A 127,802-nucleotide genomic window follows, 5' to 3' on the forward strand; every position below is an offset into this window, starting at 1 on the left:
ATCTACTCAAGTGTTTTTCTTGCTTCCTTTAATGCATTTAATGCTTTTTGTATTTATCTACTATTGTGGCATAATATTATGGCTTCTAATCTGCTCATGTGCGTATGCGTCCTAAGGAGGAACTGGGTTGTTACTTTACAGAAAGCAAGAACATGTGTGTTTTGGATGTCATAATATTAAAAACAGTATTAAAGATACATACATACATTCCTTCCCTTGTCATTGTAACTAGAATGTTTTCATCTGCATTATACTGACATGCTGAACTTGGGATGCTGAAAGACTGGAGAAACTTCAGTTGTTGTTTGTTGCTGCGTGAGGAGAGCTGTGTTTTTAAATAAGTGGGGTTTCAGAGGAGCAATGATAACTGTGAGCAGCTCCCCTTTGGAAAAAATCTTACGATGTGCCTTTTCTACTTCTAGAATGCTGTTGATGAAGGATGAATCTGTCTTGAAAAATTTATTGCAACAACAGGCCAAGAAGAGAGAGAATGTTCGAATTGCTGAAAATAAAATTAACAAACTGGCTGAACAGCTGCAAGCAACAGAGAAGATCTTGAATGCTAATAAGGCGTTTCTCAAGAGGCTTCAGGAACATGTAACTTGCACTCTGAAATATTTCTGTTTCCTAGAGTTGGAAACCTTGAAATGGGAAGCCTGATTTTTGGAGGCAGTAGGCTTTCTTAGAATTAACCGTTAATTCGCATGTAGTTATATTATATTTCATTGATTCATCTAATTGTATTTTATTATGTGGTCATATCTGTAAATTTGCACCTTACTGTAGTATTTTGTTTGTTTATTTGATTTTTTAAGATTCATAAAGTTCAACAGCGAGTTACAGTAAAAAAAGCTCTGGCACTGAAATACGGAGAAGAACTTGCTCGAGCAAAAGCGGTAGCAAGTAAGGAAATTGGGAAACGGAAGCTAGAGCAAGATCATCTTGGAGTAAGTCAATGTGCTCTTAAATGAAACTGTACTTGAAAAAGAGTAGCAATTTTGATTAAGAAAATTCAAATGGAATTTTAGGAAAACATTTCAAAAGCACTGCAGGGAATCTTCCTAATGGTTGTATGCATTTTTGAGGATTCAACAAAAAAGGCATTAATGAGTTCAGAAAGAAAACTGTTCAAAGCCTACATTTCTATGGTAGGGGAATGCTGTGCATGGATAAATAAGAGGAGCTATGTTCCTGTGAAGGAAGGCAGGAAGTACTTTACTGTCTATAGGCATCAATGATTTTGTTAAAACTATCAAGCAAAGTTGCTGAAGAGAGGCTCTGATATTGTTTTGAAAACAAAATGCAGAAAAACAAGGCTAAAATATTTTTGTAAATTTTTGTGTTTGCACTCCCAACATCACTGTATATACTTGCTTTATAGCTCACCTTTTAAGTGTGGCCAAAACTTCTGTTTAAGCCTGTACATTATGTAGGCTGACTTTTATCGCAAAACCTGCAAGCCTGCCAGTGAATTGTGACAAACTCTTTTATGGTTTTTCTGCTGTTTATTGAAATCTTCAGGCACGACTTTTTAAAATATGTTTTTATAAATTCTGAATTAAACATTTTGTCTATTTTTTACTTCCTGTCAATAATCAGTAGATGAGAAAATGAAATAAAAGGAATTTTTTCTTTTCAGCCAAGCAAAATGTTGAAATTGGAGACCTCCCCTGCATCAAGTCCGAAAAAGCATTCAGCAGAATTGATAGCACTAGAGAAAAAACGACTTCAACAACTAGAGTATGAATATGCTCTTAAAATTCAGAAATTGAAGGAAGCCCGTGCACTTCAAACCAAGGAACAATCAAATGCTACACCTCATGCAGAAGAGGAATCTGAATTTACATTACCTCAACCATCACTTCATGACCTTACACAGGACAAGTTGACTTTGGACAGTGAAGAAAATTACTTTGATGATGAAGTTCTGTCTAATTCAAACCGAGAACGAAGGAGGTCTTTCAGAGAATCTAATTCTTTCACTAAACCAAATCTTAAACACATGGACACTCCAAAGCAAGAAACTATAAACAAAGTTTCTAAAAAGGCTTCAGAGGAGCCTGAGCTCTTCCTTGGGTTGAATATTGATGAACTGAAAAAACTTTATGCTAAAGCTGACAGCTTGAAAGAGCTGCTGCTGACAAGTACTGCCTCTATAGTACCTAAGGAAGATCTGTTGTGTGGTCAGGTAAGTGTTTTACAACTAAACAGGAAACTTGTCTTTATTAGGTGGTGTTGCAACTACTGTGTATCTGTTTATCTGTTTCCTAGGAAATTTCAGTGGATGTGGATTTTCTTACATCTCAAAATAAACAAACCGAAGTGAAACCATTTCCATTTGGACCATATCGTAGTCCTCTTCTAGTATTTAAATCCTACAGGTACAAAGACTGTAGCTCTTTGACTTGTGTCTGTTTTCTTGTTCAAGTATTCATCACTGCTCTTTCCTAGATACCCAGGCATGTACAGAAAGATTAGGCGTAGTGACAAACTTGACTATCCTTAAACAATTTTGTCTATTTTATGGAATCTAATGATTTTAGTCACATTTTCTGGTATGTACAAGTCCCTTGTTTTTGTGCAGTATGCTGCTTTTACATTGCATTGCATGCTGCTTGATATAACTAAATTAAAAAAAGTAGTTAAACATTTGAAAACAGGATTTTTATATCCAATATGAATATGTAAATCCAAGAAGCATATTTCAGTTATGCCGTCTCTGAACTTGGCTAGGATTTACATTGTCTGAGTCGAGATTTATCCAGTCATCTATTTTTGGATTCCTGCTCAGTGGAAAAAGGCATGAGCACAGTGATTCATCCTGACTTGACATTAACACCTGCAAGTGTAATCAATTTGGCACATCTGTTTTTTGACTAAAGAGAATTTTGTTCCTACACATCAAATTTGAGAAAACAGAAGTCTGGAATTTACAATGGAGCAGTTGAATCCTACCATATGCTTCAAGTTTTTTATTTCTATGCTCTTAAGTAGAGAAAGATGGAGGATGCCATCTTTACATGAGTATTCTTTTTAACTTCGTGTAGGTTATTACTTCAATTCCTGAAGGAACTAGAAATCCCGAAGTTGACATAGTCAAACTTTAGCTCAAGATCTAAAATAAGCATTAGTCTGCTCAACTCAGACTGAGTTTTGTTTGCTTACACATTGTAAAATCTGTTCACTGTTTCTTCAGGTTAATCTTTAACAATTCTCTTTACATTTTCATTTGATGTCGATCTTAGGCTGCCTAGAGCATGAGATTTTCTAGAAACTACTGAAATACAGTTTCAGTTGTTTGCTTTCCGTACTGGGTCATGACTACACTTCCTGTTTTCATATGAATGAAGTTCTGCACCTAAAGAAGAGAATACTAGAGCAGAACTTATTTAGATTGAGAAGTACTGTGGTGTTCTCTTCCTCTTCCACTTTTTCTTTACCTTCTTCTTAACTTGTAGGTTAATGATGCTTTTGGTTAGTAGCATGGTTTTGGAAATAATGAGATTTAATACAGAGAAACTGAGCTTTGATTATTTTTTTTAGAGAACTGATGTCTTGCCTTGTACACTTCATCACAATAATGTGCTCTTTCATTTTAGGTTTAGTCCATATTTTCGAACCAAGGAAAAACTGTACCTCAGTTCAATAACGTATAGCAATATGATTGAGCCAAAACAGTGTTTCTGCCGTTTTGATTTAACAGGCACATGTAATGATGATGACTGTCAGTGGTGAGTTCTCTTTAATTTTCTTAATTTCAACTATACTTTTCTTCTTGATTTCTGACTGTCCGAAATAAGCATGGTTTTCGTTTCTTTAAAAGGTCTGGATATATGATCATATGCACGAGTTCTGGGCAAGGTTATTTTTTGATACCCTATTGCAGATACTTAGTTGGAAGGGAAAAAACCCATTTCTATCTAAGCCATGAAGAAAAAGGAGGCTCTTTAGATGTATATTTAGAAAAGTAGTATAGCCTATTAAAGAATATTTCATCTTTTGGTCACCTAGTAATTCAGATGAGACTGGTCTCACTTCATAGCTTCATAACTTCAGGCTATCATAGAACCTTAGGAAGTGGTTGATACTGTTAAGCACACTAGAGAAGAAAAGCATACACCAAATACATAATTAAAAAAATAATACTATCGTAGAAGAGTAATTCTAGTTTTCTGGGAAAATACTGGCTAAATTTATTTCTTGGAAGACTGGAGTTAAATTGTATTTTAAAAATCACTTGTTTAACAGTGTTGTGCACTTAAAAGTGGATATGAATTGGTTAGGATTAAACTCAATTTGGAAACTTATAATTGCTGGAAAAATATAATAGGAGTGAACTTTAGCTCTTCTGGATCAGCTTTTAGCTGTTGTCATCAAACCATCATTTGATTCTTCTAAATAAAAAGTGATATCTAATTCTTGTAACTGCCTTATTTGAACTGTGAAGTTCTACATACTGTGGTTTTGTGTTATTGCAAAATGAGTGTATAGACATGTATTTTAAAGAGTAAGTGAAATAATGGGGACTAGGATTAAGTTCCTGATGCAGACTTAAGTTTAGAGAAGGCCTAGATATATTTGACCAAAATGTCAAAGCAAGCTGTAGTGTTTTCTGTGGGTATCATTTTCTTTATGCCTCACCCAACTGTGCACTAAAACAAACTTTCTTAATAATTTGTTGCTGTGATTAATGTATTAATTGCTTATTTGTTTATTTTAGGCAACACATGAAAGATTGCACTCTCAACCGCAAGCAGCTGTTTCAGGATATTCTGTCTTACAATTTAGAACTGATTGGCTGCTCAGAAAAAAGCACCGATGAGGAGATCAGCACTGCCACAGGTTTTTAAGAGTCTTTTGTTCACTTTGGTATCCAAAGATTCGCTTCTGAAGGAAATGGCTTTCATTAAAAGCCCTGAGCACAAGGATTTTGATGTGAAGCAATATATAAGTTACAATTATGTGAAACAGTAGGTTTCTTCAGTTGTCCAGTTCAGTCCTTTGTAGTGGTTAATTAACCTTGGTGTCTTTACAAAAAGAAAAAAAATCATTGATCTGAGGAATATTTCACTCAATAAAGCAATACTTTTATTACTGGGACTGGGGAGGAATGAACATGGAATCTTTCCCTCTTTCCTTCCTCAGTTTTTTAACTACTGGACTGATCTGTTTCAGTGGAGCTGGAATTTCATAACAATGCCTTTGCCATATAGGCAAGTTACCAAAGAGAACTTAGTTATTTTTTCATTTCTTTGTGCTAGTGTGTTAAATTACCATACCTCTTGAAGCAGTCACATTTTATGAATTTAGCATATATTGTGCTGAATTGCTGTTAAGTTACTTGAATGTTTTCATTTATATATTTACCTAAGCTACAAATATTCTTGTTTCAGAAAAATATGTTGAAAAACTTTTTGGTATAAACAGAGACCGTATGTCAGTGGATCAGATGGCTGTTCTTCTGGCCAGCAATGTCAATGAGAGTAAAAGTCACAGTAAGTAACTTGGTAGATGAAATACAATATATATATAAACTTCTTAAAACTATGTAAGTACCTTGGTGATTTGGGAAATCAAGAATATTTTTTTTGTTGCTTAGTTTACCTCAGTATTATAAATACTGATTATGGTAAGTTAAAGGCAGCAGAATTTGTTTTAAGGCAATAATGTAATAGTTTTGGAGTGCAATTTGTAGAAATCACTTATGCCCTTGATCACAATAAATTTTAAATAAGTAGTATTGAAATGTATACACTTGTGTTGTACTCATAGAATCTTTTAATCTAAATTCTAAATCTAAAACCATTTTGTTCTTGAATACAGAAAAGGAAAAGAATTTCTATTACTTTGTTTACAGCACCTCCACATACAACATGGAAAGAGAAAAGGAAGTGGAGGCCAAAGTACTGGAGAAAACCCCTGTTAGATAGTAGCAGCAGTGAAGAGGAGCAGTTTGTTGGACCTATTAAATATGGTAATCTGGATGTGTGGCTTGAATGAAAAAGAGCACTGAAGGAAAATACCTATCAGCCTCTTCCAAACTCCTGATTTTCTTAAGTAGTTCTTGAAAAAACTAGTGATTTTAATAGCTCTCTTGGCTTTATACTTCCTGCACGCAAACTTTATTTTCCATACGTTTTTGGGTAAAGTTTGATATAAGTCGGTTGTATTTATACCAGATTCTTTTTTCTTGTAATATGTGACTGGAAATAAAGGTGGAATTTCTAATTACCTGTTATTAAAGGAGCATAAGGAACTAATTCCCTAGAATGTTTCAGCTTTGTCTGTGTATCATTAGGATTTTTTTAAATTTTTATTCCACCCTGAACCCTTAAGATAACCTCGTGTGTTCAGTTATCTTAAATTCTTACAGAGTTACAATTTGGTGTGAGGTCAGCAGTTAAAAAAGTGCTGGTAAGCAGCATTTGAGACTTGGAAGCTTGCTAGAGTATCAGTAACACGACAGTGTTTCACATGTGACTCATGCAAGTAGGAGCTTTTGGATTTGTTAGCAAATCCTCTAAAAGGATTTTTAGAGACTCGGAATTTTTCTTTGTCAAATGGGTCCAGTTCCTAATGCTGCCGAAATAACAGGCTTAGTTGATGTCTCTTGATCAAGTCAGCCTTTTAGAGCTATTTATTTTTTTCTTCACATTTGAAATATAACCAGTTCTCTACAAACAGCATGGTTTTAAGTTTTAAAGGATGTTGAAATAACCATATTTTGCTCTGGTCAGTAGCTCTATTTGAAATATATAAATGCACCTCTTGTGTGAGTTCTGATCTTACAGGTCACTTCTGTTTTGAAAATAAACTTTTTTTTTTTTTTAATACTTTTTGCAGCAAATCCCACAGAACATAAAAAAAGAGTTCCAGTGCTTGATGCCGTGGTCACTCCAGATGATGTCCGGTATTTTACAAGTGAGACTGATGACATTTCCAACTTGGAAGCAAGTGTCCAAGAAAACCCCTGTGATGTACAGCTTTGGATTAAACTTGCATATAAATACTTGAATCAAAATGAAGGGTATGTCTCCTGCATTTTAGATTGGATTTTAGACACTTGCTGCATTTAGGTTTGATTTAACCATACTGCTATGATCAAGTTTCCTTTTTGATATTAAAGAATTTTCTTTAACAGCACCACAAATAATTAATTACTTAAGAGCAGATTAAAAAATAGATTAGATCAGATTTCCTGCTGTACGTAGTATTGCATATGAGTAATAAATTGCACTGATGGTCTATCTTTGGGTGGATTCTGATTTAGAATGGAAGGTGATGGAAAGCAGTGTGGGAGAAATAATATTTCATGTTTGAAAAGTGCACAACTTAACGTGTTTTAAGATTACAGTGGAATGTTGTACTTCCAGTGGTCAAGTAGTGGACCAATAAACGCAAATCGGTTACTCCTCTACTACAGAGTGAATGGTTGGAATAATGTTTGAAATTACTTTCATCAGAAAGCTTTCTTATAAGAACAGTTCTGCTAGGTGGTTTTATCCCTGTAGAAATGGCCCAATTGAGTGCTCGGTTTCTTATTTTATATTTTTTAACTTTTGGATTTCTAAGTTTCTATAGCTTCTCTTCCTTAAAATTATACTACAGGGTACCACGTTTTTGTTGGCAGTCACATCATTTCAGTGGGAATTCTGTCATGATGGTTTCATCCATCATGATGATTGACTTCAGTTTTAATAATGAGGTACTGACTCAAGCAACTGCAACAGGGAATGGAGAGGAGCAGCTCTGCTTTACAAGCCTCGTTTAAACTGTAGATAATGGAAAAGGTAGCAAAAGATCAGTTTAACTGTATCAGTAGGTGCCTGAACAATAGAAGGAAAGGCTGGTACTCAAAGGAAAATACTACCAGCAAGTGGCAGTGTAAGAAGAGCACACTTTTATATTTAAGTGTTCTTGGGAAAAGACCAAGAAAAGAAGGGAGAAAACCTAATGGAAAACAATGCATCCTTTTCTTTAAACAGTCACCTTCTCTCTCAGTACTCTGAAGAAACCTGAGTGGTGTGGTAGGTGAAAGTCGTGATAGAAGGGGTTGGGAAAGCTTCAGACTTACAGTTAATTCTATTACTTTTATTTTGGGACTTCTTTTCCTCTCTGTCTATGCAAAATAATTTCAAAAGATGTTTTCAGAATAAATGTGGCCTCAGAAGCATTCTGTGGTTTTATGCAAGTTTGTCTATGAATTAAAGCTCAGCTTTGTGGTTTGCAGTATAGTCAGTTATTTGAACAAATATTACTTTGTGGGTGTCATCTCATGATAGTTATCTCAGAAAGTAAAATTTCATTTTTTTAAATGGTTTAGAGGCAGAGAACCTGTATGACATGCTTATGTTTAATGACTGTAGAAAGTAAATATGTAACAAAAATATAATAACTTACTTTACTATACCTTTGAAATTCCTACTGAAGTTCTTAAGCCTGTGCAATGTAAATGCCTTTATATGCTTGCAGCTTGAGAACTTTGCTTACAGATGAATCTTACCCATTTTCATTAAACTGGACTCTTATTTGAATTGGCACTCTTTTCCTATTTCTCTCGTATTTCTGTGCACTGTGATAATTGCACGTAATAAGCTTTGAAGGGTGAAAACCTACTGAAACTTTGATAGTAAAGGACAATACATTTTAAAAAAAAGATGGCTAAGTGTGTATGACTTCCACTCTAATTCAAAGCGTTCATTTTCATATTTGATATTGTGTAAGTCATTATACCAACACAGGTGATGCGAGTGCTTTTCTTTTTAACTTCTACAGCTCATCATCTGAGTGTTTAGATTCTACTTTAAATGTTTTGGCTCGAGCCCTTGAGAACAACAAAGAAAATCCTGAAATTTGGTGTCATTACCTCAGACTTTTCGCAAAAAGAGGAACCAAGGAGGAGATACAGGAAATGTGTGAAACAGCAGTGGAATATGCTCCTTCTTATCAAATCTGGTGGACAGTAAGTAAAAAAAAAAAAGCGTATGTGAAATGTTCCTGTAAGTGTGCATTTTCTACTGTAGAAAGCCAGTACATATGACAGGGAAAGTGTGAAATGAAAAGCATTTTAGCTTTTTGAAAACTCAGAAGTTGCTCAGAAAATGAAGCGACTCAAGTTCTGCTTGCAGGTTATTTGTAGAAATCATCACTTTTCCTCAGGTAATAAAAGTTATTTCAAATCAAGATGTTTTGTTGCTTATTTTTTGTTTCTTAGGCTTTGCAAAAATTGGCTATTATTTCTTACATGTATTAAAAGTGGTATATTTTGAGGTTTAATGTGAAAATTTGGTGTGAGGGAGGGAAATACAGTTCATAAGATAGTGAAAGACACTATTCAAAATCTTTGATTTCTGCAATTTTTAAACATTGGCTTATAAGTTTTACTTGTATTCTGATTGTTATTATTAATGTGACTTATTTCTCCCTAGTTTTTGAATTTGGAGAATTCCTTTGATGGAAAAGACTATGTATGTGGGAGGATGTTACAGTTCCTAATGGATGTGACGAGGGGAGGAGAAAATCCGAATCTTGTGTCCTTTCAGCTGCTGGAGACTCTCCTCTACAGGGTTCACTTAAGCCTGTTTACAGGAAGACATCAGAATGCTCTTATTCTGCTGCAGGTAACTCCTGAGTTACACCCCAGGAGTGTCTTCATACCTTCACCTTTTTAATGCCTGTGACTCTGATAGTTTCAACTTGAGAAGAATTGTTTCTTCCACTAGGAGAATTCCTTCAGCAAATAGAGGATTCTGTTTTGAGATATGATGCCATTGTAAAATCTGGATATACCTTTGGGTTTTTATCTATTTTGCCTTGTTTGTGTAGCTTATAGCCTAGACCACTATGTTTCAAAATAATTCCTAGGGACATGCTGTATTTCCTGACTTCCACTAAGTCATTGAGCAGTTTTTGCAGTGAAGGCCCTGTTGAGTAATGTATTGCCTCAGGTATTCAAAATTACTACAGAAATTATCAAACCAGTAGTTCTTGGGAAAAAGCATAGTATGATATTATCTAACAGTATTGCCCTGCTTCTCAAATCTGGAGACTGTTTAAATCAGATTTTATTGCTCTCATGAGCTCCAAAGTCACTGAGTTACCTCAGCCTAAAACTGTGACTGTAGAAAGAATTTAGGTGACTTGTTATTTTTGTGTAGGTAATAAAAGTGGTGGCTGAGGGTGAGATGGAGTGCTGACATCATCCTCTCCCTAAAGTGGGAGCTGCTGTCCTTTCAGTTGCAGGTTTTTATTCCTCCCAGCAGGTGATGCCTGTTTGCTGCAGCCTGACATGTTACTCGAGGTTTGAGGCTCTCGCAGTTTGGTCTGGCTCCAGCTGGAGTGGGAAGGTGCAATACTATGATGGCTTCCCCCAAATGTACTGAGAAATGTAATTCTGAATTACCAAAAAGAACAGAGGGAGAAGAAACTCTCTGTCAAATTGAGATGGAAATCCAGAGTATATGGGAGAATAACACAGATTGGTTTCCCTTACCTTTCTGCAATGCATAATCACAAAGCCAAACACTTTTTTGACACTTTCTGTTTCTTTTAATAATAATCTGGAATGTGTAGTTGAAAAGAATGTCTTGAGAAGTGATTATTTAACCGTATTTAAGTAGCTGCTACTTCAGAGTAAATAGCAGTGTGTCTCTTTAGAAGATTTGAAAGCAATTTTTTTGAAGTAAATATTTTCAAGAGTGAATAAGTGAAGTTGTTTTGAAACATCAGTTTTCATCTATTTCAGGATGTGTGTCCTGCTGAATTTTGTATAAATTTGCAAGTACATTCATTCCCTTGAAAGTGCACTCTTTGACCATACTGCCTTTTGCCCAAAAAATGTTGACACATCACTAGTCATGAGATTCTGTTCTGTTTCAGGAGCAGTTTGTGTTTAGACTTTATCTAATTGCTTGCTCCAGTTGTTTTATGTGGGATCTGCTGATTTAACTGGACTGTTCTATCTTTGTGTATAAGTAGTTGAAAAATTTGAAACACTATCCTTGTACTTGGTAAAGTTTCCAAGACATTTTTTAAAACAGTATGTCTAGAGGTGGTGGTCGCTTCAGTTGATTTTTGACTAGCTGTAGCTTAGTAGCTTTATAGCTAGACCTTAATAAAGAAAAACCCCAAACTAACCAACAACCCCAAACCCACAAAACCTAGTAGGATATATTAAGCTGAATCCAGCTTGTAGATGAATTGTCTCTAGAGCTAATGTATTACTTCTGCGGAACTGGAAGTAACTGGAGAATTAATCAGAAAAATGGAACACGTTGGGAGATGCATGTTTTCAAAGTGTCTCTCTTTCCACAGTAACAACCTTCTGCATTTTTTCTGAACCTATTCCTAGAAATCATCCATATGATTTGCATAGTCATGCATTCACATAAACTGAATATGATGATGATTGATGTAAAGAATTAGTTCCTGTCCTTTCTGTGGAAAAGATTTGAGAATATTAAAACTCACTCTTCCTGTTTCTTTTTCTGTTCTTAAATCTTAAATATAATGTATTTCTTTTAACCTTTACAGAATGCTTTAAAATCAGCAAATGAAAAGATGATATCAGAACACCTTACTGTAAGTGACCGTTGCTTGGCTTGGCTGGCTTACATACATTTAATTGAATTTGGTATTCTCCCAGTCAAGTTCTATGATCCAGCAAATGTCAGTCCTTCAAGGATTGTACACAAAGAACCATTTTTAATACCATGGCAAACAGTTCAAGATGTGAAGACTGATCCTGATGTACTGTTAGCTATGTTTGAAGGTAAGCTTAAGGAGGTAATCTACTTCATACATGTTTTAAATCAAGAAATATTATCCAACTTCTAGAATTTCAAGGCAGTGCAATATTGCTGATGACTCCGTTGAGCCATTGGATTAATCCAATGAATATTTAATTTTGATTTGAATGGAGCAGTGAGGAAACTCCATGTTCTCATGTCCTTAACAAACGCACTGAGTTTTTTTTGTCTGTGGTTCGAAGCCACAGCCTTATCTTGATAGAATATGACAGTTCAGAGAAAAAGACCAGTCAGTGGCTTGTGACTGCTAGTTTTCTTGGGCTTAAGCAAGCATAAAGCCAAGCTTCTGTCATCATTCTTTCTTACCCTTTCTCCTCTTAAAGGGATGTGTTTATTGCAAAGTTATTTTCCTGGAATGTTGTTAGTGTATTTCCTTAAAAGAGGCAGAGAAATGCATGTGTTTATCTCAATTCAGAGTTTAAATAGGGGTTTTTTTAAAGATGTAAAATGAAGATTTTAGAAGAAATTGAGTTCTTGATTTGTGTTGCTACCACAGGTAGACTTTATAGTAGCAGACAAATGCTATTATGTAGCATTTATAGATGTCAGTACTTCGTGTGTTAGCCAGCAGCAGTATTGAGTTGCCACTGAGAATATGCTGCAGGTGCTAATGCAGTGTGGAAATACTCAAGGATCAATGGAATAACCCAGCTGTGGGAGTAAAGGCAGTGTAGCCATGGTAATGGGGATAACTATGATACAGAGAAGAAAAATAATATCCTATATTAGCTTTTGTCTCAATAGCTTTCAGCAGCTACGCTGGAAATCCTGGGATGTGATTTTAAATATGATGATATGCTTCTGTCTGTAATATTGCTTTAGTGTTTCATTGGTAGGAAATTGTTTTTAAAATGAATAAGAGATGAAACTGAAAGATTTTTGTCCTTGCAACATGGTTATAAGTGTAAAGACAGCTTTTCTAAAGATTGTCTTTTTCTGATAATTTGCAAAAACAGCACTCTCAGTAATATCTTTCTACACTTATGTATTTTCATTATGTTAAAGGAGACTTTTTTCATGTTAAAACTTCAAATAACTTTGATGTTGCGTGAGGTCTAAAGGCTTAATTTTTACTTTTCTTTTAAAGATGCGGTCAAAACGTGTACTGATGAAAGCCTTGAGGCTGACAAAAGAATAGCTGTCTGCTTTCCTCTCTACAGAAACATGATAGCTTTGCTGAAACTTCTTGAAAGGTAAGTTGTTTCAAGATGGTTTTGACTGGAGTACTCAGCTGGTTTTTTTTGAAAATTTATCTTTACTTTTCTTTAAGGTGGGAGTCTGCTGCAGAACTTTGCAGGTCTTTGTTGGAGCTCTGTCCTAGCAACTGTCAGCTCTTGGAGAGTTTGGCCACCTTGTATTTGCAGATGGAGCAGAGTGACAGTGCCTACAAGGTGTGGATTGGAGCTTTTGAGAAGAATCCTCAGAATGCAGAAATTTTTTATCGGTTGTGTAAATTTCTTGTTTCACAGGTAATACTCCACTCCAAAACTAATTTGTTGGTCTGCTAGATTTATTAAATTTAGATTTTGTGTGTTGTTTGAAATACTCATCAAATGGATTAATCTTAATTATATTTTTGTAATATCTAGTGCTCCTTTATGTAGATGGGAGAAGTATAATTGGGAAGATAAGTGAAATGATAAAAGATAATAATAGAAATTATATAAAATCATAAATTTATAGTTTAGATTGTTCTAATTCAGTGTTAATATCCTTAAGCAAGAATAACAGAAAGTAAAAATAGAACCCGTAATATTTTTTCAGCTTTTTTCTACTGCCTACTGAGTGACCCAGTTAGACTTCATTCTTGAGAGAATGAAAACAATGGAGCATTGCAGAGATAGGCACACCACTTGTTATTTATTTTGGTTAAGTTGTTCTTACCATTTTCAGATTGATGTCTGATTTTATTTTTTTTTTTATTTAAAACCCAAACAACAAAACAGGAAAGATCAAGCAGTATTCTTCCACTGTTGCAAGACTTTGTGGCAGCTTTCTTTGAGAATACATGCCAACAGCATGGTCCCATGGATCTCTTAAGGTACATTTAGAGTATTTTTTTAATTTAAATTTTGGCAATATTGGCATTTTCTTGAATAAGAAGATAGTCTAGAACTTTTAAACTCTTCTGGTTTTTAGCTTGGCGTGATTTGCCAAAACTTCAGTGAATGATGTTTATATAAGGTTTATACTTGTTTATACTTGGTTATACTTGTTTTTGCATAGACACTAATTTGTAAACCTATGAACATTTAAAGATAAAATAGCAAGCAAGTTAAAAGTCTGGATTTGGGCAATGAAAAATCAATCATATATATGTGAAAGTTGGTTTTGGTTCCCCCCATCCACCCACCCACCCTTTAAAGCTGGGAGCCCAAAATTGCATATCTAAAACACTATTTAGGCACTTGCAAAAGAGCTCAGTCCAGAGGTTCAGCATGCTATTAATCAGATTATTATTGATGAAAAGACTCAGGTTTGATATGTAGCCTGATGATTTTCCACTTGAATTTTAGCACCTAATTGAGTGACTTACTGAAGTTTTGAAATATGCAAGTTTCTTATGACCAAAGTAGATGCTTCTGAAGGCCTTCAAAGCAAAAACCTTTTGTGCTAAAGCTTAGGCAGCTGAGGTTTTGTAATGTCTAAGTTAGGTATTAGATTTTATTCCTGCTTACATTTGTTTACATGAAATTTAGTATTGGTAACGTAGTCTAGTTGATTGTATGTAGGCAATTCTGCCGTAATGTATTTTACTTGGGCCAGGGAAAGTCTCAGATAAAAGTCAACATTTAATTCTGTACATAATGAGGGAGTAAATGCCTTCTATATTAACTATTTCTATATTTCTATGTAATGCTTTCTGTACAAATTGTATCTAGTTAGAATTAAACTAAATCTAGGAAAAGTGTGTATTTTTTAGTATTTTTCATGAACTGGACTTTTGAACTGATTGTTACATCTATGTAGCAGTCTTCTATGTAGAATGATATTCTCATTTACTGCTACTTTTTTCTCTTGTAGATATCTCTTGAATTTTCCAATGCCAATTGAATTTACATCACCCCTCTATAAAGAACATCTTATGGATGATGTTATTAACCAGCAAATCCCATATCTGTGGCAGATATACTGGTGAGATTTTCGTAAAGAATTTCTGAGAAATAGCTCTTGGGTCTGAGTAAATTCCATTTTCAAAAAACAGAGTATTTATTATTTGCCTAAGGGTGTATCACTTTGGGTTCTTTCCGTAAAGGATCTGCCAGTCCTTAGAAAACCTACCAGCCTGCTTCACAATGGAGATAATTTTATGAAACTGAATTGCATATCAAATTCTACTCTTGAGAAATCTTTCAGAAATTCTGACCTATGGGAACAGTAATAGGTGTGTTCATCTCAAAATGATTTTTTTGGTTTACTTTTGTTTTAGGTTGCTACTGCTAGTAGTGTTGTTCTTTTTCCTGGCTTTCAGTTGTCTCCCTATTATTTTACAATAGTTTCCCCATTCTGTTTAGTCTTGGTCTCCCCACCTTCCTTGACCCGCTTTTTCAGCTCTTCATGGAGAGAAACCCCTCCACAGTAAACTGACCTGATCTTCTGCAAGAGATTGCAGAGGAACACATCTTTGTCATGTATACACAATCTTCTTTTTTCATTTCTTCCTTTTGATAGCAGCAGTATACAGGATTGCCAGACACCAAAGTACTAACCATCTATAACTTATACTAGTTACATAACTATGATTACTGAAGTGTTGGCTTAGGCTGTTTAAGAAGTTTATGACTTCATGGTCTGGGTTTGTCAGTCTTCAGAAGTAGTTATTTGGCTTTTAAGATATGTAAAAGGGGCAAGGATGATAATGCTTCACGTACTGATTGAGGACTCCTCAGAACTTCTTCACCACTCTTGCTTATAGTTTTTAATTGGTAGACAGTGTACAGGTAAAATCTATGGTTTTCAAGTAAACTTAATCTAAACCTTATATAAAGGTTATCTTAATGTTTTCTTTTTGTATTGTTCATTAATACCAACTGAAATGCCTTTTTTTAACAGAAAGTACCTCTTCACAAGGTCAGTTTTGGGTTTGGCACTTTTACAGTAGAAGCGTTGTTACTAAGACACTTGAGGTCACTCTTTAGTCATAAGGGACCTTGTCTTAAGCTCAGGTGCTCCTGTATTTTAGCACCTGCTTCTAAGAAGGGAAATTAGTGCTCTTGTATTAAATGCCTAAATTACTTTCAGAGCTAAATTACTTTCAGAGTATCTCTCTTTCAGTTTTGCTACAGTGAGTGTCTAGGTATCTGGGCCTGCATATCTGTCCTTTCTTTCTTCAGGTACAGAGGACAAAACACGTAAAAGTTCACTTTTAGCAACTCAAAATAGGTTGAAATCAGCAAAGCCTCAAAGCTCATGTAAGAGTGTTTTGCTTGGGGAGATCACAGTGTGTGTACATGTGCGTGTGCACACAAATGTATACACTCGCTTTTTTAGAAAGAGTAGCAATTGGTGATTAAGTGCGTAGTTCTTGGGGAAAACAAGTAGAATCAACCACTCTGATTATATGACCCTAGTCAGGAGGGTTCTGTAGCAAGGTAGCAACATCAGCCCAATCTTTGTATTTCTGTAATCTCTTTCATGAGGGTGTTAGTTTTTTTGGGTTTTTTTTTCTCCTCATGACTTAGTGAAAGTCTTACCTTTTTACCACTGTAATTTTACACTTTGAAATAAGGATTGTTCACCACGTCTTGATCAAAGAATGTGTCTACTTCTGTCTTTGGCGAGGTACTGTATGTTGGTCTTACTGTATGTTTTTTTGAGAAGCTGTTGAACAAAATTAAGGTTTGGTTTTTTTTTTTTTACTTTTCTTGTCAAGTTTCTTTTTTTTCCTGATATGATCAGGGTGTTTCTGCCCCAGATCCTGGTAATACTTGTTTCAGAACACTAATTTTATTGCCACAGTCTGATACTATTTCTCAAGTGGCTTTAATCTGACTTTGAAATGTATTGTTCTGGAGCTCAAACAGAAACTCAAGACTTGTCTCCATTCTGTGGCAGTTAGAGCATTCATATTAGAAGGATTAGTAAAAGGGTACTTTACAGGAATAGAAGATAATTCCTAAGATTTAATTTGTTTTTAAGGGTTGCATTTTAAACTGCATGGTTGCTTTATTATTCCTTGTTACCTGCTTTTGAGACTTACCCATTTTAATAAATTGACTGATAAATTAGTCCATGATACTGCTAAACTGAAAACACTGTTTTTTCTTGCATCTGAGGATGGGAAATTCTTCATTGTGTCTTACTCTTAGTGTGCAATAACATGTATTGTTTGTGACATACAACACTTTATCTTTTTATGTAAACAGTTTGTGCCAGTCTATTCATGCGAGTGTCGGTGAAGCACTGGATGCTTATGAAGCAGCTCTGGGGGCAGTGATGCAACAGGAAACTGTTCAGAACATTTGGTTAGAGTAAGTTCGTAAGGGAAGAAAGTCAATTAATCTCAACTATTAAGTGAAGGCTACCAGAACCATCTATTTTTTTTTTCTTTTTTCTTCCAGTTACCTTGTTTTTATCAATAGCAAAGTTGTTGGATCCAACAACAAAGTTCAAGAATTCAAGCTTTTTACTGATCTAGTGAACAGATGTCTGGTGACAGTCCCCACACGATACCCAATTCCGTTTAGTACTGCTGATTATTGGACCAATTATGAGTTTCATAATAAGGTAAAAATGCATCTGTGGACAGTTTAAACTAAACAGAGGCTGATGACCTGTTAGCAGGTACCTGTAATCTACTTGTTCAAATACAGCACCAGTAATATATGAACACTGTGAAAGCTAGGAGTTACTAGGAAAAGAAGCAACAGTCTGAGGGTAGTAGTGTTTTGAGCAGAAGAGTACCTAGCAGCAACCTTTTGAATAAAGGGTGTGTAAGGCGAAGAGAAACTTTATGCCATGTTGTAACACTGTGAATAGAGCTGTTAATGACAAATTATTTTTTTCTAGAGAGAAGAGAAAATGTATAAGGGAGGGCAGATATGGCTGAGCACAAGTGGTCTGCAGAGCTATAATACTGGCAGATGGAAACAGTATTTACGCTGTCATTTTTTTCTTGGAAAGTACAGTCGTTGAGAAACAGGAGTAAAGTTATGAGTAAAAACAAGTTGAGCAATTACCCAAACAGACTAAAGCTTATAGAAATCCTGGATCCCATTTTGCTAACATGCAGTGCATTTCTCTTTGCTCACTAAATGCAGGCTGGAGGGACTAATATGTGGTGCTAGCAACTTTACACTAACTTTTTATTGTACAAATTGATTTCTGTACCCATGAGTGATAAGGTTTGAGGGTGGCAACTCCCTTTAGTCGTAGTGTTCATAGTTTGTCATTCCAGTATTCTTAGCAAAGTAAGAGCTATAAAGTGGATTAATGTTTATAATTCAAATTCTACAGGTAATTCTTTTTTATTTGAGCTGCATTCCAAAATCTCAGCATTCCAAAACCTTGGAACGGTTTTGTTCTACCATGCCTACTAATCCTGGACTTGCACTGAGGTATGTAAAAATACTTATAATCAAGACCAACAGACTGTTAACATAACTACTGTTTTTTGTGTAAGACGTGCATGATTTGCTTTCTACCATGGAAGTAAAACTCTTCCTCTATTATTGCATGTTGCTTGAGGCATATTGTGCCTTCTGACATCATCTCAATCTTGTATTTGACAAGGTTCTATTCTATCTACAGACAGGTTATAATTATACAGGAATTAGCTCTGCATTGTACATGATCAGTGAAAGTGGTCAAAATTTCAAGTGTGTAGAGAAATGTCAGATATATGTTAAAATCTTGTTGTTACTTGTTGATCTATTACAAGTACAGTTCTGGCATAGAACAAACAAAAATGGATACACCAGTCTATAATAGTGCACCTTAAGCACTTAACTTGATATTTATTTAGCAAAGAGAAACGAATATTTAAAAAAAAATCTTATGGGAAAAAGAACCAGTAAATGTAAGCATTGCACTGATTCTTACTTGAACAGTATTTCAAAATGCGCTCTTCCAGGATTAGGGAGTCCATGTTTTACTGTATTCAGGTGCAGTGAATGCATGAGTATTTGAGTAGTTTTGAAAAGTCCCTAAACACTGTTCATCATCAGCAATGACCCCAAAGAACTCAAAGCAAGACTTGAAATGAGCATGTGTGGTTGTGGGCGTGGGGAGAGTATACCTGCCTTTGGCACATGAAGTTGAATGACTTAATTTTAAACCAAGTTGCGATTCTGTCTAGATGGAACTTGCAGCTCCCTTAAACAATGTTGATACTGCATGAAATGGGTGAGCAGAACTGACTAAACAGTACTTCTAGCCACATGACTGTAAAACTAATTTACCTCCTTTCAAATGTGCAGTTACTTTGTGCATGCTAAAAGTGGATTTGTATTCCACTTGTAATCTTGTAATGTGCCAAGATCATATTTTCTCTCTGATTTCATACTTCTTAGTTATTCTCTGAAAGTGTATTTTAACATTTTTGTTTTGTTTTGTTCTGAGAGCATGATCAGTTAATATTGTATATGGTGGCTTGGGTTTTTTCCTACTTGCAATTCTCAGCTCAGATTAGGTATAATAGATTTTGTATAGTGTGTTTGTATCTTTGGACAGCTTTTATGGTCCAAGTGATTAGAGCAGTGTTCCTTTCTCATGAATACCTTTTACAGACTGCTTCTGCGATACTGGGAGGAGAGCAATGTTCAAATTCTGAAACTACAAGCCAAGATGTTTACATATAATATCCCAACATGCCTGGCCATCTGGAAAATGTAATGCAACAATCATACATCTGTTTTCATAGATATTGCTTTTGTTTATAAGGTTTACATCTCAAAGGTAAATCTGAAATGTCCTTCCAATTGGGCTTGTACTGGAAGCCTCTCTTTCATTAGCTTATTATTTAGAGAGTAACTGTTTGTTACAGCAGACAGAGGTACTGTCACTTCTTAAAAATGAGAAATGAAATTTCTCTCTTGGAGAAACTTATGTGAATGGATATTATGCAGATAAATATGAATTATGTATTTACAAGTTGCCTTTTTAAATTCAACTATTGACTTCTGTCTCCCCCCCTCTCTACCCCTCCCCTTTATATATCACAATAGCAGTATTCTCCATTATCCAGTGATGCTGAACTGATCTTTTTCTTCAGTGTTTGTTCATAATGGGGAACAACTGAAATGTCTTGCTCATGTAAGGTTGTTTTTAAAAAATGGCTATTTTTATCTTTTCATGTAGATTAACCTCATTGGAATTTAGTCAGTTTCTTCTCAAGGAATTAGTAATTCCATTCCACAGTCAATATTCTGCCACTAATGGCACTTAAAATAATTCAAGAATAAATGTTTGTATATATTTCTTTTCCTCAGAGCCATTGCTGCCGAATGCTTTCTAATGGGACAAAGAGAAGTAAGTCAACACAGTGTACTAAAATGAGTAATTATGAAATTCTGTAAGACTTCTCATATCTTGGCTTTATCCAAAGCAATGGTCATCTGTAAAACCAAGATTCCTAGGCAGTTGAAATATTCTTGTTTATAAACATCACAACATTTACCTCAAGTGTGAGAAATGTCTTTGACAGGCAAGGTAGAATGGATTGTATAATGAATGAGTACTTGGGCATACTGTTTCTGTTTATCTTTCCCTTACTGAGAGGGCTGTATTCTTCTCCTATTTGATTTTTTTTTTAATTTTTTTTTTTTTTTTACCTGGAGGAAATTGCTAGAACTTAAAATACAGTAGAGGGAAGAAAGACTTGTTTTGCTGAAAGATGCTAATGACTGTCTTTACAAGTAGATAAGAAAGCTGGAGAGGAACTTCTTACAAGGGCATGTAGTACTAGGACAAGAAGGAATGGCTTCAAACCAACAGGTTTAGATTGGATATTAGGAAAAATTACTATGAGGGTGGTGAGACACAAACAGGTTGCCCAAAGAAGATGCAGATACTTTATGCCTGGAAGTGTTCCAGACTGGATGGGCCTTTGAGCAACCTGGTCTAGTGGAAGGTGCCCATGCCAGGGGATTTGTAACTAGATGATATGTAAGGTCCCTTCAAACCCAAACCATTCTTTGGTTCTGTGAAGTAGTTGGAAGAGTGGGTCTGCCAAATGAGTGTATGTAAAGAGTTTGAATAGTTCCTGACCACCCAAAAGACATCATTTCTTTTTCTCCAAAAATAACAAGGTTACTTACTGGTACTTAGGGAAGGGAAAAATCACTATATACAAATACAAGAGGTTTTTGGCACAGCAACTGAATCACATTTCAGTTCAAACAGAATGATCTTCCTGGTATTGCTGCTATCAAAATATTCTTCTGCCTGTGGAAGGATGCTATGTATTTGGGGCTGGGGGGTTATCATGAGGGCCTAGATTTGTGACTCACCACTTGCTTGTGGTGTCTTTAAACTAACTTCTTTGCTGTATCTTGTTTTGTGTCATTCTTTTAGTGACTTCTTAGCATCCTTCTTTTTTTATCTGTGGTCTTTCTTTTGAATCCATGTTAAAGCTTAACTGATCCATAAGGGGTGGCATGGCTATTGTTAGACTTGCATATGAAATATTTTCTTTCCTTTTTTGCTGTCCCCTAGAATGTTTAAGAAGAACATCCCCCAAGCAGAGTTATTTGGTTTGTAAGGTCAAATAATTCAAAGTCAGGAGATATCAAAGGCATGGTTGCCTATTCAACCTTAATTCTGTCTCTGTTGGTTTGGTGTAATCTGTAATTAGTCACAGATCCCTGCTTCAGTCATTGTATTAGATGGACTACATCTTAAGGCACTGCCTATAGTAAGGCTGGTGACTGAAAAGATCCCTGAAAAGGCTGGTGACTGAAAAGATTTGTTTGGTTAGAAAAATATATTTCAAATGCATCAAAAAGAGGGCCTTTAAAGAAAATGAACCAATTAAAATGAAGGCATATGTGAAACATTGTAGCTGGATTACACCCAGAAGAAATCGCATGGTTTTCTTCTGCAACCATCTCACTAACTATACGGCATGTGGTAAAATCACTTAAGAAGGTACACACAGTGCAGTTGGGGTTTTTTTGGGCGGGGGGGAGGAGGGTCTTAGTTTGGGATGTAGTGAGCACTTAAAACTGTTTACACAAATCAGTGATTGTTCCAGATAACTAGATTTTTTTAGTAAACAAGTAGGATATTGGTTTAAAATTGAATTGTGATTCAGATTCTGGATTTCCTGTTCCTGGAGAACCTGTCACTTATTCTCTTCAGAGGTCATGTAAAGGTTTGTTAAAAGAATATAAAAATGGGTACAAGTATTTAAAATACCAACAAATACCTCCCCTAATGACTCTGATTGAAGCTGGTACTTTAGATACCAGTAGTTGGAGACTTGAGTAAGTACTAGCATTAAATGTTTTGGTCCTCTATTTTGAACAATAAAATGGTAAAACCATTTTCTTTGAGAATTGCAAAAACTCAGACTGATTGTTAAAGTACACATAGAGGCTGAAAGAAAAAAACCCATGAAACAGTTATTTTTATTGCAGGATTGGGATGATATGCAATAAACAAGACCTTGAGACTACATATTGAGTGGTGAAAGAGAAATATTCAGTAAGCTGCTTCATTCTCTGAATGTGTTCCATCCTGTGCAATGAATGAGGCAAGAATCTTGTGAAGAAAAATACAATGTATTCATGTAACTAATCATGTTCATACAAGGGTCAGAATTAAGGTCAGACATAAACTTGCCTTTGCTTTTAGTAGCAATTTAATGCTTTACCTCAAAAGTATTTTAAAAATTATTGCAAGAGATTTTTGTGCTTCAGATCATTCATTTTGAGTGCATGAAATTGTGCTGACTTTTAATACTTAACCTTTATTTTGCAGGTCCATCATTTATATCAGAGAGCCCTTCAGAAGTTACCTCTATGTGCAACACTGTGGAAAGATGTAATGTTTTCTCCTTATGATTCAGTTTGAGGTTTCATATAAATTTTCTGCATATCCCATATCCATAGATGTGGTGATGCTCAGGCTCTGGCTAAATCTTATATCTGCTTCCCCCTCTCTTTCAGCAACTCTTGTTTGAAGCATCAGGAGGAGGTAAAACTGATAACCTGAGAAAACTAGTTTCCAAGTGCCAAGAGGTTGGAGTCAGCCTAGATGAGCTTTTAAATTTAAACACTTACAGAACAGAAAACAAGAATTACTGAACACTCAGTATGGTCAGCCATAAGTCCTATAAAATGCCAAAATCAGTTGAATGGTTCTTCAGGCTGATCCATGCCCTAAGATCTGTGTAAGGCAGATGAGTATTGCTGAGCATATCAAGTCTCCGATCTGCTTTCCTTGAACCTGGAAGCAATTAACATGACCACCTTCTGGAAACATGAACTCCCTGTCTGGCCTTGCTTCTGGGCCCTGCCAGATTCTCATAACGTCATCTACGTAAGTATAGTTAATCAAAATGACAGACTTTATTTTTTTATGTTTTCTTTTTATTTACTATTTTCTTTGTTTTGCTGTTCCTGATTGACTTGACACTCTCGCTGATGCCTGAGAGATATGTGTTTTGGATTAATTTACTGGGCTGTGTTTACAGTAAAAAGCAAGTAGTCCATTTTGGGTTTTTCCTTTTTTAAACCTTTTTTGAGACTTTTTCATTACAGGATTTAAAACAAAAGCAGCCGCTCTTAAGGAAAGTGTAACTGCCGTGGCCACAAGTATGCTTCTTGCACTTGAAGGCTCTAAGAGGGTTGCTTACTGCCCTTTTCTGCATTGGACTCATGGCAGAGACTATTAAACTTGAAGATTAAAGAAACTATTGCAAATGCCAGTGCATCAGAACCTAAGAGTGGTCAATTATGTGCAATTTTTTGTAAAGAAATTTTAATTTATAATAAAGTTTAACAGTTTAAAGAAAACTAATACTGATCTGTTTTGTTTTGGTACTACCTTGGGGTATTACGGGTGCTTTCACAGAGATAATCTCAATACAAGCTGACTTCTCAAAAAAAAATGTGGTGTCTTTTTTAATTTTGATCAAAAGGTAGGCAAACGTGATTGAGCTGCCTATTGTGGATGTAGAATAACTACATCCTTTGTTTTTTTTTTTTCATCCCCTTGCCTCAGGTACACAGATGCTTGTCCCATAATGACTATACCTATCAATAATACCACTTCAGTAATGGGAAATGCATTTTATATTATCCTTTTTGCCTTAAATGAAATGAGGCCCACTTTCCAAAGTTGCTCCATGTACATTACAGAGAGATGCTGTCAGCCCGCTGAACCAGTGATGAGGCTGTTCGCATGAGGTTGGCTTTCCACCTGTTTTTCCACCTGTGCAGAATCATATCAAAAGATGGTTGTAGTACCTATTGCATAGATGATTTATGAAGATGCCAGTAAATGGGTTGGTCTTCATGTTTGAGGCAAAGTGGTTTGTGACGTACAGCTTCCAGCAGCTTTCAAACCCCTTACTTTAGCTCAAGTTAAGCATGCAGACTACAAAACTGGTATCAGAAAAGCTGACTCAAACCTGTTCTTCGTTGTAGTAGGGTAGTATCTTGGGTTTTTTCCACACTTATGTAGTATGACACAGACCACAAAAGTGCAATACTTTATTTTTTTAAATTAAAAACTACTCAAGTTTGGTAAATGCTGGCTTATATCGCCCAAATTTTTTTTCATAATTTGTCTTTAAAACTTTGCAGATAAACAGGTATTTTTCTGCAGCAGTGTTTATTTTAGTGGGATACCATTTTACCTATTCCACTATTAGAAATAGAAAAGGTGTCAAGGGTTACAGCGCTTTTAATGCTGCCCTGTGTGTTCCTTACCTTGGGCTTGTGTTACACTTAGGGCTCTTAACTTTGTGACCTTTCTTGCCTTGCTGTACAGTGACTTTATAACAAAAGGCCTCATGGCTTTTCCTGAAGAGACCTTAAGCTTTACATTACTATTGAGGATTAATCATGGATACACTACCTTAATGGCTTCTCACATAGCTGAAGATAAGGGCAGGGGGAACCAAAAACCCACAGTGTTCTGGCTTACACTGGCCTTAATCCATATTGTTTTGATTAAAATACTCATAGTTTAGTGTGGCCTTTTGACCCAATTTTGCTTGATGGTGTATGGAAGTGGCTAACCATAATGGGAATTGTTAATGTAGGAGCTGACATGAAGAAATATGAAGAAGCTGTATAATTTTTAGAGCAGCACAAGCATTTTCTTTCACCAGGCAAGAAATAAAATGCACTGCTGGGTAATGTAGAAGTGCCAGGAAGAATTTAGTGCTTCCACAGGTCTGCACTTACCATGGAATCCTCTCTAGGCTTTGGTATTCTCACAGCTATAAGAGGGATTTCTGTTTCTGAAACAAAAAAGGGGCTTTCTATCTATCATTTGGGAAACTTAATTCTTCACCAGGAAGAATGGAATTTACCAAAGGTATTAATCTACATATTAGTCTTTCAAATTAGTGATCTTTCCTAAGAAAGATCTATAAGAAATTTCTGATTATGAGCAATAGTGGTGAAGAAATGGGGATAAAGGATAACTCTAGTTAATCAAGCAAACTACTAGCAGCTTGAGAGGAAAAGTAACTTTAGGGGGAAAGCACAGTAATTTTTTTGTAAAACCATTCTGTGCTCAGAAGGGTTACTTTATGAATAGGGATTTGATTATTTGGCCTTTAGTTTAAATCTTTCTGGAAATAAAGTCTAGATTTTTAATAGTACTGCACCAAACTATTCCCACTACAGTATTCTTAATTTTCTGGCTCTTGGAAAGATGACACAGTATTGAACAAAATCTTCAGCTGCATTTATTAGGAAGAAAAATAAATGGAAATTATTGTTTGTTTTAGTTAGTAGATTCAATGAAGTCCCACATGAAGATAATCTCTTTTGGTATTAGTCATTTTACTGCTTATCCAGATCAGTTTCTGGGATGGCATGCTGTTTACTTTTCACAAAAGTTGCATTTCAGCCTCGCTTTGTTATAGATGTACAAAGTGAGGGTATGTTTTAAGTGCAGAGGGAAGCAACAAGGGGAGGTAAGCAGGAAAGTTTTAAAGAATTGTTTAGGTAAGAAATTTAGATAGAAAGGTTACCACTGCCCTACTGCCTTCCATAAGTCTTGGAGTTCACCTGCACACAGGGGACAGCTGGTGCTCTTACATTCTTACAATTAGATTCACTACCAGGCGCCGTACCTGACAATCTGTAAATGAAACAGTTTTCACACTGTGACTTACAAACAGTTCTTTTCACTGCTTCTAGAAATAACTTATTTTCATTGAATTACATTAATTTCACTTTCAACATGCTGCTTGTGTTTGAGGCCCTTTGGGCTGCCTCTTACCAAATCATAAATAATAGAAGAGCATCAACCTGCTCTTACTACCTGGGATTGTGTGGCAGAACCCTGTGATGTCTCCCTTTACTTACATGATTCTTCAATTCATCTAAAAGTTTCTTAAGGGGAAAGGAAGAGGGGAACAAAGGGAAGTGCAGAATCTTATGCTGAGGGAGAAACAACGCCAGGCACCTGTACAGCCTGGAAAGAGCTTTGCAGTAAAGGACCCGGGAGTCCTGTGGACAGCAAGTTGAACATGAGTCAACAATGTTCTCCTGTGGCAAAGATGGCTGCCACCCTCCTACTCCCTTAGGAAGAACATACTCAGCAGGTCAAGGAAGGTGATCCTTCTCACCAGCACTGATGAAGCCACACGTAAAGCAATGCATCCTGGACCACCCCACATATATTGAAAGGCTGGGACTCTTCAGCCTGAAGAAGGCTTGGGGGAAGTGCTTACCAATGTGTAGAAAAGGATATAAAGAGGACAGAGCCAAGCTCTTAGTGGTGCCCAGTGGTAGATCTAGAAACATTAGGCAAAACTGAAATGTGAGAGGTTCCGGCTGAATATCAGGAAAAGTTTTTTTTACTGTGAAAGTGACCGAGCACTGGCCCAGGTTGGTCAGAGAGGTGGTGGAGAAATTAAAAAGCTACCTGGGCATAGTCCTGGGCAACTGGCTCTAGATGGCCCTGCTTGAGCAGGGCATTGGAGCAGGTGATTTCCAGAGATCCCTACCAGCTTCAGCCATTTTGTGATGCTGTTATATTCCTGGTGTAGGTAAATCTGTGTGCTTTCGTCACCTTTGTCTTATCAACCTCACCTGCTCCTTAATTGTCTTCATGCTCCTTTAGTCAAGTGCAGAAAGCATAGGGCCAGGCCAGCAGTCTTGGTCCTTTCCTGTCATCTCTGGCTCAGGCAGAGTTGTGAGCATGTCATCTTTTGCAATTGGGACTAACTTTGTAAATGCTTCTTACCTTGGTATACACAGTAGCTGAAGAGCTAGCTATGGACTTCATAGTTTCTTTAATGCTTTTATCGAGGTGCTGCCCCACTGTACACCTTTTGTTCTATACAGTCAGTGCAGTGATTACTGATAGAGACTTCCTGCCCAGTTTTATTCATTCTGGAGACAGCCGATGCCTTCAATGAAAGTTGTATTGCAGTTTTTTTATTTTAGCTTTTATTTAGATGATTGGCAGAAACAAAAAGTAGGTGGTTTAAACTGAGAAGACTAAGGAGGTGTTGATCTTGTATGGCAGGTGGTTGAGACCTTTCCTCAGCTCTGAGAGGGCCAGGTGTAGAACTGGCTTGCTTTCACAATCCTTCAGGCATATTCTTTGTGCATCTGTACTGCTGCTGCTGTGCTTAGTAACTACTACTTGAAGGGAGTAGCTGGCTTCTCAAAGTAACAATATCCTGCCAAACAGTAGAAATTCACATCATCTTCAGAGGAGCTAAGTGAAAAGGGGCAGTGAAAACTTCCACATCGTGCAGCTTTCCCAAAGAGCCTAATTACAGCTCAAGCCCCCAGACATCCATTGGTCTGTGGTACTGTCTTGCATGTATACCATGTCCAGCTGGATGCTTCCACAGTATCCAAGACTGAGATTGTGTTAATAATGAAAGACAGGTGCTTTTCTCTCTATTCAGGAAGAATCCTGGATTTTACTACAAATGTTCTGTGAGATGGGTTTGTGTCCCCAAGGCTCCAGAATGCTCATCATAGAATCACAGAATCATTAAAGCTGGAAAATACTTGCAAGATCATCAAGTTCAACCTTTGACCTAATACCACCCTGCCCACTAAACCATATTGTGAAGTGCCAAGTCCAGTCATTTTTTCTGAACACTTCCAGGGATGGTGACTTCACCACTTGCTGGAGAGCCTGATTCTCTTCTTAAGCTGGTCAGATCCCAACTAAGCCCCTTCCTCCTCACAGATAATTTGAGTTCACATCCCATTACATATCATTCAGAATTACAGGGCAATGAAGTTTCTATTTTATGTCAATAAACAAGAAGCCTGATCACCCAAATTTGTCATGGAATAATTCAGCTGAGGGATGAGTCATCTGATCAGCCTTTTAGCATTGTGAGCTGACTTCTTCCATATGAACATGGAAACACAATCTGATTAATAATGTCATTTATTTCCACTAGTAATATTTCTTAGGATTTCAAATATAAGGTTCCCAAGCAATGGTCAGCTAGTAAAACCAATTGCAAACCCATTTTCCTTTGCAGTTTTATGTTGATGATTCTGATCACATCTCTGGTAGACAGCTTTCTGTGCTTTGGTTTTGTCTTTTCCCCTCCCAATGGCCATTATCTTCCTGAGCTGTTGTGTAACAAACTGAACTCCATGGTCTTGGTTTGAAGGACATCGTTTGTGGGTCCACAGAAAATCACAGTCTGTTTTAGTGATGCTGATTTTGGTGAATAGGGAGAGTGTGTGATATTTACATTGTTTTAGGAATGCAGAATTCTTCACAAATTGCCCGTAATCAAGCCCATTTATGTTTATGGAGTTTCCCTGTCAGTTCTTAAAACCCAACTTTCAGCTTCTGGCTAATAAAGTATTTTATTTCCTTGGTGCTGGGAGTCTCAAAAGGAAATAATTTGAATAATTTTGCTAGATGCTGTGTCATATTGGTGCATCTGAAAGATTTCAAAGGTAGTTTCTAAGTGAGTTGAATGTAAGCATCTATGTTTTGTATTTAGTTACAAGATAATAATTTTGTGGGTTATGTGTCCAGTGAAGAGACTGTTCATTGACTATCTCAACCTACTTTATCTCACATGTAAGATACACTAGTTAGATCTCTATCCTTTAATGGGAGTGTAATTGTACATGCTCCTAACTAGCTCAGATACAGTACGAAGAAAGATGTAACAGCACTGACTTCAAAAATTTTCAGCACTTTCAAATCCTTTAGAAATTTGAACTAGGTTGCTGATGTAGTTATAGTGTACAGAAATAGATGGAGCTGCATCTTGCCTGGGCAATCTAGACTGAAATCAGCGGGTGTCCTTACACGACCTGCCATTTCACCTGAGACTGGGGAGCATCCTACCACTGGTTTTAGGGAATGGTCAGGAGTGAGGTGAGAGCAGAAAAGGTTTGTTTTCCAGAACAGAGCAGGAGTGTTAGCTTATCTTCAGGATGGCCTAATGTTTGCAAGGAGCCAAAGATAAAAATTTGGCTTAAAAGAGGATATAAATGTTAACTGCTACTTTTTTATTGCATGCAACTATTTATTGTTGTCCTACCTGAGTAGCAGATAATAAAGCAAGAGTGTGGCCTGTAACTGAAACTTAACCTTGTAAAACTATTGGCAATGAATTATCCGTGTGTCTGTTTGCTCTCTGTTAATGGCAGCATAAAATGCAACCATAAAGTTTGCAGTGCAGCACCTGGGGTACTGGCAGAAGTGACTGTATCATGGCTCAGTAAAATGTTGACAAAGAGTAAATGGGAAGAAGCCTTTCAGTGCAGTCAGCAGGGCCTGATCTAGAAGAAAATAGCACAGAAAATACAGTGATGCTGTGATATAAGTGACTTGCTTCTAAGAGTCTGAGCTGGGAAAAAAATGTGTCTTTGAAAAAGGGAATGATTTTTATGTAATTTCTCACTGGTACCAGCATGATGCCATACAAGCTGGAATATCCCTTTGGCCAGTTTGGGTCAGCTGTCCTGGCTAACCAGGAGAAGCTGAAAAGTCCTTGACTTTGTATAAGCACTACTTGACAACAACTAAAACACCAGTGAGTTATCAGCATTATTCTCACACTAAATCCAAAACACAACGCTATACCAGCTACTAAGAAGAAAATTAACTCTACCCCAGCCAAAACGAGGACTTTGAAACATTCTGCAAACTTTCTTTCTCTAGAAGAGATGTTAAGGCACTTTTCTCTGCTGGGATAGACTGGATAGATTTCAGTAGGAAGATTAACACCATGACCTGACTGTTCAGAACTCTGTACAGTCAAGAAAAGTCAAACTTTGCCTGATATCTCTTGTTGGAGCATTCCTTACATGGCCATAGATAGATGAAGAAGGCTGAAGTATGCTCTCTAAACTATGCAGTTATAGGTATGATAACCATTATTTCTGGAAAGTGATTGAGAGAGGATCAACTACAAATCTCTCTACACAGAGGACAAACTCAGTTGTTAAAAAAATAATCTCAGAAATCTTAAGATAACTGAGGCTATGTCTAAAGATAGCTGTGCAGGGTATGCTAAAGGTTTGATGATGGATGCAGGAGATGGTGCATAGCAAGACCAAGTCCTATGGTAGGTGCATACGACAGTGCTGTGTTGTCAGAAGCCAAATGCAGGAGACTTGGACAAAGCCAAAGACTGATTTATGGGCAGCAATCTTGTTCAGACTGCAAAGAACTTGTTTTTACAGTAGGGGTCTGTTTGCTCCTGCTCAGAAATGCCCAGGAGGACTAGCACATGGAACTTGTGCACCAGCTCTCAGTGGAATAGTTTTGACTCGTTAAGTAGGAAGTCCTGCTTCCACATGCTTTCTGGTTGTAAAGCCCCAGCATAATCTGGTGGATTGTCTGGAGATTAGCATGGAGAAAGAAAGATACCACACCATATGTAACGTAAGTGGATTTATAATGGCATGATAAGAGAGAGGAAAATGACCAGTGGAATTCATTTGGAAGGCAAAAATCAATGTTTTCTGTCTGAAATCAGGACATGAGTGAGGCGGTGTCTGTAAAGTGCCAGTGAACATAAAGCATGTGCTTTTATCACTTGTTCAGCATAATCCTTCCAGAGTGCTATATTGAGTTGTTTTTGAAGGCCTTGTGCCAGGGCTTTATCAGATCAATCAAGATCAAAGGTTAGGCTTGATTATTATTTTTGTGTGTCTTTCTGCCTTTTTTTCTGCCCAATTCTACTAAGCACTCCAGAGGCTTTAAGTAATGAAAAGCATTTGTTGGAAATGGAGCAATGAAAACTGCTTCAGCCTGGCCTTCTCTCAACCAGCATGTAAAGGGGTGCAGAACATGGAGGTACAACACCAAGGCCTGAGCTCACTCCGTGTATTGTTGTAAGACCCCAGATTTTGAGCTACAAGCTCATCAAAGGGGTTTTACTTTAAAAATATACAAGGCACCAAAAATATCTGCCCTCCAGATTCATTAAAAGGGCCTTCAGTTCTTTAAATACCTTGAGAGAGCACACGCGAAAAGACACTGCGTGTTTTCTCAGGAGGTTAAATAACACACTTTTACTTGCAAACTTTACAAAATAAGGGAACTTGGCAAAAGTCTAAAGGGTAATATTTAACCAGAATAAAGCATTCCACAAGGCAATGACTTGGCACATGCTAACCCATACCACTTAGCAAAATCCAACAGCTTTAAGTTACCGATATATGAAGAAAGGAGACTGGGAGAAGAAGTAGTAAAGAGAGAGAGAGAAAAAGAGATAATTAGCTACCATCCCAGGTCCAGCACAGATCCAGCTACCAGGAGTCCAAGAGATGGCAAGGCCATACCCACAGAATGGCCACACGGTGCTGTTTTTATCTGCTCTGGCCCCCTGTGGCCACTCCCCCCTCCCCAGGTGGTACCTCGGTGTTCCAGCCGATCCAGGGCTGGGTTGGGGCTCCAGAGGGTGGGGTGTGGGCAGTGCTCCTGGTGTCCAGTGACTGATGGCTGTGCCAGGGCTGCCCATGGAGGTTCCAAGGGGCTGACATTTGACCTGTCCCTTCACCCCCTCCACATGCACTTGAGTTGGTCCGAGCCAATAATTAATACAATAATCCAGTTTCTCACAATGGTACACTAATTTTTGATGTAGTGGAAGTCCTAAATTGTAATTTGTGCAAATGGCTGCATAGAGAATCATCTATAGAAACCTGGAGTCAAGAAGCCTTGATCCAGTCACTGGTGAGGCTGGCTACTGCACCATATCCAACACTGGGTTTTGTGTTTCCTAGGTCACAGCAAGTGGACAATGGAGCAGATTGGAAAGTCTCTAAGCAAAGTCAAGAAATCCACCTAGTTGCCCTGGATATTGTGCATCCAAATCTGCTGGACACACTGATAGAATGTTAAACCTACAACCTGGACTCTATCCCTCTAAATCATTTATTTGTGCCAGAAACTCCAAAACATTAGTTGTATTAGTTGGATTGGGCAAGATACAGACTTTATCTTAGGCTAATAGTTCAGTGTGTCAGGCTCCCTGACATGGTTTGGGCTCATACAGCATCTGTCTTTGGTGAATTAATGTAGATCAGACACTGTTCCCAAGATGTTTTATGGACAAGACAATTCTATTTTGGGGGAAAGAGGGATTGGAGGGAGTGTAAGTGTGTAGACTTGGGTAATGCTTTGATGGCAGACAATATTCCCAGATAGTTTAGTTCACAGTACAGAAGTAACCACTCTGTCTAGAGGCACATAGCAGGTTGTATGCTGGTACTCTAGAACCAGAGGAGCTCATAGAACCAAGCACACTGACAGAAGCCTCCTGGCTTTTTGCTGGATGGAACTGGGATCCTTGAAGTCCTGACTGCCCAGAGTGTTGAAGATGTCTTCTCCTGGAGGCAGCTGCTGAGCTGCTGGCACTGCCCGAGTGCTCTTCCAGCTGAAGCCCTCCAGTACAGCTCACATCTCTTTTCCTTCAGTTCCCCTGAGCTAGCATGAAATGTCAAACTTCTCAGGACTGTAGTGATTAAAGAACAAGTATATAAACAGTTATGCAGGCTGAAACAGGGGAAGCTTTCCTAATAATATGATTATTTTTTCATATGGCTTATAGAAACTGTGGTGGTGATGATGGCAATGAAGATTCCAATTTGACTGATCAGCCAAATGTGTGAAGATTGTGGTACTTTCTAGGACATTTCTGCTTTTGAAGCATGTTTAAGACTCTTGTCATAAATACCTGCTGTAATTTGCTCACCTGTATGCTTGCTGGGCTGCAAATATTTAGGTTGTGCACATGGGCTCTTAAAGTGGGCTGCAGTATTGACCATTTTCTTGGCTTCTCCAACACACTTCCTATGTCCCACTTGCCTTAAGATTCTGGAATCGGGAACTGTAACAATTAAACAGATTCAGGACGTCTCTGTCCCATCTCCAGCCTTCCAAATGCTTTGGATTTAAAGCCTATCTTTTTTGATGGATGAAGCATACAGGAACATGTTCGTTTTGTAGAATACCAAATGCATAGATATGAATAACAGTAACTGCCAATACACTTAGTTTCTTTGATTTCCTGACCATTCTTCTGTATGGACATGGGAGTCCTCTGTACATGTTTTCCTAGTCACTGTTTCCCCAGATCTTGCTTGTTTGGGGTCTGCTTTCTGTGCCTTTGGCTTTCCTGACATAATTTTCCTCATGTGGCTGATGAGATCCTTTTCTCTTATAATGCAGGAGCATTATCAGTTCTCAGTTGATCTTTTCTTTAATTGTTGCCCTTCTGCATTTAAAAGTTTTTGCTGTGAGTGGCAACCATCTTGCTGATCAAGGATGCTGTGTTTCAGATGGAAAACCACTGAAGACTAAGGGCTCCCATTACCAGCCTTGAGTCCATCTCCACTACCACCAAGGTGGGAGAGGCTGTGAGCATACCTTCTGCCAGAATTCCCCAAATTTGCACACGGAGTTCCCTCAAAGTGTCCTGAGCCTTTCAGAAGAGGGAGGACTCACTGAACCAGAAACTGAAAAGGGAAGTGAGTGTTTCTCAGCAGCAGTGAGGCACACTTGGGCACATGATGCCACCAGGTGACTGGCAAAACAAGGCTGACTCTCCCTCTGACCCTGACTGCTTGTGACCCCAAAGCTGCATCCCTGATGGAAGAGGCAAAAGGCTGAGTATTGCAGGGCAAGACAAAGTAAGAAATCTCAGTTTCCAAAAGGATGTCTGGGAACACTCTCTTAGCAAGTGTCTTCCTCTGTCTGTCATCTGCTGTATGAATTCTGCTTCTGGTCATATTACACCCTCAAATCCCTTGGGATAAGCTTTTCCTGGAGTGTTTTCTCATGTCTCCCTTGCAAATAAAACCAGGGCACATTTCTGCTACCTTATTAAAAGATCTGTGACATAGTTATTGCAAATCTTACTCACATTAAAAAAATACTGTTTTTAAAAAGTGAGGGCTTAATTTTTAGTCCGGGTCCTTCTTCTGAATCTTTTAATGGCTGGTTAATGTCACATTGGCAGCCTGAACTTCTGAGCCACAAAATGTGAAACTTTAAAATTTTTTCCTTATAACAGAGGTATTTGGGGTAGAAAATCTGAGTGACACGAAAGGAGAAATTTGCCAGGGAGCTCTAAAGGGGAAATAGAGCTTAACAATCTTTTTCTAATTATCATAATAGAGTGCCATTATCAGAAATGCTCTGTGCTCTATTGGGATAGAAAGTTATGTTAAGAGAAAACAAAGATATTCGATCCTTCATAGATCAAAGCACTTTTATGATGCTGCTGTCATTATGAAAGGCTCTTGGTGTAAGAATGGTACTTGGTGGACAATGGCTCTAGTGTTTGTTACTTATTTTAAAAAAAAATTAAAATCAGACCTAGTGTATCATTTATGAGGTCTCAGATTTGACAAGAAATGCTTCACTCTGCCAGAAAGCAACAATTTTTAGGACTATGCTGTAGTTCACTGTCTCCACTGTGCTAACAGGAATATTTGGTACGGGAATAAACACTTGCTCAAATCCACTGGAGTGAAGGAGATCCTTGCAAAGCTTCTGAATTCTACATTGCAAAGGCCTGCAGGCTTCCTTATACCTTTTTCTCCTTTCTCTTAATGTCTATTTGTGGTCAGAATATAGCTCTGAGAGCTTCCAAGCAGCTTTTTTCCTTTTCTGTTTTTGTGGTGGTTAGAGCAGCCAGATGTTGGTCTGTGACCAAAGCTCCAAAGTGCTCTCCTAACGCAGATAATAATAAAAATAGAAATTGATATTGAGAACAGTTCACCTCTGGCTCACAAAATGGATTTCTTACTGCTGTAAAACCCTCTGAGGCTGAGGAAAAAGTTGAAATGCCAAAGTAACAGCATGGAGTTCCACAACTTGTGGAGACCTGGATTGTTGAACAAGTTCATGTTGCCATCCTGTGGGTGTATACCAGACCACAGCAGCCTTTCCTGTTTTCCCAGAACCATCTGTAAACAGAGTGAATCCTTCCACTGGTTCTGTAGATGACAGCAGCTTTTGTCCAACAGGTACTTCACTAAAGAATTTCAGTAAAGGGTGTGAAGGTAAATGATAAGCAATTTGTCCCTGAAAATCTGCCATAGCAGCTTGCAATTCATATATGTGATTCAAACACCACTCAAAATACCAGGATCGTACAGGCTTAAAGACCTGGAAAGACCAACATACACCCATAGTGTTGTGTAAAGAATAGTTAAGAGAATGGGAAAAGGAGAAAGAATGTTATTTGAGGGAAAGCCTATTAATTTTTGTAGGTAGAAAAGCAGTATTCAGGAATAGAACAAATTATAAATACTGATATTTTACTTAGACCTGTATTTCAGTTCTGTACAAGCTAGTATTACCTATTCCTATTTAAGTTGAATGAATAGAAGAAAAAAGCTATTTGAACTTTGAATAATTTGCCAGTTTGCCAAACTTAGCAATGAACCCAATAAAACACAATGATTTACTGTTTTGTTTGTTTTCTATTGACCCTTGTATACAGGTGAGTTTTTAAATGATTTTTCGTGGAAATGCTTTGTTTTAGCCTATCTTTATTTGCGGTCCATCAGTCAAAGGAAGAGAATAGCGTCATACTGTGGATGCACATTCATGTCCTTATTTAAGACTGGAGATCTTCCTTCCTCCTTTTACAATACCAATAAAGGGTATTGTACAATCCTCCCCTGTGCCCAGCACATGGGGCCACACAGTTTGCCCACTGCTATTTTGGTTTCTCTTTGCTGCTTTTTTTAAATGAGGCACTTGGTGACCATAAGATTTTTAAAATGCTTTTGCTCCAGCACCTCCAAAGGTTTTCTTGTGTTTCTTCCACAAGAAGAAACTCAACCTCTCTACAACCTCTCTCTGTTTCCTCTCTTAGAGATCAGTAAATTTCTGTTAAATGCTCTACTTGTAGTACTTCTAAGCCCAGAAGGCTGCCTTCAGTCCCAGAGCTGACATTTCCTGAGGCAGACATTCTGGCACCACTCACAGCATGGACAAAAGCCTCCAACTCAAGGGCTCTGGCTGGAGAGCTGGAGCATGTTCTCTAAAGAAGTCAACTCCAAAGGAATATTTTTCTGACGCATAGTCTTTTTTTTTTCCTAAGGTAATTGCACAACCTTTCAGGCCCATGGCTATCCTACAGTTTCCAGTCTGTCCTGACTTTACCTCCCTGACAAGTACTACAGTGAAATTGTATTTTTCCCTCACAGAGCACATTGACTTCTTGCCTTTGTGATATGGAACACTTGCCAAACTCTGCTGTCAGTGTTTCTAGCTTCCATCCTGTGTGCTTTATTGCCTTATTTCAGCTCGGTAAGAAATGTCACTCTCTCTTAGAGACATACTGTCCCAATGTCTCAGGACTTGGTGTCTTTAGCTCTCTGCGTCCTTCCAGGACAGGATGGAGAAGCCCACCTGAGTGGCTAGGTCGACAACAACTGGGTATCCAGGGGAGCAGAAGCTTTTCCAGAATATCTCCAGTTGCCCAAACCTACCAAAACCCCCACAAAAGACACAAATGCCAACAAAACCTCCCTAACAAAAAAACCCATGGAAAATTCCAACAATATGGAGGATTATCTGTATACTGGGACAAATATGTATCAAATAAAGCAAAACTGCTCATTCTTTGCATTCACACTTGGGCATTCAATTATGTCAGGAAACTATTTTCCCCCATCACATATTAAGATGCCAATGGCTGGCTCTTCACTTGGCTAGTGTGCCATGGTTTAGACACATTCTCATCAATCATCTCTTCTATGTACTTCCCTGGAACAACATTTTTGTCTTCTCTTTCATTTGCTGACTGATGACAATGTTCAGGGACAGAGGCACTGAAGCATTTGTTAATGCAGACTTAAGACTGATTTCATATTCTAGAATTCATTTTCTGGCCATACAAAGCTCTCTGGAGTTCACTTTCCGAGTTAAACACAAAAGAGGCGTAGAAGGACTTTACGGAAGGCTGTGGTACTTCCTATGGGAGACAAGCCCCCTGATTCGAGTAGAGCAATTTCCCCAGTTACTTTTTTCTTAGAAGGCTGGGAGAGCTCCTTCCTCCAGGAAAAGGTTAGTCCATAAATGGGAAATGCTGATAATAACTGCAGTGACCTCTACAGATAGTCCTGAGAAGCTGTTGTTATGCATGGAACCAAATTAATAACTGCAGACACCTGTCAAAACAGTGATTGCATATCAAGAATGACACCACATGAAAAAGGAGATGTTTGAAACTTCCTTCAAGAATTAGTTTTGGAGTCCTGAGACTTTCCAGGCCGGCTGCAGAAGACTCTTGGTATGTGCATGCATAATACTTAGTGCAAGTCTTTAGATTCACAGATGGACAGTTTTTCCCTTGTTAATGAAGCGTATTTTTTGCTTGACAAGTGGAAAATGTTGCCACCTGTGAAAAGATTAGATAGGGATTTTGAGCGGACTCTTTGTCTGTGACTGAGGTTTTTAGAAATCCTGGCTGTGGGCCAGCTCTCAAGAGGAATATTCTTAATGTTTGTTTTTTCCTATGACTGAGACTGGATCTTCAGATAATTTTGACAATACCACAACAAATTGTTTTATGGAGAGAACATACTCATGTTTCCTAAGTCTCTAGAGTCACTGGAGCACAAGTCTGTGATTCTCATTATATGAACAAGATGTTCTCAATGTTGATACTGCCTTTTCTTTCCAGTATGCTTACAAGGGTTAGGCATAACACATGGAATCCCTTCTGCTTTATTTACTAGCATGGATAAATTTGCATTTTTCTTTAAAATTTCTTATCGTGTAGTTGGGATTCTGTTCAAGCAAAGACAGATAGAGCACTGAATCAATTTCCTAGGCTTAACTTCGAGGTGTGTTATCCTGCAGTACCTGAGCATCTTCACAATTACTGTTCTTTATGGATCTGGAAAGGATTTTCTAACACTGTTGTTGCTGCTGTTGCGATCCTAATTCCATTTTTTGTTAGCTTTCCCATATCCATATCCTTATTCTTCTGTCTCCACTCCTTTGTCTTCCAGTGCTTTCCTGAAGGAAAACATTAATTCTGCTACATTTTTAAAGATTTGAGTCTTTCTTAAGTGGTTGATCAATGAAACTTTCAGCACCTTAATTTTCATATAGCAAACCAAACTGATGACAGAGAAATTCTGATTATGATATTGTTGTTCCAGCGTTTCATGGAACAATCAGAGGAAATAAGTGGTGCCCCAGTTAAGCTGAAATTCCTATTACAGAAAATATGGATAGGAGGTAGCTTGACACTTTGTGTCAGCTTTCTTGCTGTCTAGTGCGTGTAGGTCACTAAGGCAGGAAGCAAACCTGGAGCAGCAGGAACAGCAAGGACCGTGCAAGTGGTTGGTCTCCATTTCAGATCAAGTATGATCACCAGATTAATCAGGGATGTTCTCCCCTCTTTTGGGAGTGGAGTCTGAAGCTGCATGCCCACCTGACACAGCACTGCTTGTGCGGCATCATTCTCTGTGCTTCTCTGCTAGTGTGTGCTAAGGCTTGGTCTTCATCCCCATCCATTATTCTTACAGGTGATCTCACCCTCTTCATGGCTTTCACTGTATCTCTGACTAGCTCTTTTTTCTTTTTCAGGCCACCTGAAACTTCTCTGAGGACTGAGTTCCCAAATAAAACTCAGTAACGTATCTAGTGAGCTAGAGCAGTGAGCAGATGGCACGGTCTGTCTGCTCTTCCTAAATAACCTGTTGCACAAGCCTGCAATAAACTCTCTTTCAGCTGTTATTGCAGAGAACACTACATGTCTGTGGCACAAGTGCTTTAAGGGAGAAGTCACCTGTACACAAGTGCGATAGGACACTGGCCAGAACACTGAAGTTGTGACTTCAGGCACTGCTGCTCCCTATTTGGTATGTAAGTCTTTTCTCCACATATCAAGATGTTGCTTGCTGCCTCTTTTTCCCTTCTGCACTTAGGCTTTAACTTCCCTTCTTCTTATTCAAGTTGTGGTATTTTCCTCCTAAAGTAACACATTTTCATTCTTCTTCCTTATGGCCCCTGGCTCTAATATTACTTACACCATGTGGTGTAAATTAGGTGCATGTGAAATCACCTTTTCTGCCTGTTTTCTATTGCTTCCATCTTTTTATATCCATTCTGAGCTCTTCATCCTTCACAAAACTTCTTAATATCCCCATAAAACTCCACCCACGCTGTCTCTTGAAGCCCCCTCTCCTCCCTGAGTTATGCACTCCCCTATGAAATCTTTGTCATGCTTCTGTTTTTATCTCCTAAAGATAATTAATGACTTTCCTATTCCTGTTCACTGCTGGTCCTGTCCCACCTCAATAAGACTGTTCTGAAACTCACCCACCAAAATTACTTCTTCTCCACTGGTCCTTCTGGCTGAAATGACCTTCCTCAACCTAGCCTCCTTATCTATCCTGAGAACCTGCACGTTCCTTGCTAGAATCCATTTACATCTAGGATAATTTTACTTTCTTTTTTTAATCTTTGTAATTTGCTATTTGCCATATGGAATGAATTCCTGACTAAAAAATTGCTTTCTCAGAGTTTTTGCTTCATTGGTATTTCATCTCTTTCTTTCAAGTACTTCATAGAAATGACCTACAATCACCATCCCTGAAAAACCAAGCACATGTAACTGTCCCATGCTGCAGTCTCTCCTAACAGGAATGCATCCATTATCTCATCTGTCCTTGATGCCTAGATAATGATATGACTGCTTAGCTACTGCCTGCCTTTAATTCAACTGAGCTGGAAGTTCTAGTGCAGCCTGAGCAATCTGGGTCTTGCTAAGTCCCATGTTTCTGGTCCCACTTTTCATTTGCCCTTAGCACCTCCATCCACTTCCTACCTCATAGTGCTACTGCCTCTTTGTCCTGTATCAGATGAACTTTGCTAGCTGTTTGGTAATCCCCTGACCCACTTGACCTGCCACATAATGAGGTGGAGAGAAAATAAGGAAGCGTGTGGGAGAATTTGCTGTCTCATCAGAAGCAGCAGCCCAGTGCAGCTCAGCTTCACCTCTCATGTGGTCCATGTGGTCTGAAGCTTGGGGGTACTTGTGCTCATTCATTGCCTGACCTCGTGCATACCCTTGTCCCACAGCTGGAAGAACCAGTCTTAGCTGTGGCAGTTGTGAGAGGTCATCACTGGGATACAAAAGCAAGCAAAGAGAGCAGGAACTGTTCATAAGGGTCTGTGAGTGAAGTTTTGGTAAAAGATTCAGTCTGTGTTGAGACAAAAGACTGTTGCTGTCTTTTTTGCTCTGGACAACTAATAAGAGCACACAACCCATAATTTCTACTTTGTCAAGAATTTCAGACATCTAGGGAGGTTTAGTGTAAATATTACAATAACGTGGGAAGGATTAATTGAGCATGCACGCCATTTTGTGAGGTGTTAGGTCATGATTAAATGCACTTTACTGTGTAGTCACATTTTATTACAACTTACATATGTTTGAAACACTGATAGAAAAGAAAGCATGTCACCTATTTACAATCACTACACATTTACATTATATTATTTACAGATAATGAATTTAGTAATATATATGAGCAGAAAATATAGCAAATATCAATATGAAACTGTACAGGGCTTAATCTCATGTCCTTTACTGTTGTTGCATTTCACTGTAATAATAAATACAGTTCTATATTTACACATTTTACTTTAAAAATCTATTAAATGAATTTTAACAATTTCAAGTTTAAAACATCTGATCAAAATATTTCAAACATGCTTATAAAAATAAGACACAAAGCCTTTATGACTTTCTGCAAGCTAAAAAAGTTCTGATAAAAGAAGCTTTCTTTATCTAGTCTTTAGAATTATAACATTATTTTGCTTCTCAAATCTCTTTACAAACTTCTTAAATACAGCAAGCTGAAAGGAACTTCAGTAACATTAAGCAGTGCAGCACAGATGGACCCCAGTTAAATTAAAGCTAAGTAAACATAGTAATATGTATTGTGCAATGGTTGACTGATTCTCTGTTTAATCCAAAGGGGTTTCAGGCATCATTCTGCAGCTGTGTGCTGTACTGCTTCGAAAGCCACAAAAGATAAAGGATTAAGATAAGTACTCAGCTGACTTTATCGTATATAATTTTGAAATTGATTAATTTTTTTTCCTGAAGGATGAACACGTCAGCCAAAGTCAACTGATGCCATCTGTAACTGCAGAACTGAAAACATGCCAGTGTGAATGGACATGAAAATCAAGGCATATCCATTGCTGGCAACAAATTCTTAATTGTGAAAATCCATCCTTTGAGTCCCAGGAAGTTTTATATACAGAAACAGATGAACAACAGAGATCATCTGTAACTGATTACCTTAATTACTGGGCCTAGCCTAACCTTGGTAATGTTAAAAAATTAGTCCCATTCACCTGGAGGTTGAGTGGCCATTAACTGAGCAGTGAGTACTGGGCTATTAAATGTGACTCCTCAGGGAGCTATTTTTAACAAAAAATTTTCCTGTGCATTTTCCTGTCTTAAATGATCAGCTCATTTAAGCAAAAAGTGCCAGCTCCCAAAAAAGAATACTGGAATATCCCCCGATGGCTTGGCCAAGGTCAAAGAATTATATTCTAGGTGACTCTGTTGTCTGAGATATTTCAACAGTAGATTTGGCAAGGACCTAACGTCTCTTCTCTTTAATTGGGATGCTTCTGATGTGTAAACATACATGCCCTGGGTTCAGCAAAGTAATAACAGATTTAAAACCAGAGAAGAACTGTTACTCTAATCTAGCCTTTTCCTAAACTAAACCCATCAGAAGTCCCTGAATTTCAACAGCTACTCCAATTATCTTTTTTGGCAATACATCCAATTTGAATTTAGAGACTTTTGGTGATAGATAGTTTCACTAGCTAATGACCATCTCTGTCAACAATTTGCACCTTTATTTCTATAATCCATATGCCTAATGTCAATTTCCAGCTTATTTTATCAGATTCTCCTCCTCTCAAATGAGTAGTCCTCTGCCTTCAAACTTGTTTCCCAGAAGCAGCTACTTATAAACTGTGCTCAAATCACTTATTTCTTAAGTTGCTTTAAGTTTATGATATTCATATCCTTTTCAATTTCACAATGTTCTTTACAGCACGTGAATGAAATAACTGAAATATCCCAGGAGTGCTTGCATCAGCACTAAGAACACAGATCACACAACCTCTTCACTCCTACTTGATATCGCCTTAGCTCAAGATTTTGAGTGTCCTTAGTCAAAAGGTCACAGTGGCCTCTAAATCTTCAACTAACCAATGACCATGAACTAGAAGCTTTCTAGAATCACTGTTTCACAGGACAGAGATCATGCCATGAGCAGGTCTACAGTTTTTGTTCCTGGAAAAATTACCTTAAATGAACTCACTATGTGAGTGCCTTTGGTGTCCTTTAATAGCTCTCAGCATGCCAATTTTTTTATATTGATGACTTTATATGTAGTATTTTCCACCCTCATATTGTATGAGTCATCTGCCAATGTTATCATCAGTAATTCTGGGAGTAATTCTACCAGCATGGTAGCAATTCAGGATGAAACTGTGCAGAACCTCATTAGAAAAATATCCATTTGACAATGCCTTGCCTTTTAAAATCACATTTTAAATGCTTAATAGGATTTTCATTAACTTCTTTCACATTGTGTTACCTTTTGTACCTTTAGCTGACAATTAAAAATGCTTTGTCAAATTGGATGACTTCCAAAATCCAAACCCGATGCCAGTTAAACCATTTAATCAGCTTTATCAAACACGGAACTTCACCAAAGGGTATTCTGCAGAAACCTTTAGGACTTGAACAGACTGCTCTTCCATTTAGGTATGTTGCTGAATGAAGGCCATAAACAGATGCTTATAAACAGATGCTTATAAACATTGCAATAAACAGGAAAAAAAAATAACACAACCCCTGAGAATATCAGGTGATGCTTTGAAAAAAGAAGGTTATAAATTTAATATGCTATTTTTGCTCTTGACCAATTGATGCCCTTTCTGACTAGTGCTACTTTAAAAGAGAGCAGCTGATACAACTGCACAAACTTCAGCACCTTTCAGTTTCTTTCTTCATCTCAGCATTTCGGAAGCAGGCTGAGACGGCTCAAGTATTGGATTTTCAGCCTGCCACAAGTGTTGTCACTGTTTTCTGATGTGTGTAACTGTAATTCAGAAGCACTCTCTAAGACTGTATGCACACATCCACACTTACTTTCAGGATTAAAAATTTTGTAAACAGAAATATTTTCTGTACCGCCACAAACTAGCGACAGGGAACGAATGCGACTGACGAAAGATTGCAGCCTTCTGTCATTTGATAGGATGATGGCATTAATGAATTGCTGGTGGGCATATCATACGATATGCTGGCACTTGTGAAGGTCACCAATGCTTGGGTTGAGTCACAAGATTGTTTTTCTATGTCTTCTGAATTCACAGAGATCAGACTAGTGTGTTTTGATCTTCGCCATAACAAAGTTTGCTTTCGCAGACTTCCAAAATCCTCCTTAAAGTGTGGATTGAAAAGTATATAAAGCAGTGGGTTTAGACATGCTGGCAGTGGGACAATCACTAGGAGTATTGACTTAATCACTTCTGGGCTGATAAAGGTGAGATTTAGTAAGGAGGAAAAAGATAAAAAGGCCACAGGGCAATAAAGAATGCAATTAGTAAAAAGTAGCAAGGCTATATGTTTGACCATAGAGCAATCCCAAATGTTGTCTAGTTCACCCTTTTCTAAACTACAGTAGAGCTTTGTATAAGCAATAGTCATTACCAGAAAACAAAGGGAGTTCAGTAATACCAGTGCTACCATGTAGCCCATAGCAGTGGATTCTCCAAACGGTAGTGGTAAACAAAGCGGAGAAATCCCATACTCAGTTCCAGTGAGAAGTGGTATCACTGCAATGACTAGTGCCAACATAAAGCAAAAGAAAATGCCAATTTTTGCGCTAGCAAGGGAGGATTTTGTTTCAAACTTTGCAGCATGCTTTAAAGAGAATGCACGTTCGAGTGCAGCTAGGGTAAGGAGCAAAATGGAAGCCTCCGAAGCAAAAATGGAGAGAAGGCCAGTTATTTGGCAACCAATTCCACTTTCCCACTGTGCTCCATACTGAGCAAAGCTACCAAAAGTTGATGCATCCACGCTAGCCAGTACTCCACTGGCCAGACCCATCAAGGCATTTACAACAGCTATTAAACCAATCAAAAGTTTTATGGAGGACATATCCAACGGAGATCCGAAAATGGTAGCAGACACCAGTGCATTGCAAATTAAGGTCAAACCCACTATGGTCCACACTCCAATTCTAATTAGCCAGCTACCAAACAGATGGTCACAGGGTTTAAAGGGACCTGAAATGACAAAATAAAAAGGGTAAGGAAAACCCACGTAAACTAAAAATTTTTGTGCTTTCTAAGACGTTGAAGTTCATGCTTCTTGCAGATTCTCAGCATAGCCGAGCAGCAAATTTTAATTCCAAAAGGGGAGCTGGAAATTTGCTCTTCCTTTGGAGTAATCTGAGACCTTGACAACATGCTGCTAAATGTGCATTGCATGTTGCATTACTGGTGCACATGAATCTTTGTCCTTCAACACGAATAGTCTATGGGTTTCTTTTTGTGCCTAGCAGTACAAATGCAATGTGAATGTCAACTTCCGTGGTTTCAAGAAATGCTGTGATATTTGCCAGTGTGTGAAAAAAGCTGAAAACATTCTCACTAAATTAGGCCAGGTTGCTAATGAGTCTTAGTGAAGTGCAATGTAATGGATATGGACTGATGCACGCTGACTACCTTACAACATGTCATTACACAATCCAAGAAAATTGAGGCTCTCTTTGCATTTGGAAGTGCTGCCTTTTTGGATATCCTGTAGCTAAAGTCAGGTCATTATGGCTGAAGCCTGCTGTATATTCTCATAGAATTGAGGTGCATATGCTGTGCAGTTAAGCTGAATGCTCTGCAGTCTGAGAAACATTACTTATCTCAGTACAAGTGACCAAAGCAAGTCCTTCACAGTGGTCTGTTCTTTTCCATGAAGACTTAAAATGCCGCAGCTGAAATGCGCTCCATATGACTATGGCTGTTGCCATCAAGCATAATGATCTATTGTGTCAGTTTTTAAGTTACTGTTTGAAAGATCAAAGCTAAACTTTTGGGTCTGGTGATAACTTGCCTTGAAGACAATGAACTCAGGAGTTATATTTAGGCCATCAGAGAATATGTGCCAGTCAAATGTCCCTATCCTTTGGCTTCCTACCTTTTCTATTCCTTTTTATGTAACTTCAAAAAATTTACTATTATTTGCTGTTGCAAATAAGAATCTTGGCTTGAAATGAATGCTGAAGTACAAGTTGTCACTTGCTTTTGTTTTTCTGTTCATGTTTCATAATCAAAGAATGGCTAGGGAAAACATTTGCTGAATCAAGCAAGCAAAACTTATGACCATGGCTGCTACAGCTAGAAGTGACCTTCCAAAGGCATGTTTCTTTCCTTTCCTTAAATGAAACTTCCAGTGGAATTGGTGGCCGGTAGCTTTGCTATTCCATTGGTATATTTCTTTTTCCTTTCTGTTACACTTTGAATCCAGGGATGTACTATTTTATAAAGAAAATAACAGTGCTGGGTGTCCTTCCTGAGGGATTGTGTACATCGATGCAGTAGTGCTTGGTATTTCCTAGACATTGAACTAAACTGTATGTTGTTCAAGTTGCTCACATGTAAAATAAGTCAATGAAGTTCAGAAGAATTACTTTAGCTTTACAAAAGGCTGAGTGAGCAAAGATTCTGTTGCCTTTCTCATCTGTTTCTTAGTGGAAGATTCTTTCCTTTCCCATTCCCTTGATATGGGGATCAATTCTGGGGAAAGGGGCCCAGAGTAAGTATCTGTTTGATGACTGGGTAAAGCTTTTGTTACACTCATAGATGAATTTAGTAGCTGAATAGTTTTCTGGAGTTTAATGCAAAATTTTATATTATTGTGCAATGTATTTGTATTAAACTCATCAAATTACTGCACAATGTCATGTTGTTGTCCTAGTATCAGATTCTGAATTTGTTCTGCACTTAGAATATCTGATAACACTGTCCTTGGATTCCCATCTGCCTGACAGTTTCATACCTGGAGAAGGTGAGCATTGCACTGAATGATGAGATTTCAAATCTTCTTCAAAGTCAAGAAAAAAATCCTCAAAATCACGTTCATCTATAGGGGAGAAAAGACCCAGATTTGTTACTGCAATTTTCAGGAAAACTTCTTTTAGTAAAAGTTGCGAAAATTCCCATGGCATTTAAGGCCTGGTCTTGTCCCTTTGCCTGCCAAACTGTGAGCAGAAGCAGACGTATGCCTACTTGGTTTTGAATTACTGCGCTTGGGATTATTTAAAAAGTAGGCATCATTACTTCTCTGAAAATAGTCACTAAAAGACACATTCTCTTTTACCTACTTTGCAGTGTGATGACTGCCTAGGAAGGAGTTTAAAATACAAATTCTGCTATTGTGTCAGGCTACTAAGAATCAATCAAGTTTTCTGTGCTTCCTATGTCATCACTCTAGCACATATTCTTGTCTCTAATGCCTCTATTCTTGCTAAACTCTGAGACTTACTGGTTTGCAGGGGCAGAGACAGCACAGAAAGCAAATCTGTGCACCTACGTAACAGATAACCTGTCAAGTAACAGACCTTGTGCTAGAGGGGAAGAGAAGTATAGTAGTCTTGTGTCTTGGAGAGCAACTACACTCTCTGGCAACCCTAAATGTATGTACAGACTGAGGAACGAGAGGCTGGAAATCAGTGCTGCAGAAAGGGACCTGGGGGTCCTGGTCGATGGAGAGTTGAAGATGAGTCAGCAGTGCCCTGGCAGCCAGGAGGGTGAACCATGTCCTGGGGGGCATCAGGCAAAGCATCACCAGCTGGTCGAGGGAGGGGATTGCCCTGCTCTGCTCTGCACTGGTGCAGCCTCACCTTGAATACTGTGTGCAGTTTTGGGAGCCACAACAGAAGAAAGATATTAAGCTGCTAGGGAGTGTCCAAAGGAGGGCAATGAGGATGGTGAAGTGTCTGGAGGGGAAGCCGTATGAAGAGTGGCTGAGGTCACTTGGTCTGTTCAGCCTGGAGAAGAGGAGACTGAGGAGAGAACTCACTGTGGTCTTCAATATACTCCCGTGGGGAGGCAGAGGGGGCACGAACTGATCTCTTCACTCTCATGACCAGTGACAGGACTCGAGGAAATGACACGAAGCTGAGTTCAGGGGAGGTTTAGGTAAGATATCAGGAAAAGGTTTTTCACCAAAAAGGTGGCTGGACACTGGAACAGGTTCCCCAGGGAACTGGTCACAGCACCAAGCCTGCCTGAGTTCAAGAAGCATTTGGACAATGCTCTCAGGCATACAGTGTGATTCTTGGGGTGTCCTGTGCAGGGCCAGGAGTCGGACTCAATGATCGTAACGTGTCCTTTCCAACTCAGCATATTCTATGATTCTAGGAAAAAGCATGCCAAAGTAGCCACTTAAGCTGTAAATCACCCTGAAGCATGTGGGTAAGCAAAGTATGTGTTGCTACTTCTGAGGCTGGCAAGAAGCTACATCTTTGCTGGCCTGTTCCTGTATGGAGTTACATACTAGCTGCACTTCCCTGTCTCTAATATAGAGGGAAGATTTCATTTCCAACATTAATATAGCTACTGTTCGGACAAAAAGGTGAGGGAGTGAGATTTTTGAATGGCAGACCTAAAATAATGAGTTTGTTAAGCATAGGAATGCTTTAATAACACATTATTGGGCAAGAGAGAGGGCGAGCCTCTGTGACTGTAAAGAGTACTGGATTTAACATCACAGGTTGCTTGCAGCCCGCGGGTAGATTTAAAAGCCTAAGATGATGGTTACCTTGAATTTGTAACAGCCCAGCATCCTTCCTGTGAAAATCATCAATGCTGCTATTCTCATCTTTGTTCCATTGGCTGGAGATTTTGTAGTGGCTCTCACAAGCTCCAAAGGCACAGCACTGATAAGCATAAGGCATTTCCATGACCCTGTAGAAGAATAAGGAAGCATACTGCTTTAACACTAGAATTATTGGATTGCACTGCTCCTTTACCGTCAGCACAAAGGAAATTGTTTAAATATCCATGACTGAAAGTAAAAACATCTGAGTAAAAATCAGTCATGATAATACAAAATAACGACTTGCATATCAAATTCCACTTCAGAAATGCAGATGATTTCCAGGCTAATTTTAGTAAAGCAACAATGAAGTTTTTTCATGTGTTTTCATAGGAGACATGAAAGTGGGAGATCTATGCCTTGCCACTGAGCGAATATTACTTAGAGTTATATTTCTATTTTATGATTTTTAATGATTTTACTGTGTAACTCAACAGTTTCTCCAACAGTTACTTTCTTAATGGTTTCTTTTAAAAAAAGCAGATGCAAAGATCTCAACTGATCTACTAGCCTCACAGGCAAAATCAAAAAACTTCCAAAATGGAATTTCTCCAATTTTGGGAGAATGAGTTCTTTTGGAATTCAAGCTTTATTCACCTCTTTCCATATCCAACCCTTTTCACAGTAAGATGGCAAAAAGGAGATTGTGTCTTGTGCACAGATCAAGACAGCAGTGTTCCAAACCAAAAGGTGAGTGAATCAGAATTTCGTACTCTGTGTGAAAATGTATCACTGAGAGAAGCGTTTTACTTTATGAATTGTCTTAGAAGTGAGCACAGCTCTTGAAGGACACTGGATGCTCATTTATAACTCTTAAGATCATTAGTATTCCTAACACATAACTGAATATATGCAGTGAGTTCCAATGATTATGAGGGTTTCTTTTGTCAGAAAATTGCACATTTCTAGTATGCTGTGAATTTAATTCCTTTGGGGATGTGCAAATTCTGGGGTAGCACAGGAGAATTACATATATCTGAGTTCTACAGACTACTTATTCAATTCCGTAGATATATTTTATGCTTTGGAAGCAGAGCTATTTAATTTGCACAGTTTGCCAATAGCACATAGTAAAACCTAGCAACTCACCTTAATTCTGAAAGCCCAATAAACCAAAAAATTCAAAGATAAATAGGTGATTAGAAGCTATTCTGACTTGATTTAAAAGGAATAAAGTAGAATTAGATCCTCCTATCAGATTACTTTCAAGAGGTTAATCGTGTAAATTAACATAATGAGTGTAATAAGCAACCTCTAACCCCTAGGAAATCTGCAAAGAAATCAGGCTGAATCAGGCCCAGTGCCAAAAGGACTTAAACTTGTGCACTAGCCAAAAGCAGGTACAAAGGAGAACAAACAGAACCTTGAGCCCCAAAGTGATTTTTAAATTAGTTCATTTTGGGGCATTTAGATTCTAATATACTTACATTTCTGATGGGAATTAACCAGAATAATTTGTACCCTTGTACCCAAGACAAAATTTTTAGGGTACTCAATAAAAGTTCAAGATAACCAAGATCTAACTATGAAGCAGCCTCATGCCAGCAGATTTAAATACTTCATTTTAACTCATTCTTGTCCACATGCCATCTTTTAAAATAAGGAGATTATCATGATTAAACATTTTTGAACACTTTTCCCAGAAGCCCTTCTCAAATAACCTATTATTATACCCATAGATTACTAGATTAACCCATAGCTAATCATTTGGGATAAAAACAATCCCAACCCCCAACAAGAAATGCCCTTTTTTGGAACAAAAAAAAGAATTATCAAAAGAAACACTGACAGTTCTGTGAAGTGATGTCTGCAACTTGTGCCTTCAGACCTTTTGGAAGACATTGATGTAGTTACAGGAATGAACAGTTAGTGGATATTTTAGGCTCAAGGAACTAACAGAAATGTATTCTCTGGTTATTCAAGCAGCTCTATGTACTTAATAATTACAGATTTCCAGATGCTGTTGTGCTTCTACTTGCCTGCTGTCCTGTCATACACTGGAAATGCAGACCTCTCACATTGTACTGGTCGACTACTTTGATAATGCATCCAAAAACATCCACGGCTTTTAAATGATCTTTATAGAGCAAGACTCCCACTCTTGTTCTCTCTGTAGGTATTTCTAGCATACTTTCTTAAACTAAACAGTTTTAGTTTGTTTGTTTGTTTTTCTCCTTCTGTGTTACTAAGATATACATATAATTCTCAAATTAGCAAATGCTGCTGAATCTACGTGTAAAGTATAATTGCACACAATGGCTGCAACCCAGAACACAGAGGACAAAACATACGTTGCAATGCAGGGAAATAGGTATCAGTTCTTTCTTGCAAAAGGTACATAAAAAAAAAAGAAAAAAAAGGAAGGAACTCTCAGAACTCTCAGAGGTGTACAGTACTGGAAGCAGTCCAGATAAGCTAGTGCTTATTTGATGTGGGTAATTAGATTTGGACTTTGTCAAATTAAACTCTTTTAGAAACACTGGCTGAATTTATTTTTATATACTGCTTATCTTATTAATGATATCGGCATTCTTGATAATTTCTTTTCCTCTAGCAAGGAATGCCTCTTTTTTTTTCTCTTTTTAGATTAAGCAGCAGAGGACACAAGGTTGTTTTCTACCTCAGACAGGTGTGGGGCTGATAGTGAACAGGAAGGCACAGTTACGATGAATGGAGCAAAGCACTGAGTTCTTTACAGCGCTGAATCAAAGCATCAGATCAAGAAGGAAGGAGTGGCTGGCAGCCTGACTGCTTCCTCAAGGCTTGTCATAATAGGCTGGGCTCAGCTCTGTAGGGTGTACTAGTGCTATTGATGAAAATGGGGAAGAGGATGCTCAGCTCTTTCATGTGTCTGTATTGATCAATTTAGATGAGTAAGAAGTTTTTATACCTCTAAAGGTCCCTTGCAACCTCAACCACTCTGTGATTCTGTAACTATGTGCACACTGTTCAGCTGTTTCATATTTTACGATACTGAGCTTCTTACAGTACAACATGATAAAATGTATGTTGCACTTGGCATCCTCTAATTAAAATATAAAAATGAAGGGAGAGTTAGACACTTCCAAATACCCTGAATTCAGAGAGAAAACTCTCTTTGCTGTGACCCTGAAATTAATTCAGTTGGTTAGAGCATGGTGCTAATAAAGCCAAGGTCATAGGTTCAATACCCATACAGGGCACGATCATCTAGTAGCTGGCAGAGCTGCAAATGATCATTAGAGGACACTTCCTTCCTCTATCACAGAGGACCCAGCAGAAATTATTAGTATCAAAGTGTGTTAGTAATAATGGCAAAGTATTATCTGAATCTTAATCAAAAGATTACAGAAAAATCATTTTCAAACCAGTAAAATCTTCTGGACTTTCACGAGTATATTCTTCCCTTGTATTTTCTGAGTTCTCATTAAATATAATGGAAGTTCTGTAAGCACAGTTCAGTAGAAGAAGGACATATCACTAAGCTGCCAGAGATATTGTTTTAACAGCTTTTGAAACATATCAACAGGAAGCAGATGTGGCTTGTACTAAGCAAGTATTGAGGTTAATATTTCAAAACCCTTCACAGTTTCTTCAGTTATAAGTGAGCATAATAAAATAAGTCTATCATTTTTATCATATTTGCTTTAGTTTTAATGGCACAGATCAAAGACTGGCAATACGAAGTAACATGCATTACACACTGACACACCTTCCATTGCACATGAACACAAATGTGGCTTATTAGTTTTAATCACATACTCACTTGAGTTCTGGAAAATTTTCAGATGTTATCAAACTTTGTAGGGCATGATTTCCTGTTAATTTTAAATGAGTTAAACCATGTAGCCCCGTCACAGGAAAAGAGGACAAAAGGTTGGATGACACATCCCTGCATAACAGCAAATAAAAATCAGCTTATGGTTTTCATTTTTTTCTTCAGCAGTAGAAGTGTCACATTGGAAAAACAGGTTAAACTTTTCTAACTCAATAAAAATGCCTGCATTAAACAGAGGCCCCAGTCAGCAGAACAAAGTTACAGCACGGCTCAGGAGCACACAACTATATATCCAGCAGAAAGCTAACAGTAATATCTAGCAGTTAGTTGGGTCTCTGTTGCCAAATTTTGACTCCAAATGTTCACAGTGCCGGTTTTGAGACTAGCAAATGAATTTGAAATCTGTTCATCAGACTGTCTGAATTCAAAGGAGCCAGTGCTAGAACAGCTTCCCACAGTTTAGAAGATTCGGTGGAACGACAGAGGGCACAGCTGCCCTGAAAGCTCCATAAGGAGGAGGTGAAGTTTATGGGGAAGATGTGAGTTTCAGGGTAGGACAGGTCTGGGCTGGAGCAGATGAAGATGACATTTCCAAGCTGAGGTTTGTCTGAGTAGCTGAGGGAAGACAGTGTCGATAAACACTAGTTGCTGATGTTTTGACCACTAACTGCTCTGCCTGAACTCACTAAAGAAGAGAAACTGTTTTGTCAAATGAGGAACAAAGAAATAAAAGTGTACACTGAAAAAAGTTTCTTATTTAATTTTTAATCCAATTCTTCAGTCTTGAAACATAACTAACAGGAAATATTCCCCACTCCTACAACAAACTAAACTGCTAACAAACTGAATGAAGAAAGGTGGATGCACTGATAATCTTCATGGACCCTAAATCATGCTGATGACACAGGGTTGTATGCAGCTTTGCCATAATATCTATGGGAACTGGTAAAGTACAAGAAAGCAGACATTTAGATATTGATTCAACAGACCAGATGATCAGAACAGAAAAAGCCTCCATTTCTGCTGGGGCACCAAGTTATTAAATTTTTGTATGCTCTTGCAAGAAAAATGCAAAAATTTGAATGCAAAAGATATACAAATACTTACAGTTTGATCAGAGATGGTAATGAGGAGAAGGCATTGGGGTGAATAATTTTAATTTTGTTCCAAGCTAAATCCCTACAAGAAAAGTGAGTAGAAAATGACATACCCACTGAATGAATATGGAAGTTTTCAAACACTTGATTAGGACGCTTAAATATAAAAAAGGTATTAATTACAGGCAAATATTTTCAATTAGTTTCTGCATATCTCATAGTGCAAAATGTTTTTTTCATTTTTAAGTTGTTAGTCAATTGTGGTGTTAGTTGCTAAACTGACAGTGTTCTTAAAATATCTTAATGTCTTCCAGTCTAAGGCTTTTCAGTCTGCTTCACAGCCTCCTAAGGCAGCAGAAAAGAAGGGTGGTTTATATGGACTAAGTCTTCTAAGATGTTCTCATGATATGACTAAGAACAGCAAATCCATGGTCAGTAGGCCTTCCTTCCTAAGCTCAATTTTCACTGCCCCTGAAAAATCAAAAAGACTAAAAGCAACTCTTAAAAAAAGTGTGCATTCAATTCTGCAAAGACTTATAACCATGAGTAATTTCTTGACAAAATTACTCTGCTAGCACATATGTCTGTGTGAAAACTAGAAACGTGCATATCACTGGACTCTATGTATTAAGACACTGTTCTCTATAAAAGGACTTCACGCTCCCTAGAGCTGATTATAATGTGAACCTGTCAACAGATACCATCTTTGGCTTGGTATCTCTCTCTACCTCCAACAGAAACATTTAAAAGTAACAGTTTTTACAGCTATAATAATATAGCTACAATATACAGATGTGTGTATTTTAATTAATTGCTGCAGATGTTAAACTTCATCATGTTTGTTCTCCTTTCACAGTTATGATCTAATGGGTGAAAGATTAAAGTGTGGAAAAACTGAAATAAGGATCTTTCAGGATACCTAGTGGACAGACAGTATATTCCCCATGTTTTTGAGACCTGTGTGAATGTCTGTTGGGGGAGTACTCACAGAGATCGAAGAGCAGCCAGCTGCCGAAATGTGTCTGCTTTGATTTCACCAATTTCATTGTGATGCAAGTCACTGAAAAAGCAGTAAGAATCTCCTCAGTTTCAAAGACACTTGTAGGGCACTTTGGGGTGTTTTAGATTGTGTTTACGATCCACATCAATATAGTGTATCTGGGGTGTGTCAAATCAGCCAGCAATAACTAAGTTAATTATGCTCAAACACACATAGATGCTTCTTTTTAAACTTTTTAGGGTAGTTTGACACTTACATTTTTTGGAGTTTTTTACATGCAGTAAAACAGGGTAAATCTTCCAGCAGGTTATAAGACAGATCCCTGTATTTTACAAGAAATGAACAGAATAATATCAAAGTAATGTTAGAAGAAAAATAGCTTTCATGATCTACTTTCATGCTCAGTTTAAAATAACTTGGTTTTATCCACAGAAGAATAAGAGTCTACAAACTCACTTATCTCTCATCTGTCAGATTTTGATTTCTAATTTGAGAGAGGAGGGGGAAAGGCAAGATATATTAACTCCATATCCTATATTTGCAAATTACTTGCATTGTCTGAAGATTTCCTGCCTGAAGTATAGATTTCTGCTGAGTATTTTACAGTAACAATATTGGCCATCTACTCATAGGGAATACTGGATTTATATCACAGACTTCATATTTATCAAGTTTAAATTCTGATACTTAAACCATTTAAAATAATCTACTAAATATATATACTCATGTATTTTTTAGAGAAGATCCTGTATTTTTCTGATAAGAATCAGAATCAGCTTTCCATTCTATGCTTTTAATTAAGCACTATTGCCTCTGATCGTTAAGACTGCTGTAACTTATAACTGAGGGAAATGGTCAAAAAAAATTGGAACTAACTTTGAAATCAATCACCACATGGGGGAAAAAAAACACCTTAAAAAGACTTGAGCCAAAACTCAACAAATTACAGAATAACTGAAACATCTGGACTGATTTATAGTATAATATAACTAATCAAAACCAAGCCCAGGCAATTTGAAGAAACTAGAGGAAAAAAAAAGGAACCAAATACCAGTCCCCATCACCCAAGAGTCTCATCCTACACAGACAGACAGATAGATAGATAGATAGATAGGTAGATGTGTGTGTGTGTTGCTCAGGGAAAGCTGAATGGGAAATATGCTTGTGAAAAGCATAGAGGAAAAAACCTTAAGCCTATAATTATGAAAAATATCCTTTTCCACAGTTATCCAGTATTATCACATGAAAGAGTAATCACTTTTCACTTCTGTGAAATTCTTCTTGCTTCTCAAATTCCTTAAAACTGGTTCATCTCCACCTATTTACTTCCTTGGCAAAACTGTATTTTCACTGTTATTTTTCCAACAGTGGCATTTAGACTATTTTATATTTGATTTGTGGAAGTAGTGCAAGTAATGACAGTGTGTGTCTTTAAGGTATTCTACTCTGATTTTAATATGTACAAATGCAAACATTAATATGTTTGGGTTTTGGGGTTTTTTTTTTTGTTCCTGCAAGTAAGATTATAGCCTCTGTTTTTGTATTTTTTACAAATCAGACATTACAGGAGGGTATTCAATGAGCAAGAGGCTTTTAGGCCAAGGTAAAGGATGTTTTCTATGTCTGGCAGAAAGTGGATTTCGTCATGTATAGATTTGTGACTTAGGTCCTCTCAAAAATATGTTAATAGCTTGAATTTTGTACATACTGACACTCCCTCCTCACACACAGAAAAAAGCTCCAAATCAGACTTGAGACCCTTCTCAGTTTCTGTCAGTGCTCCAAGAAATATTTTACTTGTTTATTTTTAAGGTCTTTTTTCCCACTTTCTTAATATATGAGGTTCTTGGAAGCAGCAGAGGGCAAGTGGTTTCGTTTCCCACATTGATGTGCACTGCAACCATGCTGAGGGCAGTCTTTCAAGGACTGCTGTGACTGTGTTCTCAGGTACACCTTTACTGCAGGTGTGCAGACACCCAGGACGCCTCTGCTCTACATTAATCCACACTTGGAAGTATTGGTGGCTAGATGGGATGCACCACTTGCCTTTCAAAGCAGTGTGTGTGCTTGTAATGTTTGAGTGTATCTGAGACAGGGAGCCCCTCCAAGGGCGTGGTCTCCAAGTCACTCAAGGTGTTCAGGGCATCATTACATTTCATGGAACAGGCAAAACTAATGTGCAAACCAAAGGGAGGACTTCGCAGGCTCATTTCCATCTCACAGGAATGGGGTCAGAGCAAGTCTTGAGTACTTGAAATTGATGCTAAACTGGTTCCCCAGTCTTTTAAGTATCAGCTCTAATAATATAGGGTGATACTCAAAAATAGTAAGTGTGAATTTCCAATGGACAGTCCTACTCTACTATGAATTGTACAAGTTATTAATTGCTGTAGTATTTGTTGCCTTCTGTTTTGAGATAATTTATTGGTTTTGAGTAATACAGGACATATTTCAACTTAAGTCTGTGTGCAGACTTTCTTCTGGCAACAGACCTGTTTCTTTTATCATTCTGGAAATGATTATATTGAGTCCATTAACTTAATTTTTTTCTGGAAATGATCTTGACATCCACTTTGGTATTCAAATAATGCATTATAATAAGTCCTATTTCAATTTTGGTCAAAGAATTAATACCAAATACATTCCTAGTGATGTAATAGATGGAGGAAAGTGTTCTTGGCTCATTCTCAAAGAAGTGGGCACAATGATTACTTTCATTAGTGATTAAGCACACTCCAAGGAAGTCTGCAAGCTAAAATAATACTGAATATTTAGTATATCAAATATACCCCAACTATGCCAAGGAATAGTCTGTTAAAATTTCAGTCAGCTACTTATGTCTGGTTGAGAAAGACGCTAAAACAGGAGCATAACAAGGACTCAAAACTACACCCCTCACCCACTCTAATTCACTTCACTGAAATATCTGCCTTTGTAAGAAAAAAATCTCAAACTACTGTAGGAGAGAAAGAATGAATAAAAATAAGGTAGGTCTGTGGTTTTTTTAAACAAAATCAAGAACATTTTACCTTTTCCTAAAAATATACTAAGTAATTGTCTTTCGTAGCAATGTATGGGAAATCCTGGCTGATAAGCCTGTTGTAAACTTTTTGAGTAACACTGGGGCCTGCTCCCTGAGCTGAATTCCTAAGACGTAATGTGATACACAGAAATAGCAGTAATTGCGTAATTTTGAAATCATAATAATTTCATTTGTCTATTAATCTCTTGTATTAATGGAATGTTAATAATGTTACTGAAACGTACAGCACTTGGAGATTAGGTAACTGGTCACAAGCTGATCTGGGGAGAGAGGTGATCTGTGCTCCTGTGAGTGTCCTATTGAAAGAATTTATGAAAAAAAAAATTACTTTTTAAAGTATGAAAAACAGGAATTTTTTTTAGTATATTCTTTACAACAAGGCAGTATCCAATATAATAAAACAAAGCAAAAATACTTCTCTAACACTTACAAACTCTCCAGACTTGTAGTCCCTGTCAGATCAGGAAACTCAGTTAACTGTGAAGCACCATTTAAAGCCCTAGAATTTCAAAAAATAATTTCAATAAAATTACGGTAAGGGAAGTGTGGGACAACTCTCACATTCCAATATATAAAGACAATTAAAAAAAAAGTAAACACATACAGAGTTCTGAGTTCTGGTAAGTGTTGAAAAGCAGATTTTCCAACAAGTTGGATAGGGTTATCATAAAAATGTCTGAAAAAAGATGATAAAAGACATTTAATGAAAAGTATTTTAAAATATTTTAAATATGTGTTTATACTATAAGAAAACAAATAAACTTTCCATGATGAATCACGTACTGTGCAGCTCTGGTTGTAGCAGAGGTGAATCTTTGAACTTTTCTCACCCTCTAATCTATATTCATCAATCACATTCCACATTTTTAATATTCAAGTATTAGCTGTTTTCCTGGTTTTAAAGCCAGAAGACAGTCAACAAAATATTCTCTCTTCCTTCCAGGTTTGCAAAGACAGAAATCCACATATGAAGAACTTTGTTATGACCTGAGACGTAAAAAAGTCAGAACTTCACCTACTCAGAAGAGGTTCCCTTGCCCTTTTGTAGTCATGCTGCTTTTGCAGACAGAATATTACTCAAGATGAGTTGTTATTTTTCTTACATTTATTTCGCAGTTTCTTATTTTTAAGTTTCACCATTAAGTGCACTTTCATGTAAGAGAATGGGAACTCAGGCTGGAATACATCAAGAGTAATTTTCACTAGCTTCTGCATTACCAGTAGTGCTGAGAGACTTAGAAGAAACAGTTCAAATAAAAGGTCAAAGGCCAGAGACCACTACTTGCTTCCCTTAAACAGGGCATGCAAACTGCCATTCTTTCCATGAATTTGGAAAGATATGAGCTTGCTTGCCTGTATGATGATGTGCTACATAGTGTACTCACAAGAAAAGCTATTTGACACTTAGCCACAAATACAATACTTAGTTTCACATTCTCTAATACAAGGAGTCATTGAAAAGATTCTTATCACTTACATAGTAATAAGTGATGGATTACCCACAAATGCACGCTCAGGTATTGACTTGATATTATTGCTATGAAATCCCCTACAAAAGGAAAAATGGTTTATATGGTAAGAAAAAAAAAAGGGAAGACTCAATCTGTAGTCATTGTTTTTCATTTGTAATAAAAAATGTGTCTGTATGTAAAGGCATAATTCTTGTTTTCTGGAATAAGACAGAAATGAAAAAAGAACAAGGGAAGGGAAAGGGAGAGAAGGGGAAGGAAAGGGAGGAAAGCAGAGGGAAGGGGAGTGGAGGGGGAAGGAAAATTGCTGAAATTCTGCACTTTTCTAAACGAACAAAGTGACTCAGATGAAGTAAACTGCAAAATGGCCTTTTAAAATTCAGAATATATGCAAATAGGTGTATAGATATAATGTAAATATACACACATATATGAACTAAGAACATTAATAGTTAGATACTAATAATTAAATAACTAACAATGTATTTCCCCCTGTGCTTGTTGAACTGCAACTATTTCTTTTGCTGGATGGCACAAGTTTATCAAGTAAATGATTTTATACATAATATTGTAATGTTGATCCTCCCAAAGACACTTCTTTTTTGAAACATTTTAAACACGTACACAACCAAAATGTAGTTGTGCCTGCTGGACAGAAAGCCAAATCTTTGTCTCATCATTAATTGCTGGATTTCATTCATATGAGTAATTTCCCATTGTGAAAAACAAAAGGAACAACTAAGATTTCAAAAGAACAATGATGATTTGTGTGGGAAACTCCCATTAGTTGAGTCGGGTATGAAGAAGGCTTCCCAGCTTAAATTTATGCATTACTAAATGTCCAATTGTTCACTGATGCAAGCACACTTGGCCATTACTTGCACAGGTTCCACATTACTGGTTTACTTGTTTAGGCATTGTGCTACTGGTGATGAGCCACAGAGCAAGGCTTTACATCCCTACTTCCTCTGCATGCAATAAAAACATGCAGATGCAGACTCAAAGCAATATGAGTATCTCATTTAATCTAGAACCAGTAAACAGACTGGTTTTGAATGGAATTCCTTGCATGGCAGAAAACCCAAGGAAATGACATGACTACTTCCCAGAGAAATATCTGCTACTAGCTGTAGACAAAAGGTGATAGTTTGTGTTTTCAGCCTGGGCACAAATTCTGAGAGACATGAGGTCCCACTCAGAAGCACCCTTACTAAGGTGGCCCTGCAATGAGCTGAACTTCTGTGGGGCTGGGCTCCCATGTGGGTGAGAACAGCAGGGCATGGACAACTGTGTGCGAGACATCCTTACAAGATCAGCTTCCAGGTCCCAAAGCACTGAACCACGTGGTTTCATGATCTGTGCTGGATTTGGGATGTCAGGTTACAATTTCAAACTCCAAATATTTCTTGCACATAGGAGCTTAGGTGCAATAATAAGTTTGATACTTAAAGGTGAAGTCCTGTGATGGCCATGAGGCACTTTGCTGGACTGGATAAGGTGCATGTCCTGCAAACCTGAGTTATCCATCTTTGGCTACTGACTCCAGGGATCATCAAAAAGGCAATCCTTTGAGGTCACTGGATTTCATACTAATTATTTTATGACATAAACAGCAGCTGAGAACAGTTGGGCTGAGAAACTCAGCCCTGCTGCCTTTTCCAGAGCTGCATTCTGTCAACACTGAAGGTGTTGAGCAGGAATCAAAAGTGTCTGGGGATCCCTGCTTTGGAAAAATCTCAGTTAGCTACTTAGAAGTATTTTTTAGATCAGTTTCTGATGTAGCAGGGGTACAGCCATGTCCAACTAGTATGTGATTACCTAGTTTTGTCAAAAATCTATGCTGATGGTACCAGTAACATGGTAAATAATTCAAATGGAAAGAATTCTGAACATATGCATTGATGTGTACATTGCGTGTATGATGTGTGAATATAATTTAATTATTTTTATTTTTTAATAATACAGCTGTTTCTTACAATAGATTTGAATAATTTATTTTCATTGTGGATTTCTTTTAAATGCAAACTATGGCTGTGCATCCAAAAGCAGCATTACAAAGGACTATATATATTTTAAAGAAATTGCTTTAATTTAATGGAGAAGAGGGAGGAAGTTGGTCAAGACATTTAAACCTGATGGACTAATAAGGATATCATGCCTTCTTCTTCTTAGGCTAGAAGACTGATATACTGCATTGTTTGCAAAATCTAACTGTTTGAGACTGTGTTTGGGACTAAAAGTGAATAAAGTGTGTTTATTATTTACAGTATTCAAGGATGAAGTTCCTGGAGAAAACCGACTGCACAATGCAGTTTAAAAGTAAAAGTTGTCAGCACTTGAGTGTCCTAAATTGAATGCTGAAAATGATTTTTTATGTATGTTGGCATATTTATTAGTTTATCCTAGAGTATCATTTTGTAAGGACTACTGATAAAATCACCAGCATTAAAAAATATAATCACACACGAGACAAAACATCCTCCTTCCTAATATGCGCTCTGTACTTACAGTTCTTTTAGGTTTGTTAGTGTCCTGATAGCAGTGGGGAAGTCGTCCAGACTGTTGTAATTTAAATCTCTGTAAAAAATTTGATTTTATTATTTAGGTTATGCACTCCATAACAGATAACACAGCACTTTTGGCACTTGTAATAAACTATCATCTTCCATGCACTGAAAGATACATACAGCAAAAAGCGAGGAAATCCTCAAAAGTGTATGGATGTTTTCCAACAAACTCTATTTAGGGCACATTATCATTCCTATTTTTTATCAGCACACATAAAAATGTAACTATTTTTATTACATCTAAGCTCTTCTGCAATAAAGAGAACGTAAGTGAATTTGGATACTACTGTTTTGTAAATTGCCTATCCTTTTCACTGCTTTAAAGTATTACCAGGGGAAAAAAAATCTTTCAAACAGAATATTCAACAACTTTGTTTGTTGAGCTGCATTTTACATGGTTAATACATCTCACTATAAATATTTCTAACTGTATTGTTAATTCTAAGACTTGACAATAGTTATACAAAGAATACTTCTAACCACAAAAATTGTAAAAATGATAGTTTAGCTAGGGTAGTGACCTCTGCTTTAAGAACTGCTCATGCTGCAGCAGAAATTAGATTTTATTCTGGTAGGCTGAATGGATTATAATCCTGCTTCTGCTCTCAGCATGACATATGTATCCTTTAGCATTTAGGAGACACCTGAAACTAAAACTGAGATATGCCAGTTTACTGTGATGTTCTCTGGCAATGCTTTGTGATGAAAGCAGTCTGAAAAATGGGACCAAAAGCCTTTTTAAACAGGCAAAACACAAGCCACAGTTTACAATAGATTGAAATTGAAATAGCATCAGGCTGAAGTAATGCAGGCAGGAAACTGCTGTCTGAATTCAACAAGGCTTTCCTTCCTGCTTGTAAATCTCTCCTGCTTATTGACAAAAAGATTACAGGCATGTACGGTTTGCTTTTGCCCTCCAGTTACATGTGATTTCCAGACCTATGCGTCAATGCAAACAAATGATCTTAAAGCCGGTGTCCGTCATTTACACCAAGATCTTTAGATTATTTTGAAACTATCTGGAAACCAGTCTACAAAGTATGCAATTACTGTGCTTGAGGCAAGTGCTACACTGTCCTATTGCAGTGAAGTGGCTGCACCTACACTTACTCCCAGGTTCCTGACTGTCCTCTGTGTTTTCATCTCTCTTGTGTCAGATGGCTGGGACTGGGTTTGCAATTACTTATTCCATTGTTCTATTTTCCCCCATTTTCGACCAAGTGCCATGTGAACATCACTTAAAAAACCAAAATAGTTATATTTTCCTTCTTCCTTTCCCATCTCCCTTTCCAGTGCTACACTAAGGGACTTCTTCTCAACTCGCAGCCAGCTAAAAGTCCAAATTGTAAAACTGCAATTCAGTGGCAAGGGATCAATGTAATCAAAACTGGTGATAAAAAAACCAACAAGCCCAAAACATCTTGCTTCCTGATCTTAATGAAACATGAAAGTGGGCAGAACGCAGTTCTGTGGATAAGAAAGCAAACAGAAACTTTCAGACTAACATTATTCATGTCTGAAACTATTTCTTCCTCATAACAGGCTTTTTAGCCTCTGTTCTGGTTTGGTAGAACATCTAAAATCTCTGAAAATGACACAGCTGACTGTGGTAGGTGCTGTAGGAAGGATATGCAAGGTTTTACTGTCCCCGTAGCATTTTTTGGGTCTGTGGGTGACTCTAGAAGACATCTTTATTTGACTAACTGTAGCGACATACTTTGCACCAACCACCAGCACTGCATTCCTCTTTGGCACTTTCTGTAGAACAATTTTTTGCTAGACAACTCAAGAAAATTTGAATTGGTCTGAACAGAACTACAGTGAAAACTTAAAGAAATTTCAATCTTTACTAGTGCTATTATTTATAAGAGTTCTTTAAAGACAAAAACTTGGCTACAACTGACACATTTGTCTTCCTCTGCTTGTAAAGCACATGTGTAATTTGACTACCTGGAACTTTTGCTTTTTCCAGGTATTAAAAAAACCCCACTATCTAATTTTTTAATGCTCCTCTATGGCAAGACAGTTTCTTAATGTTAAAGCTTTTCATTGCGACAGTTCCCAATCTAGCTATTAGCTTTACTGATTAAACAAGACAAATAAATAGTACTAAACTACTCACTAGTAGATAGTACTAAACTAGTCACTTCATTTTCAATGCTCAATACAGTTTTCAACTGTTTTTCAAACAATTTATCAATTGACAATGCTTATTAAAAAGGCAAACTAATTTTATAGTCAAAAGTAGGATTTGCTACATAGAGTCATTGTGAACTATCACTTAGATCCTGTAATGATTAGGCAAGCCAAACCCCACATTTGGCTTTTAGGCTATTTTTATTCTTTCAGAATATTAATGAAAACACTTAAAAAAAAAGGAAACAAATAAGAGGTCAACTCACAATGTCTCTAGGCTGTGGAGCCCATCAAAGCATTTCTTTCCCAGGGAATAGATTCTATTGTTATGGAGATGTCTGCAGGGGAACATTAAGCACGCAGTCAGGAAAGCACACTGCACACAGTGGACTTAAGCAAAACATTTTGATGGTTAAATCAAAAGAAACTTATTTTGGCATGCATTGATTATATGCAAGTCATGCTTTTGAAAGTGCATGTATAGGAGGCACCTCCACCACCCTCTACTCTTTCTCCTGATACCTCTCCACCCACACAGGCTTCCATTTGGTTTCATAGAGGGGATCTGTTTTAAAACCACCTAGATTGTTTAAAAATGTTATATCCTGCAGTTTCAGATTGGCATCTGCATATCAAATAGACATATTCTTAGTGATGGTTAATTGGTTAATTAACATGTTGTCTTAAAAACTGTGTGTGGGGTGTGAGGTGTATATTTGGAAGATGTATATTCAGATGGTGTTAGAGGGGATGGCACAAACCAGCAGCAGATGAGGAGACTGACAGCGTGGCAGACAGGTAAGGGGCCTTAGGCTTGCAGAATGCAAGCAGACACAGAGCCGTAAGACAAGAAGTAAGACAAGAAGTTGCAGCGTTGCTGAGATGAGCAAATTAACTAATCTTGAAAGTGTTGTAACTTGCCTTCCTTTGAAATTATGAAAATCAATAACTACTTCCTGAAATACTTAGCAATTGAAAGTAATTTTTATATATTTTAACCAATCCCCACACACAAACACTACGAGGTCTGCCTATTTCTAAGTCTTTAAAACAACAGGGAGAAAACCCACTCTGAGTCAAGCTGATTAATATGAGTAGATACAACCTGTAGGCACTTCAGGTCATTTAATTTAAAAAGGATGCCTTTTCCCCAACAGATTTTTCCTGTTATTTCATCCTCAAACTTCATCCCTATAGTGGAAGGAAACTAGAGGAATACTGCTTGAAAAGAAAATACAGGCTGTGAATGAGGGCTGCCAGGCCCCTTCAATACTTCACTCTGCTCTGAAAATATCATTAAAGATCAGAGGATTTCTGAATTTTCTGCAAAACCTACAGAAATTGAGTCTACCTGTCCATTAAAGGCAGGGATTCTGATGGCAAAATAAAATGTTCTGTAGGTTTTTCCTTTCCTAGGAAGAAACCTAGTCAACTCTGTTTTTAATGACTACACTGACCTTTAACGCTTTAGTTAACATGAAGAGTGCATCTCCAAATTCCAATTATGTCTGGATCTTTAATTATAAAGGTTCTGACATGCTCCAATTGACCATGCATTTTTGCACTGAATTCAAAATTTGCCAGACTGTATAGAGTAGCAAACAAATGAAAGTAGAACCACACAGAAAGATTTTGAGGAGCCAGAAATATCAAATGTTGCACGTAATGAGGGATGATTAAATTATTAATCACTATATAGCCCAGAAGATTAGAAATAAGGAAGGCAGATCTTAAATAAGGAAACCTAACTGAGCAGAAGCAATCAGGGCATGAAATGAAATTATTTTCTCCTGAATTTCTTAACTGTCCTCTTATCACTACATTTCTGGTAGGGATCTAGAGAACAACATTCAAGACAGCCTCTTGTCTTTACCAACAAGCCTAGAAGCCTAATCAAATGACAAGTCCATCCACTCTTTAACTTGAATATGATTGACACTTAATGTAAAGAGAAGGCAAAGGTTTTGCAGCACAAGGCAGATGTTAATCCCCATTTTTGGGGCCCTATGTACTTATATGAGTATATTAAGCAATAGGGAGAGATAGTGACTAAATAAAGAACCCTGATGTGTGCCAGGTTCAGTGGTTACACTGGGGCTGGAATATGCTAAAACATATAAAACACGTAAGTGTCTGACAAACTATTGTTTCAGACAGCTTGTAAAGCTTGAATATATCATTCTCTCTTTAATAATGCTAACGTTTTCCAAAGCGTCCTGAAATACCTTCTCCACCTCAGTTTCTCCAACCAGTTTAGTTTTTTTTTCTACTTGGTACATTCCCAGAAGATAAAAAGCTGAAATCATGCTCTCCAGTATACCTTCCAGATTTTGGTGCCAGCCATGCATGTTTCAATTAGTTGAACTGGTATGCAAACATAACCAAATACATATACTTTCTATGAAGGGAAATGCATATTTTTTTCTACTAGACAGCATTCTTTCCAAGTCCCCCAGAAAGATTTCAGTTCATTTCCTGTTTCTAATCTTCCCTCAGTCAGTCTTATGGAGCACACAATTCCTCCCTTCCTGTTTGTTTTGCTGACCAGATAGGTGATTTTTAACTCCCTTACATACTTTTTAATTGAGATGAAAACTTCTGAGATAGTTCAAAACAAGTGGTTTAGGAAATGTTAGTCAAATTGTAGGAAGATGCAAAAAAATTATTTTCTCCAAGAAAATTTGTAAAAATTTTGGGTTGTATTACATATGCAACCCAGAAAACTGCAGTTATATTTCAAAAACACCATTTTCTGAACAAATGACATTGATCTTTTGACCTCAGGAATATCACTAAGCCTAGAGCAATCGCAGAAAGGAAACTGCAGATTCATAGCCCCAAGATATTAATTTAATATTAAGACTATAAGACAAAACAGACTCATGCCTATACCTATTTACCTATAATTTGCCAACTGGACACGGACTAGGGGAATATTTAATTATTAAGGGTTGTGTCAAGTAACATCTAAATTAAACATTGCATCCTCAAGTAATTCATCACAAAGAGGCCAAAGCCCTGCAAGAAAAGACTGTGTCTAAAATGCAATCAATGAAACTTACAGAACTACCAAACTGGAGAGGTTTCCAAAGGCATAGTCTGGTATGTAATGAATTTTATTCAGTGCCAATGTCATTGCCTGAAGTGCTGGTAAACTCCTAAAAGCTTGGACAGGAATTTCTGTCAAAGAATTATCGTCTAGCCACAGGTGTCTAAGGGAGACCAAGCCACTGAAGCAGTTGGGGGGCACATAGTTGATGTGGTTGGCATCCAGACGCCTAGGAGAAAAAGAAATAGAGAAAATTGACTTCAAGAAAAGAACAGTGGCTTTCCACAATGGCTATCATAAGTTATCACCAAGCACACAACCCCAAAGGATGGACATGGGTTCCCACATCCAGTTTTCATTTCCTGGAAATCCTTTCCATCTTGCTTGCAGCCTCACCCTTGAGACTCAAATCATGTTTACAAGTCTCCTTGTCAGCTCGCTCTGTGCAGACAGCTCTCCTTTGGAGCCATCAATTCACTGAGAGCACACACTGATCATTTTTGAGCAGAGTCTCTCTAAGCACTGGGTATGAATTTGTTTCCTTTCCCAATTGTTTGAAAGTATGGAACAAAAAAGTGCAAGAAACTCATCCCCAGATTCTCTTTTAGAACCTATAAATCATTGAGCTGCAAGATAATCTGGAATTCCATATGCTAGACACCCATTCCAAGAACTCACTCCTGAGCCTCTAGAGGTTCCTGTTTTTCTTTTTCTTAAATATTGTTTATTCCGATGATTCTAATGAGAACTGAACTTCACATTTTTTAGTAGTGCAACATAATGATTTTTACACAGAGATTAGTGTTGCCAGTGTGATGTATTTATATTGAAAAAGAAGTTACTAAATGCACTTCAGCTGCTGCAGAGCCAACAGAGGGAGCTCAACTGCAAGTCATACCTCTGAAGAATCTGCACGTGATGCTTTGCTCTCACACTTGTGTAAATAAGGATTAAATCTACTGAACCTTTTGTAGATGTGGTGATTCAAATATAGGACCATTTATTCACTAGCTTTTGCTGTGTTTTGCTTTTTCACTGTGATTCTTTCGAGGAAAGATTTAAAAGTGTGCTGCAGATTTCCGAAACTTTGTGAAACATCCAGCTGGGGATTTGTACTCCGATACATGTTTTCTGCTTTTAATGTGCTGCAGTGACTTGTACCTTTTTCAGAACATGAAAGCCATGCTCTAAAACTTTTTTTTGAAATGTGTAGAAAGGAGTAATTAAGTGAATGGTGAAAGAGGAATAAGTTTAAGTAGATGTTTGAAAATGCTACAGAGCAAACAGCCACACTCACGGTACAAAGCAGTAATTCTGTACAACCTAAATTCGGTCTGTTTGAGAGAAATGCAACACTCTTTGTGGTGGGCATAATAATCTCTTTATTTAAAGCTTCTTCCTCATTTAAAGTCATGTAAAATGTCAGGACCATTCTATCTCCTGCTCCATGCTGCTCCTACCTACTGCATGAGAACAAATAATGACTGCTAAGTCTCCGTGCCAGGCTGGCAAATAACTGAGACAAGGTCAGTTGGAACAAATTTATAAGGTTCAGTGTCAAAGCCCTTGTACAATTAAATTTTCAGTATAATAACTGACATGGCAGGCAGCAGAGACAGAGCTTCCAAAATAACTCAAGGGTCTGTCAACAAATGGGTAAGGCTGGAAATGTTTAGAAATACTCACATTGTTCCTCCCCTGTTCCCCAGGCAAGAACCATGCTATGCCTGTGTTTTCAAATAAGGTATAATTTGAATGAGTAGATGAGGTTTCTTTGTGTTCAGTCAGAAGTAAATTTCTTCCCTGGGTGATGCTGGTATGTAAACTAAGAAGTTACAGTTGCCTTAGTTTGACAGTTACACTGATTAAAGAATGGAGGCTTTATTCAAACTAAATGTGTTGCAGTGTTGCAGTTAACATCTTGTTCAATAGGAAGCCTGCGTGTGCGTCTCGGATGTCCCTGTTGACTCCACAGGAGTTACTCACAAGATGCCTGGCTGTGTGGCCAAGCCAACAGTCAGTTGTTTGTATGGGACCCTGTGGCTGAAATGGCAGTATTTCTGCTGTCGTCAGTGAGACCAGGATTTTTATCTTACCGATATTTCGTAGCAAATCAAGGAACTGATTTTTTTATAGCTTAAGTTTCCAAATAGAAACCCACCACCGACTATGTAAACAAAACATACAGCACAAAAAGAAAAACAAGACTGCTGTACTATAAATGAAATTCTAAATAGTTGAATTATTGTTTAGATAAAGCTTGGAAAAAATAAGAAAGCTGCAATGATTTGTGCTTCAGGTTCTGTAACTGGATTACATATCCTGCAAGTACTCATAAGAGGTACTGCCTCAAGTGCTCTTTTATTATCTAATCTTTTTTAAATTTCCAAGTACCATTTTCCCTCTTGCAGATATTAAAAGGTTTCAGTAGTGGTTATGTTTCCTGTCATACTGTAGGTAATGAACACTGATGTATAAAGCATTGATCAAAATCACCCTTTTCAGTCAATTGTTTTACATGTGTTGATCAAAGTTTTGGCACTTTCAGAACTAAACCCATTAACTCACAAGTATGACCCTATTTATAACTGAAAATATATAGATAACATGTGGTGAGTTTGAAAGCTGCTATTATATTCCAGAGAGGGCTAATTTAGGGAAACAGAAATACTTGATCTCTTCTGATAGGCAGCATGTAAATAAAGCAGTCACTATGAAATTCACCATGAGCTTACTTAAAATGTCTAAGCCTTTTAAAGCAAATGATTGAGCTATGTGGACTGTAACCCACTAGTGTTTCCTGTGACATAGTGTGAATGCTGTGACTATGTTCACAATTTATGAAAAGATATTGTTCATATAGAATTGTAAACAGGATTCATTTACTGGTACAGGCAAAGGTAGATGTTTGAAAAAGATCTGATTTGCATTTTTTTATCAATTCAATATGAATGGATACTAAGTTTTATGCCAGTAGTACGTTTCTAAGGGAATATACATTTTTTTCCTTTTTCTGCATCTTCTCTCAAAACCAACTACAACATGGGTGTATCTAGCAATCAAGAAATTCCTTAATGACTTTTTAGAGTGCCTTGCTCATTCATTCAGGTTTAAATCAAATGCTAAATATGAGATCAGGAGGTCTTTTCCAACCCGGTTGATTCTATGATTCTGTGATTCCTCTTCTCCTGACCTGGTTCTGTTATGCAGGGAGCCTCAGTCAAGCCTCGCCACAAAGTACAGAGTAACAAAAGGGTTGTGGACAGGCCCTGCCTGGGAAGGGTACCCCAGGCAGGAGAGGGCCACTTGCAGCCCCACCATCTTTGTTAGTCTGTGGGGACACAGACCCCTTCAATGGTTTGTTCACAGGAGTTTGACTATAGTCTCATTTAAGTAATGGCAAGTGACATCTAAACTGGCTCTGAAAAGTGGATGTAATGAAAATATAGCTGGCTACTGTAAGCCATGTTTTTCAAACATGGTCTTTTATGCAGGATATCCTCTTCAGTCCACAGGGGAAAGTGCTAGGACAATTGTAGAAAGCTTATTCCAACACACCAGACCAGCAGTTCTCATAGCTCACTTCTACAGGACTGATACTGATACTGTGTGGCAACAGCAAAACCAAAAAAGACAAGTAATAAGTCACAGTCTACATGCTCTTGTTTCTGTCCCACTGCTCAGTTTTACATGAGGAGGTCTCTGCAGCTCTGGGAGTTTCAATCCTTAGTGTTTCTCCTAATCCAAATGTGCTGCTCAGGTGTTTGGTAAACTTGTATCCAATACAATGGTACAGGATACCAGCACATTGCATACAGCAAAACAGCCAACTGCAACACTATGTTTGTACAAAGATTGGCTCTGATACTGGGTACCTTCAACCCCCACATGTGGGAAAAAGTAGGTGCTAACAGGGGTTGTTGGGTTATCCTAAGAATCTGACTGCAGACAGATCAGGACCCCACAGCTAGATGGGCATGTTTGGTGAGGCTGGAAACATTCCCAGGTCCTCAGCCAACTGGCCTGGAGTGACCTCTCCAAGCAAGGTGGCTGTATGCACAGCACATCCTGGGGACATTCCCAGGGGCATGCGAACTGCCAGATGGACCCCAGGAACAGTTCAGGCAATTGCTGGTTGGCACAGATCAAAAGTGTGCCAAGGACCCTGCTACCAGTGCAACAGGATGGATCATGGCCAGAGCCTGGGAGCACTCTGAAGCACTGCTTGCTTTTCTAGGCTGGCTGTGAGTACCACAGTATGCCACTATAGGGCACCCAGGAGGACCTCCTTGGGAATCTAGTGTAAGCCCCCTACTGCTAACTACTCCAACAGCAGCTTCTTGTCCTCCTTCCACCTGTGGTGTATGTCCTGGTGGTTGCAGCCGTGCAAGATGATTTCTGGCTAGCAGTTCTGAGGTTGAAAAATTTGTCTGTCTCTAAGATACGCAATACAAACCCCGTTTTTTGAGATTAGTCATAAGACAGAAAAGAGTCAGATGCCTAGTATCTTCTATTGGATGCAAGGAAACGTCACTCAGTGTCCTGGAATTGCTGATCTAATACAGTCTACTTACAACCCACTTTGAAAGCAACTGGCTGGTTGAGTTAGGGACTGCATCTAAAAAAAAAATAGTAGCAAGAGCATTTTAGGGAACCTTGCACCTCTACCTTTCTCCCCTTGGTTATCAATCAAGAAAAGTGTCTGTGATTGAGAGGGGCAGTCTGACATTGTACTACTGCCGGATGTTTCAGTCCCTCTTCAACTGCTTAGTGCTTGGGACTCTTGCAGCTCAGATGATGAAGATGTGCAATAAAATGAGGAGACTGCAACAGTGAGTTTTGAGACATCTTTGCATATGTGTACAGACACCTTCATAGGTACAAACACCTTTGATTTAATATGTGGGAAATTCTTCTTCTGGGAGTTTGTGGGTACCTGTTGAGGTACCAGGTTTCCTAAGAATCACGCCTTCTGTAGCCTTCATTATCATGGAGTGTGACATGGAAAACCACAACTAAGGTTCCTGTCTTTTCATGAAAACAGTTCTCTTGGGAGAATGTAATTTCATCAAAGTTGTTTGGTCTTTCAACTAAAAATCAGGATTATTAAGCATCAAACTGGAAAAAAATTGTTTCAAGTTAACACTTCTGGGAGGGGGGAGAAGCAGCTTTCTAATTTCAAGCCTGAACTGGAAGCATTTCAGAATTCTGTGCCCTCAAAGTCTTCAACTCTCCTTCAGGTTAAGAATGGAAATTTCTCTTGAAACGTCAAATATTTGTGGGAGTAGAAAGATGACAAAAAATCCATTTTCTGACCTGTTCCAGCCAGATAACTACTGAGGACATCCGAGACGTTTCTAGATAATATTTTGTGTAAAACTTTGTGTCACCATCAGGTGCTCTAAAAATACTGAAACATCTAAAAATAAAATTTAAGCAATCTATAAATTCTGTTAGGAAATTCTAAAACATTTCATTGATGCTATTTTTTTGTTACTTGTAAAGTCCATTTAATTTGCTTACCTAAATTTCAACTTTGCAGGTTGTCAACAGAGAAAAGATGGTTTATTTTTTCCCACTATCAACTGTTCAAAGTGCTTTGGAAAACAGGCTATGTTGTATTCTGCTCTATTTTCTACAATTAAAGTCCTCTTAAATTTCACAGGAATGAAAGCAGGTCGTACAGTAAATAATGCTTGCTTTTAAATGTCCTTGATGACTGGTTTGACACGGGCAGTGAGACATCACATGATTTGTTCTTTATTGTGACTATTTCTGTGTCTTACAACGCAGCGGTAAAAGCTGCTTATTAACAATGATGTCAAAACAAGAAAATAAACAGGGAATGAAGTTTCATCTGTAGTATTCACTGCAAAGGGTTGTTACAATAGTCTCAATAAAAGAAGAGCAGAAGCTTTGCTTTGCCACCTGCAAGGCAAATTACCCTTTCCTCCTTTATTAAGCAACATTTCCTAGTGGAGATCTGCAACTTTTCGGATGCTAATAATATAAAATTTATATTAAAATGTTCAGGAAAACAGTAAAAAAAATTATGGATATGTCACCAATCCCTGCTTGTTCAAAAATACTGAAATTATATGTCAGTTCTGGTACATAAGGGGTGTAATGACAAGATGATCACTCTAGAGAAACAAAGATACCTATTTAAACAAATACACATATTAAATGAAAAAAGTTGGACAGAAAATAAGCTGTTAATTAAGAACAACTCTTGAAAAAAAATCAATAGCCATACGTAAAAAGTTTTAGACTATACACTGATATTCAAAATCACTAAAAGGTTTCATGATTTAAATGCAGAATGGAGATACTGATGATGTGTGAAACATAAAACCTAGAGATCAGCTGCTTATATTCTGTCCTAAAGAAATACACTTGCTCAAGGTGAGTACTATGGATGGCAGCATTCAAGTGACATTTCAACTGCTACCAACTACTAAGTTGTAACACATCAGTGATTGTGTGTTCTTCCCTTTCAATCATGGTACCTGCAAACTCTTTTGCGCTTGACAGAAATAAAAGCCATTTGAATTGTTAGGACTAGTAATCCAGATAATTTGTGTTCACACTAGATTTCAGAGGAAAATTATAGCCTATACAAGAAGTTGAAGATATCCTTCTGCTCAAAACCACATCTCAAAATCAGCATGGTCTGGTTACTTCCTTAAATCCTATTGCCACAAAGGGAATTGGAGTCCTATCCACACATTATCCAAGCTCTGGTAGCTGAAGTCATTCACTGATCAAAGTAGAACGTCACTGGTTTTGACTCCTGAACTACAAAGACTTTTATAGAATTGGAGAAGATTTTAACATTGTTTAATCCTATTTTTCTGTTTCAGAAAAAAATTGTTCATTTGTTTTGAGGAAACAATATAAAGGTTTTCTCATAGATTTTTGCTGTCAAAGGAAAGTTCACAGATCTTATGGGGTGTTGATTAATTTTTCTGCCCATTTCTCATTTTACAGTATTTATTAAGTAATGTCTGCTGTCTAAAGAAGACTGACCTGTTCCAGAGGTATGTTCAAGCCTTAAGAAATCGATGAATATTTATCACTCAAACTTGTCATACCAGCAATATTAAAACTCGGACAATATAGTGGAAAAAACTGTTGCTTGTTCCTGCAATACATCAGTTCTTATTCTCTATACCACAGGCCATTTAATATCAATTAATGAATCTATCAATATTGATACCTATACTGTCCTCTTTTAGCCTGGAACTAGATAATAAAGAGTGCATAACACCCAGAAATACCTTCTTGTGCAAAAATTTGGGATGATTTTGCATTATGAGTGAATGTGCAAAATTTGCATGTGCATATATATATATATACACACACATATTGTGCACACATGCACGATAAGATATGTATACTACCATAAAAAGGATTTTAACATAATCCTTCACAGAGATCAAGGTAGCAAGGCAGTTGCAATGGCTTGCCCCTCTGCATGACTGCCTTTCTTGAGTAAAACCACAAAGGGCAGAGATTTGAGTCCAGTCACTGGTTTTGTTTTTCACATCTATACTAACCTAAAGCAAAGGGTTAATGAGGCTTTCAGAAATCATGCCACCTGCATACTTACACATAATAAATACAAGAAGTTGCTATCTTATAGAAACTGCTTTTGTGAAGGCTTTTAACCTCTTAATTAAACTCTTGAAAAGACTCCTGCTATTTCAAAGGTTTCAAGAAAGAATTCCTATTGTAAATCAGAAACCAATGCAAAACAACCTTGTGAAAAGAAAATTCCTAGACTATATGAAACAAGAAATTGAATCTGTGCACGCCTTTATCTGACAGGCACAACCCCTTTTAAGCAAACAAAAGAATAATAGTTTTCTTTTCCTCAAAGAGGTCTCTTTTGCCAGTGATCATTTTTCAGGTGATAGTAGTTTTTCTGTACAATCCTGTATCACTCCATCTTGGGTCTGCTAGACAGCTGTTTAAATGCTTCTACTGACCATTCCTATTCTCCCTCTGTTTTAATTCAGTCACAAACTAACAGTCCTTTACATGGACTGCACAAACTCTGGTTTGCTTCAACTTCTTCACCCAAAGAAAAAAATATTTACAACAAAGCCTGAGCAAAACTGTCATTTTGTTTAGAAACTGTACCAAAAACTCTTTCAGAGCAACAAAGCAACTCTTGTTGGCTTGGCTTATCTTGTTTTGGTCCAGAATGTGTATAGAGTGATGTGATCTCAGCGAGATTTTTTTTTTGTTTGTTTAGCAGAAAGAAAACCTAGTATAGTCACTAGACCAGCATTTTCTCATGACTTTTCCAAAGATCAAAGGAAAGAACTGTAACCTCAAAAGTATACGGCTGAGATATTTGTCTGTGTCTGGTCAATAAAGAAAAAAGGCACTTGACCAAATAACAATTAGAAGATAATTAATTCTTAGGGCTGTTTCACCTTTAGAAACCTTAACAAATGCTTATCTATTATGCAGGTAAATTTTGTTCAAGACGGACATAAGAACCTGGGAACTAATACAGTATAATGTGTGCCTGTGCAGTGGTAAGTCATACACAGGTGACATAATTTTGCTGAAAACACAAAAATCCATTAATTTCATTCATTCTGTTCTCCAGAGCTTGGCCGAACTGAACGTATGCCAAATATGTTAGCCTTCTCATGGAACTTCTTTATACACACAGAAATGAAGAGTATGTTTATCGTAGTACAATTCCCAATCAACACATCTTAAATCTAAATAGACTGGTACAGATGCACCAGCTTTGTACAGATGCTCACTCTATCCTTGTCGTGGTTAGACTCTTACTAGTGATGTTGGTGATCAGTGCACACTGTAGCAATATTTTCTGTAATAGCTATTTGAACTTAAAGACTGAATTCCCCATTTAGATCTTGGAACTTTTTAGGATAATAATTTTATTTGAGAGTAATTCTGTGACATTATAAGGTGATCAACTAAGGCAGAGAGAAGAGGCAGCTGACATCTTCCTCTGACCAAAGAACTGCTTCTCTGTTTCCAATCATCTAGATATTTTATGCTGCATATTCAAAATCAGTAGATCCTTTAGAAAATTTAGGGGTTTTTATTTTATTTATCAGGTGACAATGCAAGTCTGTGGATAATTCAGAAACTAACTCTATTTACTGCATCCTGCGTTGAGACAGCACAAGGGTCTTTGTGGTTTCAAAATGCGAATTGCAAGTGCAGCAGAAGGAACTCATGATACCCAGTTGACTGCACAAGAACATGGCAGAGGAAGTTCAGTATAGATAGGTGTCAAGAGAGGCACTTAGGGAAAAGGCAATTCAAACTTTACAGGACAAGCTCTTGAGTAGCTACTAACATGCTAGAAAGAGGTCCTGCAGTTGTAATAAGTATGAAAATAACAACTTGGCATTCAGTAAAGGTTAAAAAATAAAAAAAAACCCAAAGTTTTGATAGTTAGTAGGAAAGCAAACAAAAAAGTGTCCATAATTGCCCTCTATAAATCCATGGTATGCGAGCACTTTAAACATGCTATGCAGGGCTTATCCCTCCTTCACTTCTCTCAGATCAAATACACGAGAACTGAAAGAAAGTTCAGTAAAGTGACAAGGACGAACAGAGGAATGGAAGAGCTTCCACATGAGAAACAATCCTAACAGCCTACACCTGAAAAATTGACTAATGGAGATACAACAGAGGTGTATAACTCTGGTGTACATCAATAGAGAACTGCCGTTTCCACTTTCTCCTGCTGCTGCATTTAGAGAACATCAAATATGGTGAAGATCCAAGGAAATAACAGAAGGTACTTCACCATGCTACACTGGCTAGCTGATCAGCAGACATGCTGCCACAAAAAATCATGAGTGTTTCACTGGCTCAAAAAGCAACTGTACCAACTCATAAAAGAAAACTCTGGGGAGTTACCAAAGCCACAATAGGCTCAGTGAGTCCTTGAGTGCAAATTTCTGGCAGCTGGGACAGTTTACCAAAGTAGTACTATTATATTCTTTGCTGGACTTTCCAGTTTTCCTTTAGTATCTGTTCTTGAAGGCTCAATGCTGGGCTAGGTCAGCTTTTAGCACAACCTGATACAACCATCCTTATATTATGGAGTAGAAGCATATCAGAAATAATTTCGTTAATACTACGAAGCAGCCAATCTTCACTCCTGGTCTAGCAGTTTTGGCAGGAGTTCTGTTAAAACTGAAGCTCATGGACTGAGTCAGCACACACAGTCAAGAACTATAAATACAGAGACCTGCCAGAAGCACAGAATATAATTAAGCATCTTCTAGCACACTTTGTTTCATGAGCTAATAGTGTTTTCCACACTGCTTAAAAAGAAAAAAATTACACCAAATGAAAAAAAAAACAAGGGAGTCATTTGGGATTCTTTCTCTTCCCTGGCAAAGAATCTTAACAAGAAACTGTGTTCGGGACAAAAAGCATTGCAGGCCAAAGAGTGTCTTTTCAGATGGTGAGCCAGTTTATAATGCTGCGAAGAAGCTGTCAGTGTCAGGAAATTACTGGAACGAAATCAGTCACTTTTGATGCTTAATTGAGAGTACAATTCTCTTGAAAAGCAGCTCACGGAGAGTTAAAAGAAAAAGTTGATTCAGCACATTATTAAGTGATATTAACAGATAATTAATAGGTAACCATACATTACTGTTCATGCAAGGTTGCAAGTTGATTTCTCAGGTATACTCACAGAGACTGCAGGCTGCGCAAGTTCTGGAGTGCTTCAGTAGGAACCTGGCGTAGCTGGTTATTCTGCAGCATCCTACATTTTGAGTAGCACAAAACCCAGAATCAACACAGTAAAGACAATTTCTTTCTATTGCAAATTTTCTTCCAAGCTTACCTCTTTTGTAGTAGTTCTACTTTCAGATTACAAACAAAGGAAAGCTACACAAATACTCCAGTTCCCTGACCCTGTCAAAAGCCCGCCCTCTTCAAAGCAAACAAATACCTGTAGCATATTAGCTTTGTTAACAGCTAGATAACAGCTTTGAGTAGAATTTTCAAAGCAACTGAGAAAGTTAAAAGAATAAATCTGATTTTCTTTCAATAGGGCTTAAGCTCCTAATTGCCTCAAGTGACTCTGAAATTTTCATTCTCATGTACCAATTTTGTTTTCCTTCTGAAGTGATTCTATTCTGATAAAGCTGTGAAGGACTGACCCTTGAAATCCTTACTCAGGAAAATGCTACTATGGCAAATGTAACTTTTAACTGTATGAGGAATTTATGATTTGGTCTGAAGAAAATTTGATCTCTATAAAAACTGCTTTATTTTTTTCAGTGAAATAGATTTTCTCAAACTGAAGGTTGCTAGCAACGACCTGACAAATCTGTTTTCTGAAATATCACATCGTTTAGCTTGCAAAGATTGAAAAATCACTTTTCATTCCTAAATAATCTTTTTCTCCCTTTGAATATGGTTTCATTCACACTACCTAATATCCTTGTTTGGACCAACTCCTACACATATAAAAGAATTCTATGTGGATAAATCTGAAGCAGTACATGCTGCCTTCAAAATGAGGCATACTCAATGGGAGACTAGAAAAGAAATAATTTTTGGCAGACCTAAAGCTCCTTGGGCCAACAAGAGCTAGAGCTCATCAACTGAAAAGAAGATGGAATAAGAATCTCTTCATACTTCTTTTCCAGTTGTGTATTTTTTCAGTAGAGTTTCGTATACTCTTACAGTAGCATCAGGCATGGTTTGACACTGCCTAGGAGGTTGGTGTTCTTGCTAATAATACAATTTCTGTGAATTTTACATAGGCGAAGATCCCCTCTAGTGTAATCCCCACTGTGGTATGTGGCCTGCTAATAATTTTAGTAACTGTATGAGCAACGTATTACTCCAAATAATACAGGGTTTTGTAATATTTTTTATAATTTATCCAATAGTCATTACATTGTAAAGAGCAAGATATGAAATATGGACTGCACTGTAAATTACATTGTGTTCTACAGTAATGTTTTTTACCCCCCGGCTCTCAAGAAAAGGAAAAGGCAATTTAACCCCAGTTTTGTGTGATCATGAAAAGTTCACTTGAAATCAGAACTTTGAGACAATTGAAGAAACTATTAACTGAACCAATTTTTACCTTTGATATTGTACAGAGACATCTACTTGATGAGCAAGTTGTTTTTAGAATGTCATTAATGTTTTCCAACCTTTGTTTAGGATATTTTCTATATGAAAAAACAAAGATTTAATGATGTTCATATGTATCTTCACTTCAATTGAATTGTTCAAAGTGAGCTGATCGAAATATGTAATTTACTTGATCAAAACTTCACTGGCTAATTAGTTCCCTGGAGCATTTAGGAAATCAGAAATATATCAAACAACACACAGTTTACTTACAGCACTTTAAGACTGAAAAGGCCAGCAAATGCTCCCTTAGGAATGTATGTCAAGCCATTTCCTGCAAGACGTCTGCAAAGTTTGAAAAAGGAAAAGAAAAAGAGTGAATACTTTTTTTTCTCTTCATGTGGAATTAATTTGGTTGTTAAAAAGTGCAACACAGCTATGTTTGAGCAACCAATGCCAGAGACAGTAGTTGAAGAACCTAGTTTTGTCATTAATACACATTTTAAAGAAAAAAAAAAGACAATTCTTTAACTGCACAGTTGATCCACTGACAGATGGACTGCAGAAGAAAAGAACAATTTCATAGCAAATTGTCCTTATGGTTTAGGATGCACATTGAATGAATTCTTCATATTGTTTTTAGAGGTTAGAGCAATCCCAGCAACTAAAATACAGACCTACTGACAACAATTAGCATCATAGGATTTACAGACATGCACTTTGTGTAATTGTGCATGTATGATGTCCGACCACATTTAACTCATCTGCACTAATATAAAAATAGATCCATATAGTAATGACCACAGTTCATTTTAAAATAACTACACATAAAACTGCTGTACCAGTGGAATAATAGTTTTCCTGTGAGCAGTTGTGTAATAAGCTGGCAAAAAGTATTTGCTGAAATTTGTAGGGCTTTTGTCCCTACTTCTATTGCATCTTCCTCTCAGAATGCCTGAAAGTATTTTACGGACCTAGTTAAGTACAACAAATACCTCTGTAAAGCATGTTACTCTTACCAAAAAAAGGCTGCATTCTGTAAGGTTTTTGTTCAGGAAAGGGATAATCTATTCGATACAAAATAATGGCATTTCCATGTTCTGGCCCTCAGGAAAGAACATAGGATTAGTTCCAGGAAATGCCTTAGGTACCAAGCTGCCAGAGAAGAACCTACAGGACTGATTTAGAATCATAGAATCAGCCAGGTTGGAAAAGATGTCTGAGATCAATTCCAACCCTTGATCCACTACCACTGCAGTTACTAGACCATGGCACTAAGTGCCACATCCAGTCTCATCTTAAAAACCTCCAGCGACAGACAACCCACCACTTCCCTGGGCAGCCCATTCCAATGCAGGATTACCCTCTCTGTAAAGAATTTCTTCCTAATATCCAACCTAAACCTCCCCTGGCAAAGCTTAAGACTATGCCCTCTTGTCTTACTGATAGTTGCCTGCTCCGAATATTTTTCAATTTGGAAAGACCTTTCACTAATTTTGCAGACAGTGATTAATTCTATCTTATATGATATTTCTCTGCTAATGCAGCAGCAGATCATGCTCATCATGTACAGCCCTACATATTTCAGTAGAGGGTTACATAAAGTATATCACAAATGCATGTATGTCCTTGTAGTTCTCTCACAAAGCAAACTGACATTGTCAGAAAAGGTAGACACCTGGCAACAATTATTTTAGATGTAGTGACGTTGTCTGACCTTCATTTACCATAGTAAATGCTTTCTTATGATGGCTATTTCATGATTTACTGTGGAACAAGTTCTGGAAAAGCGCCTATCTATTCCCAAGATGTTTCTCGAAACCACTTCTGAACACTGGCACAATAGTAGCATCTTTCCAGCCCACTGGAATTTCCTAGCATTGTAGTATTCTGTAAAAATCGGGAAAAATTATTCATTTGCATAATTGTCTAATTCTTTCAATATTCTTGGATAAAATTTAGTACATCAGTTCTTTAAGGCATGCTGCAAAGCTCATTAAGTTCAGGTTATTTGTTCCTGATAATTTTTAATGTCTTCCTTGCAGCATTTTCTTACTGTGTTTCTATTCTCAGCTTTGGCATAGGGGAAAATTAATCCCTTTGTTGACACTACACTATATATCAAGTATCTACCAGCGTCCACTTTTCTCCACCTCAGGGATTTTGTTTTCTATTATCCTAAATTATTTGAGGGAAGTTTCCCAGCATTTTTCTGAACTTTGGATATACTTTGGGTAGTAATTTTAGTCTGAATGGGTAAATATAATTTCCCTGAACAAATGAGAATGGACATAATATCTGTCTCCATAGTTGAGTATTTAGGTAATGATTTCAGAGAGCAGGAATGAAATAGTTTGTTTATAGCATTTATGTAACCAAATGTCTGGCTTTTATTATTTGAACAACTTTGAATTCCCATTTTTGAAAGTTAATTCTTTTATTTCAAGTATTTCTGACATTATTTTACAAATACCTTGTTATTTTAAAAATATCTCATTACATACACTCAGGTTTACATGTATCACATCTGTTTAATGAAAAAGTAATCAAAAAGGATCACATTTTCTGGGCTATATTATTTTAGATTTAGATTTTACTTGCAGTGCTTTGAATAATCTTGCAAATTAATGGAGGCTGGACAAGTTTACAGAGAAGTGCCACGTCTCCTTCAGTATCTGCCAGAGCTGGAGTCAAGATACTAGGATACCTTTAGCTTAGGCATTGGCTATGTTTTTATTCTATTGCATGTTTCTTCATAAGAGATGTAAGAAACCCACAGAAAGCTCCAAAAATTATCAGAAACTTTTTTTTGTTTTCCTTTCGTTGTCTGAAAAGAAAAACTTCATCAGATTGAAGCAAATAAATATGAGGTTGTAACTGAGAACAGTCAACTATTTCCTTTATATTTCTAATACAGTAATTCTTCTTTGCCAACTAAAAACAGCTTTATGTGTGGATGTTTTCTGCACCATGACAAGCCTTTCCTGGCACCAAACATCTCCTCATTACCTGATGGGAAGGAAGGTGAACTCGAAACACTAAAAAGTCTTCTCTGTACAGATAAAAAACCGTGGCCTTTAACAAAGAAAGCACCTTTCCACTGACTGTGGAAAGAACCTGTGGCAAATCTAACCCAGCTACTTCTCACTGTCTGCAGCAGACAGTGCTAGTACAATATGGGTAGTGGCTGCTTTTCTTCTTTGCCTAAGTAAAATCTAGTCCAGCAAATGCTGAACAAGCATCTGTGAAGCGTATTTCAAAATCTAGTAGTATCAAACCTATAGCCAGGACATGAAAGGAAAGTAATTGTCTCCTTTAGAAAAAGCATATGTTTACACTGATTAATATTCATGTCGTGTTCTAACAGGATTAGGACAATGGAATTTTCTGGAACAAGTTACTGATCAACTCTTTCAAGGTGCTGAAATGCAGGAGAATAGATGACACTCTGGATAGTGATACAGGTCAACATATGATGGGAATAAACAGTGTGAAAGGAGTCAAGCTCCACTATTAAGAAGAGAAAATGCAGTGAAATCTCTTGTAATTCTATTTCAGAACAGATACAGTTAAATACAAATTCATTACGCTCAAATTTCTGATAAATATTTTGGATTCTTATTATTATCCCAGTAAATTATAATATGAACACCAAACTGACTCAATGTTTCTAGACTAGTGCCAGTGCATGTTCTTTAATATAGATTAGGTTATATATCATTGCATCACTTGTGTTGCATTATATTTAATCAGTTCTCACATAGTGCAATATCCTATATAGAATGTAAAGATGAGTGCAATATGAAATCATTCTTCAACTATGCAAAGATACAGAGGGATTTCTACAAAAATAATTCTGTGAACGACTATCCTGCCTTGATGTCTCTTTGACTCTGCATTTTACTTCTGTTCACTAACTGGTTTGCTGATTTTATTTAAGGAACGAGAGCAAGGCCTGCACATGCTAAGAGAATGCTATCATGAATATGTTTATATATATATATATATATGTATAAAAATTTATATTTATGAGTAGATTAACATCAACAGAGTCACAATTCAGTCAGTTTTATATTTGCCTGTTTTCTTGGAAAACAGAGGTTCTATTTATAATTTGCTACATTGTATACTACAGCTAAAAAACTCTCCAGACAGAAAACTGAACAGGGATCATACAGAAGAACCTAAAAATTGTTGAAAAAAAATAATCTTTGCTTTTCTGAATAGAAATTGGAACTACAGAAGGCCTGAGACAGTGAAAAACCGCAACAGATGGGACAGTTCTGCTGCTATGTGGTACCTTTCTGAATTTGGTGCTAAAACACTAGCATGTGATGTAGAAAATTCTATTAAAATTCATGTAATCATGACTGTGTCTTTTTTATCTTGTGTAGATAAGAAACTCTCTTTTGTAATTTGAAACTTCTTAAAAGTCTGATCTGCCTCTCCAAATGCCATAATAGTTCTGAATAACTGATAAAGATCCGTGGTGAAATACCAGTCTCATTGATGCCTGTGGAAAAATTTGTGCTGACACAAGTAGAAATAGGACTCTCATTTGCATCCTACCACAGTATCATACTTGCCAGCACTTGTCTCTGAGGAGCTGCACCAACAGCACTACTACCAATCCTAAAACTATTATCCCAATTTCTAAGGAAGGAAATGGCTGCCTGGGGAGGAACATGGAAGTATAACAAGAAAACATAAATTTCCAAATCTTTTTCTAAAACAACTTGTTCTGATATAAAAAACTGTCTTTGTTCAAGGAAGAATTACCAATCTTGAATCTTGCTTCAATTTTTTTTACTGACAAACTATATCAAAGATACATAAACACAACACATATATATTTAGTCCTCCTATATAAAAGTATAGCCACTATATAATTTATATATTTCTATGACCATAATTTTCTTCGGCTTGCATATACATCAACAAATAGGTAACATGAAATGTTCCTTCTTCTTACATTTAAAAAAGCTCTGACAAAATGGACATTCATCCAGCACTTACTGAGTGTCAACTAAAATTCTAAGATGAGTTTAATTTTATATTTATTAATGACTATTCTCAGACCGATGCAATAGGAATGCATGAATTAATGGGTGATTAATTACAGAGTAAATAACTAATGTGTGACATCAACATATATTTCAACTTTTTTTTTAAGAATTACTATGTTAGACTTGGAATTTAAATGTTAGTCTGTATGTCAATTATCTTTTTATATTTCAATCTGTTGTGTTAATTAAAACTTATTATAGCAATATAAAAAGAAACGTAGGTCAAATGATATATTAAAAAATCTGATGCTCAGAGATATCAAAGAAGAAAATGTAAAGATATTCTCCTTTCTTTAAAAAAGGGGAGGGGAGTGTGCAAGTTATAATTGTGCTGTATATTATATTTATTGCTACTTACAATTTAGTTGGAAATTCAAATATAACACAGTCTGCTCTTGCTTTAGGGCCTAATTGCCTTTTAAAATGCATGTGCCAAATTCTCATAGGATGTAAACTGGAAGAACTCCAACTGACCTAAAGCAGTTGGAATTAAATCAGTGTGTATTTGATCTTGAGCTGGCTTTGATAAAACAGATTTTTGCCAGTTAAGGATATGGTCTAAAACGTGCTATTTCTTTCTCCATGTATAAAAGGCAGAGACTCTTTCTGTACCTGGCATGAGTGTGATCTGGTAACTGCTAGAGACAACTGATCTCTCCATTTGTGAAGCTCTCCCTAGCCAGCGCTAAGAACAAGCTGCTTTGTTCTTCTACAGGACTCCAACAGGACCCTTCTGCTCAACAGGTATCCAAGAAACTGCCTTCCAATTGCTGCAAGGCCAACCGTCTGGAGGGAGCCTAACATCAGCCAGGAAATCCCACACTGATTCCCAGACCCCATGGATACAACTAATAAAAGGCATTCCTTCTGTGTTTGAAGAATATTGTCACCAAATCACTACTTTCAGAACAACCTTAAAATTGTTAAAATTTCTTTCTCACTGTTTAAATGTTACATCAAGATGGAGCATTAAACGGTGGATCATACATAACCCATTTCCTAAGTTGGGTCTTCCAAGTGTCATTTACACTTCTGATGCTGGTTTTCAATTTATCCCAGTAGTGTCAGTATCACCAGAAAGGGTAGGAATTAATAACAACAATCATTAATAGCAGGAACTGGTTGAAGTGTACTGCAGTACAACACACCATGATCACACTGTCAGCAATGAAAAATGTGTTAGCTGTTTAGTCATTTCAGTGTGACAGACAAAGAACACAAACAGTGTAGATCCAAGTTTTGAGGTTGCTGCTGTTATCCTGAGTGGTACAATGGGGCAGCACCAATGAACTACTGGAGAAATCACTGCTACTCCTGTTGGGAAATTCAGAAAAACAACTTAGAAGTTGATTTTACTGTGCTTGTGAACCTATCAGATATAAATGTCATATGTGCCAAATTCCTTAGCCATAATCCTAAGCAAGTGAAAAATTGACCCATGTAAGTACCAAAAGTGGTCACTGCACTGAAGTCAAGCAGTCTACAAATTGGCTGAACTTCCACTGATAAAAAAAGGAAATTATTTCTGCATACTTGCTACTGCAGCACACACGGAATGTGTAAGAATTAAATTAAAATCCTGCCTCAGGATCTATAGATATATAGCATGCTTCACCTTGGTCTAATTAAGTATAATGTCACTATCTGTATTGATCGCAAAACACAAAACGTTCTTCCAATGACTCTGTTTGATGTTCTAAACTAGTTCCTAATGAATATTGCTGGATAATAAATTACAAGTTCCAGAAAGCACTTATAAGCTACAAGCCAAAAATAAACTTCAACAGATGCTCAATAAGAGTAACGCAGCAGCGCCTACAGGATTTCTTGGATATCAGCCTAGAACATTTATTGTTTCTGCTTTCATGCATATCTGACTCTTCACTCCTCTTCTGTTTTCTTCCTTCCCCACCGCCTCCCCTTCTTTATACCACAGATGCACAGCAGCTCCAGTGTCAAGGCTGCTCCATGCAATTTGCACTAACATTTCCAGAATAATTGTCTGTCAGCACAAGCTATTCAACAAGCAATGCAAGCAACTCTGATTTAGCATTTACTCTGTGTTGTTCTTTTTTTCTGGTTTTTTTTTTTTTTTTTGTTCCTCATCTTGTCATTCTTGGTAAGACAGCAAAAAGGGCAGTTTGGAGGATGTCAGGCTGACACATCCACATGGGCGAGTTCTTTGTTGTTACTCACTTTAGTGGCATCAAAGGGACAGCAACAAAGGCAGTGACAGCTCCAGAACATCAGGGCCCTTTTTTGTGGGTGTAAAGGTTACAAATTGTTAGCTCATACAGCAGGATCTTCTGTGCTCAGGTTTGTTCTTTCCTAGTAAACTAAAACTTTGCAAGCAAACACTAGGGGAGAAAACTATTGTCATTGTTTCCTGCTGATTAATTAGGTAAATATCTTCTTACTGTTTTTAGTGGTGTACAGTTAATTTCAAGAAAACTGGTGCACATTCCTCTGTCAGGATTTAGAGTGCAGCTCTGTATTAAAGCAAAGTTGGGAAACTACAGTCCCGAGGCATGAACAAAGTTTATTACAGCAACAGAATTTACAATGCGCCAATTGCTGGGCTGGTGACAGGCACCTCTCACTGAAAAACACCGCATATCGAACACAGTGCCATTGTCTGATCTATATGTATGCACACATGAAGTGAAGAAACCGAATTCATAATTCATAGGAAGAAACTGAATTCACAACTTATGTGTTAAATTGTGCACAGCTCTGATATGATCTATGGGATCATGTCACTTAGCAGTGAAAAGTTCTTGAAACTTTAGTTGATGGAGGTGACACAAGCCAATTTCTACCAGGAACAGCTCTGCTAAACCCTGCTGTGCAAGAACTGTAAAACTGGTATTGAAGTGACATTGGAATGTGTGGACAGTTTGAGACCAATGGATGACACTCCATTTTTACTTCAGTTCTGCAGCTGCAGGCATTTCTACTTTCTTGCCTTGGAGGTTTTCAAATTTCTGCAGCTTAATCTCTGGGAAAGATTGTAGTATTTAACTGTATTGTTCCAAGACTGTTGAAGTAAATGACAAGATTCCTCACTTGCTCAAAAAATTTTTGGACTATGGCTGCAGCATTTTCATGTTTTACACCAGCTTACTTAACAGTAAAAAGTACAGAATTTGTTTTCAGAGCTAGTCACAATGTGCCTGCACCAGCACAAAAATAAAGACTGTACAGGACCCCCAGGAGCAAATGCTCTCAGTTTTCAAAGACCAGAGATCTCAGTCCCACTGCTCAGAGTCTGTGGGGAAAAGAATACCTAATTCCCATTAACAGCTTTGAAAACCTCTTTGTAGGAAGAAAGAGCAAACACAGAGAGAAGTGAAAGGAAAAAAATAAATAAGAACAGATGGCAATGGATCATGCCTGGTAATGTAGGACTTCATTTATACAGGAGCCTCTTAACCAATTCTGCAGTATAAAGGTATTTCAACACAAATAATGGTAAGATTCACAGAATACATCTATTATATATTTTATCTGTAATTCTGCACTTCCATATTACAGTAAAATGTACTTTTAAAGGCACTTCTGCCTGACTTCCATAATAATGCCAAGATCAATCTGAAAAACTTTGTAGATACATATTAAATTCCTTTAAAGATTATTTTAAAATAATCACGTGGGTGTCCAAAAATGCTCTTGCACCTGTATGTAAATTGCAATTAATTAAGGGTGACTTCATTGCTTGATTTTGTGAAAAAGAAGTTATTTGGGACTGTCCTGCTCTGTAGTAAAGTAATTGTAATATAACAGTCTTTTGTTGTTGTTTTACTAAAACACTTATATGAAGTTCCCGAAAAATAGCAATTTACTAAAAATCACTTGGAGCTTTGCTTATCTGTGGAATGTTCCTGTGTTTAAAATTAAAGTAAAAGCCTTATATATGTGCATGCGTGGGTGTCTGCACATATATTTATGCATATGTATGTATATGTGGATATATATATAGCTGGAGAGATTTTACACTTAGGTCTGATTCAAATAGCCTTAAATTTTTATTGGCTTTCTTCCTCACTTTTGAGACATTAATTTATAAAATAAAACAGTTTCAGGCACTGCTTTGAAGTGTTACTAATCACAAAATGTTAGGCCTACACTCAGATGTAGCAGACTCTAAAATTCTTAAGAGTCTCACCCTGGGTAAGTCTTTATGCTCTTTAAAAAACCTTTTTTCCATGTATTACTCTCATTCCCTGCTCTATTAGTAAAGGCATTCTATGCATATTGTAAAATGACATGTCACATGTCTAGAAATAATCCTCATGAGACTAAATCTTGGACTTGGTCAGACTGATAAATATCTGCAGTTATTTTGAATTTATAATGAAGAATTTAACTTAATGGTGTTGTACAAGTTCATGCAGAGCACCTTGCTGATAATCAAGCAGCTGAAGCATATTTCTTTCTTGGTGGGAGCTCCATCATACATGCTTTAAGAAAAAATTAGGCCTGAAAGGTCCAACATTTTCACAAATAAAAGATCTTGCTCAGAACTAAACTTTTTGGGAGTTAGAAAGTTCAATGTTTTCCAAAATTTTCAGAGGAACATGCACCTCAGAAATACAGCATACTGTCAATATGTTGTACTTCAGTGATCATAGTCTTTGGTTAAGAATAAATACCAGGCATGATCATCAGGTTTGCAAGAATGCTGTGTGCAGAGATGTCTAACCTTGACTGTAATGTAGATCACATTCAGCATGGAAGTTCACAACTGGCTGAACAGACCTGGCTTATATATCACTGCTTTGGAGGGAAAACAATTGGTCTAACTGTCTTAATAGAATCTCAGTTCTTTTGGGGTAATGACTTATTAGTATGGCCAAACTGGGTATCCAGGATATAACATCTAAGCTGAAACTTAGGTGGATCATTCATTGGCTTTTATCAGATTTTTGAACCAGATCCCTAATAGAGGTACTAGTAACACTTTTTTCAACACTTGAAAACCCTAAAAAATGCATTTTAAGCTCCTGCTGTTTTTGAAGAGCAGACAGACATTGCTAAAATTCATTTTAATTTTATGGAACATTGCTTTGGTAAAGATCTCATAAAATCTTATTTTAACAATGTCTGTGTTACAGGTCAAGTTATATTTTTCAATAGCACCTTTTAACTGAGCCACATAAACAAAACACAGAATTCCCAGGTAAGCTAGAAAAAACCCATCATATGGCAATGCCTGGATGGGAAAAATAATTTTCGTATATAAAATCACTGCTCAGAAATTAACATAGGGGAGCATGAGAACAACAATGGCTGTTACCCCCTACTTCAAAGTTGAATATCCAGTTCCCTTTCCATTGCCTATAATTTTTTTCCAAGTAATACTAGGCTGAATTGTAATGTATGTCTCTGAACACCAAAGAATCTCTCAGCACAACAAGAGGAGGTAATCAATTGCCTCACATCTCCAAAGGCTTCAGTTTTCCATGCTTATTTTAAAAGGGAATACAAACTGGAAGGGTTTCACAAAACAGCATTAAATTAATGAGAAATGGAAATTGTTGGCTTGTGCAAAACAAATAGAAAGGTTGACTATGTATATGTAAACCAAAACACAGTAAAGACATAAATACCTTTCTGGTACTACCAGCAATGAAGGACTGGCATTACTTGATTTGGAACAGAGGGTTGTAAGGATAAAGGTTTAATATTTCCAGCAGAAAAAGCAGGCCCAGCACAAGAAGAAGGTAAGAACATTTTCAAAGGTCTGGATCAGGAAGATGACATAGACTACAGAATAGCTTCTCAGGCACTGACTTAAGTCTTGCTATTTGAGTCATCTAACTTTGGACCATAAAATGAAACAGTGAAGGTAACTTGGCTTCAGGTATTAGAATTTCCTTCCAGGAAAAGCCCAGACTTTTAATTCTTTTCTTTAATGGCTAGAAACCAATCATTGGGTTGGATGGTTTTAGTAGGGTTATTAAAATTGACAGGAAATTGGACAAGCAAGTATGAACACTATGCAGAAGTCCACAAGCAGGGACTTTGTGGCCTGATTCACTTCATACGCACTTGGTGTGTGACATCTCTCTGTTATGTTTATATCTGTTACAATATTCCAAAGTTGCACTAACAGCGAGAAAGATACTGACAATCAAAGAAATAAGTAAAGAAAGAGAAACTGAAAAGAAGTAAAGCTTTCTAAATACAAGTGCCAACAGTAATAAAAATAAGTCATGAAAGGAAATCTGTTTGCAAATAGGGTATTCTCCAAAGTAAGCACTACAAAATTGTTTCAATAATCTTTTTTTCATAGATTCATAGATGCCACCTGGAAAGACCAGCTGGTAAAATTCAAAGGAGCATTAACAAGGACACCAAAATTGTCACAGCAATACCCACCTAAATTGCAGAGGATTGTACACATTTCATAGCTTAAAACAGACCTGTCTTTGCAAGAAAGGCAGTACAATGATTCTGCATTTCTTACGTGGATTTTATGGTGTGTTAGCAGCTAAACATGCTATAAAACAGAAGACTTTCACTTTAAAACTTATAAACTATGTTTCATAAAAGGCTTTTAATCAACATTTAGAGGTACTCATACAAATACAGGCGCCAGCTTTTTTCCACAAGATCTATGGTGCACCAGTTATAGAGTCTCAATCACTCTTCAGAAACCTAAATTTTCTTTTAAGCCTGGGCCATTATAACTAGAGTCACTGCCAAATCCAGGTCTCATGAATGCACAATACTTTTCACTTTTGGTTAGTCACCATCACTTCAAGCCAGCATTCCTCTTTTGATGTTGTGCTTGATCAGCTAGTTTTTGCAATGTACTTTTCTCCCTCCGTGAACGTACTAGATAGCGTAACTAAGCTTTTTGCAGGATCCTGCATTCTACAGTCAGCCTTCAGGGACACTAAGTTTAAGAGTAAGGAAAGAGTAATTAAAAGTGATTAGGACAAGGAGCCTCGATACTATGAAATGTGGACTCAATTGTCCTTGACACAGGCAGAATGAGGCAGCAGGTTTTGGTTTTGATTACAGCTTTACTTGTGATTTTAATAAACATGAGCCAGTATTCAAACTTTTAATATCCTGCTGCTTAACTATTTCCAAAAAGCAATCCAGTTCTTTTAAACAGCTCTTGTTTAAAAATTTTAATTTGTTTGGCTCTGTCTCTGCTTAGAGAAGTTGTAGCCTCATGGTAACTCTTTTACAAGTTCATTTCCAGAATCACAGCAATTGGGTTTTTTTCAAGTAAGTGTTTCCGCATGTGTCAAAAGTGTCAGGCTGACAGCTTTCCTGCACCATTTTATCTGGTTCCCACAGTAAGTATGAGAGACAAACACAGGAATGTGTCTAGTGCTGACTATGCCCATCAAGAATACAATGATACTTACAGCTCTTCCAGGAAGCGGAGATTGTGCACAGGGTTTGAGGGCAGCTTAGTAATGTTGTTCATACTGAGATCACTGTAGGGGAAAACAGACACAGACTTAATATGGCATGCCACAACTGTGGCATCCAGCTGTTCATTCCACATGTTTTTCAGTGCTACATTAACAAAAATCAGTTCCTCTGCCAGTACTGATGAATCGTTATCTAGTTAGCACATTAAACATTCTTCTTTCGTATGAACATAGGGTTGTGAAATCAAATACAGTCTGTAGCATGTTCTTCATTTCCAGAGATTCTGGAATGTTTTATCACTCTCTATAAATCATCTGGAACACTAAACAACCCTTTTAGTCAACATAATTTTAATAAACCACTGTATTGTATTAAAATTTACTTGGAGTAGTAAAGAAAAACTACTATGAATTTTGTTGTTTTTGTTGTAGCACCATAGTACACTTGGTTTACTAAAATAGACAGGCAAAAGCATACCAATACAGACTATCTGCAACATCCTTTATATTTCATGACTATGGAATTACTTTGCCTTTGCTGTACAACCTGCTGCATGGTCACATTGATTTGCCTTGCCTCACGTTAGGCACATCAGGTGTCCCCAAACCCCAACCTGACTCAAAGAAATGATATATTTTCAAATAATAAACATGCAATTTTTGAGTGCTCTTTTGTTACAGGTAGTCAAATTGCATTAAATAAGTGAAATGAACCATAAAACAAGGGTGTAATGTGATCCCACTCTGTAGCACACTTCCTACTGGGGTTCCACAGTAGTTCCTGGTACAGGAAACTACTAGCCATATCAGCTCTGTCAGAGCTCATTCAAGCTATGTTTTAGACTAAATTTCATATAATACCTTTTTATTCTTAACTTGCTTTTTCATGGTTTTCCACTGTCTTCCTCATGCCCCACAGTACCATTATAATTGCTTTTCATTAAGTACAAAACCTGTAAACAGACTGTATAATAAAATTCTGTGTGGAAGATCCAACTTACATGACTATAACAGAATTCCTGTAGTTTCTTAAAATAAAATTAAGAATGACCTGCATATTTTATGTAAATGTTATATAGTAATTTAAAACTCCCCACTATTTAAACGTATCTATGCATTTGTAGCAGTGCTTATAGTTTCCAGCTACTTCGGTTACTATTTAGATAACTTTATTTCTTCCAGCTGTTGAGAGCTTACAAGGTAAATAAGTTATCTGTACTTTGGTGGGTAGGCATCCTATGCCTACTCCATCTAGTTCTTATTATTCACAGTCTGTTTCACATTACAGAATATATGCTTGATATATGTTTGATCTTTTGCTGAATTTTAAAATGTATAATTTAAAAACATACTTCACATAGAGATTCTGAAATAAAGGAAATGTGTTAATACTTTATGACAATTATCAAATCACTGTTGAGTAAGGTCTCTGCATTTACTTCAAAATCAAAGTATAATTTGAGAAATGTGTACTTATTAAATTCATTCTTTAATACTTTATCACCTAATTCTTTCATACTGTTTAGCAGGTTATTGCCCTTTTACTTTGATAAAGGCTCAAAGGGTTTATTCTGGCAAAGGAACAAAAACATGGATTTATTTGGCAAAAGAAAAACTCATCCAGGTAGTGAAGTACATACTACGGAATATTAAGATAAACCAAATATTTTAACAAGATCATTTTGATTGTGATATTTTCAACACATGTCTTAATGGGGTTTTGGAAACATCCCAAATCACATTCTAGACTTAAAAACCAGCCCTGCTGGAAGATGGGAATGATTAATCTTCAGATACACACGTATTTAGAGCATTCTACAAAACCAGCATTAACCAGTGCTCTGGCTGACCAAGAAAACCTGGTTTTCTAGCATATTAATTTCTGTTACTAGCAAGCAGTACTTGTCTGCTTGTATCACCCACAGGACCCCATGATGAACCAGTCAGAAGCAATCTACAGATCAGACCTTAATATCTTAAGAGGATTAGAATAAGAGGAGGTGGCTTTCCTTATGTGCTTTGATGCACAAGGAGAAAATCAACAATACGTGCGTTTTTCTTAATAACATCTTTAGACCCTAGAGCTGGATTTGCCAGCAGTGAACTCCTATGTCCTAGTCTCCTTTTTGGACTCAGTCATGTGGTAAAGTATGTGCTCCACATCATATGATGGAGGAGAACCTCTTTCCCAGTGTACACTGCAGCAACTGCTAACTCTTTTTAGTTAAATAATTTCCTTCTGCTACTTTTTTTCTGGTTACTTCTTTTCCAGATTATTCTTTTGTTGGAACATAGCATATAAAGATGTTTTTGTAAAAAAACCTCCTAAACATTACATATGCATATTTCATAGAATCAGAATCATTTAGGTTGGAAAGACCCTTAAGATCTTTCCAGTCTAGCTGCTCACCCAGCACTGCCATGTTGGTCACTAAACCATGTCCCTAAGTGCCACACCCATCCATCTTCTAAATACTTCCAGAGATGGTGGATGTAACAGAAATTATTTCCCAATTTTGATCAACAATGTCTTTTAAAACTAGTTTTTAACATACTTGCAACTAATACGCAGGTCATTCCAGTCTATGTTGGCAATGTGCTGTTCTTTTAGCTATAAGGGTTTAAGAATATAAGGGCAACTACTGTAGGGAGAGGTAATACAATTGATGAGCCTAGTGGATACAGTCGGAAAAACTGAGAAACTTTCAGGTACAAAAATAAAAACCCTCTACTTTTCCCAACTGTATCAGCTGGCTAAACAGGTGGCATTATTTTTCCCTAAAAAAACACACATCCCTTACATTGGATAGCAGTAGTTCATTTTTTAGATTCAGAATATTCTTCTGGATCAGAATCACCATAGATGCATTTAATCCAATTTTTGCTCACTGAAAGGGAGAGAAGTACCATGACCCAGAGCTACTGCTGGGGGGATGTTTGGAGATGTGAGACAAACAAAAATGGTTAATACAAGGCAATCGGTCACTGGGTCTCGTATGAGCAATATGAAAAATTTGGGCTTCTGAGTAGGAATTCCTCACAGTGCTCTAGAGACAAACAAAGGAAGTTTTCAGCATTTTGGTTTGCCAGCATTTTGGACCTTACTGCCAAGAAGACACAGCTAGGATGAGATTTACAGCCATTAGCTAGATAAAGCACAGTTAACAGCCAGAAAGAGCTAGCTGGTAAATTACAGGATTATTCATTATTACTATGAAAACCAGTAACACTTGCAATAGATATGTCTTATGTCCTGCACCTGCAATGGTTTCTTTCCAAGAAGTGCATCAAACAGGTTTTCTGATTTCTGCTTTCACTGCTAGCCTGCCAAAATCAGCAATTTGCTTTCTCTAGGAAACAGAAGGGGATGAAAGATGGCTTACACGTCAGCATTTGCATTGTAATGCTTAAAAACATTAAAATCAAGGTACTGGATCTTTAACTATCCTCAGCGGAATTGTTCTGGTTTTATACTGGATCTTGGTAAACTCTTACAAACTACAGCAATGAAAAACACAGAGTTATTACATTACTGAAAACCTTTAAATAACTCAGCGTAACAGAACTACTCCTGTCTCCCACCATCAAAGCACATACAAACCCCGCTGATGTCAGTAGGAGCAACACAGTAAGAGTATACCCTGTTTTAAAACGCTCCTAATATAACCAGCAATAGTACCAGATCTACCTTTGTGAAAACTATCTGCACCGTGAACTGCCATATTCCACTGAAAAGGCAATAAGCTGTTTTGAACAGTCAGATGGACATATCGTGTGTTCTCCCATCAGCATTCCTGCAGCCTGTTTCCAACTGCTGACTATAAAAGCAACATACCAGCAAATGCAACTTCATCTTTTCAAAAAATTAGAAGTTTTGTTTCAACGACTGCATTGGCAACATGGCTCACTATAATGATATCTTAACTACACCCTGTGCCAATCAATCACCATGCTGTGCCTCTGGTGACTTGCTAAGGGAATCCTATGAAATCTTTGAAAAACAGAAAATATTGCAAACTCCACCTTGCATCTATCTGTTTTTTCTTGGTGAGCAGATCGACAAATTCTGAGCATTTGCAAAACAGCACCCAAGAAGGCAAATACAACAGGTCTTTCCCCTCCGCCCCCCCCCGTTTTGTTGTCCATGCATATATGTGCTGAAAAAAACATCCAGCTACCATCTTAATAGTGAGCTCAAAATGAATTCCAGAAAGCCAGTAAAACAAGTTAAGTGAACCAGTTCTTCACACTTAATAGATGAGTTTGCAGGCTGAGTTACTAACCTGTTATTAGCTGTTATTACAAGAAACATTTCAGTGACTATTCATCTTGGAAGATCAGTTTTTAGGTTATACTCACGTCTTTCAAAGGAGAACAAAAATCTCTCCAGGGATACACACAAAACTTCTACTGGCTTTCATCAACCTGCCAGTCTACTATTAGGCTCAACATCTATTATACTGAATGGTACAAACCGTCTACCCATTGCAGGTCTAATACAATCTTGTAGCCCATTTTCTTAACCATTGCAACCTGCTTGATTTTTAGAAAATGATCAAGACTTATTATTAGGATTATTAATTTTGATTCTTCTAAGCCTGCCTTATCCCAACAAGATGTATTAACAATTATTTTTATGGAAGTCTTTGAAAGATAAAGCACTTTCATAAAATACTGACAATAGACTGAATGTACTCCCTTAGTTACTACCAGCTGAGAACAGTTTCTAAACTATGACAATTTCCTTAATTAATTTACAGCACAATTTGACACTAGCTCACATGTAGTAATACAAAATAATGAAAACAGGTGCATATTACTTCTCTTCTTTCCTTGTTGTGCCTATCTTTTTAACTCTTGTTTCTACTGTTGGCAGAACAATAGTTCCACTGTACAATGGAAGAATATGTTAGCTATTAACTACGTGCCATCTACTAATGCAAATGCTTCATTAGCTTTCATGAAAAATATCTTCATCTGCTACAGCTACTTAAATCTATTCATCAACACTGTAGTAGTAGTAGTTCCTATTTCTTACCGGTAAATTGCTATAGATGCTTTTGTTTGAGGGTCTCAATAAATAAATAGAATTATCATCAATTTACAGAAGAGAAATCAAGACACCTAATGGCAGTGTGACATGTTCACAGTCAAAGAGATGTTCATACACCAACATCTGAAAAGTAAACCGACACTGATGATGATTTGTCCACTGCCCTTTTTATTAGATCATGGATCACACTGTCCAACCATGGCATTTACACCAGTGCGATGCATAAGCTGCCAACAGACTCAGAAAACCATGATAATATTTTTCATTTTAATGTTCCTAAATTACACAATCTTTCAAAGTCATCATGAAAACTCCTAGTCATGTATTTGCATGTTTAATACACACATGCAGAGCAGCATAGGGTAGAGTATGAGCACACAAAAATAAGCACTGTTAGCGCTTTCTGCAAATTAAACCATAGCATTCCTTCTCATAAGTAGCTTCAAACTTCATCTGTGGTTCTTTAAAGGACTTCGTAGTAAACTATGACTAAGATGTGAATTTCCACTAAATGATTCACATTTGAAGAGTGCATATTTATATTTGGAAAAATCTTCTGGAAGAAAAAGTGGTAGATTTGCAGGAAGCAGCAGTAGGGAGAGAGTTATAACAAACATTACACAAAACAGAAAATCTCACTATCAAGGTTTTCATGGTAAATAACAATGGCAATAGCATGGATATTTCTACCCTTCTGCACATTGATAATGACAAATGCTAAAATTAAGTATTTAAAAATTCATTATCTCATGTAATAGTGAATTAACAGCAACTGATCGCATGCTATACTTTTACAAAGAAGTGATGCAAGGCTAGAAGAGGATTGCTTGTTACACATTTTTTACAGAAAATTTCTGTTACTTGACATTGAAGTTCACTGTTTCCAGAGACTCAACACCTTTATATTAAAACACACCCTGCGAAAAGCAGATGATGTGCGGTCACCGGAGAATAGACCCAGCAGTGAGAATATGTGTGCCTGTGCACCTCACAGAGAGCTTTTATGCCAGTACACAGACAGTACTCCTGCTGTCTGCCTCACTCTCCTTCCTTTCCTTGGCACACCAGTGGTGCTTGGTCTAGCAGTGCATTTTGCTTACAGAAGACACAACCATTGCAACTGTAAATAGACATATATGAAAAGGATCAGGCACTTTGAACTTAGGGAAGCCTCAAAGGTGATCCAGTAACACCAAGAGGGTTCTGTCCACATCTCCTTTCTATTGTTATGTGGCCCATAACATCGGATCCTGGTAAACTAGGCTGTTATGGCACATCTGGATTCAACACAAAGTAAGAAATATGCTCTGGCCAGAATTCTGCACTCTCAACACCTGTCAGTGGGTTCGAACCTCTGATGTCACAGACAGCAGAGTGGCTTATTACTGCAGAAGCTCTGTAATAGAGTCATTTTAAACAGCACATATTATTCCTGAACATAGGCAATTCTATCATATAAACAGCCATCAAAACCTTACTTATATATAGGTTGAAGAACATTTGTAAAGCAAACAGTATGTGCATGATTAATCTTTTCAGGAAATGATTTTGCCATTCAGTTTATCCAACACTCCAGCAGAGGGAGCAGGGCAGAGCAAACAATTTGGGTCAAAACACAAAGTAAAAATCAAATATCACATCAAACACACCCACTGCTGAATTAATCTAAGTACCTGACATTTCACCTTAGGTACAAAGATTCTGGCTCTCTGCTTTTTTTTGTATACCAAATTCATAATGCTTCCTAGATGAAACTAGCCACTTACTTTCAAAGCTGATTCATGGCTGTTCATTTGATGCTGAAGACTCAGTTTGCTAAGTAATAGTTACCAGAGTAAGTTATAAAAACATTTGAACACGTCAGTCATTTACTGTACTTAACTCACACATTAAAAAACATAAACAACTAATAAGGAGTTTTTTATAATATAAAAGCTAGTAAGAGCAATTAAAAGAGGACTGAATGGAATTCCTCTTCCTCTCATGCCCACAGATTATATTAGTATTATTTTACTTTATGAGTTATTACCTATTTCTGCTGAACAAATTCAAATATTAAATGAGTACTGCATACATGATTTGTCTTGTTCAAATACTGAACATTACAAACAGAAAAATATCAGTTTTTATTGTAATTTATGAAGATAACTACTAGCGTGTTTGTTGTGTTTTTCATCATTACCTGTTTATCAGGTACTGTTTATTTTATTTTGATGAAGAACAGTACAGCTAAATTGAGAAACAATATTTATCGGAAGTGACCGAGTTTGGAGAAAAAAACGCTTGGCCTCTCTCAGTTTCAGAATATTTTCTGCCCCTCCAGAAGTTGCTTATTTTTATAACTATTTGCTCCAAAAATGACAAAAATATAGGAAAAAATCCTTTCCCCTTTTTTTTTTTTTCTCAATGAGTGGACATATTCATCCATTTTAGAAATTTGAGGTCCAATTTCCTTCTAATTCCCAGTCTATAATTTCATACCTCTGAAGCTGTTCCTAAATTAGGACTATCTATATGAGAGGAGAATATCTACAAAAAGCAGAGCATAGTTTATAAGAGTTCTACACCTTGCCTACAGCAGAAATTAATTCAAAATATATGTGAGTGTAGACAAAGATTGAAAATACATACTGTCACAAAGTACACACTTCTTAAATCAAGCATTATGAACCATACAGCCAAATGAGCTGAATACCCAACTGCAACTTATATACATCACAGATTATATGTTACGTAAGCCAATTTTAAAACTCATCTTCCCCAAAATATCCAGTATTACTTCAGTGAGTCTGCCGAGAGTGGAAATTATTTATGACTAGCCTGATTTCATTCATAACAAGATATACTCTAAGTCATTGATTTTGTTGGTCTTACTTTGTCTCAACTCAATTCCACAGCATGGATTTCAAGGATTAAAAAACAAACGGCTGTGAGAGCATCTGCTACAAACACATTTCAATAGTGATGGTGTGAACATGAGTTTCCAGAAATCTGTGCACCACAGCTCTGTATGCAGGGCAGGAAAATGATGCTACGCTGTATCACACCTACTACAGTTCTTCTCTGAAGTATGAATTTGATCATTTTTGTGTTGTTGCTTAGCTGAAATAATTATTTACAGAATCTTCTCTGAATTGCACAGACAACCCAAGGGATGTCATATTACCAACACACTCAATTTCATTCAATGCTTGCTACCAAAGGAATTACTCCTGATCTCCCCACCCCAGCCCATCACTACTCATTCCTTGTGAGGATGCTGTTGAACCAGAGTTGGCAACTGGCCTGGATTTCAAAAAAAATCCAGCAGGAAAAAATTTGGTTTTAATCCAAATCAGCTCCCTGAACTGGTTCACTACATTGCTGTTTGTACCTCCACAAATTCAAATAAGAAAGGTGAAGCAGAATTGTTTTATTTCAGTTGGCAGTTTTGGCTTAGAGTAATGCAGGGTGATCCTGTGCCTAGAACGTAAATATTGTAAACATTTTTCAGATATAAAAAGTTGAGGTTTTTTTTTACACACATATCTTACCTTTATGTCTGACAGAGCTTGTTCACTAAAATACAATAGGCCTCCAGATCTGCCAGCTCCGGATGGCTGACAGCCTCTTCCGACACCTCCTGCAGAGCTCAGAGGAATGACAAAGCTGTCAGATCTTTCCCTGATAGGTTGAACACCCAAATTTCTGCAACAGTAAGTGCCAAGAAATATGCATAGCTTGATTCTTACAGAGATAATGTACTTAAAACCACTTTATTTCTCCATCAGGTCATTATTTTTTTCCTTAAGTAATCAAAATTCACCTTCATCATAAGATACCTTCACAAGGGCTAGTCTAAAACAGCCTTAATATACATAAATACCAGGTCATTAATCTTATACTGACATGACTTATACCTAGTCTTCACACATTTTGTTTGCTTGTAATTGATCAGCTGCCCTTCAGACAGGCAGAGTACCAAAATACCTGAGCTAGCTTTAAACAATTCAGGTCAAGGAGCAGGGTTGAGATGCACTAAGTCACCCTACCAAGGAGAAATCTTTGGTAGAGACATCTTATGTGTTGGCACGTGTTTTCCGGGTGGTTATACCAGCACAATCTTCAGGGAAAAGGGTTGTGCTCCCTCTAGTATATAAATGTTATCTCTTTAGATAAATTATTTTCCTTTACAATAACTGAAATTACTGGGATCAGAGCTGTACAATTAATACACGGAGGTAAAATACTTCAGAACTATTTCTACTGAGATCAGTTGGGCTGTTCAGATGACAAACTAATATTTAGTAAGAGTGGGGGCAGCATACTCTGATTCAGAATAAATGATGCCTGCTTCCTTCTTTTATTCAGAGAGTTTACATAGTCCACTGTTCAGCAACCTCATTTTGAGGCCCGTGACCCATCACTTCTTGTGATTGTTATGACGATCAACAGAAAATCCCCTCAGGGCACGCAATTAACTGGTGCTTTTCAGCTAAATCTGCTGCACTGTCCCTGTTTCAGGCTTCAAGTATCAGTTTTGGATCTTCCTGGAGACAATATTGAACCATACCACAAAACATCAGTAGCCAAAACAAACCTTTACCAAATATAAACTGTTGCTGCCAACTCTATTGCATCTGTTTGCATATGTGAAATAAATGTGTCCCTTATCCTGCACGTCTGGTCTGCTTTTTTTGCACACAAAATGAACTTTCCAAGATGTCTTTCATTTAGCTATTCCAAATGCTATAAAAATGCTGGAAACAATCAGTTTTTCTATTATTTACATATCTTAAAACTTCTAATATAGCAAGTCAATGTCAGCACACGTGGGTAAACACCTGGCTCTACTGATGCTGGTGGTAAAATTTCCAGTGACTCCCATGGGAGGAAGATATCATCCCAGGCCTAAAAGTTCCTAATGCCAGGTTCTGCCCAATAGCAGCACTTCACAGTTGTGGAAACTATGCAACAGCACATTGGTTTGTCTGCAGTAGTGCATGCAGTACTGATGGGTTCACTGGGAAGATTTCTACATATTATTTTCAGCCCTTTTATAATTTCCGAAATCTGTTGAGTTAAAGGCAGGATGTTGTTGGTTTGGGCCAGTAAGGAAAGGAAAGTGTGACATTTTCTGCTGTTCCAGCCTCTCTTTGTTTCCTGTTTGGTTGTCATGCCTGCTTCAATGATTTGGGGACTTAATTTTCATTCCTGGTGTTTTTTCAAAGTGACAAGCTGATTCTGTTCATTTTTCCTTCCTCACCCTCTCTTTTCCATAGCTTTTGCTCAATTTTTCTTTCACATCAAGTTCTGTTTTCCAGTTAGCTCCCTTAGGAAACCAGAACGATTACTAAGAATAACCTGCATTGTGATGGTTTAAGAGACTGAAATGTTAATGGTTAATAGCTCAAACAATCAGCCATTTGCAAAAGCAGTGAGTGCTTTGCTGATGATGTGCAAGGTAACAGCCCAGCTGCAGAGGGCGTGAGTACCAGAGGATGACCATGACAAATCAATCTTCCTTTAGCAAGAAGCTGTGTTTTGGGCCAGATAAGGGAAGAGGCCAATAATAAGCAGATCCTGTGAGGTGGGATAGTGCTTTTTATCACGCCAATGTCCTCCTTTACTGGCTGAGTTGGAAAACTCCCCCATGGGGGAGATATTGGGACATTCACATGTAGGTCTGAAGGCATTCATCCCTTCTGATGGGGCATAATGGCTTAACTACGCTGACATCAAACACAACTCTCATGTCTTAGAAGGTGTCATAAACCATCAAAGACACTTGAAGCACCCCTAGACTCATTTCTGGGGCCTTCCACCAGAGAACTGCGCATGATCCACAGAGTTGCAACAGTCAGTGTAAAAGTCCACCTCAAGGGGAGGTACCTGTGCATTCCCACCAAGCCCGAGTGTATATTAACCCATTCAACTCTGTGTTTCGTGGGCTTCCCCCACCCCTGACGGATCAAGTCTGTGGTGGACATCTAAATTGCAACAATCAATTCTCATCACTGTATCTGTGGGTGGTAATATTTTTCGCTCTTATCCTTTCTCTTTCTCTCTCTCTTTCTTCTCCTAACTTCTTTTCGAAATATATTTTAAGCCAGCCTAAAAAAATTCTAGTCAATGCCTTAGTAAGTGCCATGTTGTGTCTGAATAAGTTAAAGTTGGTTAAGTTTGCTAAGTTAAAGTTTGTGAAGTACCTTACTTTGTCTGAATATTGTTATAAAATTTGCCAAGTACCTTATTCTACCTTAATGTTCTAAAGTTTGCAAGTAAAAGTTTGTTATTGAACCTCCTGAGAATTTTTTTTTCTCTCATGCACCACCCAGAGGGAATCAAACGACCTTCCCCTAAACTCACCAAGGTGACTGGGGCATGACAGATGGTTCTTTCTATGTGAACATGTACCAACATTTTGGAACTAGAAGCCTTAGACGATCTGGGAGATCTCTTGTAGGCTTCATTTGCTTTGCAATGAACAAGTAGCACAAATGAACACCTCAACATCCACCTCCTACATGACAGTGGCTGCTGATGACCACCTGTCATGTTGCACAAGACAGTACCTGCCACATACCGTTACTGCTGCCCTCCTCGCCCAAATGGTGGCAAAATGGATGCCAGTATGAAAATGGTGCAGATAGAAATGAAATATAGGACAGGAGTAAAGTCAAGGCACTCACTAAGCAGAAGCAAGTCTTCTGCTGAGAGGTGTTGTACTGTTTTCCATGCTCTGCAGAATCCAGTCAGCTTTGCCTTCCCTTCATGAGTTTAGCTTTGGTGGGATGCACAGTGGTATTCTTCTTCACACCACACACTGGGTATAAAGAGACTACTGCAGCCCACATCCTGGCTTTGTTCTCTCATCCCATGTGGGGAGTGGTGTGAAGATTAGAGGTAAAAGATGTCCCTCTCAGTCATGGTCTTGGCATTTGGATCTCATGTGCTTGTGACAGACTGAAGAAGACACCACCACATCTTTCTCCATGCATAAATACTGTTGCTGTTAAAAGGACCACAGAGGGGGGTTTGTGCACATTCGTTCTGACTGAAAACCACAAATTTCTCACGAACTTCATGAATAAAGCCCCAGCATATCCTTGCATAATCCACCAGAGATTCCAGAGACCCTTTCTCCAGAATTGTGTAGAGAGTTCTGCCACTTTTTCATTTGTACAATTTTACTAAGCTCTTCGGAATTTTCATCTTGAATCCTGCAGACTCAGAACAGCACAGGAAAAAGCAAGGACTTCAAGCCATCCTGATCTTAAATTAAAACCGCTTCAACAAAAGTGTGATCATCTAAGGGGTCTTTTTCTCCCTAACCAAATTTCATAATGAACATTTTTTAATAAAAGCATATGGTTTGAAAGTGAGTTTTTAAATAACGAAAATAAACAGGTTTTAAAATGCCTGTGGAGAAAAGGACATTATTTAAAAAAATTAATTTCAATGCTCAGTGACTTATCTTGTCACATGACAACATATGAGGTTACTTTTCTTTGAGAGACAGTGTTAGAGAAGGAAATGGTAGCATCAATAACAGACGCAATAGGGCAGGGAGTCTTTCCTGGGCAGTATTTCAATTCAATAAAATTTTCAAACTTGTATTTTGCTATTTCCAGCTCCCATATTAAAAATCTATTAGCAGAAAGCCCATTGAAAAGCTGACCATGAGCACAAGAGACTTTTTCTGGAAACACTTCTATTCAGTTCTCATGCCTGAACAAAAGCAGATTGGCACCTTCAGTGATATACAAACGCCTTTGAAAGGGGCCTCCCCCCCCTTTCCCATAGCCACGCGTTTCAGAGCTCTATATGCTGAAGCAAACCAGTGAAAGGTTTGAAGGGGTGGGGAGACCAAGGGCTTCCACCGAGATCCTTCAAAGTCCTCATCTTCTATAGTGGGAGGATTTCCCTCTAAATCCCTTTCAATAGCATTTTGATGGCTTTGAAAGCTTAAATGGCATTTGTCAACCATCAGTAAATCTTGAAAACTGTTTCTGCAAATAGCCCAACTCCAAGTCTCAGATTTTCTCATTAATCTGTACGTAAGGCCACTGAAGACTTTTTCAGAGTCTAGATAATGCCTGGATTAAAAGGTCCATTCAGAAGGGAAAACTTTAGCATTCACCTTGTGTACATAGCCATTTCACCAGTGGTATTCATGGGTTGTTATTTCAACTCTGCATTTGTCCTGCAAACAAGACATTCTGCCACAAAGACTTGGTAGAGACATTCTTCAGTGAATTACTGAAACCTAGCCCTGCTATTTGTCATGGTTTGTTATTTTTATCAAGTGTAATCAGTTCAAATAGAAACCTGAGACTGACAACTTTACAATTATGTTACTATTTTAAGACTGGAAGGTATCTAATTCAACAATGAAACTGATTAAAGCACAACCTGATTTCTTTATCTAATGAAATAGTCTAAAATTTCACTTAATCAGATGTCAGAAGACTCTTTATTTTATTTCGAAAGTACAGACAAGAAACTAATAAAAATCCTTATTCAGCATTTTAAATTTATGATATTTCGTAAAAACTTTCTATATTTATAAGGCGTAATAATTTATAACATGTTACATACTGCTTTGTGTTTGTCTTTTAGGACAACACTGTTTTAATTTACCTTTCTCCAAATAAAGCTAATGGACAGGTTTTAAACCCTCAAAACCTGTGCCCCTTACGCACACAAACTTTTTTCTTACATCCCAAAGATGCCTTTATTCTCTGCTTTCTAATTTCTTTTTCTATTTTGCATCCAATAAGCTAAACCAGGGCCAAGGGATGAGCTATTCTGATGGGCACAAGGCATTTACTATTATTGTTGTTGTTGTTGAAATGATCAGGTCAAAATATTTATGCGTCACAAAAAAGAATAAAAACAGAACAAGTTCACACACTGGAGACCAAGAAAATGTTTCAATATTAGAAAAAAAAAAAAAGAAAAAAAAAACCCTGTCAAAGTTCCTGTAATTCAGATCGATCTCATTGTTTGAACAAATTGACTTTTTCACCATATTGGACGATTTACTGTTAATGTCAAGAACACACAATCTGGGGATCGAGGAAGTTTACTGGACATCCCTCCCAAGGACACACAAAGATTATCCTTCCCTCCAATACTGTTGAAAGTGAAAAGCTTAGTCAAGGATTTGTATATGTGAAATCACATCAACTATGGCTGAGGGCCACACCTGGCATCTGCTTCTTTTATTTGCTTTATTGTACACTTACATGTATGTCTCAAACACCAAGAGCCGGGTAGTCATGGTGCCAATCAGGGACTGCTGGAAAGAACATGCTGTGAGAAAGAACAGGATGTGGCTGGAGAAGAGGACTGTACAGAGACAGGGCAGCACTTTTCTGGGACAAATGTCCTGGTTCTGGTTATCTGGAGATAAGTACAACATAGAACAGCGCAGGCACAGAAATGAGGTTGAGAAACAGGTAGGGACTGTCAACCAAAGGCTGATCCAGTCAGGGGGATCAAGACCGCCAAAGACCCCCAAAGCCCTCTGACTCACTTCCAGAAAGACCTAGAAGAACAAAGTGTGAGTGATAACTAATTTGCATGGAAAGTGAGAAACCTAGCTCCAGGATGGGAAAACTTATCTACAAAAAGATAGCCCAAAAGATAAGCCTGGGCAGTACCCTCAGGACCCTTGACACTCCACCAGCTGGACTGATGCTGGAGCTAGGACTGGACTCCCTCCCTCCCTCCCTCTTCTCTTCCTTCGTTTCTCTCCTTAGTATCTTCTCTTTATCCCTTACTCAAAATCCACCACCATGTGGATTATACTGTAAGGGCCTAACTTACACCAATTTCCCTGCCAAATGTATAATTTACTAATAAAACTGTAAGTTTTTGTGGACTCTCTGTGTTTTGTTGTTCCTTCTCAGTGATGGGCATTTAGGAACACTGGGGTGTTTCCTTTCCCTCAGGGTGGGACATCACAACATGTCCCACATGTTTTTTGCTATCAACGGAAGAAACCTCATAATTTAAATGTGAAAACTCTCTGCAGTGTGAATATGGCATAAGAGATCATCCACACTCAGTCCAACTCACCGCAAAACTAATATGAAGTCTGTAACACAAGCTTAAACAGAAGGAGTTTTCTACTCCAAATCTCCCCCCTCATGCAGGTTGCTAGGTTTATAGTACTGCAATTCTCTGTGAGTCTTTAAGATTTCTAGGGGAACTATGCCACGGCTTTTAAAAAAAACTAAACTGCCAGATTTTTTTAGCTGTGGGTCATCATTTCTTGAGATTACTTGCCTGGCTCCCAACCAACACTATCCACACAGTAGAAGATGCACTTCCTTTAGAGGCCATATCATATGTATCCCATGGAGACATGTCAGATAGCCTGGAGTATCTTAAATGGCATAAGGCAGACATGGGTGAGCATTGAAATGAAGTTCCATTTGCATTAGAGAATGGAGACTCAACTTAAGTTTGGTAAACACAGGCATCCAGAGTTTTTGAAATGTTACCTGATGCATCCGCATCGGCCTGGCAAATAGGACATTATGACTCGTCGCCTTGTGAAGGAACAACTCAAGGCCCGCTACCACACCTCAGGTAAAGTGAGTGCACCTTTGCTTAGTCAATGGCACTGACCTCTGAGACAGTGATTTGGCTCCTAACACTCTGAAGTTAGCGGTCTGCATGCGGAACAAGCTCCTGGGCTCCTAATGTAGTCAAAGGTAGAAAGATTTATCTCATCTTCAGATAAGCGACTTTTTTCTGGTCAATGCTCTCCAACAGCTGGGACTATACTATCTGGAGAATGAGGCACTGCCTACTCTAGACAGCTGCATTTTAGATCAGCATATGAATCTGGAGCTGAATTCCACTTTGACTCCAGGAGCAACTAAATTAAAAGATAAAATGTATGCACCATATTCATGTTAGTGGTGATGCAAGGATGAAGAAATCTTCTTCCTTGATTCCTTATCTGCACCAGTGCAAGTTTTCTGACATCAGAAGCATACTGTAATGCCTTGTTGGTTATTCAAGCTTTTCTTTGGATGAGATAAACTAATTTTCTTTACGTGGAAAAGTGAGAAGTTGTCTTTGCTTTCATCAGTATATGTTAAGACTTTTGACTTCATTGTTGGGCTTTCTTTTATAAAAATATAAATAGGTAGATCTTCCTAGAAATATAGAAAACTTAGTAAGGAGGATTTAATAAAAATTAGTAAAATCCTATGAAAACTGAATACAATTTAGGCTGTAACAACACTTAAAGACTTTTGAAATCTCAGTATGAGTTTCCGAAAGTAGAGCTTAGCAGGACCAGTTTCACATGGGTTACAATTTGTAGTCAGACTCCTCTAGGTTCAATAAGGTGGAGTAGGTTTATCCCCCATGCAGTTTCTTAGGTGTCTCCAGATAAATACCATCTTTTTTGGTAAGGTTAGTACTCAGGTAAGGTCAGGCTCAGTACTTTGCTGATAGTTTCCAGATGGCTCAGAACAAGGGCAGAGCTTACATATATCTTCCTAAAAAACTCTACACAGATGTGACTTCATATGTGTATTGAATTCTTTGGACCTAGAAATGAGTGAAGTATTTCTTGTAACACTATTTTTCTGCACCATTTTGAGAATGGTGTATTTCCATATTACCACAAGAATGTTATGTCAAAACCTCTCAGCCTTGTAAGGAACAGAATGCTACGGAAGGACAACATTCATAATCAGGGTCAGCGTTTTCCTCCTGTAAGAGTTACAGATCATACAATTTCCTCATGGTTTTCATTTGGAAAAACTCTAAGGATTTAGGAAACTAATTTCTGTGCAACTCAAAGAGAAGCACGAAAGCAATTCCCTGTCCTTCTGCAGGTTTGTGAGTAACAGCTGTAGGAATCTACACTCTAGCTCACATTCTATGGAAAATGTGATGTAATACAAAGGTCTGAGACAGAATTGCTACGTCTTCTCTTGAGAGAGCTAGGGGAGCAACTTCTGCCCACCTATACCAAAGAAGGGTGTATATTGGCAGAGGGTGGGGGGAGAACTTTCTGGGTTGAAGGAATTATGTACTTGCTGGCTTTGCCCTCCTGCACTTTTTGTACAGCCATATTCAATTATGCAATACTTTTCAAAGCACAGCATAAAGAAAAAGTAAACTACTAAGTAGGAGTTAAGGAGACTGTAGAGTGGTAAACAAACTAATTTTGCTGTGGCACTAAGCAATGCAATAAGGAAATGAAAAAAATATAGGTCTGAATCTCAAATCAATGCTTTATCTATGAGGTTGTGCTGCCTCCATAAGAAAAATGAATAAATATTCCCAGGCTAAACAAAACTCTCTGCAGTATTTCAACGAATGCTTCTACTTTATTTTATAATTCTTACATCAATTTTTATTTCTGTGACTCTGTTCTCACATTCAAAGCAACACAGCTTTTGCAGCTGACATCACATGGGTTGGAAAACAAACACTGCAGATGATCACAAAGCCAACATATTTTAGAGTGTAGAAAGACAACTCAAAAATTTGTTATATACTTGAGTTTAAGACCACTATCATACAGGAACATAGCTTTTTTCCCCCTCCAAACACTATTCAAGGCATATTGCTGGCAGGGGAAATTAATTTTCCAAACTCTGTCTTTGAAGGATATTATTTTTTTAATAGGAGCGTCTTTGAGATAGAACACATGCCCCTGTTTCTCTATCCACGCCATAAAATGTTTTTCTCATTCATCACAAATACGTGCTTTTTTTTTTTTTATGAAAGGTTTTATAGAGCCTGCCTCTGTATTTTAGCTGCTCCTGACAGCTGACGGCTGTGGACTGCAATACAACTGTAACATAAATGATAAATAGAGTCCTTAAGCTTATCTGATGTCTTAAATATAACTTTCAAAGTACAAAGAGTTAAGTGGACAGAATTATTAAACAAGCTGTCTGTAAGTGCCTGCTGAACTACTCAGTTCATATAAAGATGGGGAAACCTGGGGGAAGACAGGTATTAAAAATAAGGTATTCTGCAGCCTATGGAATTCGGTAAGATTATCTGAATGAGTACTGTTTGCCTGGGTAAAGATGGCGTTCTGTGTGTTGGCATTCCATTATGTCTGCATATTAAGCATTTTACTGTGAAACTTAGTATCTTTCAAGACATCTTGATTTATACTTAAATAGAATGGCCAATGCCAAGGAGGAGTAACAGCTACCAGAAAACTTAGCCGAGGCATATTACACCATAGCATGTGTGTCAGGCTAAGTGTGTCACACTTCAGGCCTACAGAACCACGCAGTTCTTACCTAACAGAATCAGGAGACTGGGATATCCAGTAATTTGGCTTTGGCTACGGCTATAGAGTTTTTGATTTCCCTATGTGGCCTTAGAAACCCTCATCTTGAAGCCTTATGGAAGCAGCAGATCCAAACCTTATTTAACCACTGAATTATTCTAATGCAATTATGGAAAAAGATATTAAAATGCCTTGGGAAATCAAACAGCATCCTTACAGAATGTCAGACATACTGTTTACATGGAATATGTTTTTTCCACAAAAGAGAGCAGAAGCTAAATATACTAAAACTCAAGTGAAATTAATCTTCAGAAACATTTAGCTGCGTAACATTATACATCACAGAGCACAAAGATATCCTAGCCCAAAAAAGCATCTTAATCAGGGCCTCTCTCCTATGGCACCATCCTATTTTCAATTAACAATGCTTTCAGATGAGCCGAAAAGGGGTACTTTGCTCCCACCATTACAATTTCTGCTATTCTTTTCTTTACCCTTTTCAAAAGCATGAAAGCATTGGATTGCTAATTACTTTTATCCAGCCTATAGGAAAATTAGTTTATCTTCCTGATCAAAGCAAATTAGGCAGATCATGGCTGATTAGAATGCAACAGTAAAATCTCCATACTTTCTATTCCACCCCCTTTTCTCTCAGAAATGGGGCCTGTGTCAAATATGTAGGTATTTCCCACGGCCAGTCTGGACTCGGTTTCCAACGGGCTCTGGGGCTGGGACAATGGTTCTTACACAGACACTGAAGTTCTTTAGTTCAGTCATTATGCAAGGAAAGAACTGGTAACCCCTTAGGTAGCATTTGATGAAACATCTAGATTTACATATTTCCCTAATTGCATTTTTTTGAGGGTGAGTGAGATTTATCTGACCAGAGTTAAATGCCTCCTTTATTCTACTACCCAAAATACAAACCTATGCTCTCCAGGCAGAGTTGCACTTGGTTTTGATCCCAGCATTAAAACACTGGTTTTCACTACAGTGGGACAAAGCAATGTCTACCTTTATTTCTCAGGGCACAATCTAAAGAAGGTTTGACTAGTTGCTTCCAAGGTGGCTGCTGCATTACATTGCAAAACTGAATACCGCTACTTCTAAGTAACTGCATTTTCTGTCACTCTAGTATTTTACCCTTCACTTTTTACCCTTCATAACTCATTTGCCTTCAATTTGTGTTCTATGGCTTTAATACATGAAAGCCAAGCTATACTGCTACTTTATTTATAACCAATTACTATAAATTAACAGTAAATCTCACATTTAGCTCCATTTAAACATCACTATGCAGCTGCCCATTTGAAAATAAAATGGTTGCCTTCTTTCACTTCAGTGGGCACAATACAAAACATCCATTGAGCTTTTCCTTTATTGCAGCTGCCAATGCCCAGCTGACTTTTAACAAACCAACCAAGCGGAATAACAATGCAGCTGCAACATTTTATGGTATTTCTGTTAGTTCTCTTTTGAGACTGAAGGTGTTAATTAGGAATCAAAGAATACAACCCTGCCAGCTTTCTTTCACAAACTATACTCTGGCTACTGCAGTTTCCAGAAGGAAAATAAATCTAATAAAGGGACAAAAATGTTGTTTGTCACACCAGTAACGTGTATTTAAGATCCTTTGATCACAAGCTTTTCATGTAGTCTTGTCAGACAGGCTGAAAATATTTTTTCCTCTCTTTTCTCCTTTCTTTAGGCTTTTCTGAATACTGATTCTAACGTTGTCTGAAAAGGTGAAAAACCCGATAGTAACTGGAATGCTTTACAGGTTAAAATGGCTTTGCTGAGCAAGCCAGCTTTAAATCAAATCAAATAATAATTGCTCACTTTTTAGATTCAAGCGTAAGTTATTTTGAAATACAAATGATTTGTTCTTGTTACACAGAGTTTACTAATTCTGTATATAATTTAATACTTGAAGTGTTTAAATTTATGCAGCTGTTTTAGTATCAGTAGATCAATTGCTTTTTGGAATCTCATTTTAAACCACAAAAATGATGTTTTACAGGATGTTGCAAAATATCCGTAACATACATATTTTCACATGTGCACCATGCAATATATATTTAATATTTTATTTACACTTATTAACCATAATCATGTAAGATATATTAAAAGGTAACAGCGTAAGTCACTACCTTTAATCTTTAGTCAAGTTAAAACCTTAAAATAGGTTTATAACACAACTGAGAATTAGTCAAGCTTGCTAGCTTACCCAGCAAGAGCTTTCACTGTTAATTGCACAAATCATGGCAAATTCCATTAATCCTGCCAGGGAATGGCAGAAAGAAGATCTGGTTGTTGATTTAATGATAATGAATTGAGCAGACTCTTAAGGCTACCTGCAGAGTTTGCTAAACTGTAAAACAAATAAAGTCAATTTTAATAAACCCTTTTAATAAGAAGTATATATAAGTTTTCTTTGCCTTAAATACTATGTTAGAGAAGCAAGGGTCTAAAATATAACTCTACTGACCTTGTTATATGTTTAATATAGTTCCTTATAATGTCAAATATATATAGAAGGTGATTATAAAACATATCTGAGAGTTTCTGTATTTGATAATGGAGAAATACAGAACAGCCTTCAAAATGCTAAAATACAGACCTTAGCAACAAAAAAAAGTTCTGATGAGTGTTGCCATACTGTATGTCTCACGTAAAGCACAGTCTCTGGCTACTCTAAGACACACACATGAGATGATTCAGTTTCAAAGGTACATTTTCTTTTGTGCCCCAAATGTACCATTTCTTACATTCCTGAATTTTAGAAAAGTGAAACATCAAATTGGAAAATTGTTTTAGGTATTTTAGAAACACAAACGTGAACATGTCTACTTTTTTTTTGTAAAATGATAATATGAGCTGATAACCTATTAATTGCGATTGCTTTATTTTTATCTGTTTTACTCACTGAACATTAGTTGTGGATGCAGAATTGGGCTTGATTTTCAAAGCACAGAATGGTAGCTGGGAGACAGAAGAGAATATTTCCTTTCTGCATATGAAATAAGGTAAACCCAGCAAATATATTTGAAATTGGCAGCTGCAATCACTTCTTACAGTGCTTTGGTCTGCTATTGTATCATAATAGTGCCACAGTATCTAAAAGGAATTAAGATATTTTTGTATAAAGATGTCAATTATATATAAACAAGCCATACTGCTCTCCATAAGGTTAATAATCATCATTAGAGTAATGTTGTTAATAATTTGTTTAAGTTCTGCTCTGGATGATATATTTCATAGCTATTTTAGAGCAAGGTGGCACTTCCAACTGTAAGCTCATATCTGATGAATCTTCTTTCACTTTCTTAAATGTGGTCTTGTGCAGCCTATAGGCTAAGGATATATATATCTGGGGTGAAGTTTGCCATTAAGCAGACAAAACATTTTACCTGTGGGTAATTCAACATGGAGTGAAAAGAATTTTTTTTTCTAATTTTGGAAAAGTTTTTTACTCAGTCATTATTTTGAAATTATGTGTATATATTCATATATATGAAATTTTGTGTATATACTTCATATTTATTAGACTCACAAATTCAAGAACTGCAACTTATAAAGCTATGTCTGGGTGAAAAATTTTCTCTCAGTTGATTACTAAATTGAACTACTGTAAATGCACTCAAATTCTCAAAGAATGTATAGCTGCTCAGTTTCGCTGAATCCTAGATTCATCTGGAATACCTGAAAGAACTTATAATGTGTCTATCATAAGCACTTTCAATGGAATTTTTACGAAATATTGTTTATCAACCATAGCAAATTAATCAAAGCAAAAGATTTTTGCTTATGAGCATATGACTACAACTAAATCAAAGATAAAAAAACCCTATCCCTTTGGTTTTCTGTAGGGTTTATTTTTACCTAGGAATCTGCAGTGGTGCAAGAGCACTTGAAAAGTTTTCCACTCCTTTCATTTGCTCACTGAACTCCCGATCAGTTGTCCCTGTCCCTTCAGCTGTGCTAGTTTGGCTGTTTCTGTGACTACATTCTAAAACAAAGCAGTGAATCTATATACATACTTTTCAACCAGAAATGTGTTTCTTTTTAAACAAACAGTTGAGTCAGCACAGCTGAAAGAGACTGAGCCTAGAACAGGAGGGTGGGAACAATTGGCTCCAAGGGGAGGAAGACCAATATGAACATCTAAAACTGTTGGTTTGAGAGTGACTCTTAATATGGAAGCACATTTTTTCTGAGTTTCCTATTCTAATTCCAGTCTTCCAGAAAACTTTAAGCGCTATCTTCTTCCAATTCTGTGAATTCAGAAACTTAACTGGCAAAGACAAGCCACTCCTACACAGGGAATTCTGCTAGAGAAAGCAAGTTATTTTCCCAGTGCCCTGCCCTGCTAAGCTAAACCGTCAACTGTGCTTGAGCCAAAACTACCAGGAGTCAGCACAGATGCTGACACGTTGGAAGTTCACTTTTGGTGGTCTACTTTTCCTAAATTGTTTTTTCTCATAGATCTAGCAAGTCCTAAATCTGCATCCTTTCACAACTTGGGAGAAAAAGCCCATTTTGGTTTCTTATTCTTTTGTATGATGAAATTCTGTGCTTACGGAACCAGAAGTGGAAGCATATAGATAAAACAGACCAGAAAATAAAGCATATAAATCAAGCTTTTCCTGCCCTCTTTCTCATCTTTTTCACTAAACCACTAATGTTGTAAGATTTCATGACATACCCTCAAGTACAGTCTCTGGACCGAACCCTACGTGTCCTCCGCAACTTCATTCTGTTGTCCTTTCAGGCGCAATAACTATAGAAAGAATGGCTCTCAAAGGTGGCTTCTGCAATGGTGGCACTGATTTTTTATTACTCCATAATTTTTTTCATTTTGGTAAGTAAATAATTAAAAAAAAAAAGAAAGAAATTGTGTTCACTGAACATTTCCCATTTAAGAACTCTAATTTAAAGGAATTGAAAAAAAACTTACCATAAGAGTATACAACAAAAATTAATCTAAAAATAAATATTATAAGAATCAAATTTACCAGAACCTCTTTCCCAACCTGTATACAGGCACACACTATGTCTGTATGTATTGTACCAACTGCAACCTAGAAAGGAAGTAGTCTTCATCTTATCAGTTAACATCTTAAAAAGTGAGGCATGTAATTCAGATTCAATAGCTAGAAAAAACTTATGGAAAACCTCTTCCTAGATCTGGAATAGTAATCTGAGAAGCTTGAAAAAGCTTTGTTTTCCTGTGTAAGGCATTAAAGATGATAAAGACAGAAGCCTTCAAAGCTGTATAGGCACTTAGCATTGTAGATGGCAAACACAGACATACTAGGAAGGACCAGGCACTGAGTGGATGATACGGAAGTAATAGTCTCCACAGCTGATTGCATGATGTCATCCCTGTAACAGCACAATCTGTCTTTCCTTCCAAACACAAAACAGGTAGATCTGCAGATACTGAGAAAAAATAAACTAATTTCTAGATCTTAACGTATTTTACACTTAAAAGGCAGGACTTCATGAGTGTATGAGGTACTGCACTATACAGAAGCAATGCAGCTGAAATCACTAGCCAGAAGATGCACAGATTTGCATTAGCCTGCATTTTTTTTTATGTCTCCAGAAAACATAACATGTATAATAAATCCAATCATTTACTGGAGAGCTTTACTTAGAACTAGCAAAACTTGTAGTTATATTGTCATGTCTTTGGCATGTGAAAGTTTAAAAACATAGATATGTATTATTTTTAAGATCCAAGAAAAGCTAATGACTTGAATTACTGAGGCAGTGGTGTATAGCAACCTCCTCAAAAGCCAGACAAAGACATTTTACATTCTATGCTTGTAAGTTCTCACTAGTTGAACAGTACCCAAGATATATGTGAGCTGACTGCTTTTCTAGGAAGCAGCTGTAGGCCTTTTCTACTTTCTTTCTGTGCTGTGTTGATGTCTTAAGTAACCTACAGAGGAAAACATTTTAAAATGGCAAAAGATACCTCTAGACACCCCCGCCTCTGAATTTTAGGAGCAGCATAAACTCTACTCCAATATCCTTTACTGAATTCTTCTTACTTAGTAAGTAGTGCAGTCGACTGCATCACAAACTTTGTGAAATACCGAAAGAGTAGCATGAGGGACAGAACTGGTATTCAAACTGCTAATCACTCTTTTCGTTTTAGTATCACTCCGACTTACGTATCTACTTACACTGTGACACCTCAAACTTGCTTGTCTTATTTATTTATTAATGGAAAACTGCTGGTCTGTTTCATGTCATATGTCTGAAGATATTATTCCATGGTCTAATGTGCACTTTCCTTTATCCAGTTTGAATTTTTATCCATCAATACTGAGTATCATGATAACACTCAAGATATTATGTTAATGCAATCTGTTCTCCAAGTGCATGAAAATAATTTTTACCTTATTTATAATCTTCTGCCCTCAATAAATCTAACCATCATCTTGCCTACAAAACATTTGATTACATATTTTTACTAAATCTGGCAGTCAGAGACAACCCCATGAACAAGACTATTATGAAAAAGAAATAAATAACAATATTGATAGGAAATAAATCTCTTGATTTTACATGAGCTGCATTATCTATTCTGGTGGATGATGACATAAAAAGAAAATAAACATCTTGAATATTGTTGGGGTTTTTTCTCTAGATTTAAAACCCTGTGCTCTGAAATCAATATCTGTTCACATTTATTTTTTTATACTTGCCCAGACATAGAAAAATATTCAAAATCTGTCTTTATTTAACTAGAACTGAAAACATACATATTACATCATACTTGAGAATTATATGAAGCAGCACTGTAGAATCATCATACGATGCAACTTCAAAGCCTCTATCTTGTAATGTAACTACTGAGAAATTCTGCCTCATATTTTACCTTCATCAATAATTGTGCCATAGTGTATAAGGAAAAATTGACAGCATGGAGGAATACTAAGGTTAACGTCTAAACCTTCCAATAAATATTAAACTACCAAATCTTTAAATTGCTAGAATTATTTCTGATACAACACCATTTTACAGATGGAGAACAAACAGTAGGTTTATTTCATGTCTGATTTTGTTTTGCTGTTATAGCAAGACATGTATTTCGTTTATCTTTAATACAAGTAGTGTTACTACTGATTGAAAGAACATAATGCTTTGGCACTAAGGTATGTTTTTTTCCCCTTATGTCCTTCTATTATAATTCTCCTGTGGCTGGGACATCCAACCATTTACCAAAATCATATTATTAAATGATGATACACAGATTTCTTATTTTCATTCATTCATTTCATTCATTCACCTTAATACTGCTTTATAAAAGCTGTGAACACAACTTAACGGAAGCCCTCCATGCTAAGATAATCAAAACCACTAATGAATGTCACTAACTGTGACATACTACCAGGAGCTCAATTCACATCATTAAAAGTAGTTTCAGTTCTAGCTTCATTGGGAACCAAACCGGCTCATAATTAGTTTTCACAAAACCTTATCAGAAGAGATTAAACTAGCAGCACGTTGAGAGCATGCAGCACTTCCTTATATACTTCCCACACAGAGATATGACACTGCAAATAATAACATCCAGTGAATCTGGATATTAGAAATTCCTTGTGAAATCTGATGCTCTTATAGCACTACTCTGCATTACTACAAGAGGCTGTATTCATGATTTATGATAAATGTAGAAAACAGACCACATCTGGCTTCATGTTTATGGGATTCTTCACAGATGGACCAGGGACAGCCACTGAAGGCAGAACAACTGAGGCACCGATACATACAGAAATGTGATTTTGATAACTGTATTTGTATGATGGTTCTTTCTGTCTACGATAAATGGAATGAACGTATCAAAAAAAAAAAGTGTCGCTCTTTTCAATGAATGCTATCAACAGCAAGCACAAAAAGACTGAAAACAAACAAAAAAATTCCGTCCTTCCTCAAACTACTGGAAAATCTGTACACAACACAACACAACTCATCTGCCAGTCTATATCGTGATGCAATCATGGCAATAATGATGATCACTTGGCTGTATGTCTAAAATCTAAAAAAAAAAACAAACTGACTTTTATTTATTGCAGAAGGACAGACACCATGCATGGTAATGACATAATAGAAGCTTTTCTGCTGAGTTGGCACGTTAAAACTGAAGCAAATGCTTAATTTTAATTATATTAATGCTTTTCCAAAATCTTCACATTTTTCAAATTTGGTTTATTTTACCAGTACCAATTCCACAAAATTAAGTTAGTTCCATTAGCATAAGCAGAGTAGAAACTATGTGAAGTCTTCCTTGGCATAAATCTATTGATTTACACACAGGGAATGACACGCAGAGATGGACCTGTGTCGCGTGTGGGTGTCTTAGGTTGCTCAAAGAATTACCAGCAAAACCATCAGCAAAAGCAGGTTAAATGTTAAAGTGCAACAAAGCTCACTGGGAAAGTTCACTCTACTACTTACTAGATGGTTTAAGCACACAAGAGAAAAACTGCACTGAAATCTAAAATCAACCAAAAACTATCTCCATGGAGGTTGGGGATGAAAAAAGGATAAGGATAAAAATGAATTAAGGAGGCCCTTCTGCTTAATCACAAGGTTCAGAGTGGACTCACTTGCCAAACTTAGCCCTAGACCTGACCAACAGTTTAGGCCTAAAGATTTTAACCACACTTAAACTTAGCAGCATTTAATCAACAGCCTGATTTAAACAATTTAACAAAAGATTCTACAGAATTTACTATAAGCACAATAGTAACTCATTTATAGAGCAACCTTACGGACCTCAACTACTTAAGAATCTAAGAGAGAAACATTCACAGTACATTTGCTATAGCATATTCATACTCGCACATGCAAACACCTCACATGAGTATGTACAAGGTACATACCTGTGAAAAATTCCCCTCTAATTCAGTGAGTACTCACATCGAATGTTTTTGCATCTTCTCTATGGGCAAAGGCTTGAGTCTCAAGGAGTGGGGGCACTGACCAAGGCTCCATTGGTGGTGTTTGGCAGCGATCCTCCAAGTACAGCAAACCTGAGAGTTCTCTGGCTCTGAGAGGCATCCCACTCAGGGGGACATTGCTGGCTGCAGCCCCCTGTGGTCCAGGAGAGCTCCAAGGGTCTCACTTAGGACAGCTGTTTATAGGTTTGCAAGAGAGTTGGCTTTAGTCACAGTAATTTTCCATCCTGGCCACAATTTGGGTTGGTAATGTTCTTTGAAAGTTCGACAACAAAAATGTTGTTCCACTTGGGTTGTTATTCAGGCAAGAAAAGTAAGTTTCCAAAGCTGTTAATTAAAGAACTGAAGTTTGTTAGACAGAACTAGTTCCTGGGAGCAGATAGAGTTTCCGGTTAGCTCAAGAGGAGCTAGTCCAGGTGCTGTTTGTCAAGACTGAGGGGGGCTAACGAGCATTTCTGAGATGATAGTGCAGTCCAAGGAATGGGGGATGCACCACCACAATCTGGCACTGGTTCTTTTTCTGCCATTCCCTGTAGTGATTTATCTTCTATTTCCATCCAAATAACCTATGAAATGAAAACTTCTACAATATGCTTCCACATATATCTGTTTCAACACAATGTTTTTTTCTATTCTAGATGAAAGGGTTTCCCCTTATAAATATTTAGTAAGTATTAGTTTTATTCCAAAAACATGTACTTCAAGATTTCAAGAATGTGTTCAGCTATGTTCTGTACTGCCTCTGGCCTTCAGGCAGTTAGGATGTTCCAAGGTGCTTGCCCTGGTCTTTCTTCTCACATCTTCTGTCTTGGCCAAAAGGAAGTAAAGTTCTGCCACTTGGCAGTTCACATTACTCTACATATGTATAGGAAACAGGTACAAGGCAGCATGAAGCCTCTATATGCTGAGGAATGTACAGTCTTCCCAGATGCCATTCTCTAATCAAGAGCTGTCACATTGTCCCTTTTCAGTGCTAGGTCTAAATAACACCACGTGAACCCCTTTTCCTGCTACCAATTACTCTTCCACAGTGCCTCACACTCAACTTCTAAAAACACTTAGTGGTAGTACTGCACACTGTTACTCTTCACCCCACCATAACTTCATACTCAGATGTTATCTCCACGAGAGCCAGTTACTCACAAAGGTTTCTCATAATAACTATACCCTACAAAGTCTTATTGCAGACACATGGCACAAATGTGAACTGTGATCTGCATTACTGCCACTTCTCCTGAGGGTTTAAAATGTTTAAAATTGGTTGATCTGCCTGATAAGAGCCACATTTCACTACTCTATGGCACTGTCACAGGCAGATTCCCAAACTACCTGCCATCTCTTCTCAATGGGCTTTTTGCTTCTCTGTTATCTTCCTGTAACTGTGTGTTCCTGTTGCAGTTTACAGTCAATATAGTCAGGCTTTATGCAGGGATGCTCTAGGACTGGAATGTACTCCCTGAGACCTCTGTCAAGTCATAAGGTTGAACCTACACCTCTTTTGGCCTGTTTCCAAATCCTTGTCTTTGCACAACCGTAGCACAAGTGCAGGCAATACTTCCATATTGCACCAAGCATATGGACCTGTATTTTCTCATCAGCAGGTCAGATATTGCTCTCAAATGCCTGCATAGACTTCACTTGTTCCAGTGAGTAAGGATCTTATATATCACAGAGGTTCAGCTCAAATAGACAGTCATGAGCAAATTGAAAAGGCAGACATATATCCTTACAAAGAGAAGAATATTCCTTGTGATTCCTCTATTTTACCATGTCATACTCACAATTAGCACCTCATTAAGTGTTTTTAATCTACAAATCTCCAGCTTTTTTTCAGCCACTACTAAGTCAGTCAAATTTAGATGCACGTAGTTGTCAGCCATCACATATATACAGTAAGACCAGAGAAAAGTTGCATGATTTACCTGAATGTGTAAACTACTTCATTACTGTATCCAAGAACAGAACTGAAAGGTCTCTCTACCTGAATCCCAGCTATGGCTACCTGATTGTAGTCCCTGCTCCCAGAAGCAGTTTCCGCCCTTTACTTATGCTTCCAAAACAGTAACCTCTGTGAATCAGGGTGTTTAAAAAACTCTAATTTCTATGCCTTCATAAGGATGAATACTGTTTCTGGACCCTGGACAACTTGGTCTGCCCCTTCCCCCCCAAACATAAATGCAGCCTCATCATATGCAAGACCAACAGGAGAAAGATTTAATTTCTGAGGCAGCCTCCACACCAAGCTGATTAAGGATCAAGCTCAAAGGCAAGTTACTCATCAAGGTGGTTCAGAGCAGGTAACTTTCAATGATGAGTGAGAGCGAGCTTTGTCTTATCTTACTTGCTTCCCTTGCCAGCTATGATCTACTTCTCCCCTCAGGGTACACAGAGACTCATTTACAAACTCAGTGAATGCCAAATCAGTGCAATTACACTTGCCTTAATGCTGACATCACCGCACATCTGTTCTCTCATTCACTTACACTAGCATTTTTATTATCACAGGATCCAGAAGAGATGGTATAACTGGCATCAAAAGATGCCTATTGCAACAGAAAAGAAGGCTAGGAAAGTTCTATTTCTGTGTAATATCAGTGCTTTAACTGTTCCATCCTCAAGCAAAGCAGGTTGAAATGTTAGGTGAAGGAACTAACAGAAAAAAAAAAAGAAAATGGAGAAGTAGTATTACTTACTACCTCCTACTTCCCCTTCATAAACATCAGTATCAAATTATTGTACACTTTTCATGTGGAAGTTTGTATGACACAAGCACTCAAAAAATTGTAAGATTTAAAGGGTTTATTCACAATCACTATAAAAATTAAGTCCCAACCCAGAAAATACTTTTGCATTAATTAAGTAATGTTAAGTTTAGTAATTAAGTAATGTTAAGTTTAGTAATTTCACTAAGCATATAATTACTTACTCTCAATAAAAAGGAAAGCATTTAATTAAGTGTCATCAAAAGAGGGGAGAGATTTTGTGTGGTGGGAGTTATAGCTGCTTGTACTACTTTAGACTGATAGATACTTTATTCAAATTCGCCCAAAGTCTGTCTAAACACACACATCTCCATGCACACAGTAGCATATCACTTGTATATAAAGGACTACACTTTTACACTATAATGCAAAAAAGTTTTAACAATTTTTAATGACAAATATGTCCTTCAAATTATTTCATTGCAACTACAAAACAATACTGTTGAAAGACAGTGCATTCTAGATTAAGCTAAATATTCAAATCAATGTAAGATTTTGAGAATTTTTGAAAGAAATGGTATTAGAAGATTTATGATATACATAATTATTTAGTCTGTGTAATGAGACAGTGGAGCAGAACAGCTTAATGAAACTATTACCCAAAAATGAGTTGATATTTGGGGAAGAGATAATTGTTTTAGAATTATTAAAGGCCTTGATCTGACAAACATTTGCACATGTGATTTCAGTGGAATCATTCCTGACACTGAAGTATAGTATCTGGATAAGTATTTGCAGGACTGGAGCCAAATCATACAACTGGACCCAACTAAGAGCCCATTTGTTACCAATAAAACCCAAGTTTGTGAGTGGTTGATTATTATAATTATCGTTGTTGGACACTTCAGATTAATTAATTTTTGTAGCATTGTCCAGTCATGAAAATACAACTTGTCTTTTCATGGACTGACCTCATTGCTGTGGCCACAGCCCCCAAAATCCAAAACTCATAGCTAAGAATTAGTAAAACACAGCAAAATAATAAAACTGAAAGGTGATACAGAAAGTGCTGTCTGAGCAAAGGTCTCATAAAACTGCACCAGTTCCTAGGGATCTGCACTGTGATCCCATTTCATTCCTGCTTAGTGTTCTAGGTATTGTTGGTGCCTAGTATAATACGAGTTGGCTGGGGTCTTTTTCATCTAAATGGCAAAGACATTCCAGGACGGTATTTCTATTTGGGTGCTGCTGCTTTAATACTCGTTCTAAGGTCTCTAATTCAAACATTACAACCTGTTGCCTATAGATTCTTAGAAAAGAAAGCACTAGGACGAAATCAGGGGTACCATGAATTGCTGTCATGTACAGTTGAAGCTGTGGACTGTCTTAGTTTTGTACATTTAAACCTCAATTCTAAGAGATAAAAGAGGGTAACACTCCTTTAACAAGTGACAGCAACATCATTTCAGGCCTTACCCCTCCCCCAGCTACATATATTTCTTTTATAATTCTCCAGTCATTAAATTTCTCACATCTGATCAGTAAAATTGTACAGACGTTTCTCAGGTCTCAGCAAACAGTGCAGATCATGTAGCATAAGGATTTGCCACATGAATGCCAAATCTCTGAGGAGTAATCATCCTTTGATCACATCTTATTCTTTTTAAAGATGTTAAGGTATTTTCTTCTGACTGAAGTCTAAAGCTGTTTTGGTATGTCAAAAACACCAAATCATATTCTGCTCTCAATCAGTTTACTTGGAGCCAAAGGAACCACACTTTATTTACCATGATTTTTACTGGGAAAAGAATCAGATCTGCTGGACAGTTCAAGTAAGGAAGTCAAGGAAAATACCATAAATTGTATTAATCATGACCATTTAAATAGCCAACAGAGAATTAAGAAAGCAGTGCATGCAGATGAAATATTATCTTGGCCAACAAACAGAATAAAAGAAAGCAATCTGGACTACTGCAAAATTGGTAGCAGTTTTAAGCATTTGAAAGACAAATGACATCGGAGAAAAGACTGGGTTAACAAGGGAGCACTTTAGGAAAGTCTAATCTCCGCTGGCATGCTGACTGGGAGGGTCAGCCCAGTGCACGCGTTCTCAGCTGGAGTCAGGCTCCCTCTGCCTGGCCAATTGTCCTATGCACTTCAGATACCAACCAAATTGAAGGTGCCTTCACTCTGTCAGCACCTTATATTCTACCAGCTTAAAGACAGCTTCCTTTTCCTTGTCAATTTATGCAGCGTTTCTACAGAGTAAACGCTACAAAGGAGAAAGGTAGTGTTGTCAGACCTTTTTTTTTTCCTTTCTGAGCAGCAAAAGGCACTTTAGGAAGCAGTCTAAAGAGTTATTTTTAGCACTGCACGTATTGTCAAAAACGAAGACTGACATTCCTAAATACATTTTTAATCCACTTTTTTTCTCAAAGACACTATCTTTGACTTGACACCCTATGTTTTGAAATTTAAAGCAAACCTCTTGAAAACTGGTCAACGCGAACTTAATATAGTTTACTGCTTCAGTTTTCATTTACCTCTAATTTATCTACAGATACATTTTACCTTTACAAGCATACTATAGTCATGAGTAGAGAGGAAATACTCAGTTTCCTTTTCAAAAGAGAAATTTAGCACTAAATTCTAAATCCAGAACCTGGATTCGCCCCCATCCTCAATCAGGACAAGACTCAAATTATTAACTGAAAACGCATGACAATCATTTAATTTAAGGCTTATAAAGTTTGTACCTATGTAAACAAGTACTTTCTAAAAAAACCACAAATATTTTATGAAATACCTAACTTCTAAATCTTGCCAAGGGATCTGGAAGGTGTAAGAGACTTTATAAATCTCACTTCTTCATAAGAAGATGTCTTACTATTTGATCTCTTTAAAAATACATAGTTATTCCCAAGATATCTTAGGTGAAGACACAAGACCTGAGTTCGACTGTGAGATCAGAATGACTAAAATGCAAATTTATCCCAAAGGGTTGGTTTTAATTTTGACACAGAAATTTCTATCTTTCTGATTTCAGAAGCATCATTAATTTTTGGGAACATACTTCTTAACCTTCAGAAAAGTAATTTTTTCTGCCAATTTCTTTTTTTTTATGTTTAGTAGTCTTAAACACTTGCATATACGCTACAGAGCGTGCTCTACAGGGCTATGTATCAACAAACAAAATATTATGGCAATGAATAAAGCAGAAGGTCAAAACTTACTTAAACACTAACATGTTAGGAACCTTATAATATGATTTCTTCTCCATAGGTTCTACTGTAATAATATTAATGTTATCAATTATTTTGAAAAATAATTTTTCTTAGTAATTTTTATGAACAATTAACTATTTTATGAACCATATTTCCCCAAGTGTTACTGTACATTTTTACAATGTACTCAAATTTAAACTTTCAAAGTCCACTACAATGTAAAATGCAAATCCTGCAATATTTATACATGTATGCGTGCATGTCTATGTCAGCCTAAGACAGTAACATTATGCAAACATTCTGCTCATCGTTTACGCATTTTGATCACAAATACGGCATCCGAATTGTTAAACGGCCCTGGCATTTATAATAAATTTAGTTTTCTGTGCTATCCAGGCCCTTAACAAAGAACTTCAAAATCTTTAAGACCTGTCTTCCATATTGTCATCACATGAGATACTCTTCATACTAAATAGTCTTGAACAGGAGTTGTCAAATTTTACATGATTTTTAATGAGTAATTAAGTAAGATGAGCTTGTGGTTAAATAACAGAGTTAGGATAAGGCATTTTGTCTTTTAATTAATGACTTTGCAATAAACTTTAACTTTGAGCAAGCCCTTCTTTGCCTCAGTTTTCCACATCACAGCAAATGGTAACAATACTTCACTAACCCATGGGTTTGGCTTCAGAATTCTTCTTCTTTTCACTGTGTACTGATAGGAAAGCAACCTGTTCTTAATTTGAAACAGAGACTCAGTGCTGCCCTTCATCAGCACATGGAATTCTCATTTATGTCAACAGGAGCTGCATTAAATACAGTGAGCCTAAAAGTAAATTAATGTACTTAGTCTAAAAGTAAATGAAAAAAAAGGAATGGAAAGAAACTCATGGTTTCTCCTTGCCTACTCTTAAAAAATCTAACAGTTTATTGCAGTAAACACAAAACCATAAATAAAAATATTTTTGATGGAAGGCAAGAATTGCAGCCTGGGATAAATGAGAATGGAGAAAAGTGTAGCAGGTCCATCTGTAGAGTACATTTAGCTCTGCTGCAAGAGCACCATCATAAAAAAATGGTTGCACATGCAAAATTCACTCACCATAATATATCATGCTCTGTACACATTTGTCTCAACATAAAAAAAACCTTAATGGCCTCAGCATTTCAACTTCTCACACAATTTCCACTGCACACCAAGAAAACTTCTACTTTCGTCTCCTATGCAAGTGTTCAGCTAAAATAAAAATGTCAGAAATTTAGGAAAAAAACCCTTTAAAAGCTCATAATTAATACAAGGTTGGTTGTGGTCAGATATGTCTCCATGCAAGAAGAGAATCTACTAGAGAAGATTTTTTTTTTTCTGGAGAGAGATTAAATGTGAATACAGAGTTTTAACCTTCTACTCTCACCTGAAGTAAAAATTGTCACAGCACAAAAAGACAATTCTGGGTCTTTTTTGGGAACAAAAACCCCAAACAAACAGAAAAGAAAATAATTAAGGAGTAGCTAGTTGGTCACTGCCAAGCTCAGGGAGGCAAACATCCCTATAACAAGCAGGCACATTTTAAAATTTGCCATTGCTTAGCCATCTACAGATAATGAGACTCGACAGTTCTTTATGGAAGGCAAGCAGGAGCTACAATTCTCCATAATTAGGCAATAATTAATCAATCCAATGATAGCAGCCTTGTAAATTTGGAAAACAGCAAGTGTAGTTGCCTATATTTATGAAGCGGTCTTTTATACTGTTATACTGCCTGTATGCAGTCTCGGTCATTTAAAGGTCTGCCTGTCCAAGTGATGTTTTTTCACTTCAGTGTGTCTGTTACTGAACAGCAGAGAATTCTTGACTAGAGAAAGACATTCCTTCTGAAGGACAGGAGAATTTAAAAATAAAAGTGCAGACTAGATTACAATCCTACCAAGAAGAAAATTACCAGAGGCATAAGAACCATAGCAGAAGACAGTAACAGTGGTATTTTGACATCATCATGCATATGCTCTCTTTTTCTTCATAAAATAATCAAACAGTGAGTTCTCTCATGCTTTTCCAGCTTTAGCATTCTTCCAAGCAACAAAGAATTTAGGGCCTCTACTTCTTGACACAGGATATGTACATCTGAAGTCTGACTTCATACCTTCACCTTTTTGCTTATGGCTTTCCAAAGCACCAGAAAACATTGTATCTTATGCATACCCGAATCCTGACCTGCTATTTTTTGAAACAGTGGCAGACTTTGTATGTCTCTTAAAGGTTGTATCTTTATTATGCATAGCCAAAGTTCTCCTCTACTTTAACTGGTTGTTCAGTAACGCTGACTCCTGCCTCTTAACATTACTAATAGCTTTGACTGCGAAACATTTATGAAAAATAAGCTAAAACTGATCTTAAGACAAGTTTCAGAACAGTATTTACATGCATATTTAGAAAAGTCTTTCAGCTCCACATTCTCTTCATAAATTGATGCTACTTCCACTAAATCAAGCTTTCCCCTAACATATATACTTACTACTTAGATTTTACTGGTTGCACTTAATTTCTACCTTGTGTATGTTGGCACGTTTTTACTTCTCTTAGCCATTTCTAATTTACTTTATTTTTTCAGATGCAACATATATTTTATGTCTTTTGAAGTGTGGTATTAACAGAGAAGCGAGTTCAGAATGATTTAGTACCCCAAACACACAATGCTGTGAAAGCATCTTCACACTGACTATAGCAGCAAGCAAGTCATCAGCATGTCACAATAGAGATGGACAAACACACTTAGAAACAGACATACTTTATGCTGAATATGAAGGATATTACATTAACAACCTACTGGTCATGCAACCATAAAAAACCATAGAATAAGCAAGGAGGGCAGTGAAGGAACACTTCCAATGCACCAACACTTTCAACACATGAAACCAAGATAAGGTAAACGACGACCACTGAGCCAAAAATAAGGAAACAGAGAAAGTTTTACCACGGTTTTGGGTGGTTTTGGTGGTTTCTTTGTTTGTTTGTTTGTGTTTTTTCTGTTAATACAAATTTTCTCCGTTTTCGCCGGCTCTGTCCCTACGCTGTAACTCAGAGCGCCTGAGACGCAGCGGAGTTTCCGAGCAGCCCGGCCCGATGGGGATGCCCCGCCAGGCGGACACTGCGAGGCGCCGGGGGACTCCGGCGGTGCGGGGTGCGCCGGCCCGGGTCCGGATCGCGACACAGGCACCTGTGTCAGGACACAGACACTCCAGTCCCCGAGCGCTGCCGCCTCCTGGGAGCGCGACTGATTTACAGCCTTTCCTCCACCCGAGGGGAGATCTGTTAACGATTAAATCAGCAGCGACCGCACATCAAAGCCTTGTCCCCGGAAGCGAAGGTGAAGATTAACGTCCCTGCGGATCGCACTGAGTTTCTGCTCTTGCAATCGCTTTTAACTACCCCCCAAACACCACATCACACAGCGACCCTCCCGGCGCCGGACCGGGCACCGCGATGGCCAGGCACCTATAAACGCTTTACAACCCGCCTGCTAATTAAATAGCGATTAGAAACGTATTTGAAGTT

At 37.3% G+C, this 127,802-nt stretch overlaps 2 protein-coding genes across 5 annotated transcripts in view; one reads left to right on the forward strand and one right to left on the reverse strand.

The window, feature by feature from the left end:
* ZFC3H1 (zinc finger C3H1-type containing) overlaps positions 1-23,768 on the forward strand; it is a 52,754-nt gene extending 28,986 nt beyond the window's left edge. Inside the window, exons 14-36 of the mRNA XM_029963511.1 lie at positions 423-597; positions 816-947; positions 1,640-2,188; positions 2,272-2,381; positions 3,600-3,731; positions 4,721-4,842; positions 5,394-5,495; positions 5,858-5,974; positions 6,844-7,027; positions 8,776-8,962; positions 9,429-9,620; positions 11,533-11,770; positions 12,895-13,000; positions 13,078-13,276; positions 13,754-13,848; positions 14,832-14,942; positions 17,174-17,278; positions 17,369-17,534; positions 18,264-18,364; positions 19,535-19,636; positions 20,237-20,276; positions 22,728-22,790; positions 22,916-23,768. Of these exons, the coding sequence (XP_029819371.1) occupies positions 423-597; positions 816-947; positions 1,640-2,188; positions 2,272-2,381; positions 3,600-3,731; positions 4,721-4,842; positions 5,394-5,495; positions 5,858-5,974; positions 6,844-7,027; positions 8,776-8,962; positions 9,429-9,620; positions 11,533-11,770; positions 12,895-13,000; positions 13,078-13,276; positions 13,754-13,848; positions 14,832-14,942; positions 17,174-17,278; positions 17,369-17,534; positions 18,264-18,364; positions 19,535-19,636; positions 20,237-20,276; positions 22,728-22,790; positions 22,916-23,053 (3,466 nt within the window). The 3' untranslated portion in view covers positions 23,054-23,768. The remainder of the gene's footprint in view (positions 1-422; positions 598-815; positions 948-1,639; positions 2,189-2,271; positions 2,382-3,599; positions 3,732-4,720; positions 4,843-5,393; positions 5,496-5,857; positions 5,975-6,843; positions 7,028-8,775; positions 8,963-9,428; positions 9,621-11,532; positions 11,771-12,894; positions 13,001-13,077; positions 13,277-13,753; positions 13,849-14,831; positions 14,943-17,173; positions 17,279-17,368; positions 17,535-18,263; positions 18,365-19,534; positions 19,637-20,236; positions 20,277-22,727; positions 22,791-22,915) is intronic.
* Positions 23,769-40,784: 17,016 nt separating this feature from the next.
* On the reverse strand, positions 40,785-99,684 carry LGR5 (leucine rich repeat containing G protein-coupled receptor 5). 4 transcript variants are annotated; one of them, XM_008926868.2, is made up of 18 exons: positions 99,615-99,684; positions 91,020-91,091; positions 78,842-78,913; positions 77,169-77,240; positions 66,474-66,689; positions 63,678-63,749; positions 61,217-61,285; positions 58,717-58,788; positions 57,844-57,915; positions 57,670-57,738; positions 57,464-57,535; positions 54,453-54,518; positions 54,185-54,256; positions 53,207-53,278; positions 52,088-52,213; positions 48,286-48,431; positions 46,522-46,605; positions 40,785-44,753 (listed from the first exon to the last, which is right to left on the reverse strand). In XM_008926868.2, the coding sequence occupies exons 2-18, from the start codon at positions 91,079-91,081 to the stop codon at positions 43,663-43,665; spliced, it is 2,505 nt and encodes an 834-aa protein (XP_008925116.1). In that variant the 5' UTR covers positions 91,082-91,091; positions 99,615-99,684; the 3' UTR covers positions 40,785-43,662. The 4 variants fall into 4 exon arrangements, with proteins under 4 accessions (XP_008925116.1, XP_017936353.1, XP_017936355.1 ...); XM_018080864.1 differs by lacking the exon at positions 58,717-58,788; XM_018080866.1 differs by lacking the exon at positions 52,088-52,213.
* Between the last annotated feature and the right edge of the window lie 28,118 nt (positions 99,685-127,802).

Source organism: Manacus vitellinus, unplaced genomic scaffold, assembly GCF_001715985.3.
Source record: "Manacus vitellinus isolate BGI_N305 unplaced genomic scaffold, ASM171598v3 scaffold_5_pilon, whole genome shotgun sequence".
Classification (NCBI taxonomy): Eukaryota; Metazoa; Chordata; class Aves; order Passeriformes; family Pipridae; genus Manacus; species Manacus vitellinus.

Coding starts and splice junctions, on each gene's coding strand:
- LGR5 (XM_008926868.2), bottom strand. CDS start 91,081: ATGAACAACATTACTAAGCTGCCCTCAAACCCTGTGCACAATCTCCGC. Junction 63,750..66,473: donor CTCTCCAGTTTGGTAGTTCT/GTAAGTTTCATT, acceptor GTTCCCCTGCAG/ACATCTCCATAACAATAGAA. Junction 57,536..57,669: donor ACTACAAGTCTGGAGAGTTT/GTAAGTGTTAGA, acceptor TTCTTTCAATAG/GACACTCACAGGAGCACAGA.